Source organism: Engraulis encrasicolus, chromosome 10 (genome assembly GCF_034702125.1).
Source record: "Engraulis encrasicolus isolate BLACKSEA-1 chromosome 10, IST_EnEncr_1.0, whole genome shotgun sequence".
Taxonomy (NCBI): Eukaryota; Metazoa; Chordata; class Actinopteri; order Clupeiformes; family Engraulidae; genus Engraulis; species Engraulis encrasicolus.
The window spans coordinates 4080049-4222390 of record NC_085866.1 but is presented as its reverse complement, the minus strand read 5'-3'; the positions used below and the strand labels follow the sequence as shown (position 1 = coordinate 4222390).

Below are 142342 nucleotides of genomic sequence, written 5' to 3'. Positions count from 1 at the left end.
TTGTGCATGTGGAATGGGAGTAGCCTATGCAAATGGACTTGAACCAACCCCCAACTTGAATGGACAAAAATGGCAAGGCAATTTTTTGTTCAGATTTTTATTTATTTATAAATTTCCGAGCCGCTGTGGTGACTGTGACCAACTTTACAGTAATCATAGTGCATGAAGCAGGAGTTTATCACATCTGACTTTCTGAATAAACTCAATAATACACATCCTATAGTGTTATATAGCCTAATATAAATGGAAATAGCTTTTCATAGCTTCTGTTGAATTATGTTAGTTACTATGTTACTAACTTGAGAAGTGGTGGTTTCATTCTGACTTCATCCCTGCAACATTGTAACACATTCCGATGCCACAGGGTGGCGGTAACTCGGGGTAGCATTGTTCAACCTCTCCAACGCTGTCAAAGAAGAAAGATGCGGAACCTTTGATTACAAGATGGCGCAAGCTGTGTACGAGGTTTTGGAAGGTAGGAATACCTCTATTTTTTGCAAATATGTTGCAATGTCTTCCTCATAGTGCAATTAACAACCTTCAGATCTACTCCGCTGTTGAATATTTCGAAGCAAAATGCACTTGGTAAAGATTTACAGTAAGAAACAGGGGAACGGCTGGCAGGCAGCTATTGCCCAAGTGATGGAAGCTCATGGAGAGGTTGGGAACCATGGACTGGATGTGTTTTTGTGTAGATCATGTATAACCGACAGTTACAGACGACATGTGCATTGAAAAGCACAAGGAAGTAAATGACAGAGATAGTGTGTATTACCATGTACGACTCCAGAATTTCAGTTTTCCTATATGTAATTGACTAGCAGCAGTAGCACAGTCATAACACAACAACAACAAAATGACCATTTTCATGCACAGCTGATGCATTTCCCCCTCTCTCCATGTATTCAGGAATGGACAACCACACAGTGCTGGCAGTTCAATCTCTATTGGATGGTCAAGGTGGTGTCACAGATCCTAACAGCCAAGGAGTCCCCAGCACTTCATCCATTCCAACAATGGGTGTGTTAACTTACCAGCCATTTCCTCCCTTTTAGTTACAGTTTCAAAGTTATTTGATGTGAATTAGTTTTTTTTTAAACGATGTATGCTCTCCCTGCTTCACAGATGATGAAGATGTCTTTCTCTGTGGGAAATGTAAGAAGCACTTTAACACTTTAACGAGTTTCATGATCCACAAGCGGGAACAGTGCCAGGCCAATGCCACCTCCATGACCCCCGTTTCCAGTCTGGCCTCTATGGCCCCCACCTCTAGTCTGTCCTCCATGGCCCCCACCTCCAGTCTGGCCTCCTCCACCGTCTCCTATGCCTCTGTCTCATCCGTCAGCTCTGTCTCACACATCGCAGCAAACAGACAAGTAAGCTCCAGTAGCTCATCAAGTGCTTTCTGTTTTTGTCTTTCAAAATAACGTGTTCATGGGCAAGGTGTGATACATTTTATTGAAGGTTTGATTGATGTGTGTACTGTGTTGTGTCTCTTGTGGGCCTCAAGCCTGTAATAAAGTTTGTATATTTTATAGTTGTACTAGTCATAAATTGGATTGAGATAAATGTTTGTTGTTCACATGATGATGCACGCATGATGACTGGGATAAGCATGCACAACGGACCACATTTTGATTTCAGACAAGCAATTAAATGTTAAAGATGGCCACCCACTTTGCTATTGTAAATAGGTTCTCATCTGTTATTAGCTCATATTTTCTTCTTCGTTGTTTTGTTTTTGTCTACTAGGTGTCGACGTACATCACCGTCCCCCAGTCTCCTCTCACACACACGCTGGTCCAGGGGAATGTTCTAGTGAGCGATGAAGTTCTCCTGTCGGCCATCTCAGCGTTCACGTCCATGGATCCCCCAATGTCCACCGCACAGAACCCCACACAGGTGACTTCAACTTGTCTGCTGTCCTGGACTTTTTACTTCATTGCACATTCTTTGTTAAACGTGATGTACGTATATGCTGTAGGGTCAAAGACGAGACGTGCATTTTTTTTGTTCCGCACTCATTTAACTATCAAAAAAGTAAATTAATGAATTTTGAATGTTATGCTGATAAACAGCATAGTCTGGTGTCTCATTTCAGTAACATTTAAAGAAAAATAATTGTGAATGTATGTGTTAAATAATCTCATAAAGTGCAAAAACGTCATTCAGTGTAATGGTCCGAACTTAAAAATCATCAATACATCCTTGAATATTTATGCAAAATGACGAACAAAATTCTTTTTTCACTCTCTGGGCATAATTCTAGAAGTGTTCTTGTTATTGTATCAAAAGCACGTTTCATTACCATTTTGTTTTGATATTCAAATCATCTGGGGACTTTTGTCCGGATTTTCAATTCCTTAGATATCATTCAGTGTAATAAGATCAACATGGTGCTTTTAAATCATAATAAAAAGTGATAGTCACACACAATATGTGACATCATTCAAAAGGAAAACCCTAGGGACCCTTAAGTGATAATGCAAAGGGAGAATCTTGTTCTTCAATAGTCAAAAATTCAGTATTTTTATCTTGTGGTAACAGCGTCCACAAAAACAGATGTCATTCAGTGAAATGTCAAAAAATAAAATACTTTTATACTCAGATATTCATCCAAACAAGCATATTTTCTAAATAGACATAGTAAACATTGTGGGTCAAAGTCATCGTCTCATGTAGGTGACTAACTGTGTGCTTGTAAAAAGGTAAAAATAAGGTGAAAAGTATTTGGTCGTCCTTCAGTGTAAGAGATGTCATTCAGTGACATGCAGTGTAAGGGCCATTTCATTCAGTGTAATCAGTTCATGGTTGTATATTAAGAATCAAAACGGCAATATAAGTTGCAATATTACTCTAAGATACAATAATATGATGATACTACTTGAAATTATGACTTTTATTGTTATTTCCATTATAACCTTGTTATTGCCATGTAGCATCCATATTACTGAGTAGATTCTGGGATTTTGGAAGTTGTACATGAATTATCAGAACACCCTAAGTCACAATCCCCGAAATATGCAGGTTAACAGACAAAAAAATCTTTTTTATTGTTTTTGGCCTAAGTAGTAGCCTACCTCTAAGCTTGTGATCTTGGAAGTTCTTCAAAACACATTTTAATGCCCCAATATTAAGTAAAATACCAATTATTTGACAACATCTATTTCTGTTGTCACTCATTCAGGACGTTGAGTACTGTAGTATGATGGTAACAATATGATAGCAATGAAAAGTAGCTGTTTATATAGGCTTTTTTGCCAAGGCATCATTCAGTGTAATAGTTGTGGTCACTCAGTGAAATGCACATTTTTATGTGAAAATAAAGTCAAATTCTTACGAAACTTATTTTTTTTTAGCACAACAAATGCGGGGGCATACAACAAATGAATAATTGTGCATTTTAAACTGATTTTCTCTTCAGTGGAAAAACTTCTTAAAGCCAAATGGGTGAAATGCACTCGGTGAAAGACTACAAACACTGCAAAAACTATTTGCAAATGCGTTTTACTAGAAATTTTAGGTTTGATGAAGACCTTAAATATAGGCCTTTACTATGGTATGTAGCTTATTTCAGTTTTTTAACGTCATCTATATGTTTTTTGCATTATCAACAGTTTAACACCGTATTACACTGAATGACATTTTATGGGTGAAAATGGGGTAAAATGCATGTTCCTTACTATTTTCTGAACAGAAAATAATAAACTTAATCACTCTACACTCCAATGTACTCAAAAAAGTTGAAGAACGGTGTCAGGGAACAGTTTTATTTTTTGGAGTCCTGAAAACCCTGTTTCGTCTTTGACCTGTAGAACACTTCATGATAACCAGGGCTTTGAACCGGTTCAAGGAACGAAAACGAAAACCGGGAACTTTACAGGGAACAGAAACGAAACCGGAAACTTTATTATTTTTTATGTTCTGGAACGGGAACACTTATTTAAAAATAATGATAACCGGTTAATACCGGTTAATACCGTTCCTCAAATAAAATTAAAAAAGTAACTATTTTCCTGCGCACGTTACCATGACAACTGAGATTCACGTCCTGTGTGACATCAGACATTCTCTGACTGAATGGAGAGAGAGCTGTGGATTACAAAGTCTCCTCTCCGCATCTTAAATAAGACAAACCACTGTCATACATTTCCATTGCATCATTGTAAGACATTGCAGAGAAGCGTGTGTAAAGCGCACCAAGAATGTTCTACGTTATTGGGCATCCATGGCCGCTTCAAATATGCACAAACTCACAATGTCCATCATAGCGCTCCCTGTGACCCAAGTCAGTTTGGAATGTAGGCTGACTCATTTGCACTTCCGTCTTTCTTGGTTAATTAACGTCAGTTAGGCCTATGGGGAGTAATCAGCTGACAGGAACGAAATTAACCGTTCCGGGAACAATATTTTTTTGTTCTAACCGGTTCGGGAACGTCAATGTATTGGTGGAACTCATAACCGGAAACGTTATAATTCCGTTTCTGTTCGGAACGGAACGTTTGGAAAAAAATAACGGTTCAAAGCCCTGATGATAACTGTAATGTCTCAAGCATATCTTCAGACCTACAGCTCTTGTGTTTCTGTTAACACATTATAGGAAACGTAGATAATAGATGATGTGAATAACTGAGTGTGTGCTATCTTTCTTTCACAGAGCACCCTGAATATCCACACAGCCCCATCGTACCATCCCCATCCCCATCAGCATCCCCATCCCCATCCCCATCCCCAGCCCCAGGTGGTACCCAGCATGCTGCCCCCTCAGCCCCAGCCCCAGCCGGCGCCCCCCCAGATGGCTCTGAGCAGCGGGGGCTCAGTGGTGCAGGTGTACAGCGCCTTGTCTCCAGTAGGGGGCGGCAGTGCTGAGGTCCACGCCCTGGGCCTGCAACCTTTCCCCCCCACTCAGGTACTGCACATCGTTTCTGAAGTTGCTTAATAATAGTAAAAAAAAAACCCAATTCATTCTGTAAGTAAGAACACATTAATAACACATACTTACTACTACCAGCAAACTGAAGTGGTGTTTTCATGATGACATTGTCTTTTAGTCCTTTTAGTAAATATAGTTTGAAATTTGCAAATGGTGTATTTGATTAGGGCCCAAGCACCAAGGTGTATGCCCTTTGCCCCCTCGGTGTGAAGCCCTATAGTTTTTTTAATGTTATTTTTTTCAAATATTGTATTTTGGATCTCTGTTCATCGCCTTGTTGTATGTGCATTGCACCTCATTCATTGAGTAGAATTGACAAGCAAAACCTGCCATAGTTTGCCAACACAAGTAACTTCAGTGAGCAACTGGTCTACCATAGATTACTATAGAGCGATGTACCCGATTCTGAGCTGGTTGGATTCTCTCTGTAGAGTTTTCTTTTCTTTTCTTTTTTTTCAGTAATGTCTAACTTCCTCATTAGGTACAATGGAATAACTGGCGTAAATAGCCGCTATGTAATATCATGTCATGTGCTAGTGTTGTACTACTTACATGATACATTTTCTTCTCCTTCTACTTTGCCCCCCTGTGTTGATTGTGTAGGTGCCAAGCCAATGTGTGGAGAGCCAGGCCTTCACAACTCCCCCAGTCTACAGCTTTGGGAAGCAGGGATCAAAGACCTGCGTCACCACAAACCTCACCGACCTGTGTGAATACGACAAAGTCATCGTCCCCAAGCACTTAAGAAGCACAAAGAAAGACGGTAGAATGTTTATAAAGATTGAGTTTTCCTGTGCTAATCAGACAACATTGTGGGAAAAATTGTCTGCTTATATCATGAATCTTCACAGTAAATATGACTTCAGGTTAAAGATGTGGCATCTGACAAATAATACCTTTGATGTGTTAATGTGTTCACAGAGCAAGTAAAGGGGAAGATTCAGAGGTTAAAATGTGATTTCTGTGAAAAAGTCTTCACAAAGAATTTTGACCTCCAGCAGCACATTCGAAGGTAAGCAATTAGCTTCTGTATTTTTTAACATTATGTATTAAGCATTTTCAAGTTTTGAACAGACCTTAACGTAAACTGTTTGGAATTTGGAAGGGAAAGAGAATGTGAATGACCAATAAAAATTGCCTTGGATTTCAACTACCAGGCTGGGAGATACAAACACTGCAGTGTTATTTGCATAAATTGATACATATTTAGACTGTGTTTTTGTTTTTTGTAGTGGAATGCTGTAATAGTCACTGGAAATACTTTATTACCATAGTACAACACCAATACGACAGTGCACAGGATCTTTAGTAATACATTACAACGTGGCCAGTGCCATTCTGGTAGCAGCAACTTTTTTTTTTTTTTAGATATGTTTTTGGTCTTTAAGACTTTATTATTGACAGGACAGTTTGAGAGAGAGACAGGAAACGTTTTGTGAGAGAGAGACGGGGAAGGGTCGGCAAAGTACCCGGGCCGAAATTGAACCTGGGTCGGCTGCATAGTAGACGAGTGCCCTACCGTTAAACCATGGTAGGGCCGTAACAGCAACTGTATAACAGGGTCCGTGTCTTATTGTGTTAAAGGGACACTGTGCAGGAAATGGTCAAAAAAGGTACTGCAACTATGCTGCTCAGTGAAACTGGGCTGCCTATTGCCAAATTTGATCTTTACATGAAAGTTTACTGAGTAATGAACAAATATTTTCTAGTATGGTCCAAGTAGAGTAATTTTTGCAGCTAAAAATTGATATTTTTGGAAATTCAAAATGGCGGACCATGGAGAAGATCCCCCTTTTCATGTATGAAACGTGCCATTTTTCCAGTCATAATGAATACTTAGAATTTGATGGTGGTTGTAAGTTTTCATGAAAAAGGTAACAGTAGTGAATGGGCAACATGAATTCTGGAAATAAACAACTAAAAATCTCACACAGTGTCCCTTTAAAAGATCTCTTCTCCCTTCAGTCACACAGGTGAGAAGCCATTCCAGTGTATCGTGTGTGGCCGTGCGTTTGCACAGAAGTCCAACGTGAAGAAGCACATGGCCACCCATAAGGTGTGGCCGGGCGGGGCAGGGGGCGCCGGCTCCAGACTGCCCATCGCCGTTAAGGTGCTACCGCTATCGCTAACAGGCAGCCACAACACACAACAAGCTCAACAAGACATCGGGGAGCAGGCTGGTGAGTTACAGTTCATTCCAATCCAAGGGTGCATTTCTTGAAAGCTTAGTTGCTAACTATGTTCGGTACTTTGTTGGTTGCAATGCAATTTCCCATTGGCAACTACCTAAGTTGCTTAGTTGCTAACTGGCTAACAACTATGCTTTCGAGAAAAGCACCATAAAAGTGTGTGTATGTACCGCATGCACTGTATGCAGTATGGGTGAAGTGTGAACCTCTGTTGTTGTTAATTTTTTAGCTACTGTGTATTTCTACTTTCTTCCTTTGCTTTCCTCTTCCCATGGACATACAATTATTTGCGTTGCTAATTACTGGAGTTGCTATACGCTTGTAGGATGACCTCTGACCAACAGAGATACTACCAGAGAGAGTAGAGAGAGAGAGGTTCCATTGGCCCATTCTTTCCGGGTTCTATTATTGCGAGGGGGAGGGGGGGTGGAATCAGAGACGGTTTAAAGAATCTTTGGGGAAATCCCCCTTTAGGCAGACTGTTCTATGCAATGCTAGGAGTATTATGACACGCCCCTTTAGGCAGACCGGAACCTGGTCATGTTAGGTACCCATAGCAACCTATTACATTGGCATATCTCTATATACTTAAAGAATCTTTGATACTACATTTCGAATGTAACAACCAAGTATGTATTTGTTTTGCTTGCAGGAGGAACTGAATGTCTAGATGAGAGTGTGGAGCTCCACTCTGAGGGACAGCTGGAGGAGGACACAGAGGGCCACAAGGCAGCATCATCATTATTGTGTGAGTATCTAGTGTTTTCGGTTGTGTACCTGTACCTTATGCCCTCATGTTAGCTGTAACATGTCATGATGGAGGTGAAAACAAATTTGCCTTTGGGGACAATAAAGGCTATCTTCACGCTTTATGTTTTGTGCTTCCCCCTGACATCCGCAATATTGACTCTCTGCCCCTGTTGAAATCCAGACTAAAAACCCATCTGTTTCAGTTAGCCTATTCTTTATGATTCTTTAACTCTGTTTTATTTTATTTTATTTTATTTCATGTTTTATAATGTTTTTATTTTTTTTTATTTTTTTTTGTTTAAAAATAATTCTGTTTGTGTCTTGTTTTATTTTTTGTTTCTCTCTGTACAGTGTCCTTGAGTGTTTTGAAAGGCGCTTTTAAAGAAAAATGCATTATTATTATCTATCTATCTATCTATCTATCTATCTATCTATCTATCTATCTATCTATCTATCTATCTATCTATCTATCTATCTATCTATCTATCTATCAGCCCAGGGCAGGAATAAGAAGCTCCTCATCGTGGACAGCTCCTACCAGTGCCAGTTCTGCTCGGGGAAGTTCAGCAACTACTTCCACCTCAAGTCCCACATGACGCAACACAAAGACGAACAGGTACACATTGCATTCCCCGAGAAACAGAATTGTCAATAATAAAATAATTGCACAAATTAGCAGAGGCATGTCCCTGCCGTGGCCTAACAGTAGGGCAGTGGGTTACTACGCCGGCGACCCGGGTTTGATTCCTGGCCCGGGTCATTTGCCAATCCTTCCCCCGTCTCTCTCTCCCCACTCATTTCCTGTCTTTTTCATTTCCTCCGCTGTCCTGTAAAAAATAAAGGCAAAAAAGCCTTAAATATATATATATATATATATATATATATATATATATATATATATATATATATATATATATATATATTTATGGCAGAGGCATGTAAAGTAGAAGTAGAAGTGATTTAGTGATGTGATGAAAGGACAACAGTTATACTGATGTAGTAATGATATTACATAGTCTAGTTGTCACAAGAATTATTCCACCGTACCAATTGAGCACCTAATGAGGCTTTTTAATTTTCTTCGACTTCTACTCGTCTGCGAATTGGTCCGTCCTGTTATGCATGATATATGATAACCTGGTACACGTCAATTGGTCTGACAAGTGCTCTGTATATCTGTCCTCCTTCCTCTCTGGTTGTGTGTGTGTGTGTGTCTGCAGGTGTATAAGTGTGTGGTGAAGGTGTGCTCTCAGACCTTCCAGAAGCTGGACCTGTTCCTGGAGCACATCCGCTCTCACCAGGTGTGTGTGTGTGTGTGTGTGTGTGTGTGTGTGTGTGTGTGTGTGTGTGTGTGTGTGTGTGTGTGTGTGTGTGTGTGTGTGTGTGTGTGTGTGTGTGTGTGTGTGTGTGTGTGTGTGTGAGTGAGTGACCGTGAGTGTGAGAGCATGTGTGTAAGTGAACTGCTGTAAGGCTGATGGCTGTACTCAAGTGTGCTATACATTGTATAGCGGTTCACTTACACACATGATAGGATAGTATTCATTTAGTATAGTAGTATAGTATACATTTACTGTAATGTACAATAATGTGTATTAGGTCTTTGAGTAAGGTCTTTGTTTTATTTGTATGTGTATTTATGTAAGCTGACAGATCCTTAATTTCCTATGGAGTGAATAAAAGTACTCTTCTTAAATGTTTATTTATTTATTTATTTTTTCTATGTACCGTTCTTTTATTTCTATTTTGAAATAATCACAAGTGGGGGAAAAAAAAACTGAAAATGTGTTTATAAATGAATGATTGTTCTGAACTTGAATGAACTTTGAATGAACACAATAAAGTATATATTAAAAAAAAAGAATAAAAAGTCCTCTTCTCTCCTCAACTCCAGGACCACCTGACCTATCGCTGCCACCTGTGCAGCAAGGTCTTCTCCTCTCTCTTTGAGCTGGGCGTGCACCAGTACTCGCACAACTTCTGTCCGCAGAAGACGCCAAGGAAAGACGTCGCCTCGCACAGGTCAGCAAGCATTGTTCAGTTGCTGAAATCTGTGATGCTGAAAAATGAAAAGAGGTCGCACCATGCATAGGTTTCTTTATTACACAGACGCGTTTCGGCGTTCTGCCTTCCTCAGTGTGAAATCTGTGATGTAAATCTTAATGTCAATACTGTTGTGAAATGTGAAATGTCATGGAAGACTGAAAATGTCCTTGGCGTTAGAAATCGTATTGTTATCATGATGTTATTACATTATTAAGGCTTTGTTTTGTTCTTTCACCCATTTTGCATCAAAAAGTCCCCTAAAAGAATTCCTTAATGTTGACCCTAGCTGCTGCAAAATAAGCGGCCTCTAATGTAAAATAAATAAATAAAAAAAACATTAGGAAAACAACAATGTATTTGAGTTAGAATTGGAATTAGAATCTGGTTTTAAAAGTCTAACTTGTGTGTGTTTTTGTGGAACAGGTGCATCAAATGCCAGAGTAAATATTCGTCACAGGAGTCCCTTGAGCAGCATCTGTTAACCGCCTGTCATAACTACCCATGCCCTCACTGCGACAAGGTACGCTAAAAATATGACACGTGCCCAGGGGCTCTAAATTAACACCACCCAACCAGCCAAATGCTGGTGAAATTTCAGTTTGACTGGCAGAAAAGACCAACTTACTAGCCAATTTGACCTATTAGTGAGTATGTGTTTGGCTGGTACAATTGACATCTACCGGTCATTTTGGCTGCTGGTGAAAAAAGTTAGTTTAGGGCCCTGCACGTGTCCCTGCCGTGGCTTCAACGTTACGTTACGGCACGAAACTGTTGCGCCGCGGACCCGGGTTCGATTCCAGCCCGGCTCATTTCCTCCCCCGTCTCTCTCCCTCCCACTTGTTGTCTGTGCCATTCCTCACTGTCCGGTCCAAATAAAGTTCACACGACACATCACACGTTAATAAGACAAGAGACTGACACTGGCAGCCATCGCAAAATGCAAGTTGTCCCTCTATCTGTGGGAAGATATATTATAATATAATCTTTGCTTAGAAAAAGTTGATATTTTTTTTATGTTCAGTCAGGTAAAATGAGCTCAACTTTGAAGTCTGACTGAACATAAAAAATATCAACCTTTTCTAAGCAAAGACACAAAGTGCTGTGCTTATTTCTGAATACCATGTCTGATATTTAGTAAGAGGTTGCGGTTTGTTTGGCAAAGTGATGTAATATCAGCTAAACATAACATATCTTACTTTTCATGTGTGCAGGTCTTCCCCTCGGAAAGGTACTTCAGAAGGCACCTGTCCACGCATGGAATAGGTGGGAAGTTCAAATGTCCGACCTGCAAGAAGTTCTTCAGAACAGAGCACTACCTCAAATTGCACTCTTTAATTCACTCAGGTACAGAGTTCACGTCAATTCTCGAGCAATTCCTTGGAGTTCAATCTGAAATTTGTATCGTGCAAAATCACCGCAACATAATCGCTTGTTTTCCTGCAGGAGAAAAGCCATATAAATGTTCGGTTTGTGAAGCCACTTTCAACAGGAAGGACAAGGTCAAGAGACACATGCTTATACACGAGACCCTGAAGAAATACAAATGTCCTTTCAGGTACGCTTTTATTCTGTCAAGGTCTAGACTGAAATATATGCATGCAGTGTTAATTTTGTCGACTAGACTAAATATATTAGTCGACTAACCCTTTGAGAGTTTTAGTCGACTAAATTCTGACTAACAAAAATGATCTGTGAAAGACTAAAACTAGACTAAAATGTTGAGGATTTTTAGTCGACTAAATAATGACTAAACAAAAATGATTTGTGAAAGACTAAAAGCGACTAAGACGTAGACTTTTTTTGGGGCTCAGACATAAGTTGGTACAACCACAGCTAAAACCCATGAATTAATTGTTAATTGGTAATCAACCATTTAAAGGGACAGTATGGGATTAAAAGCTTGATTAATTAGAGCTCAGTTTCCCCCACCTCTTAATTTTCATCATCAGAGTTCCTGCACTAATCTTGTGCGCCGCATTTTATTAGTGGCAAGGGTTCCTGCACTTCTTTTTTTCCACTTCAAGCACTGCATGGGGTGGCCATAATTATTAAAACAGCTCAGTTTTATTTAACTGTTCATAGGCCTAAAACATTGTGCTTGTGATGAAAATACTTTAATTTAGACCAGACCATAGTTTCCTCCTCTGCTCTGATGATAAGTCATAAGTGTAATAGATGGTTATAAATAACATACTGTTCAATGTGTTTTTCTGTCCCTCAGGAATCATGTTGGCTGTAGTAGAGAATTCAACAGGGCTGACAAGCTGAAGGCTCATATATTGTCTCATTCTGGTAGGGAAACACGTGCATTGTCATTGTAATTGGAATAAAATAAAAACTAATTACACAGCGCTCGCGATTAAAAGGTGCCAAACATGAACAAAAACTATGAAAGAACGTAAATCCTTTTGTTCTTTTCATGGCCAAACTTTCGGTCGACTGACCTTCCTCAGGGCTCCGTCCAGAAGGTCAGTCAACTGAAAGCTTGGCCATGAAATTAACCAATAGATTTAAGTGTGCAGACATGTTTTTTTCACATTAGAATAAAGTTACAGATATTTTGTCCTTGGCCGTGGCTCAAATGGCTGTTATGCCGGACTATGTGAATTCGAATTTCGAATATTCATTAGGCCTAGTAGGGCTATCTGGGTCAAAATGGGACGTGTAAAAAGTTTTTTTAATTAAAAAAGATCGATTAGTCGGAGTAAATGACAACTTTTGGTCGACCAACAAAATCCTTGGTCGTGGACAGCCCTAGTTGTCAGTGATGTCATCATGACATATTACTTCCTGGTACGAGGAGAGAAGCAAGTGGAGGAGGCAAGTGGAGGAGGCAAGGTTGCATATTGCAACGCACTCCAGGGTTCGATTCTGGTCCGAGTTCATTTCCTGGTCCTCAACCATCTCTCTCCCCCACTGCTTTCCTCTCACTATCTGATTCGTTACAAATAAAGGCATAAAAGTCCTAATGTATAGTATATATTAAAATTGGCAAACATTTTGCTTGAATTTTCCATGATCATGATTTGCGTATCTATTTTTTTAGGGATTAAGCCATTCAAGTGTCACTTCTGCGAGAAGGCCTTCAGCCGGCGAGCCCATCTGATCGAGCACCAGTACTCGCACACCAACGACTACCGCTTCCGATGCTCCAAGTGCAACAAGGGATTCACCAGACAGAAGTACTTCAGCGACCACAACTGTCACGGTGTGACGAACAAGAAAGCAGGAGAAGAACTTAGCGACAACAGGGCGGCGTTGTCCCCAAGTTGGGACACTGGAGGAGATCAGACGGGCATGGACGTGGCAGCAACAGCAGCTGACGAACATCTTCACGCAAACTTGCAAGACACCACGGACGCTGAAGATGTGCCTGACATCATTACAAAGATGCCTGTGGAGGGCATGGACATTGAGCCGCAGGACAAGGATGATGGTAAGGAGGAGGAGGATGATGATGATGATGATGATGATGGCCTGGGATGTGCTGAGGACATTGAAGCCCAAATGTGCAAAGAGGCAACAGGGTCACTGTTGTTGACACCACTGTTTGCTGAGGCTGCTGATGGAAGGTAGTTACAGTATTAGGCCTCGTTCACACACGCCGCTGCTAGTTCCTCGCTCAGCGAGTTCAGTCAATAGAATGTCTATATGTTCCAGTGAGACGAGGAGATGAGTCGGCGAGGAGTGTACAAACGATGCGATGTGGTCAGGTTTCGAGTTGAAAATATTTTCACTTCGAGCGAGGAGAGTAACCAATTGGAATACAGAGTGCGCCACTTCTCGTCTGTGTAGTGTCACTTAAATCCGCGGGAATGTTTAGCGAACGCTCCATGAGCGAGTGGCGAGTAGGCGAGTGAGCGAGAAACTAGTAACAGGGGGTGTTCACTCATGGAACTAGCTACTAGCCACAACTGGCTAACCCTAATCCTACTACAGTGCAAAATGAATGGGTGTCAATGGAGTTTTCTACCATTATGATTTTTGTGATTTTTTATAATTTTTTGTCCTGAAATATTAATATTAAGTTCGAAGCTAGAAATAATAAGACCCCATTTGAGTAGCGTTTCGATTATTTTGCGCCACTAGATTATTATATACTGGGTCACAAAGCTCAATTTTTATGGGGCCAAACCCATAAACATTAGCGGGATGCTAGCGAGTACAGGTTGAAATCTTCTAACCTGCTGTAAAACTACACACCTGAACGATTTGTCAATACAGCCTATTGTTAAACAACAGTCATAGTGCTTACCAGGAATGTTTTGTTGATAATATTTGTGACTGGAAATCGCAATAGCAATGTATTTAGCATATGGGTTCCCATTTCCATTCCATACATTTTCCCACATGAAGGACTGACCTACGCTCGCCAACTAGTGGACACTCCATAGTTACTGCAGTATGCATGCAAAGCTAACTGGCTACAATGGGAACCAATCAGACTGAACCTTCTCCCTATTACAGATTCTCTGCTAGTAACTAGTAACTAGCAGCAACGTGTGTGAATGTAGCTTTAGTCTTGCTCCAGACAACCGACCTATCAGAGAAGAGGGGAGAGGCAAGGGAGGGGGCGAACGAGAGCGCTGATGGAAGGTAGTACGTACACCTCTGGCTTGGCATTGCCATCCATAAACCTCTGGTCAATTCACATGTTCCTCTTCGTTATGTCTGTGTCAGGTCTTCTGGGAGGAAATTACTTTGTTTACTTTTGAGTCGGTCTGGAGCAAAAAAGAAAAATACACTTATTTCTTATAAGACGCCATATCTCAGGTATGACGTTCTGTACATTTCTGTAAATTTGGTTAGTTTCGTTAGCTCTTTGTTACATGATGTCCTGTACATAAAAAACAAACTTTTCTATTAAATGTATTTTTTCTGTCTCTGAGAGACACAATTAAGTACAATGCCTTGTGTTTGTGTGGTAACCAAGAAGGTACCCTACCCATTCATCGAGTCTAATAATTGCCTTTTGAGAAGGTACTGCAGACACAGTCAAATACTGAAGCTTATTTTAACAATAACAAGGGACTAGTTCTTATCCCTTTGCCATATATTTCTTGACATGTGCAATCCTATTTGAACACGAAAAGGCTGGTAATGTACGGTGGGATACATGATGGTGTACCATTAGTAATTACGGTACAATAAAGCAAGTGTGGACTGGTTACCAGGCACTCCTTGGAAAACCAATCAATCTGTTGATATGTCCTCCACATTTAGACTGTAACAACCTCTCACTACTGTCATTTTGATTAATGCAAAGAGTTTAGTGCATCAAAATAGCTAGCTAGCATCAAAATAGTTAAAATAGGTAGCCTTCTGGGATATGTGTAGAAAAATACAAAGTAGTAAACAATGACGTCATCTTGATATAAATTGTTACCTTGTGAGGCCAATGAAACCACAGAAATATTGTAATATTTCAATAACCCTGGAAGGAATTGAGGATGTGAAACAAGGCCTGTGTGGTTGCCCTCAATGCCCAGAGTTAGATGTAGTATAGCCTGCAAATCCATGTATATATAAACCATTTCTTATATACAACTTTTGGTGCTTCATATGCATTTAGTCTGATGTTAAATGGAGCATAGGCTGATGTTTCAAGAAATACTAAATTCCCTAATGAAACCACTGGGTATAGGCATACAAGTTCTTAAGTAAAATGCTGCCCCTAGTGGCCGCATATAGCATGAAGTAACCCAAAATCTTCTAGTCTGATGCCTCCATATGGTCAGTATTTCTGTCGAAAAGCAAAATCCCCAAACTGCATTTTAATGTCTTTCCAATTCAGCACCTTGCCATAGTGAGGATCCACAAGCTTTTGGCTAAACATGAAAACAGAGGACAAGAATCTGGATAAATTGCAAAAAAAATGTTTTTTTATTGGTTATTTTGTTGTTATGACTCAGCACCCCAACAGCCGGTGTGATGTTTGGTTACCAAACTGATTATACATATATAGATACTGCTACATATATGCAAGTTCTTCACAGTAAAACATGAATTACTTTTGAAGTAATGTGGAACACAGAAAAAATGTCTGATTTTTAAATTGAAGAAAGTAAATTCCACCTAAATGTTATTTTTTTCCATATGCGCTACCCTGCTTCTGTACCGTTTCTGTACCTAACTGACAAACATGGGAAGTGTTTAACCTATAATAGAAGTGCACATTCATTATATCTCACTCAGTAGACACTACTTTCTACCGTCTATTTCCCTCTGCAACCACACTCTTGTACACGCTCTCTCTCTCTCTCTCTCTCTCTCACACACACACACACACACATTGAAATAAAATATTGCCAAAATGTTCATTTATTCTAGAATAACATGATATACAAAAAACAGGCCCGACAAAGTATTGATTGCAAGTACATGAACATACTTTATAGTAGGCTGAAAATTCTAGATTATAAAATCTTTTTTTATTGACTTCATATTCTAAAAGCAGTGCATGCTCAGCATGCCAACTAATTTCAGATTAAGGAATAGAAAAGACTGACAATTGTTTGGTCTAACTGATGCACATAGTTGATACCAGAAAGAGAACCATTGTAATCACACAAATACAAATCACACATTCTGCTACTTTGAAAGGCTATTTTTTTGCCACTGACAAGGAAACACAAAGACGGCCTAAAGTACATCAGAAACACATGAAGAGCTCTTTTCCAAAATGCGATCCATTTTATAGAATGTTGGGAAATTGACATTTTTGTATTGGGCATTCCATTGAAATGCATTGCAAAATGCATTTTTATTGAGGTTTTAAAGTATGTTCTCAAAACATTTGAATGGCAAGAATTCACACATAGACGATAGGACCTCTTAACAGTCAATTCCAATATTAAAATGCAAAAAGTCAAAAACGGTGGATATAGCGTTTTGGAAAAGAGCACTTCACATGATCTTCATAATCACTGACGTCCAAAGCAAACAGGGAACACTTTAGAAGTGTTGCCAGATTCAATTGGGCTGCTTAGGATGGCTGTCTGCGGGTAAAAATGGCATTTTAGCAGAAAAAAGTGTCCAATTAATTTTTGGCCATAGAAATCAATAGAATTGGGCGGGATTTGGTGCTTCCAGGCGGGTTTTGGGCATTTTTTGGGGGCTGGAAATCATCAGCCTCATCTGGCAACCCTGCACTTTAGTGTTCTTCCCACTCTTTAGTCCAAAGCTTGGGCTTGAGGGCCAGCTTGTACAGGATCTGGTAGCCGTCGTCCCAGGCGTACAGCTGTTTCTCCTTGGTGTTGTACTTGAGGCTGGCGTGCGCGCCGTAGCGTCGGGGGAAGTACAGGAGCGGAGCCTCGCCGCTGCTCACCATGTCGTTGACGTCGTAGACGCACTGTATCCTGGAGCGGCTAGGCGGCCGCGTGTTGTAGACCACATACAGCGTGCCGCACACCACGAAGGCCGACTCGGCGTTCTCCCGCGGACACCCGGTGTCCCACATCTGCTCCGTGTCCAGGGAGTCCGTGTCCATCCTGGCACACACACACACACACACACACACACACACACAGTAAAACACAGATGAACACGAACATATATTCTCTCTCTGTCTCTCTCAGTGGTTCATTTGTTGCAATTGATCCAACATCGCTACATCCACCTAAGTGACCTTGGAATGGAGCCAGAGTTTTTGTTGCTACTGTCATTTAATGGCAAAGACTGTTTATTCTACGAACGTCTCGGGCAGAGCCCTTCCTCAGTGTGTAATGGCGATTCAATCGCAGGCGAATAAACAGAAAAATCCGAAGAGTGCTGTCCTTCGCTTCCTTCATTTATCTATACTGTATATTATGAGGGATTCAGCACAAATAATCTGTACTGTACTAAGTATAGGCGACAGTTTGAGCGCGTCTCCTTCACTTCACGGGCTCCACACTGACCTGGCCAGGTTGATGGTGTCCCTGGAAGACATGACTAGCTTAGCTCCACACTGACCTGACATGACATGAGCTCCGCACTGACCTGGAAGACATGACTAGCTGATCTCCGCACTGACCTGGAAGACATGACTAGCTGAGCTCCACACTGACCTGGAAGACATGACTAGCTGAGCTCCGCACTGACCTGGCCAGATTGATGTTGTCCCTGGAAGACATGACTAGAGGAGAGGGGAGAGGAAGAGAAGAGAGGAGGCGAGGAGAGGAAGGGAGGAGAGTACTGTATATGAGCTCCACACTGACCTGGCCAGGTTGATGTTGTCCCTGGACCCGTAGATGGCCCACAGCCCCTCGTCGTCCGCCACCAGGTCCACCACGGTCTCGGGGTTCAGCGTGTACACTGGGTTCCGGTCGTCCAGCGGGAACATGACGCTGTCCGCCAGGCTGCCGTTGAGCGCGTTGAACTTCAGGATGCGCATGCCGTCCTCCGTGCCGTCGCCGTCGTTGACGTAGTAGATGTGGCCGTTGTGCACGGCGATGCCGGTGCCGTTCCAGGAAGTGGGGAGGGTGAAGATGCGGGCGCTGGAGGTGGCGGACGAGAGGTCGTTCACCCGCTTGTACTCGTGCACTGCGTTGCCTTCGGTGCCGCTGAAGAGGTACACCTTGGCCGAGACGGTGTCTCTCGTCCACACTCCCTTCGGATGGCCCATTCGCTTCAGGATCTTCATCGCTCGTATGCTGGATACAATGTCTATGCAGCCTGGAAGAGGAAGAAGAAGGAACAGGAAGAGGAAGAAGAAGAGGAAACAGGAAGTTACATACTGTAAGACCAGTCTTGCTCGGCCCTACTGTGGCACTAGTGGTAGGGCACTTGCAGGGGCGGATCTAACCATTTTGGGGCCCTAGGCGAAATATAAACATGGAGCCCTCAAAAGTCATCTTGTAGGCATACAATTCACATATAAATCTTCGATTACCTTACATAAGTGACAAATAAAGATCAAGCTTGTTTTAGTGTGTGTGTTTATCGCAACTGGTGTGACAGTTGGGGCCCCCATGAAGGACAGATTTGGTTGGGGCCTTAGGAAATTGCCTAGGTTTGCCTAATGGAAAGTCCGCCTCTGGGCCGAACCTGGGTTTGATTCCTGGCCGGGTTTGATTCCTTGATTCCTGTCCGGCCCTTCCCCGTCTCTCTCTCCCAACTCACATCCTGTCTCTCCTCCACTATCCTATCTCATAAACAAACAATCAAAGGCTTGAAAAGCATTAATAAAGCTTTTTGAATCTTGAAAAGCCCCCAAAAATACTTTTTTTAAAGTGCACTTCGGAGAGAATAGTCTTAGGATGAGTGGAGCACACAGGATACGTTTTTCAGTTATTTTGCAAGCATGACTAAACGTTTCGACGCAGTGCGTCTTCTTCTGGTTCAGACTATAAAATAACTGAAGAAGGTATCCTGTGTCCTCCTCCGGTCATCCTGGGCCCAAGCTCTCCGATGTGGACCAACTTGTTTCCTACTGTCTACAGCAGTGTCTCTCCCAGGTGAAATGGGCATGTGAAGATTGTGTGTGAAGAGGGTGCGAATAGTGGGAATATTTAAATCACCTTAGGATTAAAGAATTGAAATAGAATTCATTTAAATGTGGTATTTTATCTCAATTTTCAATAAATATTTTAGGATTTAGTAGGTTTTTTTTTGAGAAACGTTGAGATTTCGGGGGGAAAACAGCACTTATCAATTAATTGTAAGTCGATCAATAAGGTTATCAACTAATGATTAATGAATTAATCGATAATTTGCATCCCTAACTCTAACCCATCCAAAGTCTCAGTAAAAGAGTACCGCTCACCTGTCAGTGAGTCCAGATCGAACGGTGTCTTGCCGTCCTTGGGGGTGGCCTCTTGCTCCACCAGCTTGTCCTCCGCCTTGGTGCAGGGCCTGGGGGGGTTCTGGGTCTCGATGTAGTCCATCTCCTGCTCCACGCGCTGCACATGCACCCCAGCCTCCTCCAGCTCCACCTTACAGTACAGCACATTGCATGACATTACATTACATTACATTACATTACATTACATTACTACAGTACATTACATTACACTACGTTACATAACATTTCACTACATTACATAATATTACATGACATTACACTACATTACATTACATTACTACAGTACATTACATTACACTACATTACACTACATTTAGCAGCACGTTACATGACATTACACTACAGTAAATTACATTACTACACACTACATTACAATACACGTATGCCTCTTTTCCACTGCCGGTTTTCTGGTAGGCCTACAGCTCGACACAGCGCGACTCGGCCGCCACTTTTTGCTCTTCGATTGAGCTGTGTCGTGCCCAATCGAAAAGCAAAAAGTGGCGGCCGAGTCACGCTGTGTCAAACTGTAGGCCTCCCAGAAAACCGGCAGTGGAAAAGAGGCATTTGCTGACGCTTTTGACCAAAGCGACTTACAAGGAGGACATTCAAGCAAGTACAGAGTGGGGTCAGTACAGAGTACAGCAGTATACAAGTAATGTAGAACAGATAGAGAGCAGAAAAATAGTGGAGGACCTATGAAATGTAACTAGTGCAGGTTAGTACCCATGATTAGAGTTGAGAAGAGTTAGCTATGTTATGCAGGGAACACGACTTTCCCGGTGGGCCCCGCACCCTAGTGGGCCCCAATTTTCTGAAATATAAACGTTTTTTACATTTCTGAAAATCGGTGCCCACAAGGGTGCAGGGCCCACCGGTGAGTCAGTTCTGCTAATTATGAGGGGCCCCTTTAAGCCAAAAGTGCCCGGGTCTTATTTCTCCCCCATGAGGGGGCCCTTTAAGCCAAAAGTGCCCGGGCCCTTTTCCTTCCTCCAGGTCAGCCCTGGCAGGGAAGCTCTCGTTGTGTGCGTTCCAATATGCGACCTTGCGTCCTCCACTTGTGCTTGTGGCCTCGTAACAGGAAGTAATATGTTGTGATGACATCACTGAAAATCGCATTATATTTCAATATCTCGCAAAACGCTCAATTGTCAAGGCATTTTCTCATTTGCAAACTGGATGGTGAATTGTTATGGCTAAGCTGACAGCGGGGAAACTTGTTTTCTCCACGGAGGGGGGGCATCAGCAAAACGTGAGGCCACAAGCACAAGTGGAGGACGCAAGGTCGCATATTGGAATGCACTCTTTATCTCTCTTCACCTTCAGCTTCTGGTTGTCCTTGGCCAGGCGGTCCATGATCTCAGAGGCCTGCTGCCGGAAGTCCTTCAGCTCCGAGTTGTAGCGGTTGGACTGCTCGTGCCACAGCGCTATGCGCTCCTGCCATCACAAGATACAGTAGAGTAGAGTAGAGTAGAGTAACTTTATTGATCCCCAGGGGGAAATTCAGGTATCCAGTAGCTTACATAAATACACAATTACACAAATGCCCACATGGACATTTCAAGACACAAATAACACAGGAATAGTCAGGTAGGGAAAAATAAAAATAAAAATAGTAAAGATGAAAATAGTAAAAAAGGTAATTGTGCAAAAAGATATTCTGTGAGTTGGGATAGACCAATGCAGAAAACATACTCTGTCAGTTAAGGTAAATCTTAACATGACCTGGAACAAGTATTGACGGATACATCTATGCTATAGTATAGTATGTAGAAGTAGGCAGTGTACAGAGTATGATAGGGGTGGAACTTTCTCACAATGTCACAGTAAAGTACAGGTAAGTGTATGAGGCAAAGACACACGCACACACGCACGCACACACACACACACATACACACACACAGAGGTTCCCCAGTAACTGGGATCACATTGTTTGCTTGCAGTACATAGTCTGTACGTTTAGTAATGCATCATTATTATCACTAAAAGACATGTTAAAGAGTTAAAGGTGCATTGTGTAGGATGTAGGTATTGCAACTATGTTGCTCATTGAAACTGTGCTGCCACTTGACAAATATGATGCTTCATTAGGATTTACTGAATAATAAACTAATATTTACCAGTATGACAAATATACAGTAAGTTTTGCAGCAATTTTTTTTTCTGGAAATTCAAAATGGTGGACACGGAGAAGATCCACTTTTTCATGTACATGAAAAGTGCAATTTTCCCAGTCATAATAAATACTTAGAATTTGATGGTGGTGGTAAGTAGCCGTGGAAAAAGCTAACATTTGTGAATGGGCAGCATGAATTCTGGAAAGAAACTGCTAAAATGTTTTACAAAGTGCACCTTTAAAGGTGAAGTTGGAGTAAATCCCTTCCCAGCCCTGCTGTTTGAGGTCACCAAGGGCTGCCCTCAGGAAGAAGAGGGAGGAAATTTGATACACGGAGCCAATAGCAAACCGGCAGCTAACATTAATTAAATGGAGCTCAGCAGGCTCATTCTTTTCCCTACACCGGCAGGCCAATTGGGTTACGCAGTGAGTGATTCACCAAAAACTTCTCCTTTAACAAAAACTCTCTGGATCAAAAGTGTTACGCAACCATACTGTACACATTAAACTGTGACCTCAGGTTCCCAGAAACACACGCTGGTGGTTTCCATGTTAGTTTCCATGTTCTAAATTGGTACTTTAAATTAAGTACAACTTACAGTTGGTTGCATGTGAACAAGCTACAGCTGTTTTCTTTGCAGAATCTAAAGACAAAGGTAGCATTTTAGTCATGTAATTCATGCATTATTAAAATGTATTTTCAGAGCAGAGGAAGTGAGGGAATATGTCTGCATCCCTCCAGTCTAGTGTCACGTTTCAAGAGTATAAAGCGTGCCTGATTCGTGGAAATGAAACAATGCCAGACGCAGAATACAGAATACAGATACACAGCAGAATACATCATAAGACAACCCAAACCCAGTAGCCATGGAGTACCTTAGATCCCACAATCTTTATTTGTTTTAAACCATTATCTGATTTATTGTCCGAATACTCTGTGAGCAAGGGGGAAAAAACGAATGCATGGCTTAATAATAATGCATACTATCAGCACCCAAGTTTCTGAAATACTAGACACTGGAAGCCAACATTTCTGCAAAAAAACAAGAAACTTTGTATCAAACTTTAATAAAACAAAAGGCAGAGAAAGAACAGAAGTGTCCCAAAAAGGCTTGAGTGAATGCTAGCCTTACCTCCATGGCCAGCATTCTGTTCTCCAAGTAGTTCATGAGGTTTTGAAAGTGGTACTGAGCCCATGACGGACCCACAGCTGCGTTGGTCAAGAGGTATAGGAAGAGGAGCCGGCAGACGGGTCCCATGGTGCTCCGCTCCTGTCCAGAGGAACCGCAAGCTGCACAACAAAAATGTCTGTCTGTCTGTGTGTCTTCTCTGTCTGTCTGTCTGTCTGTGTGTCTTGTCTGTGGTTCCCCTCAGCCGTGCAGATGGTGTTTCCTGCTGCCTGCCTTCCTGCAGTGCCTGCTGCTGTGGAGACTATGAGTCAGGGGTGTGCATGTGGAACAGGCAACCGTGAGGCTGGGAGTTGGGATATGTGTGTGTGTGTGTCTGGAGGAACGGTGTGTGTGTGTGAGAGAGAGAGAGGAAAACAGGGTGTGTGTGTTTGTGAGAGAGGAAAGCAGGGTGTGTGGAACAGGCAACCGTGAGGCTGTGAGTTGGGATGTGTGTGTGTCTGGATAAACGGTGTGTGAGAGAGAGGAAAGCAGTGTGTGTGTGTGTGTGTGTGTGTCGCATTGAGGGTCTGCCTCCGTGATTCTGTGAGTTGGGAGAAACGGTGTGTGAGAGAGAGGAAAGCAGTGTGTGTGTGTGTGTGTGTGTTTCTAGAGTTGAGGGTTTGCCTCTGTGATTCTGTGAGTTGCGATGTGTGTTTCTCTGGAGAAACGGTGTGTGTGTGTGTATGAGAGAGAGAGAGAGAGAGAGAGAGAGAGAGAGAGAGAGAGAGAGAGAGAGAGAGAGAGAGAGAGAGAGAGAAGCGGTGTGTGTGTGTGTAGAGTTGAGGGTCTGCCTTGCCTCCTGAGGGTCACTTACTCGCTTGGCTGGAATGTTTTTACTTAGGAAAGGGAGGAGTTGAGGAGGAGAGGTGGGCTTTTTTGTTTTTTTCAACTCACTTACTTTGCCTGAACAGCTTCGGTTGGATAACATCCCATTCCAACTGGGGCGCAGGGTAAAAAAGAATTGGGGCCTATGAAAGATATCAGATGTCTGGACCATCCAAACAAAACATTATGTTGTGTAACAAATGGGATTTGGGGGTCAGCTTAGTCTCTGCACACATTTCTGGAGATGAATAAAAAAAAAACTGCATGAAATCACTCCTTGAAATTTACATTACAGTAACTTAAAGGAACAGTCCACCCCTTTTTGATTTTCACACATTTGCAGTATTTCCATAGCCTAGTAAACCAGCGCCACCCGCTGGACGCCAACATTTTTTGGCTGCGAGTGGTCTAGCCTCGCATCGTTGGAGTGGTCAGCCAGGGGTCCGTTTCTCGATTCTTGTCGTTGCTAACTGTCTTAAAACCGTCCCAAGACGTAACACCATTCTCTTGGATTTAGTGGTGAGCGTCGCTGTCGAGAGAGAGTTGAGTCGCTCTTACGAAGGACGTTGCTACTGTCGTTAGCAAAGACGCTGTCGAGATACGGACCCCAGGCTTGCCTTGCCAGAATTTGGCAAACCAATCACAACGCAGAGATTTGTTTTGAATCATTGGTGGGGTTTTGAGGGAGTAACAACGAAGCTTGCAACGTTGAGAAAGCACATCAAGGAGAAAGATAGCGCTGGTCAGAGCGCCGGCCTGAAGGCACAGGCACGGTTTGAAAGACAGTAGAAAGACAAGGAGTGCGTTACAATATGCAACCTTGCCTCCTCCACTTGTGCTAGTCTCCTCGCTCCACCTCCTGGCCCCTCCGTGGAGAAACCGATAAAGTTTCCCAGCTGTCAGCCAAGCCACAACAACTTTTGAGGGACTGTTTTTCATTCACCATCCCAATTGCAAATGAGAAGAAGGCTCTACAATTGAGCTTTTGCAAGATATTGAAATATAATGCTGCTGTCATTGATGTCATCATGAAATATTACGTCCTGGTACGAGGAGACAAGCACAAGTGAAGGAGGCAAGGTCGCATATTGTAACGCACTCAAGGTTGTTCTCATCAACAATCTTCGGGATGTACCATTCATCGGGGCCAGACTAAATCACACATCCAATCTCACATTTGGGCTAGTATTTCCAAACATTCCCAGGTGAAAAACCCATATACTTAAAGTGTACTTTTTTTTGACCGTACTTAGTACAAAGTGTACTATTTTCTGCGATTTAAAGTGCGCTTCATTGCACTATTAGTGTGCTGAAGCACTACTAAAGCAGTACTTCAACACACTTGCAGCATACTGAGGATGCTAAATTGGCACCGCTTTTGGACAACTTTAAGTGCACTACAAGCATACTTTTGAAAGTATGCTCCAAACACGCTTTTCATGCATTTGTATGGCATTAAGAGTGTGATTGAGTACACTTCTATAACATTTTATTGTTACTAGAAGTTCAATAAAAGTATATTAACTTCATGCTTCTTTGGACTACATTGGAACATTTTAAGTCTGTAAAAAGTATATCATATTAAGTATTGTAACTATATAACAGGTATGCTTGAAGTATATTTACAGTACAGTCCCAAGTACGGGACATGATATAAATGTAATGCTACAATCCATGCTGGTCCTCAGAGCTTGTACATTACACACAGCCACATGTCACAGTAGTGTTACAGTATGCATGCCTAGCACGACTGACATTTACAATCATTGCATTGTTACAGAGATTTCAGATACACATATCACTTTATTTCTATCTTGCTCCACCTTCCTACAGTTGATCACTTGAATTGATCATTAATGGTGATCCTCTATTCTTTGTTTGAACAACTATTTCCAACTTACCTCCCACCATGATATCATGGGAAGTGTGAGCCTATATATAGCCTACCAGAACATATACGTGACCATCATAACGACGATGGGAACATGGTCATTTTTTGTGTACCACTTTACATTTTAAAAACCCCTACAATAAACACAGAATATAACAATGAGTAATATTTTCATGGAAACCAAAAATATTCCTTCAAGATAAATGGATTTCTGTTTGAGAAATTTAGCTCCAAGAAGTGCATTGCATGATGGGACATGCGTGATGGTGCATGATGGGTAAATGCACTTTGTGTAAGCACACTTTGAAGATATTTGGGTGAAGTACAATCATGGTGCACTTAGCAAAAGTGTACTTGCAATATGTTAAAGCGATTTACTTTAAAGCGCACTATAGAAAATCACACTTCGAAGACATTTGGGTGAAATGTAATCATATTGCACTTTAAAAAAGTACAATTGCAATATGTTATTAAAAAATACACTTTAAGTAAGTTCACTATTAGAACACTATTAGTATATTCCTCTAAATACACTTTAGCCAAACATCTTCGAAGTCCACTTGAAGTATGGTTCGCTAAGTGTACTTTCTTTGAGAGCAACTTAATTGCATCTAATTTTAAGTACACTTTAAATAAGCATATTGTAAACATACTTTTTCTTAGCACAAAAAGCACAAGTGCACTTTTAACATGCTAAGTACACTTCAGTCATGCTTTTATTGTACTAAATTGAACCACTTTTTCACCTGGGTTATTTGCGAATGTGCATATCATTTTCTGTGCATATCATTTTCTTTTGCGTTTTCAGATTTATTGGTATCACACGGCAGGACACTTTGACACAAGGTACACAGACGTGTGTGCACGGTGTTATATTGACAACTGCGAGGGATGATCTTCCAGACTTCCATGTTGAAGTCGTAGTAGAGTCAAACAATGGTGGAATTTGATAAGAGCCCCGTCACCTATCTGCCACCTAGATGATAACTCCAGTATCGTACAAAGTGTCGTCCAGAAGAATGCATGAGCACTCATTCGCAAGTGACTGCGTGCGTAACTTACTGTAAGGGTAGCATATCCCGGGCCCAAGATGTGTTAAATTCATGGCATTTCCCACAACCCTAACTCAGTGGTGCAGTCTACTTTTTTGTGGTGGGTATACTGTATATTTGATTTTTTTTTTGAAGTGGGTATTCTGTTTATATTTGTGCTATTCTAAATAATGGATCAATACATTTTAAGTGGGTATACTGAAATCCCTGAAATTTGGAAGTGGGTATACTCCGTATACCTGTGTTCTACGTAGACTACACCACTGCCCTAACTCATTGTTAGTCATTTAGCAAATAAAATGCAAGGTTTGTATTAGAAATCTTTTCCATTATATCTACCCAAGCTATGTGTAGGTTGTTTTTTTTTTACATTGAAAAGACATAAGCTGGACATGGAGCATCATAGCAAAATAAAGTTGTTTTTTATTGAATGTCTGCAGAAATGAATCGTTTTCCAGCTGCACAACCAAAAGTGTAACAACTTGATGCAAAGGAAATGGGCTCACATTTCTATGAATACTTAAAATGACAGAGGAGCTGCTGGCATCAGAAACATTTTATTTCTAATAAAACACATACGGCAGATTTTAAGACATGGATATCCACATAATATGATGTGCAGGAATACTGCTTATCCCCACACTTTACCAACACAAGATCATAATTTCAGATAAAAATACACTAGTGAAAAAGGCAGACAAAGTTTCATGTACAGAGAATGAAAACAGGATGAGAGTTAAAGTTGTCTTGGTTCCACAGCAGGCCGACGAGTTTTGAAAAAGTATCAGCCATCCTTGTGTGCAACCCTGGAGAAGAGAAATAGGTAAGATTAGAATTTAAGTTTTTCTTTTATTTATTTATATGATTTATGTGACTATTATCATTCACTATTGAGGGTGGCCAAAATATACTGAACACGTTTTTAAATGCTCACATCTCAGGTTAAAATATACGGTACATGATACAAGTTGTATTTGTAACGTTGATGTGAACATGTATTTCGCTTAACACCACTGAAGAAGCCAAGTACGGTAGACACCTTAGAATACAAGAATGTTTCAAACTATATGCAACATTTCAGAAAACGTTAAAGCGGCTAATGATCCGAATTTGAGGCAAGGTATGCTGAGTGCTAGCCCCTGCTCTTATCAGGGAAATGAAATTTGTGGTGCTCAAGAGCAGGTTGTGTTTATATTAGGAGGCACCAGAGCCCACTTCACAAATTTTAATTAAAGACGGGCTCATTTAGTTTTACTTCGGAATGCCTCTTCGGATTTTTTTCATCCTTGCTTTGCTTGAAAGGTTCTTGGCAGCAAAAAAAGAAACATGTTTTCCATAACTATCCCTACACAAAAAGGTCTCTAATTTGGTTCTCAAGTGAGTCCAGAGAAATTCACATATGTGGCAAAAAAAAGTAAACTTAACAAGAAATATATTTTTCACCCTGCCGTTTTATTAACGTATAAACATTTAAAATGTGTCCAGTAATTCTTGCCTACTCTGCAAAAAAACCCCCTCAGTGTTAAGACTAAGGGGCCTTTTTTCATGGCGTTTTACCTTTTTTTTCCTCGCACTTGGTCAGACGTGTAGTGGCTCAAAACTTGAGGCTGAAGCCTGCGCCTGCTTTAGAGGCCCCCTGATTGGCCACGGTTAAATGGAAGCCAGTGTCTTTAAGATCGTCATCTCCCTAGAGAAGGAAGCATACAAACACACAATGCAGATTATTGCAGTAAACAATATACAATATGAAATGTATTATACATACTGCTGCAGTTTAACTTTCACTAAAACATTTAGTCAAAATAGTTTGTATGTATGTTGAAATTCAGTACATGGCTCTACAGATCCCATTTTTGTATTAATTCATTTTATTTATTTTTAAAGGGAAATCAATTAGACAGACCCACTGTTGTAGGAGGGGGTGGGGGGCTGAATGGGGAGGGGGAACTTGGGTACTGCAAAACTGTAAAAATACTGGCATACAAAAAGAAAAGGCTTGTCTACTGTATGATTGTGTTAACATGTTTTTCCACAACAATAAGAATTTGAAAGAAAGCTTGGCAAAGGCCCCTGGTCATTGTGACAAAGCAGACCACAGCCCACAGTGCACACAGAGAAATTGCATTTATGCGAAGCCTGACTCCCTAACCGCTTGGCTAAGACTGCCCCTCTAAGTTGGTTCAGCATTTCATATCGTCGCCGTCCAGCAGAAACCTCAACGAATCTCTCCACTATTTATTTTAGTATTTTCTATTTGTTCTTTATTCATTGTAAAATGTGAAATCAGTTCTACAGGTCAGTCTTTAAGGAGTATATATGTATGATAAACTATTTAATGACCAACTGTAATGTTGAAATGTTGATGTATTTAGAAACTTGTAATTTATAAATAAGCAAGGTTTCTGCATGGGCCTATTCTACCAAGCTGGTTCAGGAGTAACCCAGGTGAAGTTAAGAGGTAAATCATCTAATAGAAGAGCCTGGAGTCCTCATGAGTACGCCAGGCTCTTCTATTAGATGATTTACCTCTTAACCTGGTTTACAGGACATGGACTATGGCCCTTTCTCAAAACCTAGTGCAGTGTCCTTCCAAGTGAATCAGCCTAATTAGTCACGCCCAGTGATTGGATACTCTTTGGTGAACTCTACAGAATATCCAATCACTGGGTGTGACTAATAAAGAGTATCCAATCACTGGGTGTGACTAATTAGGCTGATACACTTGGAAGGACACCGTCCTAGGTTTTGAGAAGGGCCCTATATAGTGTTGCTTGTGGTGCTCACCAGTTGGCTGTATCCCAGCCCTCCCTCGGGCGGCCGGGGGCTGGTGCCCCTCTTGACGCGCTGCTGTTCGCTCTTGGCCGGCCACGTGGGGAACATGGAGGGCTCGATGGGGAGCGGCGTCTCCCGGAAGTACTCGTGCTTCAGCGCCTCCTCCGCCATGATGCGTTTACTGGGGCAGTACGTCAGGAACCTGCATGGGGGAAATACATATACATGTACATTAGTCACAGCAATGCTGATATACAACATATGATATACAGTAGTGTCGTTACTGGGGCAGTACGTCAGGAACCTGCAATGTTGACACACAGCAATGTTGATGTACAACATATGATATACAGTAGTGTCGTGTACTGGGGGAGTACGGCAGGAACCTGCATGGGGGAAATACGTACATGTGCAGCAGCATTAGTTAGTTACATCAATGCTGATATATGACATATGAATGATATAGTGTTGCTTACTGGGGCAGTACGTCAGGGACCTGCATGGGGGAAATACGTACATGTGCAGCATTAGTTAGTTACATCAATGCTGATATATGACATATGAATGATATAGTGTTGCTTACTGGGGCAGTACGTCAGGGACCTGCATGGGGGAAACACATATACACAGGGCTCCACATTAACACCAACTGGTAGACAAGACCAACTTACTGGCCACTTTAACCCATTAGTGAGGGTGTATTTGGCTAGTAAGAGCCACATTTACTAGCCATTGTGGTTGGTAATGAAAAAGTTGATGAATGCCCTGCATGTACATTAGTCACATCAATGCTGGACAAAGTTGCATGTTGCAGTGAGGAAGGCTCCCTGTGCTGCCATGTGTGGCTTGCAGTCCAGTTTATCGTTTGAAATATGATATACCTGTATAATCAGTTAGCCATGTAAAATGAAGGCTTTTTACACATTACAAAAGTATGTTGGTTTTAAAAAGCATGTCAAAAAGGTATGAATACAAAAGTATGTTGGATTTCAAAAGTATGTTCAAAGGTTTGAATACTGAAGTATGTTGGATTTCTTCCTGTTTCAAATGACGATTGCCTTCCCCACACACACAAAAAACACCTTCCAAGTTTTTTTGGCAATTCTTGAGCACCTTCGATTTTAGTTTTTCACAGTTGAATATTAGCTGGTCAACTATTAGGAATCTTCTGGTCTATAGTTTGCACTTGAATAAATGAAGCAAAGGGCAGTCTTCTTCAGAATTGTCTTCGTTTATAATCGCCATTACGCTGAAGAAGGGTTCTGCACGAAAAGGCGTATAGTAGGCGAATAAACAAAGAAAAATCTGAACAGTGCTGTCCTTCGCTTCATTCATACATCTATGTTTCATGCAGGGCTTGGCATTAATTTTTTCACTTGCCAGCCACTGTGGCTAGTGGTTTTCCCGAGTCACTAGCCATCCAGCTATTCTACTAGCCAGATTTTTTTAAAATCATGACGCTGTATCTGACCTCAGAAGATGAGGTGCTTCAAGCAAGAAGATGGGTGCATGGGTTTCTACATGGAAATAAAACAAACAATTGAAACTGAGCAACTGAACTTTTTCTTGAACTTAAATACAAACAATTGATACACAAGGGGCAAGAATAAGTGCAGAATATACGCTATTCTGATGTGTTTCATACTAGGTTATACCTGCAAAATTGGCTAGTGACACTGAAATTGTTACCAGCCACAGCCAAGTTTTACCAGCATTTGGCTGGTTTGCAGGTGCCAGTGTCAAGCCCTGGTTTTATGTAGGATTCAGCATCCAGTTAAACAACTGATTATTAGGCGATAGTGTGAGTGTGTCTCCTCCACTTCCAGAGTTTGTGTTTCACATCAGTTTTCTGAGGTAGTCTTTCTTTTCTTGCCAGGGTTCCCACTCTAATTCAGATATAAAATTACATGATTTTCTATGACTTTCCAGACCCAAAAAACAGAATTTCCATGACCACTTCCGTGAAAAAAAATCAGTTAAATTTTTTCTAAAGGGTGAAAACTAAAGATTATCTTCACCCCTACAGACGGCAATCCACCACCAGACTGCAGTGGGCTCATTGCATTCCACTGTAGAATGTTGTACATTACAGTGCGAAATCAAACTGTCTCTGGTGAAGCATTGTAGTATTGCCAGTAAGAAACAATGTTATGCACCAAACAAAAAAGTTTTTGCTTATACACAACTGTTAAGAAGATTCCATGACATTCCATGACTGGAAAAACTTTTATGAAATTCCATGATATTCCAGAAATTCCATGACCCGTGGGAACCTTGTCATGCGTGTTCTTACTTGTTGATGAGGTCAAATCCTTGGTCGGACAGAAGAGCTCCAAATCTTTTTCGCAGGTTGTTGTAGGGGTACTCTGTGAAGGTCATCTTCTTCACCGCTGGAAGCTCGCCGTAACCGGGCCAGATCTTCTCACTTGGGGAGCCCAAGTCCTACGGCACAAATTAAAAGTCATACATGAAGTGAAGGAATGACAGATTACTGCATGTCATTCACTACATTTCCCTGCTGCTGTCAGAGTACTCTGATCTGCTGTCTATGGAACAGATTTTGAAGAAACTGTGCAGATGCTACAGTGGTACTTACTTTGAATATTTTGTTGATCTGGTCGATTTCCGACTTGCCGGGAAATAGAGGCTTCTGGGTGAGCAGTTCACCAAAAATGCAGCCGACGGACCACATGTCTACTGCTGTCGAATATTCCTGTAGAGACAAACATGTGGGGAGAGAACAAGACTTACTAGATTAGATTCCCAGAGATAACATGATTTTATTTTTGAGCGATGCGAATGAATGAGTAACCAATTGGAATGCGCAGTTTGCATTATTGACTGTTAACTTGTTCCACGAGCGAATGGCGAGTAGCAGAGTGAGCGAGAAACGAGTAACTAGTAGCGATTCCCCAATTATTTCACAATTACACCCACAAGTTCATAGCAGTGCAAGTCAATAACACCATAAATATATAGCATAAATACTCAGGACAAACCTTTGCGCCAAGAAGGAGTTCTGGTGACCGGTACCATAACGTCACCACGACGGGCGTGTAGGGTTTAAGAGGAGAGCCGTACTCTCTTGCCAGACCAAAATCACCAATCTAAACACAAGACCACAAAAGGGAGGAAAAAAAGGTTAGATCATCAGATTCCAATGGACTCCACTTCAGTACAGTTCAATGCAAAAGTGTTCAAGTCTGTTAAGGCATTTAAATAAGTTTAAGTTTAACAAAGAAAAAAAAACATGCACATCCGTCTCAAAAAAGTTTTGGACTAGAAAAGTCGCATGAAAACTGAAAACAAAGTCCGCACACCAAGCTCCCCTTCGAAGGGCATGTTGGACATGGTGGTAATATAAATAAATAATGAGACGTAGTTTGTGAGTGCAGATTTTTCTTCCTTAAGTTGATACATTTTATCGCGCACCCAAAGACTTTCGTTTTTCCAAGAAGTTCAGCGCGTCCTTTGCCAAAACATGTTGCCCAAAACGCCACTACATTAGATTAAGAGAAACGGGAGCTTGGTGTGCGGACTTTATTTTCAGTTTTCATTTGAAATAAGTCTACTCACTTTCAGGATGCCTTTGTGGCTGAGCAGCAAGTTGGACGTCTTCAAGTCCCGGTGGAGGATCCAGTTGTCATGGAGATGACGGGTTCCCCGTAGCAACTGGATCATCAGGGTTTTTACTTCACCTGCACAGCAGACATTTACAAGATGCATTTGAAATTACTCAATTAAAAAATGAAATGACAACTGAGAGTAATGTGGGTATAGCTGGCCTGGAAAAGTAGACAAACCCGCTTAGCCGCAGAAAACATTTTTTTACCAGGAAAATTGGTCTAGCACCAAAATCCAAGACGGCTCAAAATCTGTTGAAATCACAAAATCTTCTTGGGTATAACCAGAGATTCTTTAAGTATATAGAGATATGCCAATGTATAATAGGTTGCTATGGGCACCTAACATGACCAGGTTCCGGTCTGCCTAAAGGGGCGTGTCATAATACTCCTAGCATTGAATAGAACAGTCCTTAGGTCTGCCTAGGTCTGCCTAAAGGGGGATTCCCCCCCCTTGCAATAATAGAACCCGGAAACAATGGGCCAATGGAACCTCTCTCTCTGGTATAACCATACTGGTCATAGGGTTCTTTCCATTGTGCTTGTGGCCTCATTATGACGTCGCAAGGAGTCATTGACGACAGACATTTTAATTCAATATCTTGCAAAAGCGCAATTCAAAGGTCAGTCTCTCAATTGAAACCGCTGTAGCGCCCCCGTTGAGAGACACTAATGTAAGCCTGACGTGTGTTGACCTGGTAGGAAGGGCTGCCTCATGGTGTGTGTGTGTGTGTGTCTTCACCTGGTAGGAAGGGCTGCTTCATGGTGTGTGTGTGTGTGTGTGTGTGTGTTCACTAGGGATGCAAATTATCGATTAATTCATTAATCATTAGTTGATAGCCTTATCGATCGACTTACGATTAATTGATAAGCGGCGTTTTCCCCCCGAAATTTCAATGTTTCTTGGAATTTAAAAAAAAAATTGAGATAAATACCACATTTAAATGAATTCTATTTCAATTCTTTAATCCAAATGTTATTTAAATATTCCCACTATTCACACCCCTCTTCACACACACTCTTCACATGCCCATTTCACCTAGGTCTCTTGTCAGTTGAATTGTCGATTAATTGCGATTAATGGTTTTTAATCGATTAATGCATTGATCGATTAAAGTCGATTAATCGATTAATCGTTTGCATCCCTAGTGTTCACCTGGTAGGAAGGGCTGCTTCATGGTGTGTGTGTGTGTGTGTGTTCACCTGGTAGGAAGGGCTGCTTCATGGTGTGTGTGTGTGTGTGTATGTGTGTGTGTGTGTGTGTGTGTGTGTGTCTTCACCTGGTAGGAAGGGCTGCTTCATGGTCTCCATGAGGCTCTTGAGGTCGTGCTCTACGTAGTTCATCACGATGTAGATCTTGTCCATGTTGCTGCCCACCACGATCTCCCGCACGGTCACGATGTTGGGATGCTGCGCCTTCAGGATGGTGTTGATCTCCCGGAGAGACGTGATGGGGAAGCCCTCCTTCTCCTTCTCCATCTTCAGCCGCTTCAGAGCCACGATCTCATCTGGAAAAAAAGCCAACAGGAATAATTTAAACTTTTACATGTCTGAAACGAGGGAAAATGTAAGTATTGATTTAACTGTTAGCAGGGCTCTAAATTAGCACCAGCCAATCGGCCAAATTTCAGTTTGGCTGGTAGAAAAGAGCCTCTTACTAGCCACTTAAAGAGCTTGCTAGCCAATTGACCCATTAGTGAGTGTGTGTTTAGCTAGTAAGGTTACCAACTAGCCATTTTGGCTGGTGATGAAAAAAGTTAATTTAGAGCGCTGACTGTTAGACATAATGAATGTCATAAATCTATAAAACAGCATGTTTATTAGCGCCTTCAAGTGGATCGCAATTACTACAATTCAACGTAATTGATACTTTCAGGAGGGACATTACAGTTGTTGGAAAGCATTCATTACATTACGTTGCATTTGGCAGACACTTTATGACCAGCAGAGGTGGAAGAAGTACAGAGGTTGTGTACTTAAGTAAAAGTAGAAGTACCCTGCGAAAAAAATACTCAATTGAAAGTAAAAGTTGTACACCAAAAATGTACTGAAGTAAAAGTCATAAGTACTAACTTTTAAATGTACTTTCTGAGTACAAAAGTACAAGTATGTCTGCCTACTTGATCCAATAGGAAAAAGTTTCTGCAACGGTTTTCGGTTCTATTTGAACATGACTATGGAGTCCTGTTAATGTTTTTTAAAGTATCTTTTCTATCTGGATGTCAGTTTGGAAGAGGGGCTTGGTCCCGCCTCCCTGCCAGCAGCTGAGGCTACTCAAATAGGCCTATCCATGAAACACAACAGGAAAACCTAGGATAAATGTAACTAGTAACTAAGTCCTCTTCTAGAAATGTAAGGAGTAGAAAGTACAAGTAATTGTCAAAAAAATGTATTGAGTAAAAGTAAAAGTCTGCATTTTTATTTTTACTCAAGTAAGTACAAATTCCAGAAAAAAAATACTTAAGTACAGTAACGAAGTACAAATACTTAGTTACGTTCCACCTCTGATGACCAAAGGGACTTACAATCGAGGACATAATCATAGCCAACATCACCAGCAGATACAAGTGCACAGGAAAAATACACAACAATAAGAGCACATGCAAAGAAGGGTTCGCATTCAAAAGCATTTAAATCTCAGAAATATAGAATTCCAATTCATTTATTCTTTTCAGGAGGTTATTATGGGGAAATTTGGTCACTCAAAAAAAAAAAACCCCAAAAAAAACCCCAAGCATTCTAAACTTTATTGATCCCTTCAGAGGTAGTGGAATTTGGACCTTTCTCCCAATTCCTATATTGAAAAAAACTTCAGCTGCGTTTCCAAATGCTTTAAAATATCTTACTATCCGTTTATGGATCCAATAACAACAAAATGTGATTTGGGTTCTTAGCCAATGCATCAAAACAGTCAAAAACACTGAAGCACCAACCGTCCTTGTTTAGCAAGTTTTTTTCTATGCATCACCATATAAAACAATGTGACTTTTGAGGAACAATGTGCGCTACCTGTTTTCTTGTCTTTGGCTCTGTACACCACACCGTAGGTCCCCTCCTCAATACGGTTCAGACACTGGAACTCTTCCACACTACGACAGCCCTGCAGCAAAACACACACACACACACACACATTTTTTTTGTCAACACCACATTTAAAAGTGTTAAGTCAATAGTGTGGATTTCCGGAATGAGAGATTACAATATCATATATATGGCCAAATAAATGTCCTTTCAAATTTAACTTTGCCAATTTCGTAACTCAAAATGCAGAAAAAACAAAACATGGTTAGGCAGGTCATTGTGTGAATACACACATAGCAGAACATATCCTTTATTCATATACACCTGCCAGAGACACACATCTTGGCATCTGTCAAAATGGGTTAAAGGTGCACCGTGTAATATGTTTAGCAGTTTATTTCCAGAATTCATGCTGCCCATTCAGAAATGCTACCCCTTTCATGAATACTCACCTATTCATTATGACTGGAAATTGAACATTTCAAACTGAAATTTACACTTTTCATACATGAAAAGGGGGACCTTCTCCATTGTTCGCCATTTTGAATTTCCAGAAATAAACTAGTACATTTTAGTTCATTATTTAGCGAATATTCATGAAAAGGTGAAATTTGGCAGTAGACAGCACAGTTTCAGTGAACAGCATAGTTGCAGCACTATCTAATCTGGCCATCCTACACTGTGCCCGTTTAAGAGCGTATAGCCAGCCTACCTGCAGGGCAGGGAGGTATTTGGGCAGCTCCTGTTTGAGCTCCACGGGGGACATGGGCGGGGAGTTGGGCAGGTAGTTGCCCTCCGGCGTAGCCGAGTGGGTGTGGGACTGTGGCGTGGCCTCCTCTCCTGCCCCGTCGTCTTCATCCATCTCCTCCTCGTCATCCTCCTCGCCGCTCTCCCCAGAGTCATGGTCAAAACGGGACTCCACCGCCACTAGGAGAAAGCATGGCGCAGACGAAAGACACTTTCAATAAAATATTGTGTCATTTCCCACTAGCAATCACCCTCATGTAAGAGGCATCGAAAATTTGAAGACGAGACGCTACTTTTGTGTCTTCTGTTTTGATCGTCACCATATAAATGTAGCCTTAAACTATCATACCTGCCATGGGAACGTTGGCGTTTTCTTTTTCCTCCTCTGCCTCCTCCTCTGATTGGTCGTCATCTGTAGCATCATCTGTGAACAGGAGCACACGCGTACATTTCAAAAGCAGACATCAGCCTTCCCAATGAATGATTTGACTCAAAGGACAGACAGACAGATCTCTTGAGTCTTTGGGGACAATTAGCAAGAGGTGAGGGGTTCTAGTCCCCATACTTTGTGCTGATCCAGCGGAGTTGTGCATAGGAATAGGGACACTGTGCAGGAAATGGTCAAAAAAGGTACTGCAACTATGCTGCTCATTGAAACAGGGCTGCCTATTGCCAAATTTGATATTTACATGAAAGTTTACAAAGTAATTACTAATTATTTCCTAGCATGGTCCAAGTAGAGTCATTTTTGCAGCTAAAAATGGCTATTTTTGGAAATTCAAGATGGCGGACCATGGAGAAGATCCCCCTTTTCATGTATGAAAAGTGCAAATTTTCCCAGTCATAATGAATACTCCATAGTCATAATCCAAATACATAATGAATTTGAGGGTGGTGGTAAGTATTCATGAAAAAGGCAGCATTAGTGAATGGGCAGCATAAATTCTGGAAATTATCTGAAAAATCTCACACAGTGTCCCTTTAAGTACATTTAGAAAGCAGACATTGTCCAACAGGGCAGGGGAAGGAAGATAGGTGTTCAGTATATGTCAAGCAGAAGAGAAAGATATCCTCCACGCTCCTGCACTTCACAATCTGGTGCGTCACGGGAAAGTAACTAGTAAATGCAGATAAAGAAGAAAGTCACCAGAGCACCTTCAGATGCGCAAGGTAGTTTTCTGTTTTATTGGGTAAGTCCAGTCCAGTAAAACAGAAAACTACTTTCAACATCTGAAGATGCTCAGATAACGTTCTTCTTTATGTACAGCTTGTGTGTTTGGGGGGTGATGGGTGTAAGAGTAAGAGATAGGGATGTAAATAAAATCGAAATGTATCGATGTATCGGAAGTATCGGCCGGCGATTTAATCGAATCGTATCGTGGGGCATTCTTAAGAATCGAAGAGAATCGAATCGCTGGCCCCTGTGCAATGCCCTAGCTCCACAACACAATAGTAGTGGAAAAGCAATTGGAAAAAATCGAATCGAACCGAATCGCATCGTATCGTGGGGAATTCGAAAAAAAATCGAATCCCTGATTTAAGAAATCGATACAGTATCGTATCGCCATGAAGGCTGTGGTTTACACCCCTAGTAAGAGAGAAGGCTGACCTCCACTTTGTTCTGATCCGCCAGAGCCGGAGCCCGACTCCTCTTCCTCCTCCTCATCCTCACTCTGGCTGCTTGACTCGTCATCGTCGTCGTCTTCTGAACCGGAGCCAGAGCCTGACACAATCAAATGCCAATACAATTACAAATCAGGTGGTTCACACACATTATCATTAATACTCAATTTTATTCATAAAATATTGATTATATGCACTGATCTTGGTTTTACACCCATTTTCAAGCTGGAGATGATGTATTGTGTTCAACAAACAAGACAATTCCAAACTGGTTGAAATGTCCTGCACAGTTAAACTTTTTTTGTTGCCGTTGTTGCTAAGAACAAGGGATTCATGTTTGATGTTTTCCCATGTCCATTTTGTAACCTGCATCTGGAGCCTTTTGTAGATGCTCTACTGGGTTTCAAGTAACTTTCATGTCATCAATCACACGCTCGATCTCATGTGAAACTCTTACTTCCAAGCTGTAAATCGAACGTCATCAAACTTGACGGGCTCCCACATGGTGCTCCCACAATAAAAGATTGTTTGTGTGTGTGTGTGTGTGTGTGCGTGTGTGTATGCGTGCGTGTGTGTGTATCTGCGTATCTGTGTGTATGTGTGCGTGCGTGCATCTGTGTGTGTGTGTGTGTGTGTGCATCTGTGTGTGTGTGTGTGTGTGCATCTGTGTGTGTGTGTGCGTGTGCATCTGTGTGTGTGTGTGCGTGTGCATCTGTGTATCTCTGTGTGTATCTGTGTGTGTGTATGCACCTGTGTGTGTGTGTGTGTGTGTGTGTGTGTATCTGTGTGTGTGTGTGTATATCTGTGTGTGTGTGTGTATATCTGTGTGTGTGTGTGTGTCTGTGCGTGTGTGTCTGTGCCTGCGTGTATGTGTGCACGTGTGTGTGTGCGTCTTTGCGTGTGTGTGCATCTGTGTGCATGTGCGTGCGACTGCGTATGTGCGTGTCTGCATTGCATTACCTCCTGAGGATTCTGCGGTGCTGGTTTTCCTCTCGCTGTCGCTGATGTCCTGCAGGTCTGAGAGGAGATCTCTGTCTTCTGGCTTCTCATCTTTTACTGCGAAAGAAACGAGAGAAACGAAGCCCTTCATGACACTATACCAGCACAGCACATCCTGAAGTAGATGCTTCATGTTTTGCCAAAAGTTGCAATTGAAAAATGTGCTTTGGTCACTAAGCAACTACGCGGCCGACCCAGGTTCAATTCCCGGCCCAGGTCCTTTGCCGGCCCTTCCCTCTCACTCTCTCTCTCTCTCCCACCTCGGTTCCTGTCTGTCCTTCACTATCCGGTCTCATAAAAAAGGCTTGAAAAGCCCCAAAAAAACCACTTAAAAAATTAAAAAAAGAATTGTGTTCCTCACCTATTCTCTCTACGTCTCCATGTTCTGGACGGTCGCGGTGATGTCGGTTCGGGCTGCGACTGCGGTGGCGCGGTTTGGCCTCGTAGTCCTCTTGTTGACCTCGATGATGAGCAGGAGGAGCTGTGGGGAAGATGAGACACCATGATGAGTGGAGGTACAAAACGCACACCAGAAACAGAGGTGCTGGCAACCAGAAAATATACTTGCAGGAGGAGAGAAGTGCCGCACACTCTCAAGTTAAATACACAGTTTTTAATGTGACAACGTTTCGGGCCTGTCTGCCTTCCTCAGGTCACGTGTTCCTCAGGTCACGATTTGCGCTTACTAGTGACTGGCATTCGCATAGACACTACTGGCCAGGGCACTGAGTGGTAGCTAATGGTAAGAAGCCTACTGCCTACCACAGGTTTCGGATGCTCGGACATTGATTTGCCGTAAACAAAACAAAAAGCCATGGTGCAAAAATGTGGCTAGACGAAATTATTCGACTTTTGCACCTAGAAATAATACAGTATGTGTTATCAGACAGACTGGAGAAATTCGAGGAGATTTAGTATCCCCTTCTTCAACACATTTATTGATTGTTGTTTGTCAATCCATATTAATATCTGATTGCCTCATCATTGTAATATGTAAGGAAGTCCCAGGTGTTTGTTGTGTGTTTGTGTGAGGGTGGGTTTTGCTTTTTCGGTCTTTGTTATATGCTGTTAAAGGGACACTGTGTGAGATTTTAAGTTGTTTATTTCCCAAATTCATGCTACCCATTCAATAATGTTACCTTTTTCATGAATACTTATCACCACCATCAAATTCTAAGTATTGATCATGACTGGAAAAAATACATTTTTCATACACGAAAAGGGGGATCTTCTCCATTTTTAGCTGCAAAAATGACTGTACTTGGGCCATACTAGAAAATATTCACTTATTACTTTGTAAACTTTCATGAAAAGATCAAATTTGGCAATAGGCAACACATTTTCAATGAGCAGCATAGTTGCAGTACCTTTTTTGACCATTTTCTGCACAGTGTCCCTTTAAAACAAATTGAAAATAAAATAAAAAGGTATGGTGCGTATCCTCACGGTAATCACCATCATCCAGACCTTCTCTCCGTCCGCCGGCATCGCGCTCCTTCCGCCTCTCGTCCTGTCTCCTCTCGCGCTCCTTCTGTTCCCGCGCCTCCTTCTGGATCTGATCCCGCTGTTTCCTCTCGCGCTCGCGTTGACGCTCCAGCTGCTCCAGTCTGTCCCTAGCGTCAAACAAATTTTTGATTAACATCCCTCACTTCCTGTGTAAATCACAGCCTAAATGACTACATGATACGATAGCGATTTCTTAAGGCAGAGATTCAATTACTGTTATTATTAATTATTTATTTATTATTATTTTTTCATTGGAGAAGATTAAATTATTTTCTATACTTAAGAATGCCCCACAATACGATACGATTCGATTCAATCATCGGCCATAGGACTGATGCATCGTTACACATCTATGACTATTTACACCCCACATCCTACACAGGTAAGCCAGCGACTAGTACTTCATTCATAGAGTCTGGCTGATATACGTCGAGAACGAGAAGAAAAAAAAAGTATGGTTCACGATGCCAAATGTCACATACAAAGATAAGACAAATTGTGCCAGTGGTGGTCATATGGATGTGGATGGATATGGAAGTACATAATCATGGTCAAATTGTTTTTCGTTTTAACACAGCAGTACGCCACACTCAATCTGACACTGTTACGATATCTCACTAAAATTATTACAATGATTCCTAAAAGTTTGAGAAGCACAAATGTCACATAGCCCCTTACCAGAAACCGTCCTGCCACTGGGGCGTTTTAATAGTCACTGAAAAACTTCAACTACCATCGTACTACACTCCTATGACAGTAAACAGGGCCTATGGTAAGACATTACGACTTGATCATTGCCATTCTGGTAACAGCTAATTTATAACAGGGGCCCAACTCAATCTGACACTGTTACTATATCTGTCACTTAACAATGAAGTGTCATTTTTTGTTGTTGCTGTTTAGTTAGTTATTAATTATTGTCTGTCTTTATTTCTACACATGTTTTTGTCCGTTTCAGTGTATGTTCAAAAAAAGAATGAATTATTTTCTTATTTTATAAATAGTTTGTAGTCTTGTTTTTATCCGTTTTAGTGTATGTTCCCCAAAGAAAAGAATTCATTCTTTATTTCCTTGTATATACATGTTGTCTAACGTGTATGTTGTTGTCTTGTTTGTTTTATGTTCTGTGACCCCAGCAAGAGTAGCTGACATGTCAGTGAATTGGATAATCTATCCTAATAAAATATAAAAACATAAAAATATCTCACTAAAATGATAACATGATCCCTACAAAAGTTTGAGAATCTTAAATATCACTTAATATGCACAGATACCACATCTACCTTTTCAGCAAGGCCTTACTGCTGGGGTGGGGAACCTCTTTCATTCGAGGGGCCACTTCAAATTCCTCCAAGGGCTGTACAAGTCCTCCGAGGGCCGTACTATGAACACAAACCAGGATTTCCCCTTGCACTTTAGGCCTACAGTATATTGAAGGCGGTCACTTTTACAACAGAGACCCCACCTTCTCTAGGTCTCCCGAAACATAACGTAATTGTATTGCAAATGTCAAATTTCAACGATTCCTTTACAAAAACATGTCATAATTCATATGAAGCTGCATTAACATTAAAATTACATTGGGGGCCACATAAGACATAAGGCCACAAGGGAGACCTAGGTTCCCCACCCCTGCCTTACTGAAAAGTGAGGGTATGACATGAGTGTCCAGGTGAGGCATCACCTTTCCCTGCGCGAGTGCGCTCTGGCCTGGTCTCGTCGTTTCTGTCGTTCCCAGTCCCTGCGCGCCTTGTCCTCCTCCCACTGCCTCTTCCGCCTCTCGCTCTCCCGCTCTTTCTCCTTCTCCTTTTCTTTCGGACGCATAGTCTTGCCTGACCGTGCGAATGGGGAAAAGGGGGAAATAAGTGTTAAGACTCAACACTGCTCAATTTTTTTTTTTTTAAAGTCAGCTTCAACCAGGGTTTTCTGCTCCCACTTATTTAATTTTTTTGTTTTGTTCGTAAAAAGGCCAAAGGCTATGCGCAAAGGCACCCAGCCCCACATTGATAACCAATAACATATGCCTAAATATCTCAAGTTGTTTGGAATAAATGCATGGACTAAGAGTAATGCAATGCAATGTAATGTAATGCAATGCAACGTAAAGTAACATAACGTAACATAATGCAATGTAATGTAATGTAGTGCAATGCAACATAAAGTAACGTAACAACGCAACGCAACATAATGCAATGCAATGCCATCTAATATCCAATGTGATGTGCTCACCGTCTTCTTGGGAGTGGCTGCGGCGGTGCCTCTTGTCCTTCCTCTTCTCCTCTTTCCTGTGGTGTGATTTGTCTTTCCTGGCCATCTGCTGAGGAGGCTTGATGGCCAACGAGTCGTCTTCTTCCCCCCTGTACAGGTCATACACACTATTAAGGCAGGGTCCTAGGCACCACTGATAAAAAACTGCTTAGTGACTAACTTGTGCTGACATTATCCGTAAAAAAAGGCCATTTTACGTTTTTACATTTGTAATTTCAATCAAACCCAAACCCAACCTGTTGGCTTTGTGGTTTTCTTCATCGACAAGAATCATTGCCATTTCACTGAGCGCATGACCAGGGCAGTATGCCTTTATCATGACTCATCTTATACGTGGGTCTCCCGTTTACAAAAATTCCCGCTGTGAGGAGCGAGGGGCAAGATGCTAAGCAGCCAACCACGTCAGCGCATATTTTGAGTGACAGCCGTTTCCAACAATCAGAGGTTGATGAGTGCACAGCCAGGGGTGTGCAGCCAGGCTTTGTTTAAAAACGGGAAAAAACTGTATTGTGCTTACCTGTCCTCTGTGGTGTCTTCCCGAATGTAAGGTGAGTTGCGAATGGTTATCTCCATCCTGTGGTCTCGAAGCTCGCCTTCCTCCGGAGTGTCCCGTTTAGGTTCACGTTCATCCGTCTGCATGGAGCATTAAAGTTCTGAATGAGTCATCACAGTGCTGCGCAGGTTCTCATGTTGTTGTACACAGCAATGCAAAATCAGGAGGGCTGAAGCTCACACTCAGTGAAAGCTATTAAGAAATGCACCATTAAAAACCCACTTTTGTATGGGCATCTCTTTTTAGTCATCACTGAGTGCGAGTTTTCAGACCTCCTGATTTTTAATAAGTCTATATCAAAGCCAACACACCACCGTACAACAAAATCCATCTTGAAAGGCACAGGCCCACTCTTTGATTTCATTGTACAGCAATGGCAATGTTAAACAAGCACCATCCTCTCTGCAGGCATTAATTCCACTTCGCCCATCTGACCATTTCAGGTAAACAGGTCACAATATATATATATATATATGTACACATATATATATATATATACACACACATATATATATATATATATATATATATATATATATATATATATATATATATATATATATATATATATATATATATATATATATGTGTATGTATATATGTATATATATGTATATATGTATATATATGTATATATATATACACACATATACATTATATATATATATATATATATATGTACACATATTAATTACTGCAGTGGGGCCAGATGAAGAGCGATAAATATCCTAATCATTCATTATCTGACGCTTTTAAAAAAAATCCAAAGCGACATACAGCTATTTACATACTTGGAAATGGTAACAGTCCCTGGAGCAATGTGGGATTTGATGCCTTGCTCAAGGGCACTTCAGACATTCATGGAAGTGTAGGGAGAGGTAAGGGTGGGATTCAAACCTACAACCCTGCGGTCTGAAAACTAAGTCCCTAACCCCTAGGCCACGACTGCCTCAGGTCAAAGGGATATCCCCAGTTTTCACCATTGTAATACTTACGTTTTTCAAACGCTTTCCGTCTGTCCTCTCTTCCAGTTCCCGTCTGCGTTTCTTCTCCTGTAAAATTTCGTCGAGTGTTTTAACTTTCCAGGTCTCTTTTTCGTCCCCCATCAGCTCCAACACGCCACCAACTGGAGGACAGAAAACCAGAAAGAAGCAGACAACAGTCAGAACTGTTGAAATACTACCAAGTTAAAATTATCATGTTTTTCTTTTTATCTTTTATTATCCCATTTGGTACAGTTTCAAACACTACTCATGTGATGAGTGTGCTTGCTGTTTTGATAAAATGTCCCAGAACATTCTGAAATAAAATCTGTAATGTATTAACATCCAGAATTTAACGTGGGAAAAGCAAACGTGAAGAACAATCGTCAGGCCGAAAAACTCAAACATTTTGCTTTATCAGTGTAATGAATGAAGTTATCGTAGGACAACTAAGCCAATGTTGTATACACATCATACAGTTTGGGCTGGAGTGACTACAAAACACTAGAACACTTGCACCTTTTCTCTGCATTTATCATCCACATATTTACAGCTTATGACCATGCCGATTCGACTCCCGATCAACCAGGTTGGCGGGGGGAGTAATTAACCAGTGCTCTCCCCCAATCCTCCTCCATGACTGATGTACCCTGAGCATGGTACCGTCCCGCTGCACTGCTCCCCAGGGGCGCCTTTGGGGACTGTCCCAATAAGGCATAAATGCAATGTTGTTGTGTGCAGAGAACACTTGTGTGCTGTGGAGTGCTGCGTCACAATGACAATGGGAGTTGAAGTTTCCCAGTTAGGCTTTTTTCACTTTCCCTTTCACATGTAGTAATGTAATGTACTTTGTGATGTAATGCAATGTAATTTGCATGGGAATGACAGGGAAGCAGGAGTGATAATCACTAAAACACCCACTTGGCTAGTAGTTGGTCTCCCTAGAGAGTAATGTACTGTAATATACAATACTGTACCATGCACTGCAGCTGTCAGCACAGCAAAACAACCAGACACATGCAGAGCTTACACCCGACTGAACAGCTGTCCAGAACACTGCCGTGGTTACACAGTTGTCATTATTGCACAGTGCAACACAGTACAGATATCTGCATGTGATGTGACTGTTATTATGTGTACTGCTGTTTACATGTGGATACATGACAAAATGCTCTGCAACTTCGCCAACAAAAGTGATTCTGAAACGTCAACACACCACTCTGTGCATCCCGGAACTGATTCCCACTTCGCTCCCGTTGCGTCAACGTTACGTTGCGATGCAGCTAACTCAAGTTAACTATGCTAACTAACTAGCTTGCTTCGCAATCTGACAGAAAAAGTCACCTTAACTCAACTCGTACCTCAATTTTACCACCAGCTGTGTCCATTCCTGCCACACACCCACAGTTTTATCACGACGTGTGCGGCAATACGATTGAGGTATTATGTAAATCTTATCCCTAATGAATGAGTAATCTTGCCAAGGATAACACAATCCAAACACAGACAGTGGCTCGCTAATTTCTTCAGCAACAAGGCCTAGTCAAGAAGTGAAGCAGACGGTCACAACATCCCCAAATATAAAAGCACAATGCGGGTTTAGTAGAGTAATGTCACATTCGGTTGTCAAAAAGTAACAGGCAGCTAAATTTGATCCCAGTGGCTAACGCGCGGTTATCCTTCCTTTGTATATTTTTCAGCTGGCACAACTTCCCCAAGTAGTCAATTCAGCCTCAGACCAAGGATGTTGGTCCATGCCACCCGGACGGCCACATGAAAATACAAAAACATTGAAAAGTTGGTCATTTAAAGCTGCTATAAAGCTAGCCAACTTACCTGAAGCTTACTCCACGCGAGCAAACCGGTGAACTCTGAGTACAATACGAAAACAAGCGCTGTAGAAGAAAAATGGCCGTCGTAGGGTTTTATGGTGTTCAAAATAAAAGTCGCGACTTACTAGTGCTGTTCAAAGCACTTTTTGATGAATACATGTAACTTTCATTTAACCTAGTTCTAGCAGTCATACAAAAACAATTAAAACCTGAGGTTTGAGCTGTGGAACGCAATATTGTTGTAAGGATGAAGAGTTCACACACATTTTAAAGCCACAGTAAGTAAGTTGCCTCTTGTCGCCCTAGCAGGGGTCCCCAAACTAAGGCCCGGGGCCGGATGCGGCCCGCCAGGCACCTTTGACCGGCCCTCCACCTCTCTGCATCTCACCATTTGAACTGGCCCAAAGAAGCAATCCACACAGAAAAAAAGATCAAATAAATTGTATAAATATTTTATTTTGTTTATCAACAGGCCTTCCTACAGGTTAATTTTCATTAACTTAGTGTGAATCACCAGAAGTTTCTTGTCTTGATAGTTTCTCATCTCACTGTAATATAAACAGGCCTGCCATTTCTATTGTATCACTCCTAAACGGTCAATCATCATATTTTTCTAACATTTCCTTGCTATTTTTATATGGTTATTGGAAATTATAAGTAAAACCTGTTATATTTAAAATTGAAAAACATGTGAATTACTCACTCACTTCTTTTGCAAATCACTTGTAATGATGAACTATTTTGTGCTAGAAATTATGAATGAAGGAAGCGAAGCACTCTTCAGATTTTTCTCTGTCTATTCGTCTACAAACGTTTTGGGCGATTGCCGTGCTAGAAATTATGGCTATAACAAGCAGTGGCCTAGTATACAGCCCGCATGATTGATCCCGGCCCTTGATCACAGTCAGGAACGATAATGTGGCCTCCAGAGAAAATAGTTTGGGGACCCCTGGGCCCTTCAGACTTGAAACAGAATAATGCTTCATTCAAGCTAAAAGTAGATTCCCCTTATTCCCACATAGGCTATCCTGAAATAGGTGCTATTGTGCATTATGATTCATTGTCGTTCACCCTGATGTAGGCCTACAACTCATCATGTGTGCTAGATTTTTTCCTGTAATATACACAATAATGTGTAGAAGGCCTTTGTGTATGTTTTGTATTTGTATATTTATGTATGCTGACAGACACCTTAATTTCCTTCAGGATTAATACAAGTTATTTACTATAGGCCTACTCTACTCTAGTAAAACCACCAGACTCTAGAAGGGAGAGTATAGAGAGGGGTGAGGCGAGGGTTGCAGAGGAACTTTGGCAGATGTAGACTGACTAGGCTGGAAATACAGAGCCCTGTATTGTGATGGAACAAAGAACTATCGTGGAAATAATTTGCAACAGGGCTCTTCCCATGGCCCTTTAAAACTTCGGACTTGAACGCTGGGGTATTTACAAGTGGGAAGAACATAGTCCCATTGTCAGCTGGAGCCTTTGTGATAATAATGAGGAAAAAAAAACACAGAAGTAGCCAAAGAGAACATATCCTGCAAAACATTGTGTAGGGCCTATGTGATGTCATGTGTATGTGTATGCAATTGTGCTGCAAACCTAATGACTATCGTTTCAAGGCTGTGCATCTTCTGCAGAGAATATCTGAGCACTCCGGTCATATCTGGCCCAGAAGTGGACCTGAATACTTTAGTCCAGGGGTCCTTTAGGCCCGGGAGCCAAATCTGACCCGCAGAGCCATTTTTTTGGCCCACGATCATTTCAAATGTGTATTGCAGTTGCATACACAATCCCAGTAATATACAGTATGCGTAATAATGACAGTTGAACATGAAATTTGATGTGTCACAGGAATGTAAGTGGGCCCAGGTGAAACAGCTCACACTGATGTGCAGCAGAACACTGTATGTGCAGGCACATTTAAACTATGATGGGAATCTGTGAAATTTAAATGTGAGTATTAAGTGTGTGTATGCACAATTTTAGCCCTCTTTATAAAATAAATGAGTTTGGCCCGCGACTTTGTTCCAGATTCTGATTCGACTTTGACACCCCATGCAGACCTCCAGAAAGGCCACCACAAAGGCTTTGAGTATTCCAGTGTTGGTCACTTATGTAATTCGTCACTTATGTAATGTAATCGAAGATATACAGTATATGAGACAAAACACTAAAATAGCACCAATTTAACACAAAAAATATATGTCTATATAACGACTTTTGAGGGCCCCATGTTTATATTTCACCCTAGTAGGGCCCCGAAATGGCTAGATCCGCCCCTGAACACTGTGTGTTAGATTTCTAAACAGCTGGAGTGATGGGACATGCATGTGTAACCCTAAGTACTTTCCATCCATTTCCTTAATTACACAGAGCCTCATTTTGGCAGTGTGAAGACTCAACATATTGACACGTGTCATTTTGGCAGTGTGAAGACTGAACATATTGACACGTGTCAGGTTTCTCTGACTGCTCAAGAGCACACCATGAAGAAAACCATAGAGTACTGTATATGAAGCTACATATTCAGAATATCTGCAGTTAATGTTGTGCGCTGAGATTGCGGTTAAGATGTTGTATGTGTAAGTATTCTTCCTGAGTCCTTTGGTTGTGTACAAGGTCAGGCGAATGGTAATGAATGCATCCCCTGCTCCTACTTTGAGGTCCATTGGAATGATGCACAAATCTCCCACTGAGAAGAGGAAAAACCCCAATGGGGTGGTTTATTTCTTCAGGACCAATCACTCATCTATACTGTGTGCAATGCACTGCGCTGGCTGGTCCAATTTTCCATGGATTTGCCGTCAATAAGCTGCTGAACTCTTCTGAGAAGCGGACGACGCAGATTAATTGTATGCACATGTTATTTGAATAGAATGGACTGGCTCGTCACAATATTGTCCTGGGGTAGCCAGTGTGAGCGGAGTAAAACGTTACAGTGGATTAGACGAGCTAAGATCTCTAAATGCTCTATGTTGTGAAGGTGTTTTGGGACTTGTAAACATGATTAGGATTTTTATCATCTGAAAAATAATCATTCATATGTGCTCGTAACAAAACAAGCAATACATAATTTCCAATCAAGTCTTTCTTTTATTTATGATCACAGTTACAAATAAAACTTTCATAGATATGTTCCCCAACTGTAACTACTAGTGTGTGTTTTCTACTTTCGACAGGTCGACTGGCCGCTAGAAGCGCACACGTACTTTCCAGGAGTAGTTGGTGAGGACCTTGTTCTTCTTGCGTATGATGCATGTGTACGTGCCTTCGTTGATGGCGTTGGCGATGACGACGATGCGGTCGTCAGCCAGGGTGATGTAGCCTGGATGAGAGTACTCCAGCAGCTCCCCATCCTTATACCAGCTGCAGAATAAGAAAGGAAATCAAGTCAATGTTGAAGGGGGCGCTGTGGCACAGCGCGCTAAGCCCACCACACTTGGGCATACATTTCTCGATCCTCCCACATCTCTCTCTCCTACTCACTTCCTGTCAGCATCTCATACTATCCTGTCAGTAAAAGGCATAAAAAGGCCCTAAAACATATTTAAATGAAGTAAATGTGCCGTGGCTCAATAGGCCGTGGCTCAATCAGCTGTGGCTCGATCAGCTGTGGCTCGATCAGCTGTGCCGTGGCTCAATAGGCCGTGGCTCAATCAGCTGGACACTCGACTGCTACACCGGCGACCCGGGTTCAATTCCGGGCAGAGGTCATTTGCCAAACCTTCCCTGTCTCTCTCTCCCCGCACGTCTCTTGTCTCTATAACGGTTCTGTCTCCATAAAAGGCATAAAACCCCAAAAAATGCATTAACCAGAGTCACTCAGAGAGCGCAGACCTCCGCCAACTACTTGATAGAACATTTGACTATGTTACACCCTGTCTTTCTGCCTTCTTTTTGTGGAGTAAGAAACTGGAATGTTTTGCCCTGTCCCGCAATTCAATTTGCAGTCACTAGGGGCGTCTAGATTTATAGGCCAGCAATGGTGAAGAATCTTTAAAAAGGTCCTGGTTCCGGTTCGTGATCCGTATCACCACCATAATTTAATCACTTGTTCCTTGGGTCATTCTAACAACTCCACAAAGTATCAGACAAATCCGTTCTGATTTTTTTGAGTTATCCTGCTGCCAGACAGACAGACAAACAGACAGACAGACAGACAGACAAACCAACGCGACCGAAAATATAACCTCCTTCGCAGAGGTAAAAAAATGTTGTGACCATGTAAAAGGGGGTAGGATCTGCAAACTGCTTACAAAAGACTTGATATATTGAGAGCAATATTTTGGTCATATATCTTCTTGATCTACGATTGAAACATTGCGCTCAATAAATTAAGTCTTTTGCAAGCAGTGTGCAGATCCTAACCCCCTTCTATATAGACCATTTTTGATTTGGCACCTGCCGATGCTTTCCTGTTGGATGTGCACGGCTTTCTCTACACAGTTCTGGGCCCCCCCACACTTCCTGCGACACTGCACCAAATGTCACGATCAGGTTTGTCTGGCAAGGGTGGCATATCTCTTACAATTCAGGGCTCCATAAATTTTGGGAACTCAATGCACAGTCATTAGCTTTAGTGAGCGAGCGAGAGAGCACCAAGCCAGCATCAATTGGCGGAATTTTGGTGTGAATCACAATGCACACATCACAACAGTTTAAGGTTACATGTCATTATTCAAACTCCCATCCTCCCTTGTGCTTGTGGCCTCGTAATGATGTTGCAAGATGTCATTGATGATAGAACATCTTGCACAAGCGCAATTCATGGGTCATTTTCTCATTTTCCCAACCGCAATCGGGTTGTTGAATGGGGAGATGTTCCCCAAAAGTTGTTGTGTTTAGTGTTAAGGGCTCTACCCTGCAGGGCAGACTATGCTAATACCCCAGAGGACTTGTTGTCTGAGAGGAAAACTGTTATTTCCCTCGTAGTTTACAACGTACTGTATGTATATGCTGCTCATAAAAACAAGTTGGAAAAATACTCTTGGGGGAAAAATGTGAAAATATGTCAATGTCAATAGTGATAACAATGGTGACCTTTAAGGGTGGTTAAATCGTTAAAAATCTAAAACCATTTATATAGTTATGTTCACAAGTACATGTAGTAATATCACATAAATGTAGTATCTGTCCTGAATTAAAATAATGTTTCGGATACTTACAACACTTTGCCCATTTTCGCCGCAATCTTCTTTCCACAGCGGAAGGTGAGGGCCTTTCCCTCGGAGACGTACTTCAATTTAGTTCTGGCAGGAAGAGGAGTCGGAGCGATTGTGGGGAATGGAAACGCTGTCAAGAGAGATGTTAACATTCCATCAGAACACATTACATCTGATGATGAACACTTTTCCAGTTTGTTGGGAACGAATGTTGTTCAAGCATAACACACAATTTCACAAATAAATTGGGCTGACTGAACAATACTGCAGAGCCAACGGTGTATTTGAACTGCTAACAGAAAAATAGCTCTGTGTTTCATGGTTTGCAACAGAACTATTGCCATGAAAACCACACTTAAGTTACAGGCCAATGTTTTTTTTTGTAGTAATGGCATTGCTTTCCCTCAGTAAACAAAACTAATTGTAGGTTAGTACTTAAGTATACGACTTTCAAAACATTTCAATACCATGTACTCTATATTATATTACATTACGCTATATTAGCTAGCAGATGCTTTTTTCCAAAGTGTTTTACAGAATACATGCACAGTAATTATGCACGTAATGAGAATAAGGCTGGGATTAAATTTAATCTACACCACTAATTTTCTTCTGAAAGAACAGTCATTATGAATATGAATAAAATTAATATTCCAGGGGGTTGGAATTGTGACAACAATGCTGAAATAGTTAGCTCTGTTAAAAGAAAGGAAATCCTTAGGCCTACTCACCGTAGCAAAAATCACAACTTTCGGGGCAATGTTTCTGCATGAGTTTCCTCTTGCTCTGACAGTAGCCCTTCTTAGCCCACGCAGAGCAGATGAACAGCCGGTCCAGACATCCTGCAGACATCAACAGGGAAGCAAAGACAACCGTTTAGCAGGAAATAACATATTTATACACACAGGGCTCTAAATTAACACCAGCCAACCGGCCAAATGCTGGTGACATTTCAGTTTGGCTGGTAGAAAAGACCAACTTACTAGCCACTTTCACCCATTAGTGAGAGTGTGTTTTGCCTGGTAAGATTTCATCAACTAACCATTTTGACTGGTGGTGAAAAATGTTCATTTAGGGCCCTGAATACACATATACTCAGACATGCATGCAGATTCAAACCGTATTTCCCAAATGGAAGATTGCATTTCCTTTATTCCCTCCTATTAGCCATCCAACACACAGCTTTGTCTTCTTGCACTGCCTTCACACATGTCTTGCTTAGACTTTAAGACCTTGATACAAACATCCAGACTGTAACAGTTTCCAAAAACATATCAAGGCAGTCTTTTCAAACTTCAAGATAGAATTTCCAAGCACTTTCAAACCTTTGCAAAGCATCTGGTCTGAATAGTTGCACAACACTAACCATTAATGTTGTTACTAGACAAAGGCCACTGGTGATTTATGTACACTATTCACTCTTGGTAGCCTACATCCAACTGTGCGCATGAAAGATGGATGACATACATAAAGTTGTTTTACGGGTATAGGGAGTGTTTGTTCGTAAGACTTATAGACCCACCATCAGCTCAAACATTTGCATTGTGTAAGAGCAGTAGTGTAGAGATGCTTTATTAATCCCCAAGTAACTTAAGATGCTCAATTCGTTATTTTACAGAATGCTAGAGTATTTCTTTTCGAACAAAAATAGAATAGAATACTATAGAATTTATTGTCATGCCAGCATGAAAATTGCCTTTGGTCTCACACTGTATAAAAACACAAATTAGACATTTATTCCATTGTTCAAAACAAAAACTCATACATGAATCATTGCACCTATCTCCTCCCTCTAGCCACCTCTGCACATCCAGCGCAGTCGTACCGTAAGAACAGTAGAGTAGAGATGGTTTTTAATCCCAAAGGAAATTAAGATGCTCAGTTTGTTATTTCACAGAATGCTAGAGTGTTTATTTTTCAAGTTTCAAGTTTCAAGTTTCAACGTTCTTTGGCCATATCAACAGTATAAAATACAGTTGTTAGAAATATTATTTGGAAAGAAACAGGGGGGTACATAAATAAATAAACAGGGAATGACATACAAAAACATTGGAGACATTGAAAAGTGCAATGGAATATTTAAAGTGCATGGTGTTGCGTGAGCACACCAAATAACAATTCTAACAACTGCATTCTATACTGTTGATATGGCTAAATAAACTTGAAACTTGAACTTTAAAAAAAGACCCATCCAGTGCATCAGGTCGTAGGCCAGAGTCATACCATAGAGGCGGTGGAGGCCCCAGACCTCGTCTTGTGTAATCTTCTTCCTTCCCGTCAGAGTGGCGTTGAGATGCATCAGGGCCTTGGGATTCTGGGAATGCATGAGGCCCAGAGCGTGGCCAATCTCGTGAGCCGCCACATGGACCAGGTCCGTTAGCCACACCCCTGTCAAAGCCACACATGCTGTTAGCCACACCCCTGTCAAACCCACACATGCTGCAACGATGAGACCTACCTACATGAACATACACTGGTTCGGCATAATGTCATCCCAAGTCCCTGGCAATGCACTCCATCCGGCCTAGTTACAATGTAAAACATTGCAGCCAATTGAACCTTAAAAAGTAAGTTGCCCTGCAGCCTTAAATTTGTAAGTTAACTTGAGAAAGCTTTGAGTTGCATTTGGTCTCGAGTTGAGTTAACTTACAAACTTAAGGCAGCAGGGCAACTCACTTTTTTTTTTTTTTTACATTTAACTGGCTTGCAATGTTTTACAGTTTAACTAGGACGGATTGAATGGAATGCATTGCCTGGGACTCGGGACGACATTCGGCCAGACTCTTATTTTTTTTTTATAGTTATACAGCATGTCCTGAAGTGACATACTGTGGATGAAACATCAAAGACTTTTCAAGTACATGTACGTACGTAGTGTATGTATACGGGGTGAGATGGAATGTGCTGCTCGTTTTTATACTTTGGACTAAAAATGATTGAGTAGCAAATATACTGTATCTGTTAGGGCTACGTACATGGCAGACATTCAGAGTTTACGAAACAGGCTCAACAGGACTCAAATGCAACTTTCTGAGTCAAAATTAGAGACATAATATCACATAATTGTTTGTGACAGGCAGTTGTGATCCTGCATACTCGTTTTAACTGCAGCGCTGTGCACTGGGTTTCATTTGCCAGACAAAAGCAGTAGGCCAGGCCAGAGGTCTGCACATTGTATGTGGTCAAAAAGGGTTTACATTTTTGGAGCACTATACAGTGCATCCCAATATCCAGACGCTTTCTGTTTTCATGATTAGCCTTTTGATTCTTCAAACATATGATTTCCCATGACGCCTGTCTGTCCAACTGCATGTATCAGACTCAACGACCAACGACTCGTGTGAAATGAAGTGCTGTGTTTCAGTCACGCACACTGATTGGCACATGTACTGTATATCAATCAAACATAGCTTTGTACTGTACAAGAATTTACTTGTCTTTCCATACCAAAAAAAACAACCCTTAAAGATCAAAGCAGCACGTTGCTGTTTTAAAAGTTTAAGATGTGAGATTAAGTAGTAAGGAGATTTGATATGACAAACACATGTTAACCTTTCCTCCAGCTGAATCGCATGTTGCCGAGGATCCAGTACTCATCATCGTCAAAGTGGATCTCCCCCGTCGGGGGGAAGAAGGCGTGGGCCAGCTCCCCTGTAATGCCGTCGAAACAGTGGTGCAGATACGACTGCATACAGTCTGTGTGGTTCACCGGGTAAAACCCTGCAAAAGAACCAAGAACAAAAGACGGCAAAAGTGTTTTAGAATAGAATCTTCACATTTCTTTTGTGTCAGACATATTAAGGTGTTTTATCTTTTACCTGACATGTTTCGACAGTGAAACGACAAAAGTTTCACCGTCAAAACATGTCAGGTAAAAGACAAAAAAACCTTTACATGTCTGAAATGAAAGAAACTTGAAGATTTGATATAACTTTAATACATAATGAACTTCATACATCTGTTTTAGTATTTTTAGAGGGTTTCTTTTACTTACATTTTCCCCCTTATAATTCGAAACAACAGAGAATGTGCACACATCTACATATAGTGCAATGTGATGAAGAACTAAACATCCAAAATGTTGTACCATTAAACGTTTGGGAACATTGAGCTTTGAGCTTTATCATTTCTTTTCAGTTTTCTCATCATCCTGCCATAATCGAAATTGAAAGGCAATTTGTGACTTTCTTGTGCATAAAAAAAACAAACATTGTATAAGAAATTGTTACTTTAGTTACTTATTTTTACATGATAAAGTTTCATTTTTGTCCAAATTCCATGCTGTTTAGCAGTACATTCTCTTTGGGCTCTGTTATCAAACATATTGTACCAAGCCATTCCCACATACAGTAAGTCTCCCATCCCATCCAATGTCATGAGCACAACATAAAAAAGCATCTGCACAACTCATCAGTTTAAGACATAAACACTACAAATGAAAATCCATTATGCCTCAACCCTTATGATTTAAGGAGGCCCTAAACACTAAGCTGCCATAAGCATTTTCATAACTTTCTCACCAATCTTGATATCGGCCTCTTCCTCTACGGGCACCTCCCTGAAGGTGAAGGGTGACACGTCGTGCCACATGTGGAAGGCCTTGGCAATGCCTCGCCGCGTGTCCGTGGCATTGATCAGATTCCTCGGGAATGATATCACCCTGCAACAAAATATGCATGCACAAAACATTCAATTGATTGATCATGAAATATTTGTCTTGATGTATGCATCCAAAAAGGGATGAGATGTGTGTACAGGTATTGATATGTCTAAAGATTTTTTGTGGTCTTTTTTTACTTTATTTGATAGGACAGTGTGAGAGGTGGACAGGAAGCGAATTGGGAGAGAGACGGGGAGGGGTCGGCAAAGGACCTGGGCCGGGAATCGAACCTGGGTCAGACTACGGGGCGCCTGCACAGACAAATGGCAAAAATGGCATCAATGGCTGTATAGTGACTTCATATGGTGTTGAAATGTGCTTACTTGTAGGTGAGCTTGAACTTGTCCCATTTCAGCTTCTCCGGCGTCAGGGTGTACCTCTTGATCCTGTTCAGGTGGAGCACGTGGGCACGGGCATCTTTACGAATCCCAATCACCAAAACACCAGAGCCATGAACTTCTTCCTTGGACAAAAATGTAAGGACACAACTAAACTTAATAATAAATCACAGAGCAAAACCTGACATTTAAAACACTCCTGTGTGGAAAAAAAAGTGATTTTATAATTGAATAGATTACACTGAAGAAAAAAAAAACTCACCTTCGCCCAATCTACATCATCAGTTTCAAAACAGGACAACTGAAGTGCACATTAACAATTCGTTTCTACTAATCCAGAGCAAGGCTATCAGGATGAACAAGGTTAAAAACTGAACGCAAAATGATAACAAAAACGTATATATACACAATAGAGTCAGTGGTATGTCAGATATTCTAAGAGTCTCTCTGGGTATGTGTTAGGCAGGTCATACGGAATAGAAAGAAAGCACACTAACACATCCACACCACATGGGGGCGCCGACTAACTCATGGGGCTCTTGGCCTTTAAGGGTCACTAAAAGAAAGACCTGGGTGAACAGGTGAGGACAGGAGGCACCTGCTCATACGCTGAGGCCTGTTGGCCAGTGTTGAAGCCAAAAATACTGAATCAAACCAAGATAACGCAAAACACGCCCACTCAATGCAAAAGCGTGTGCTCAAGTTGGGTCTCCTAAGGGGGTGTTGTCCCCTACTTCTTCTTCTCTTTTTGAGGTGTTTGCGCAAGACGTGCGCTATCGCCATCTACAGCGCTACGATGACTTCATTGATTCTCAACCTCAGGACTCCGAAGGTCTCCTAACCGAAGGTCTCCTAAAGGGGCGTTCACCCGACATAAAGTGGATACCGGAAAAGAAACAAAATGACGCTCCTTGTTAGATCCACCTTCTTTGGTTGAAGCTAGTATGCTCCATTGAGTGTTCAGACTGTTCTATCTACAGTACTTGGAGTGCCTTTGACCAGTAGGCCGACTGTGGAACTTTGTATTTTATGAACTCATGTGGGATTTCCCTCACAATTGGGAGCTTCAGAGGAGAGCCAGTTGGTCAAGGGTTCTCAGAAGTTAAGCGGTAGCCAGGCCACGCCCTTCTAGTGGCACAACACATTTGTTGTTGCTTCTAGTCAGGCCAGGAGCAATACAAATAGTTTCAGAGCTCCAGAGAAATCAGGAACTCCACCCACTTTGTCGGGAAGCAATCAACTTTGAGCAGTTCCAATGACCCTGGGTTGAGGCGTGTTCAAGGCAGTGACATGGTTTAAGCAGAGACATTCTGCTGGGACACAGTGGGCCCTTCTCCAAAACTAGGACAGTGCACTTCTAAGTGTATGAGCCTAATTAGTCACGCCCAGTGATTGGATACTCTTTGGTGAACTCTACAGAATATCCAATCACTGGGTGTGACTAACAAAGAGTATCCAATCACTGAGTGTGACTAGTTAGGCTGATACAACACTTGGAAGTGCACTGTCCTAAGTTTTGAGGACCCAGTGTGTGTTCATAGTACGGCCCTTGGAGGACTTTAACGGCCCTTGGAGGAATTTGAAGTGGCCCCTTGAATTAAAAGATTCCCTACATTTTCAAACAAAGAAATCCATGTGAGCCTCCTGCCCTGGTCATGTGTTCACCAAAGACCTGATTTATATTGTTTTCAGTACCAAATCATAAAATTCAACAGCCACATATTTCATCTGGAACTTTCAAGTGGAAACCTGGTCTGAGGCCTCTTCTGCAAGTCCATGTTAACAAGGCTATGAATTTTGCCTTTTTTAGGTCTTGTGAAATTTGCGCATCCGGGTGGGGCAACCCTTTGCTAAAGGTGCATTTTGGGTAACGCTTTAAAATAAGGTTCTTCTAATAAGCGTTTATAGTCTCTAGTGAGCAGGTAGTAATACCCTTACAAGTGCCCAATAACATGCTTATTAACTTTGTTAACATCTTATAAGCTGCTTATTATGTGTTCATAGTGGTTTATTTTTTTAGTCTTATTATTTACATCGGTACACATATCCATCTTGATATGCTGACATATGCTAGATATGGAGGCGTCACGAAAAAAACTAAAATTTCAAGATGGCTGCCATGTGTACCGATTTTCATGCTTTTACTCAAATAAAGTTATTCATCAGATGTTAACAGCGTTAATAAGCATGTTAACAAAGTTAATAAGCATGTTATTGGGCACTTGTAAGGGTATTACTACCTGCTTACTAGTGACTATAAACGCTTATTAGAATAACCTTATTCTAAAGCGTTGCCGCATTTTGTACTGCTGATATGGCTAAATAAAACGTGAACTTGAGCTTGAGCTTGATATGAAGACGGCTCTCTATTCTCGTCAGGACAAGCAGGAAAACAATGGATACGAACATACAGTATGTGTTCATATTGCTGCGAATGTTCGCAGAAGTATCCTTCAAGCCCCGTCAATGAGTTGGCCTATGACACAAATACAAACACAATTACAATAGCAATTTTTTTTCTTTTATGCATGATGTTTCATGCATAGTCTACAAGTTGAGACTGTTAACATAATTATACCGGTCAGAAGTAATGTTGTGTATATGACCCACGAAACTCCACTGTCCCCATGGGGATACAGATCCCAGATCAGAAGAATAGGATGAACGGAATCAATAGATGACACACAACATGTGCAACACATACTGTTTTATGGTTTTTCAGCAAAAAATAATGGATGTTTTACTGACAGCATTCAGAGCATGCGTGAACTGAACACTGACGTCTCATGAATCTTATGTTTCATGGGCTTCAGAAGTTAATTACTGAACCTGTGTAGGAGACACCAACCGCAAGGTGTAGTCGAAAAATCAGGTCAGTCATACGTCAAACGACACATCCTGATATGCTTTGCGAGAAGAACCGATCGCATCTTTGCTCCCATTGAGGTACTGTAGGGGGGCGTCAGAGCAAACGCCACCTCCTGAGGCGCCTTCAACATCTGCAGGAAGCGCTTGTTTACGTTCTACCAGTCTGTGGTTGCTTGTGTAATCATTTACGTGATGGAATGCTTGGAGGAGAAGGGAAGCACATCTAAGAGGGACCTCTTCCAGGGCTTGGGAGCCTCATCAGACGGCCTGGCTGGCTGGCTGGCTGGCTGGCTGGCTGGCTGGCTGGCTGGCTGGCTTGTTTGATGATGTGGCTAGCGTGACTCGCTGTAGTCTGTGGTGACAGTGGCAGAGGTGGAAGAGGGACGTCTCTGGACAAACTGCGGAGCATCACGGTGGCTGATGACAGCCGTCCTCTCCTCTGCACACTGTCATCGGTGCACGGTGATGAGACGGAGACGGACCTGAGCAGCAACAGGTGGCTTCACTCCAGGAGGTGAAGAACCAACGGGGCCAAAAAACTCCTTTTGGACCCCAAGAAGCCATCAAGAACTGTTCACTCGGGAGTGAAGGGGAGGTGTACTGCAGGAACACATGGCAGACCCCCAAACCATCAACCTGTGCAATTTCACTCAGGGGGTGAAGGGGAGGCGTACAGTAGGAATACGTGGCGCCGGACTCGGAGGATGATGTCAGCAGTACTGGACTGGAAGTGGACTGGACATAATAGGACACATGCACACATGCACATTGATTCACACAATGATGCTTTTGTATTTAGTTTAGTTGATTTGATAGGGACAGATACATAACATGTAGGTTGCATAACAACCAAACAGCAAGCATCATAGCATTTATAGCCAAAAGCTAATTTCCAATGCCCGTCCCTAGAAGGGCTTTTAAAACAATACAATAGCAGCAATAACAATAAAACAATATTATCATAAAACAACCTATACACTCATTCAGTCCAATCATTGATTTTTGAAAACTATCAATCCTATTTAAAATTGGTGTTTATTCTTCTTTATTTGCACCCTCTGTCAGTAGTGGTGTGCATTGGCACTGCCCTTGTGATTCGGGAGGTAACGATTCGATTCGAATCGATTCAGTCGGTCCGATTCTACGATACATTGTAAAGCATTACATTTCTACTGAAAGCATGAGGCAATACTGAACAACATTTTATTGGGTGTTTTCTGTATCAGTCCTGCAGTTTTCAATGCTTTGAGGTGCGTTCATTTGCTCATAGGCCCACTGAGCACATTCTGAGTCACTGTTTTTTATTTCACCATTGGTGCAAATTCAGGAGATTGTTCTGCAAGTTTACAGACAGACCGTAAAACATCTTTCAGAATTAAAAAAAAAAAAAAAAAGATTTTAAATACTTTCCTTAGTATGGCGCATGTGTGCCCCGGTGACAAAATATCCACAAACCACTCATTTCCATTTTGAATATATCATAATTCATTATCATTCATATGTGGACTTTTGCATTCATGGTGTGACCTTGTAGGCTGCTTGTGTGTTGTGAAACATTCTCCCATGCCTGACCTTATTACAGTCTGAATATGGGTTATAACATAGTGGTACTACGCATAAATTCACGTGCATATCAATTAATTAGGGGCCAAGCAGCGAAGCTGCCTGGCACCTTAGAGTGTTTGTACTGTTCTTATTATTATTATTATTAATTCATGTTTCTCCTCTGGGAGTCTATGGCAGCCCCTAGAACCGTATGGTCGAAAATGCTGAAAATTGGCACACACGTTCAAGACCATATCAGCATTACCCACAGCAATTTTTAGGTCCCCAGCCCCAACCCTCTAGCGCCACCAGCAGGCCAAAGTTGCAGGTACATTTCTGCTTGTAACTTTTGAACCGCTGGGCCAATTTTCAAAAACTTGGTATCCCTGGAATCCTTGGGCTGAGACGAATCCAACGCACCCTATGACGTCATTTTCCGCCTGGATAGTTTTCCCGCCATTTTGAATTTTGTGAAAATCACTAAAAATGGGTCTCCTCCCTCAATTTTTGACATTTTTTTCTGAAAATCGGTATATAGCATCTCTGGACTGAGCCTCACAACACTTATGCCTTGAATTTTTCATATCTTTTATCGTTTGGCCGTGACAGCCAATCAAAAACGGCCTAAAAGTCGCCAAACAGGAAGTGAAGTCATATCTTGGCAACCCATGGTCGCAATCTTCTGCAAATTGTCACAGACATTCTTGTCCATGCCTTGACCCACCAAAACGAATTTCAGGTCGCTAGCTCAAACTCTCTAGCGCCACCAGCTGGTCACATTTTTAGCTAAGTTTCTGCCCGTAACTTTTGAACCGTACGCTCCATTTTAAATTTGGTGGTACCGTTGAAATCCTTGGGCCAAGACGAATCCAACGCATCCTATGACATCATCATCAGCCAATCGAAAGCAGCCTAAATGTCGCCAAACAGGAAGTGAAGTCATATCTTGGGAACCCATTGTCACAATGTTCTGCAAATTGTCACAGTCTTTCTTGTAAGTCCCATGACCCACCAAAAAAAAATTCAGGTCGCTAGCTCAAACTCTCTAGCGCCACCAGCTGGTCAAATATTTAGCTACATTTCTGCCTGTAACTTTTGAACCGCTGGGCTAATTTTCAAAAACTTGGTATCCCTGGTATCCTTGGGCTGAGACGGATCCAACGCATGCTATGATGTCATTTTCCACCTGATAGTTTTCCCGCCATTTTGAATTTTGTGAAAATCAATAAAAACCCATCTCCTCCTCAATTTTTGACATTTTTTTCTGAGAATCGGTATATAGCATCTCTGGACGGAGCTTCACAAAACTTTTGCCTTCAATATTTTATATCTTTTATCGTTTGGCCGTGAGAGCCAATCAAAAACGGCCTAAAAGTCGCCAAACAGGAAGTGAAGTCATATCTTGGCAACCCATGGTCACAATCTTCTGCAAATTGTCACAGACATTCTTGTCCATGCCATGACCCAGCAACACAAATTTCAGGTCGCTTGCTCAAACTCTCTAGCGCCACCAGCTGGTCAAATTTTTAGCTAAATTTCTGCCCGTAACTTTTGAACCGTACGCTCCATTTTAAATCTGGTTGTACTGTTACATTCCTTGGGCCATGACGAATACAACGCACCCTCTGACATCATATCTGGCAAAATAGAATGCCCGCCATTTTGGATTTGGTGAAAATCAATAAAAGGCTCCTTATCCTTCAAATTTAGTCTAATTTTCACAAAACTTGATACACATGATTTCTGGAGCACTGTGAAGAGATCCCTAAAAGGGTTTTATTACATCTTTTACCGTTTGTCCGTAACAGCCAATCAAAATCCTCCACACAGACGCCAAACAGGAAGTGAGCTCATATCTCAGCAATCCATAGTCAGAATCTTTTGGGAATCGTCACACACATTCGTGTCTCTGATAGTGTTGCCTGCTCAGCTCTTTCGGTTGCCATGGCGACTTAGGCGGACTTTCTGCTTGGCCCCGCATTGCTGCTTGCAGCTATATTTAAATACTATGGTTATAACTGATGTGGAATTCTGTGTTTCCTCTGGTAGAGCAAATGCAAACGGGCCGAAGTCTGGCTGCGGTTCGGGCACACAGCCTGGCAGGTTTATGACATCCTGCAGCCATCTGACTCCACTTGGGCCTACTGCTGGCACTGGCAGAGGACAGAGTTTGATTGTCATCATGCACCACTTAAGAAAGTATATTGTGCTTGCAATTTGAAAAGAGGAAAGGGCAAAGGGACAATTCATTGAAGCAAAAAAGTACACAAATCGCCTGCAGTCTGGGACCTTCTGCATCCCTGGTTTGGGTATGTGGATAACTTGCAGTTCACCACGTGACACCCGCTATATGCTAAAAGTTTTCAATACCATTACATCGAGTACCAACCTATAGGTCGTCGTTATGGTACTCGGCATTCTGCAGGGTCTGGGTTAGTTATCAGCAGTTGTTTAGCCCAGACAGTTTCTCCAATCTGATTCAAAGTAACAGCGCGCGGCGCATAGTTTGCTAGTTTGGTAAGGGAAATTGCGCATTTTTCCAGTCCGAATGAAAGATAAGGAATGTTTACAACTTCCCCTATTTTTTTATTCAACCGCATATTTCGAGCTTGAAAAGAGGAGAGGGCTCGTATTACTATCTATTTGTCATGCAGGGTCTGCACTGCTCGTAAGAACCGCTATGATTTTAACCGCAAAGTTTGATTCCAAAATATCCTTACCTTAAAGTTCCATATAGGGTATGCATTCGCTCCTTGAGGCCCGACCAGAAGGAATCCAGTCATCACGACCCAGATGAGGAGTTCCACACCATCGCCGTTTGGAATTGTTCGTTTGGACTGGCACGTCATCACTGCTGAATGTCACCATACGATGTCTCCGAATCAGAAAAATGATGACGAGATGCGTCCGGCCTTTTACTCACTAATGTTTCCACTATAACCATTTATCAAATCGCTCATTTCACTGACGGGTTGAACAAATCTGAGGAGCCCCCGTTGGGAGGAGTTGTGTGATCATAGTGGCTATTGCTCTGGCCGCGCGCGGTCATTCACGGGCAAGAGACGGCGGCAGTTCTCGCAGACTTGATTCACGTGAAACCGCTGCCAAGCCTACCCACAAAGAGGTTTCACATTTCTACTTGAGATGGAAGCCACGGGTCGGCAAATATTGAACAAGCCCACCACAGAACAAACAGGGGATCATCTTTCTTTCTTTCTTTCTTTCTTTCTTTCTTTCTTTCTTTCTTTCTTTCTTTCTTTCTTTCTTTCTTTCTTTCTTTCTCTCTCTCTTTCTTTCTTTCTTTGTCTGTCTTTCTGTCTGTCTTTCTGTCTGTCTTTCTTTCTTTCCAGGTTGCATCATGCACAGGAAATCTCTGAGATTGTAATAGTTCTTCAAAATGCTTTTGGCATCCCTGAAGAACCTTATCACCCGCAGCAAAGGAAGCAAATGAAACACGCCTTTCCTAACTGGAGGCATTCAATTATGTCTGCGGACATTATGAAAAATACACTTGGCCAATAACCTTTGGTACACATTGTTTCCTTAGGTGCACATTGTAAACTACAATGTTGCACATTCAGTCATAATCAAACCGGATGACACTCAGCACCCCCCCCATACCATAACACCTCTTATGGTCAGCTGATGCCGATAGGCCTGCAGTCTGTAGACAGCAACGGGGAGGAAGGACCTATGATCAGGGCTGGATTAATGCACAGCCTAGATATGGCTGCAGCAGCCTGAAACCTGTAGCATAGGGGCCCCAGGCCATCGTAGTCTGGCCCTGCCTGTGATAGTGGCCCACCGCTCTGTGCTCCTTCCGGAATTTTCAATATCGCATCTTGTCACAATTCTGTAATTTTTGACTTTTGGCTAAACAGGGGGCCCCCTGGCAGATGGGGGCCCTAGGCTGCCTGCAGCCATATCTAGCCTTTGCGTTAATCCGGCCCTGGGCCCGCTGGTGCTCCTTCCGGCATCTGGGATGTTTCAGACAGTCTGGTCTGCTGCGCTGCGGAGGGAAGGAGTGGTCCACGCCGCGCCGTGCTGCTGACACGGTGCCCTGCGGAGGTCGGGACGCACTATTAATCATAAGATGTTGTGTATGAATCTCTCTCTCTCTCTCTCTCTCTCTCTCTCTCTCTCTCTCTCTCTCTCTCTCTCTTCCATCACCTCTGCGGAGCCAAGGGCCATCCCAGGACACAGCTGACTTCCCTAATCAGACACTTCAGCCTCTCCCCGTCTACTCTGCGGCCAGGAGGCCGGGGGTCCAGCATACCACGCCACAGAAAAAAAAACCCAAAACAAAACAAAAAATGTTTGGAGTTATGCTGAGGGAGATTTTTGAGGGAGAGTTCTTAGTCATCCCAAAAATACCAGCAGGCTCTATGTTAGATTTATGTATTTCGACCCTGCCGTGGCCAACCGGTAGGGCACTTGTCTCTGCCATGCAGTCAACGTGGGTTCGATTCCCAGACCGGGTCATTTGCCGATCCCTCCCTGTCTCTCTCCCCATTCACTTCCTGTCCACTTCTCATACTGTCCTGTCATCAATGAAGTCGAAGAAAACCAAAAAAATATCTTTTAAAAAAAAAGGATTTATGTATTTCACTCCTCATCACTTAGATAGCATATGGTCTGTCATTTGACATAATAATAATAATAGTGCTATAACTAATGTATATTATCTATAACTAGTAGAGATGCACCGAATCCGGATCCGGTTCCGGTTCCGGATCTGGCAGGATAATAGGGTTTTTCACAGGATCCGGATCTGGCAGGATCTTAAGCAGTGGATCCGGTATCCTAAAAATCAGGATCTGGTGCATTTCTAGCCTAGGCTTTTCAGTCAGTCTTTCACAACCCTAATCACTGCATGGAGTGAAAGCCCTTTGGAAGCGGCCGTTGCAGGCAGTGTGGCAGTAAGCCAATGAGTCTAAAAAATAGTTTGAGCCAATAATTGAGCCGTAATAAAAAGGGTCCACATGTGCGATTAGACTATATGTTTCAAGCCCTTTGTAGGATCCGGTATCCGGTTCCGGATCCGGCAGGATCTTAAACAGTGGATCCGGTATCCGGCAGGATCCTAAAAATCAGGATTCGGTGCATCTCTAATAACTAGTAATGCATCTAATGTGCAGGTTTATTAACCCCTTAATACACAGCCTTATAAATTAGCTGTTACCAGAATGGCAATGACCAAGTCGTAATGCATTACTAAAGGCCCCATGCACTGTCATGGTAGTGTAGTACTATAGTTAACTTTCAATGTCTATTACAGCGTGCCACAGGAGGTACGGCGTGCATTAAAGGGACACTGTGCAGGAAATTGTCAAAAAAGGTACTGCAACTATGCTGCTTATTGAAATTGGGCTGCCTATTGCCTAATTTGATCTTTACATGAAAGTTTACTAAGTATTAAACAAATATTTTCTAGTATGGTCCAAGTATAGTCATTTTTGCAGCTAAAAATGGCTATTTTTGGAAATTCAAAATAGCAGACCATGAGAAGATCCCCCTTTTCATGTATGAAAAGTGCAATTTTTACAGTCATAATGAATACTTAGAATTTGATGGTGGTGGTAAGTATTCATGAAAAAGGTAACATTAGTGAATGGGCAGCATGAATTCTGGAAATAAAGAACTAAAAATCTAACACAGTGTCCCTTTAAGGGGCTATGGCTGTAACAGACTTGTTAGTGCGTGTCTCTCCCATGCCAGAGGTTTGCTGTCAGGTCGCAGGTTCGAGCCCCGAATAGCAAATTGCGCATGACCTGACTTACACAGATGTCATGACCCGGAGGACACTGAGGTGTAGGGGGTAATGGAGCGTAATGAATGCCAATTAGCGGAGTTGGGCAGTAGAACATTGGTAAACAAGGCAGGGCCTCTAATAGCTTGGACCAGGCCCAGTACAAAGTCATACGAAATCCCCCGCCCAGGCCAGGACAAACAATGTAATGAGGACCCAGATTTAGGCTCCCTCTCTACCTGGGCCCAGGACATCTGACCTGTTTGCTCACCCCCTCCCTGACGGCTTTCCTGTATAAGAGGGTAGAGAATGCGCACACATCATTGGTACAGGTGCTGGACAAAACAGAATAACTGAAATAAATGATAGAAGTCCGCAACACTCTTAATGCTCCCAGTGATTTATTTGCACATAAAATCACGTGCAAATAATGTGCACATCAGTGTTAATTTCGTCAACCATGACTATGACTAAAATGTTTCGTCAAAGCCCTTTTTTGATTTTCGTCATGTAGACTAAGACTAAGACTAAATTGGGAAGGCAATGACTAAAATATGACTAAAACTAAAATTGATTTTCGTCATTGTGACTAAGACTAAGACTAAATTAAAAAAAAAAAAAAAAGTTAACACTGGTGTTAAATACAATAGAGAAAAAGAGAAGCAGTGTGTGAAGAAGGTTTATTCTGTCCAGTCAATGATATATGTTAAAAAAGAGAAGCAGTGTGTGGAGAAGGTTTATTCTGTCCAGTCAATGATATATGTTAAAAAAGAGAAGCAGTGTGTGGAGAAGGTTTATTCTGTCCAGTCAATGATATATGTTTAAAAAGAGAAGCAGTGTGTGGAGAAGTTCTATTATGTACAGTGCTGAGTAAAATGACTAAAATGACAAAAAATTGACTAAGACTAAAATTGATTTTCGTCATTTAGACAAAGACTAAGACTAAATTGGGAAGGCAATGACTAAAATATGACTAAGACTAAAATTGATTTTCGTCATTGTGACTAAGACTACGACTAAATAAAAAAAAGCTGACAAAATTAACACTGGTGCACATAAATCACTGGGAGCATTAACAGTGTTGCGAACTTCTATCATTTATTTAGGCTGAATAAACCTCCCACTCAAAATCTCCTACAGATATGCTTGTGGGACATAATCTGGGATATAGGCGTGCACAGATAGGGACGGGGAGGTGGTGCTGAAGCACCTGCCGCATTGCCCATCTGGACAAAAACAAATACCCTTTTTGAAAGTTCCTATTTTGGATTTTTTTTTGTCACCATGTGGTCCATGTTGACATGATCATCCATGAATGCTTGACAATCAAAAGCATATGACAATAATGCCCAGATATAATAGCCTCTGTTCCACATGCCCCCACCCCCCTCGAGCACCTGCCCCACAAAATGGGCAGAATTCAATATGCACTGAAAGTGCATATCATACAGTACATGCCCGTAGCCCCTTAATGCATGCCGTACCTCATGTGGCACGCCGTAATTGACATTGAAAGTTAACTACTATAGTACTACACTACTATGACAGTGCACAGGGCCGTTGGTAATACATTACGATCATTGCCATACTGTTAACAGCTTATTTATAAAGCCGTGTCTTAAGGGGTTAATACATGATGAGTTCAGATGCAAAACCCCCTAACTCCATTTCTGAAGACCACTTCTATATTTTTAGAGAACCCCTTTGTTGGTTTGGTTTACATTCATGTACTTGATAATACATATGACAAGTTATATTACATAAATAAAATAAAAAAATATCCAATTTTGATAGCTTTGTATTAAATAAAAATGAATTAAGATTATTTTCTGAAAAGGGACTTTTTTTTGCATCTGAACTCTTCACATGAAGCTAGACAAATAACACAAATCATTCCCATCATATAAACTTTAGTTTATAAAATAGTATTTGTTGTTACACTTGTCTGACTCACTCAATTGTAATGCACAAAATGTTTCCTTCAAGTCATATTTTCTGCATGTGACATTAACATGTGGGCCTACTGTAATACACATTTCAAATGATGTCGCAGCAGCGAAAAATGGTTAGCACGTATGCCCCCCATTCAGGAGGTTATCTGTGAGGTTGCAGGTTTGAACCGCGAAGCAGAATAAGCTCCAAAAAATAAACGTTCTTAAAATAAAAGAGCAATGCTTTAATCACCCTGAACCTTCGTCAGGCAGTTTTAATTTAAAGGGACACTGCAGGAAATGGTCAAAAAAGGCACTGAAACTATGCTGCTCATTGAAACTGGGCTGCCTATTGCCAAATTTGATTTTTACATGAAAGTTTACCAAGTAATAAACAAATATTTTCTAGTATGGTCCAAGTACAGCCATTTTTGCAGCTAAAAATGGCTATTTTTGGAAATTCAAAATGGCGGACCATGGAGAAGATCCCCCTTTTCATGTAATTTCAGTCAGTCATAATGAATACTTAGAATTTGATGGGGGTGGTAAGTATTCACGAAAAAGGTAACATTAGTGAATGGGTAGCGTGAATTCTGGAAATAAACAACTAAAAATCTCACACAGTGTCCCTTTAATGAAGTTTATTTTTTTGGAGCTTAGTCTGCAATGCCTGACGAAGATCCAGGCTGATCGAAGATCCAGTGTGATCGAAACGTTGCTGTTTTAATTTAATATTTAGCTTATTTTTTGGAGCTTATTCCGCAGTGTGCAGACCTTCAACAGAGTGGCACAGTGACCAATCCACCGAAACAACCCAACAACCCTGCTGCTGTCTGTGACAACCCTGCTGTCTGTGACAACCCTGCTGTCTGTGACAACCCTGCTGCTGTCTGTGACAGAGCTGCCCTACAAAGGCAAAGAGCAGTAACTTCTCCAGTGCTGAATCTGAGAAAATGTTTTTGTTTTTTTCTTGCATTCTGTCTTAGCGTTCTGCATGAGCCACTGCATGTACTGGCAGCATAATGTAAAAAACATGAACAGAAATGCCTGTCAATCTATCTACCTTTCGCTACAGGTCTGTTTGGTTCGGTACAGGTCTGTTTGGTTCGGTGCAGGTCTGTTCGGTTTGGTACAAATACAATACAGTGTACTTTTACAGGCCTACTACTCATCGCTATTCACATCAGCTTCATGTTTCCCGCAGATCATTTGTTAGTGAAAACACAGTGATGCTACAGTAAAAAAAAAACATTCAGGATTGCTTTGATGAATCGTTTTAGGTGTAGAGGTGTTTACGCTGAAGCAACTGTGAAACTTGACCAAACATGTGATCCATTGACACCACACACACAGAACGTAAAGGATCTGCTGCTACCATTCCGGTGCCAGATACCACATGCACATCTTCAGGGGTCAAGTGGAGTCCAGGGACGGGTTAACGCACAGTCTAGATATGGCTGCAGCCCAGTGGCCCCCACCTGCCAGGGGCCCCCCACAGTCTAGATATGGCTGCAGCCCAGTGGCCCCCACCTGCCAGGGGCCCCCCACAGTCTAGATATGGCTGCAGCCCAGTGGCCCCCACCTGCCAGGGGCCCCCCACAGTCTAGATATGGCTGCAGCCCAGTGGCCCCCACCTGCCAGGGGGGGCCCACAGTCTAGATATGGCTGCAGCCAAGGGCCCCCCACCTGCCAGGGCCCCCCACAATCTAGATATGGCTGCAGCCCAGTGGCCCCCACCTGCCAGGGGGGGGGCACAGTCTAGATATGGCTGCAGCCCAGTGGCCCCAACCTGCCAGGGGCCCCCACAATCTAGATATGGCTGCAGCCCAGTGGCCCCCACCTGCCAGGGGCCCCCCACAGTCTAGATATGGCTGCAGCCCAGTGGCCCCCACCTGCCAGGGGCCCCCCACAGTCTAGATATGGCTGCAGCCCAGTGGCCCCCACCTGCCAGGGGCCCCCCACAGTCTAGATATGGCTGCAGCCCAGTGGCCCCCACCTGCCAGGGGGGCCACACAGGCTAGATATGGCTGCTGCCCAGTGGCCCCCACCTGCCATGGGGGCCCCACAGGCTAGATATGGCTGCTGCCCAGTGGCCCCCACCTGCCAGGGGCCCCCTACAGTCTAGATATGGCTGCAGCCCAGTGGCCCCCACCTGCCAGGGGGGGCCCACAGTCTAGATATGGCTGCAGCCCAGTGGCCCCCACCTGCCAGGGGGGGGCCACAGTCTAGATATGGCTGCAGCCCAGTGGCCCCCACCTGCCAGGGGAGCCCTACAGTCTAGATATGGCTGCAGCCCAGTGGACCCCACCTGCCAGGGGGGGCCCACAGTCTAGATATGGCTGCAGCCCAGTGGACCCCACCTGCCAAGGGCCCCCCACAGGCTAGATATGGCTGCCTGCAGCCCAGTGGCCCCCACCTGTCAGGGGCCCCCCACAGTCTAGATATGGCTGCAGCCCAGTGGACCCCACCTGCCAGGGGCCCCCCACAGGCTAGATATGGCTGCAGCCCAGTGGACCCCACCTGCCAGGGGGGGCCCACAGTCTAGATATGGCTGCAGCCCAGTGGACCCCACCTGCCAGGGGGGGCCCACAGTCTAGATATGGCTGCAGCCCAGTGCCCCCCACCTGTCAAGGGCCCCCCACAGGCTAGATATGGCTGCAGCCCAGTGGCCCCCACCTGCCAGGGGCCCCCCACAGGCTAGATATGGCTGCCTGCAGCCCAGTGGCCCCCACCTGCCAGGGGGGCCACACAGTCTAGATATGGCTGCAGCCCAGTGGCCCCCACCTGCCAGGGGGGCCACACAGTCTAGATATGGCTGCAGCCCAGTGGCCCCCATCAGTGTTGCCAGATGTGTCTGATCAAATCCCGCCCAAAAGGTTCTCAAAAAACGTTCAACAATTTTCAACAAATTGCATTGATTTCTATGGGCACAAAACTGCAGAAAAAAAAACGCCAAATGGCCAATTTTTCACGTTTTTACCCGCAGACGGCCATCCCAAGTAGCCCAATTGGGCGGGTAATCAACCTGCACAGCAACCTGTAGCCTAGGGGCCCCAGGCCATCTTTGTAGTGGCTTCTTATAGTCACCGACGCCGTGAGGTGGTTTTAATAGTTCTCTGTTTGTTTATTTCCTTTGTCACAAAAAAAAGGTTTCTCAAATAATAAAGTTCTTCAACAAAACGTTCACCATCATTAAAGAAACAATAAATAAATTAAAACCTTTGTGCCTGCTGGCGTCTCTAAGATTCGAAGTTCCAAGTTTCCAAGTTCCAAGTGTGCACAAGCATTCACGGTAATTTACACACCGACACTCTCCCACACACTGAGTAATTATACAGGTGCGCATCAATCATTGCACCGGGTCCAATTAGGCCACTCAAATGACAAATTCCAACACAGTATTCACATTTCCGCCAGCAGGTGTCACCAAACAAAAAAAAAGTACGAATGGCTCCTACAATCTTAATCTGGCCCTGGTGGTGGAGTTCATAGCTTGACAGGCCAGGGGTAAAAGGGGGGGCAACTGTAACGGGGGCCAACTAACAGTGTGGTACAGGGCAGGACTGACCATCTGGCATACCGGGCATTTCCCGGTGGGCCCTGCACCCTCGTGGGCTCCTATTTTCAGAAATGTAAAAAAACCTCCTTTAAGAAAAAAAAAACATTTCTGAAAATAGGAACCCACGAGGGTGCAGGGCCCACCGGTGAGTCAGTTCTGCACCCCTAATTGTTAGGGGGGGGGCCTTTCAGCCAAAAGGGCCCGGGCCCTATTCCTCCCCCAGTCCAGCCCTGGTGTGGTGTGGAACATTAAACCTCCCTCCCGAATCCTCATACAGTATGGGCAGCGCTGAGGTGTCGGACTGGTTCATAAGCTCAGCAGTATTGTGCTGTGCCTCCCATGCCCAAAATGGAGCGATGACTAGGAGATGGCGAGTCTGAGCCCTGAGTGACCGCACAGGAACACCTCAGTTACAGAAATGCAACACCAGGCAGGAAGTCATTTAATGTTATGCCTGGCTCGTGGAGAATGCTATTTGACTGACATTCAGGTCTACCTCATAACACATGACAATAAGACAGGTGAGATCTATTAATGTTAATAATTTAAACACATTTACAACTGTTTCACAGACGCAGATTTCCTTCAATATGAGCTATTGAACCAATCAAGTTTTGTTTTAACAAAAATATAATTTTACACAAGAAGCCACAAGATGTTATCCTACTTGTTTTGTTTTCCACATATTCACATTTGTGATAAAATAGTCGCCTGTGTTTGGGATCGCAGGCGAGAGCAAGAGATCTGTGTTTGCATATGATGTGGGTCAATATGTTTGCATAGTACAAAGTCAGCCCAGCAGTTGGCCATGCGGGGTCTGTGTTTGGGATCGTAGGCCCAAACGATCTCCCTGATAGGAAATGAATGGTGAATCAAAGGTGTTGGACATCTTTTCGCGTTGATTTGATGATAATCGGCGTGGATTCAACGTCCCTTTGCTATCATCAGGGCTGTGTTTGCATGTAGCGTGGGTCAATATGTGTTTGCATATAGTGTGGGTCAATATGTCCACTGTTTGCAGTAGACCTACAGAGGGTAGCCGACAGGGAGTGACTAAGGGGTCACTTGTCCCAGGCCCATGGAGAGAGGGGGCCCAGAAATGGATCCTCTTTGCATTGTATTGATTGGGTGTGAGTGGGGCCCGTTCAGATGTCTTTACCTCGGGCAGCCAAAGCTGTTAGCGGTCCTGGGCCTACAGACAGACCAGCAGCAGGATGGCGTCTGTGCACAGCAGATATGGTGCTGTGGGTGATGCTGATATGATGCAGCTATGAAAACATGCAGCTGAACACAACACGGCTTCACTGACCACCAACGTGTTAATAGATTTGTCAACCAGAAATATATTGCCTGGAGAAAAACACTTGGGGGACCATTCGTAAGGTTAAGGTAAGTGAATTGGTTGTAAGTTATGTAGAGTACTTCTAGTGTGCTATCAAAGTCAAGTCGATCTTTCAGCTCTAGCCAATGTTTTGTCCTTGATGGGCAGAGGTGTCAAAAATAGAAGTAGGCTAGGTCACAACACATGGTATTACATAGCCATTACACTGTTATTCCACTGTTGGACCCACCTAATGAGTTAGATAGATTTTGTTGCTACTGAAACTTTGCAAAAAAAAAAAAAAATCCCCAAAAAAACTGATCCAGTGGCAAAAGCTGATCAGGGTTGATCTACATTGAAGTTGCCTGGATTGCGGCAGTGTTTGTATTATTCTTTATTTTTTATTATTTATTCATATAAATAATAATTATGTACATTGTTTATATACAATTTATTTTCAATTTATTATGTATATATAATATATATTTTTAAATAAAAATGAGACCACTGCATGCCACCAGACATGGCTTTAAACAACAACAACAAAATACAAAGAAATAAAAAACACTAAACATTCTCTCATATAATGCTTAGTTAGAAACTGCCTTATAAAGATATAGGCCTAATCAAACACACAAATACTGTATAATGGGTCCTTTAAATTAGACATAGGCCTAGACAGCTGTCTAGCAACTTTTTTCATAGCCCATATTTAGGCTATTAATTATGTTGGTGGGTTTATTAACTCTTCAGCTCGGATATGATAGGACTTTACCTCCATCCCACTGCGCATTGGCCTACGGAAGAAGGCAACTGGGTTTTGCTCAGAAAGCTCAGGTGCAGGTGATGGAGATGGACTGATTTGATATTTTTCTTGAAATCTAGCGTGATGAATAATGCATAATGTGTGGTCCGCTCTTGAGGAACCAATGGCACTGGAGTTTGTCTTGGAGGGGAGCCCCTTCTTGTCGCACCTACTGTACGTAGACAAAATGGCGACGGCCTGTATGCTATCTTGAAATGCTCCTGTGGTGGAGACAGTACAGGAGAAGAAAGTTTACCGGCGCTTACTACAGTGGCATTTATTGTAGGACATAAATAATGAATGTCATCCTTCCCAGGAGCACCTTGACGATAGACGTAGGTAGGTTTTTATTATGGCGTATCGTTATAATCAGTTGCAACGCCCGTTAACGTGGACAAGTGGGTTATTGTAACACTGATTTGAACTCAGCTGGATCATGTTAATCTGCTTAGGTCTAGTTAGCTCACTGATACTTCACAGCAATGACGTGTACTAACCTGTTAACTATCTACCGTAAACACTGGTTCCTCTGTCTGTCGCCTGTAGCAGTGACAGTATGATGGTTAAGCAGTGGTGTTTGGAAGTCACTTTGGGGAGAAAAGCACAGGCTAGAAAATGACGTGGAATGTTTGGTAATGTTAGCTTGCTAATGGGCTAGCATTGTATCCACAGTGACATTGGGGCATTCAAGAAGGCAAACGCTAAATGCTCAGCCGTATAGAAATATTTTTTGGCATTTTCTGAAGCCCATACGTTTAAAAAGCTCAAATGGTATGTGGTATTTGTTATTGTAATTCTGATAGTGCGAATTTGAAGTTTAGAACTAGCCACTCTTCTACACTGTCTTTTATGTCATGACCATTCCCAGATTGATGGGTCGTTTTGCCCTGCTGTTTTTGTCGATGGAGTTGATTCTAGTGTCTTTTACAGTGTGTTTTTTTCCATTTTCACACGAGAACTGACTGTATTCCTTCACATTCCGTGTGTTTTCACAGGGACTGGCTTGAGCCATAGCCCAGCCATGGGATATTATTCATTTCACCTGCAGAAGTATTGAGGAGTCCTCCTGAGCGGTGGACTCTGTGTGTGTGAAGCACCAGTGACTTGCCAATGGCCCAAGGTAAACATGCCAACTCGGACTCGTCCACATGTGTCCTAACAACTGCCGGTTCAAACGATCTGCAGCAGGAACCGCCAGAGCGGCCTTTGGACGACAGCGGCGACGCCGCAGCAGGGCTGACGCGGGGCCTCATGGGGCATGTCTACAACAACAACTCGGACTTCAAGACCCCCTCCTCAGGGAGGCTGACACGGGTGGCCGATAAAGCCAAACAGAAGTGTGCCGCCTATGTCCTAGCTCTGCGCCCGTGGAGCTTCAGCGCCTCCCTGACGCCGGTCGTGCTGGGCAGTGCCTTGGCGTATAAACTCGAGGGCAAAGTGGACCTGCTGGTCCTGCTGGTGTGCGCGGTGGCTGTGCTCGTGGTGCACGGCGCCGGCAACCTGGTCAACACGTACTACGACTTCTCCAAGGGCATCGACCACAAGAAGAGCGACGACCGCACCTTGGTGGATCAGATCCTGGAGCCGCAGGACGTGGTGATGTTCGGGGCGGTGTTGTACTCCGTGGGCTGCCTGTGTGCCACGCTCCTCTTCTTCCTCTCCACGCTCAGGCTGGAGCACCTCGCCCTCATCTACTTTGGTGGCCTGTCCAGCTCCTTCCTGTACACAGGAGGTAAGCATACCTGCAAACTCGTCACCAGAGAGAGTAGAGAGAGAGAGAGAGGTTCCATTGGCCCATTGTTTCCTGGTTCTATTATGGCCCCCCTTAGGCAGACCTAGGCAGACCTAAGGACTGTTCTATTCATTGTAGGAGCATTATGACACGGCCCTTTAGGCAGACCGGAACCTGGTCGTGTTAGGTGCCCATAGAAACCTATTATGTTGGCATATCTCTATACTTTAAGAATCTCTGTCGTTACCTTTTGGTGACAGTCACCCTTTTCCCGGCTAATTAGGCCATTCACGTGAATCATGTAGAACCGGAGAGGTTTATTTTTTTGGGGAGGATGGGTCACCATAAAGAACACCAGAAGATTGGGAAAATGTTGCCTGGTCTGATGAGCCAATAAGTACCATTTATCTTTGTTGGAATGCCACAGGCCTACCCGAGTAGGCAGTGCAGTCAATTCTGAAGGCAAAAGGGGGTCCAACCCTGTATTGGAGAGGTGTTCCTAATGAAGTGGCCGGTGATTGTAGTTAATAGATTTTGGTAGCACCTTCCTGTACACAGGAGGTAAGTGAAGTGGGGATCTGTTTAGATGTTCTCTTCTTGAATGTACTCTGACTGCACACTAGGCTGTGCATACAGTAGCATATGGGTGAAAAGTCAAACATACGAGATTTTCTTTCACCTCCTGTGTACAGAAAGGAGACATTCGCACACTTCAGGTCTGTTTTGTGTAAAGCTTTAAGCTTACTTGACTTGCGAGATTTCGGTCCTAGACTTTCATCAGGCCTCATCATAAACCTCCCAACGCCCCCCACCCCCTGGACCCCATCATAAGCCTGCCAAATTTAGTATTAAAAAATAAAATAGACTAATGCCCCCCAATGGCAACTAAGCACCGGCCCTTGTATCAGCTGTATTCTTCTCAACGCCCCTCTAGGGCTCCCCAACGACCCCTGGGGGTCTGTAGTGCCCCTGTTGAGAAACACTGTCACTGGTTCTCAATCTTTTTTTAAGAAAGAGATTCCAGATAAGTGTTTTACAGCCCCCTTGGGGGATGGAGAGACATCTGGTATGTTTGGGGGTTGGGTGGCACAATGTTATGCCAATGTTATTACCGGTACCATCTTGATGTTGTGTAAGGGGTGTTTGGTCAAAAAAGTTTGGGGACTGCTGTTCTAGGGAATCGTGTGAATTGACATTGGAAGAACTCTTATTTGAGTGTAGCATGCAGTGGCAATTGGTAGGAAATCGGACCTGAATTGACATGAATATCACAAAACCTGTTGAATGGTGATTAGGCATAACCATTTGTTTACCATCTTCTCTTGTCCCTGCCTCTCTGCTGTCATTCAGTGTCAGTGCTCCCATATGGACGCAGTGTCACACAGTATTGCGTTCACACTAGGTGGAGCTCTACTACAAATGAACATTTCTGGAGCCTCATCTACAAAACTTGCTTATGCACAACTTTTCACACAGATTTTCAGATGTACGAATAATACTGACCTGACATGATAAAGTGCATGTGTGCTAAATTCCATGTGAAATTGGACTGATACATTTGAAATTGTAGGTACAAATGTATCTTTTCTGATTTTCACTTATGCAAAGATACAGAAGGAAATCTAAGGAAGTCTTTGTATATGAGGCCCCTGGGTCATAAGGATAGTGAGAAGATGACAAATAAGCTTACTCTGTTAATTCAAGACATTAGCTGAAGTCAAAATACTAGTTTGAGTAACATTTTCTTCCCCACTCTCAAATTTAGCATCTCATATATGTAATACTGTTGTTATAAGTGTACAAAGTTGTCTCAGAAATGGCAACAATAAAATCCATGTTCTTTTAAAATTCCACATATGACGAAGTGTTGATAATAGCATTAGATGTTGTGTTTTTCCCCTTTTCTCTCAACAATATAACAGAAGAAAATCCCTTTGTTTCGTTTTGTTTCTGTCTTCCTCTAGGAATTGGTTTCAAGTACGTGGCCCTGGGAGACGTGGTGATCCTGATCACCTTCGGCCCTCTGGCGGTGATGTTCGCCCACGCCGTGCAGGTGGGCTACCTGTCCGTGTTGCCCCTGGTCTACGCCGTGCCCCTGGCCCTCAACACCGAGGCCATCCTGCACAGCAACAACACGCGAGACATGGACTCGGATAAGCAAGCGGGCATCGTGACGCTCGCCATCCTGGTGGGCCCCACGCTCTCCTACGTCATCTACAACCTCCTGCTCTTCGTCCCCTACGTCCTCTTCTGCATCCTGGCCACGCATTACACCATCAGTATGGCGCTGCCCCTGCTGACGTTACCCATGGCATTTCCGCTAGAGAGACAGTTTCGCAGCCAGTGTTACTCCAAGATCCCCCAGAAGACAGCCAAGCTGAACTTGCTCATGGGGCTCTTCTACGTCTTTGGAATAATCCTGGCTCCACAGGGCAGCTTGCCATTACTGTGATGAAAAGTGTTTAATTAAGGACTTCTGGGGTGAGTTTCTCAAAAGAGAAGTTGTTAGCCTGTTAGCAACTTCGGTAGTTGGCAATGGGAAAATGCATTGAAAACAGCAAAGTAGCTACTGTAGTTAGCAACTTTGGTTTTGAGAAATTCACCCCTGGTGTGTGCATTTCTCGAAACTAAAGTTGCTAACTAGGTTAGCTACTTTGTCGTTGCTTGCGATGCGATTTCCCGTTGGCTACCCAACTACCCAAGTTGCTAACTGGCTAGCAGCTATGCTTTCGAGAAACGTACCCCTGTTTTGTTGTTGTTGTTGTTGGCTACTTTTATTTTGATGTAAAATCATTTCACCGCATCGTTTTTCTAATTTATGTTTTTATTATTTTATTTTTTTTGTTTCCTAGAGATATTTCAAAAGTAGGCTTATTTGCATTTATATTAAATGATTTATCAGCGAGGTTGTGAAGGTTTGTACATTCTGGCTTGCTTTTTTTGTACGTCAAGAAGGAAGATGCAGTCCTGTAGGTTACTCTAAAATATTTTTTGCTACCTCTGTATTTCTTTTTTAAAGCGTGAGCTATAAAAAAAACAAACAGCCATTAATTAATGGAAGGAGGCCCATGCTGCCACGTTTGCATCATTGTTGGGAGAGAAAAGCTCTCAGATCTGTCAGCCGTTGAATTCTTCAGATCTGGTAATGTTTTCGTTCATTGTTGATGCCATAAAGATTAAATTGTGCCTTCAAAATGAAATACTTGTTTGTTTGTGTGAATTGTTTTGTATTTCGCTTGCAGGCCTTGCAGTGTTCATTTACCACATCTATTACCTAGTAGCAGAGACAGTTTAGATCGAGACGGGACACCGTTAATTTCTATGTACGATTATTTCCTATCTCACCTTCCTATCAAAATCTCTGCTAGTAGTGCATAGGGCACAATATCATTATATCTCTTCAGTTTGTGAACCAATCAGAATATAAAACCACACAATTTAACTGTACAATTTTTCTCTTTCCATATGATAATGATTGTGGTTGTTTATAACCATGTCATAAGCCAGATGTTTTGCTTTGTTTGACTGTATTAGTAGCTTATTTCACAGGCAAGAACCTGAAGAAGGCAGGTAGACTACGACTAGTCTAATTACTTTCAAACCAAATGTAACGGGTGTGTTCGGGTTCATGTTAATTTATTGTCCAGACAACTGTCAGTTAAGTTTTTGTTTTGCACAATTTTTTGCCACACAATTTTAGAAATGGTGTCTGAAATTTGCTATTTGTTTTGAGCATTTGTCACTTCACTTCCACACTCAAGTCAGATGAGTGACTCAGAGACTCATGTTGAGAAATATCCTAAGTGGTAAATTTATGCTTGCTGTGAGTTGGCTTCTGAAAATAGGTTTACTGAACACCAAACACCTCATGCTTCCTGATTACACTGACAGTGGTTCAATTTGCAGTACTCTATCCAGGATTTTGAGGTCCTGTGATGTCAGCACTGTCTCACAGAAAAAGTGTTTTCTAAACAAAAAATTAAGTAGTGTGAGTGGAAGTAATAAAACATAACTTTTCAATTGAGGTTATTTTCGATAGTACATTGATATAGGCCAATAATTTGGTGGTGGGTTGGTTTGACAAAATCAAGTCAGATTTATCCATGGAAATACTAATGAATTTGGAACTTGTGGACTTTCCACAAATGTATATTTTAATCACGCTGCCAATCCAGTAAGCTAAGACAAGTCTGGCGAATGTGTTACATGATATCTCATCATTTTACGGACCTATGATATTTATAAATGATTGCAAAACCAGCACGTATGCCTACACGTCACGATGCTGTTTTTTAGCCAATAGGAAGCGACGTCTAGCCCGTGACCACAGTTGCACATGGATTCCGAACAGCAAAGCCTGTTCCCTCCTGCTAAAACTTTAGCATTAAGTTTATGATTTAATTCTAAAAAGTACTGCGGATCCTCGAGGTGAGGTGGGATTATTGCATTTGGTAAGTAAATTGCCGATGTTAATGTGGTTGTTTTTGTGCTAAGGTTAGGCCCTTCTCCTCAGAAGGTTAAGGTTAACTAACGGTATCGTTAGTTGCGTAGACTGTGTCAAACTGAGTTGTTACGAATATGCGGTGATCTGCTATAATGTGTCAATACGGCGTTTGTTGTGGTGTGCAGTTGTTTGATGTTAGGATCCGTGCGCGACATTGTATCTTTTCCTGCTTCCAGTATTCTGTTTAGGAAACAGAACGTTCCGGNGGTAAGGGGATGGAGACTCCCAACTGAGATCGCTCCCGGACGTGCGGTCCCAGGTGTTTCTATCACTCCCGGACGTGCGGTCCCACCCGATTATATTTCACGTATTATCATATACTGCCACATACAAGCAATTTAGGGTTAGGGTTAGGTTTAGGGTTAGGTTTAGGGTTAGGGTTAGGGTTAAGGTTAGGGTTAGAAACAAAAAACTAACATCAACAAGATAACTGGCTCCGTCATATGGCGGTGGTACCGATAGTCTGGCTAGTGGGAGCGAGATGAAATGGGAGCGTCCTGAGTTGGGAGCGTCAATCAGGGAATCCGTTCCGGAGACCGCTCCATGGTAGACCTGTGGTTCAGACACCTCGATCCAACGCAGTTGTCTTTGTGTTAGGCTAGTTTACAAAAAAAGTGTTCCCTACGCTTACGTTTGCTATTTTTTCTGTAGCATCAGACTAAATGCAGTAACTAGTAACAAAAAGCCCAACTAGTTCAAATCACAATATTTTGGGTCAACCTGTCTTGGGTTTTGGAAAAGGCTCGAGCGTTTGTTTACATGAAGTGGCAGCGCTTTCTGGGGGGTGAAATGTTTCATTTTAGTGGTCTATGCTATTCATTTTAGTACTTTGATGTTTTAATATCAAAAAACAGCACGCCAGATAATAGGCAAAAGGGTTTCAGCCGAGAATTAGGCCAACACCACTGCCATCATCACATCCTATTTTACAAGGCCTGTGCACTCGTGTGAACTCATTAGGCTACAGTCAGCTAAAATATCAACATGTTTTTGAATTCACATTTGTACACCAGAGAACATCAGAGGCCATGCGAGGTTTTAGTGTTCACCTGATAACTGAGTTAACCGCGGCCATGTCGGCAGTCCTCTGTTCTGTATCAAGTCTTCTGTCTCAAGGGATGTGGGACTGATATCGTTTTCGGCATGTGAGACAAGGTTTATCCCAAGGCAGAATAGGTCACCCTTGACTAGCACAGGCAAGGATGCCCATTTGTCACATCTTAGGAATGATGGATATGCTATGCACCATAAGCCAGGCTTTCTGTTGATGTTCAATAACAGGTGTTGGCAAGCCTCGACCCTGTAGTTAAAAAAGGAACGACTTTCACAGGTCCAGGTCATTGTGTACCACAAGTTACATTGTACATTATAGGCGTTGGTCTATTTGTAAACAAGCCATAAATTCATAGTCAGACAGACAGTCAGTCAGACAGTATCCTGGCGCTGTGGTTGGAATGTTCTGCTGGACTCTGGAATTCCCAGGTGCTGATTGCGGAATTCCTCCATTTCTACATGTCATGTTGTTATAACAAAGTAATTAGCTCACTGTTATGCATTTTCACAGCATTGTTTCATTAATTTGAATTTCGTTAATGTGAAGTTGCCATTGCAATGGCATGGGTTAGAATGGAGATTGGCGATTGGCAATATCACTTTGGTATTTGAAGTTGTCCTAATAATGCACCTAAAGAAAGTGAAAAGTGTAAAGAAACTGATCGACATTTTGTAACATCCATAATGAACAGCAGGCAAATCCAAGTGTCATCATGGGCCATAAATATCTTCATCTCAGGCCCCCCCAGGTGTCTACTCCACCCCCAGTGTTGAGGTGAAATTATTATACGATACGTACGATACAATATGATAGCTCTTATTGCCAGTTTATACTGCAATTCATTTTGCATCCCTGAACAAGACTCGTTTAAGTCAGGACATACACATTACATCACAAGGCTATTGCACATGTGCCATGTAATGCATGTGGAGCATAAGCACTAACTGACGACAACAGAACCTGGGACATGGGATAGGGATGCACAATGTATCGGCCGATATTTGACATTTCTCAACACATCGGACATCGGTCCGATGGGTAAAACTGGGCCGATGTTAACGCCGATATTTCTTTTAATATGTTACGGTTCTAAATGATTGGACTTGATGGTGTCTTTCATTGTTTGTCTTCTAGTTTGTCTCTATTTTTTATCAAATTTTATCACAGGGAGTTAAAAAGTGTTATTGGAAATAAGAGGACATTCAAAAATTCAGTTTGCACCATTGTCAGTCTGTATTAAATGTTATCTCTTTAAAAAAACAACAACAAAAAAACATCGGTATCGGTTAATATCGGTTATCGGCCAAAACCGCAATATCAATATCGGATATCGGTATCGGCCGAAATTTTCCACATCATGCATCCCTAAACGAAATTAATCCCAGGCCTCCCAGATCTATCCACACCCAGTGTTGATGTGAAATAAATTGTACAGGTGAGGTGAAATAAATAAAACGCATGATGTGTGGCTCTCTTGGGGGGAAAAAGTTCCCCAGGATTTTTCCTGTCCCTTTTCCAGAGTTGCTATAAAAGCTGTCAAGTTTAGTCTGCGCTGTAGTTAGCGTTTTGATGGCGTCTCTTAATATTTCGCATATAAACTGGGCTATGTGGCGTATGCTTCTAAACTGGCACTCTGGAACATTCCGTTTGGAGGCTAGCGTTTCCTTGACAGTGCCTTTAAAGTCAAATGCCATCACTCTCTCTCTCTCTCTCTCTCTGTCTCTCTCTCTCTCTCTCTCTCTCTCTCTCTCTCTCTCTCTCTTATCTCCATTCAGGTGTCATTTGAATGATGATGAACTTTATTTCAGCACTTCTGTTACAGTAGGGTAGGGTTACGTAGTTGGTGTCCCAGAGATAAAACAATACAGACAGTTTGTGGTAAAGTCATGCTTTCTTTCTTTGTTTTTTTCTTTCTTTTGCATTACATTGCATTTGACAGAGGCTTTTTAACCAAAGCGACTTACAAAGCGAGAACATAATCATAGCCAACATCACTTGCAGATGCGAAGTGCACAGGAAATCTACACAACAACAAGTGCAGATGCAGAGTAGTTAGTTTTTTCCTTTCTTTCTCTCTCTCTCTCTCTCTCTCTCTCTCTCTCTCTCTCTCTCTCTCTTTCTTTCTTTCTTCCGTGCTACGTTCACCCATTGAATAACTTCCATGGCCTAAAAACAACACTGTAGAATGTCATTTTGTTTCCAAACAGTGAGTACCACACGTAGTCAAATTCATTTTGCTGCTGCAGACTGAACCTGTCAGAAAGCAAAGATTTAGAATTGCTCACACATCGACAACAGTGGGCTCTGTTCATTATTGGGTATTAGTGCATCTAAATTAATGTAAATCTAATAATGCATCTAAAGCTCAACACGGCTGTACTCATTTGTATTTTCATTTGTGTGTTAACTTATGGATTGGAATTCAAAGCCACTTTCCAAGGTAACACTTTTAAGAAGTCTAATACTTGTTTGTTTTGGCCCTGTAACGTATGAAGCAGCAGTATCATATTGGGTTCGATTGAATCATTAGAGTCGAATCATTAGAGTTTATTATTTCTAGTTATCGTAATACACAAGTGCTATTACAACAGACAGACCAGGCTTATTACATTCTTTAATAACTATGAGCTAGTCAATGTATTATGGAGGAACAGATCTGTTTTTTGTTTTTATTTTGTTTTTGTTTTTTTTGCTTCAACTCCTAATGACTTTCGTCTGGCCTTTGTCCTTCACTGTGCCCATACCCAGCATACAGCACATGTCTTTTCAATGGATTTAAGCTCCGTGTCATTTGATCCAGTGGTACAAAGTAGCCCCTCCTGGATCCTGATTGTGTAATCACCTTCAGGGCTGCTTCACAGGACCGTATTAAGACACTTTGGTGCCCCTGGGCACTAATACCTTGCAGGTGCCCCCCTTTGTCAACCTCTGCCTGCCGTGAAAGACATATACACAAAGAGAGTGCTATCTAGGGCCAATAACATTCTCAAAGACCAGTCACACCCAGGATATGGACTATTTAAAAAACTGAGATCTGGAAGGCGACTGTGCTGTCACAGAGCTAGAACTGAAAGACTGAGAAAGAGCTTTTTTCCTCATGCCATTTGCTTACTGAATTCCTCCTAATTACTTTGATTGAACACACACACACACACACACACACACACACACACACACACACACACACACACACACACACACACACACACACACACACACTTTTCATTTTTATTTTTATTTTTATTTTATTTCTTCTTCACCCTTCTTCTGCACACCTGTTTTGCAACGGCCATGCATTTCATTACAAGTGACACGAAAGTGTCTCTATGTACATGACAAATAAATATCCTTGAATCCTTGAATCCTTGAATCCTTGAATCTACTGTATGTTAAGTCTGTGTCTGTGTCAGCCCTAACAGGCTGTAAATGGTGGGTGACCCTGGGCACTGTGCCACTGGAAAGAAAATAAAGGTCTGCAACACTGTTAAATGCTCCCAAATATTTATTTATTGTGCCATTAAATATTTGGGAGCATTTAACAGTGTTGCAGACCTTTTCTTTTCTTTTCAGTTATCTTACGTTTGGTCCAGCACCTGTGCCACTACACGCATTCTTTGACTTTCTGCACTGTGCCACTGGCCCTTATGGATCATCTGGACCTGCTTTTGGGGCCTGGCCTCGCTGTGTGCTACTGAGAGGTAGCGGTAGCTAGCTGAGGGGTGCTAGAGGATGGGGGCTGGGTGCTTACTTAGCGCATGTCCCATTAGGCTGTGAAGAGCAGTGCCAACAGTTCAACAACCCTCTGCCGGCCGTCACATGTAGGGCCGCTGAAAAGCTTTGGCCGGGCCCAGGACAAAGTCATCTGAAAGGCCCCCCTCCTACTCAAGACATGGAAAGTAAAGGGGAGGGGACCCGATGCTGGTTTGCTCCCCTCTCTCTCTGGTCCCGGGACAACTGACACCTTTGCCCCCTCCCTGTCTGCTTTCCTGGTCCACACCCCCCTCGCCCCCTCCCTCCCCTCCCGTTCCCCAAAGGCACACTGGCATTGGATTACTGTTGTTATTTATAGGACAACAGCAGGCAGTGGGTCTCGTCCCACATGAAAGATGACTTGCTTTCATTAGCACGGTGTCCAGTGTGGGGAAAAGAGGATATCACATGTTGTCGGTAGTCTATTTTACAATGCCTGCTTGTTTTTGTGTTAGTTTAACTTGTTTATTTTAGTTGACAGGGTTTTATAGGACCCCCTGTTACTTGAAAGGAAAACATTTCTGTTTTTTTTCTGTGTTTACAGGAGACGTGACATTTATCTTCACCGACCTAAACATAGAAAGGCAACGATTGATTGTTTGTAAACAACAGTGATGGAGAAGCCATTGGTTCAGACGCAGGCGTCCACGCTACCTTTCTTCGACACGGCCCACGCCTTCAACTTGCTGCGAGGGATTCACGAGCTTCGCGCCGAGCGCAAGTTCTTCGACGTGACGCTATGCGCCGAGGGCCAAGAGTTCCACTGCCACCGGACGGTCCTGGCCGCCGCCAGCACCTACTTCCGCGCCATGTTTGCCGGAACGCTCCGAGAGAGCGCCATGGACCGCGTGGAACTCTACGAGGTCTCGGCGGAACTCCTGGGCCTGTTGATCGAGTTCTGCTACACGGGACGTGTCACGGTGACGCAGGACAACGTGGACCTGCTTTTGAAGACCGCAGACCTGTTCCAGTTCCCGTCCGTCAAGGAGGCCTGCTGTGCCTTTCTGGAGCAGAACCTGGACGTGTCCAACTGTCTGGAGATCCAGGACTTCGCAGAGGCCTACGCCTGCAGGGACCTGGCCACCAGCGCCCGGCGCTTCGTCCTCAAGAACATCGTGGACCTGGCCAAGGGGAAGGAGTTTGAGAAGCTGCCATGGAAACGGCTGCTGGAGTACATGTCGGATGACAGCCTGTGCGTAGACAAGGAGGAGACGGCCTACCAGATAGCGGTCAAGTGGGTCAAGTCAGACATGCAGAGGCGTCTACACTACTGGCCCGAGCTCTTACAGCAGGTGAGCAGGGGTGGTACAGTATTCAATTAAAAGTCACTGAAGGCCAGTTTTCACCTTCTGACCTTCCCGTAAAGGGGTCGGATATACAGTACCTAGAATCTGCAAAACCGCGAGCAGCAGTGTGTCCGAGGTTAGGGTGCGAAACAAGCAGACAGCTTACCTAAGATAGCGGTGAAGTGGGTCAAGTCAGACCTGCAGAGGCGTCTACACACCTGGGGTGAGTTTCTCAAAAGAGAAGTTGTTAGCCTGTTAGCAACTTCAGTAGTTGCCAATGGGAAAATGCATTGAAAACAACAAAGTAGCTAATGTAGTAAGCAACTTTGGTTTTGAGAAATTCACCCCTGGCCCGAGCTCTTACAGCAGGTGAGCAGGGGTGTCTTGCAAGGGGGGAGTTACCAGGGCCCCATGTATAGAGGGGGGGGCACACAGTGTCTGATTTATATACAGTAGATACTATGGCTCGGGGGGTCCATTGGAGCTGATTGTACACAGGGCTCTTTCATTTCGTCTACCCAATGACCCCAAACTATACTTACATTTTGCTTGAATAAAAATAGGGCGCAACTTTATACAACTTTATGCAACTTCAGCAATGTGGTGGTAAAATGAATACCTTTCCCAAATCAGTCAGCACTAGTCCTTTTCTGTCTTTTACAATTGTACCCTGGTTGTATAATATGAATTTATTTTAAGATATCTGTGTGCTATACATGGGTTTGTATACATCCCGTTTGTAAAACAATCCCTGGCTGCGTGCCCCTGGCTGTGCACTCTTCAACATCTGATTGGTGGAGACTGCTGTCACTCATAGTATAGTGATGCTGTCATTCGCTACTTAGCATCTTACCCCTCCTCACAGCATGAGTGTTTGTAAACCGAAAACCGATCTATACTGAAACACAACAAGTAAACAAAAACCTGCCGTTCATGCGACGCTTCATGCAACGCTTCTGCCGCGCTTTCTCACTCTCTCACGCTCTCCTTTACGCTCTCTCTCTGTCTCTCTCTCTCTCTCTCTCTCTCTATCTCTCTCTCTCTCTCTCTCTCCTGCAGGTGAGGCTGCCCTTCATGCGTCGCTTCTACCTAGGGTTAGGGTTAGGGTTCCTTCATGCAACGCTTCTGCCGCGCTTTCTCACTCTCTCACTCTCACACTCTCCTTTACGCTCTCTCTCTCTCTCTCTGTCTCTCTCTCTCTCTCTCTCTCTCTCTCTCTCTCTCTCGCTCTCTCTCTCTCTCCTTAACTCCCTCTCTCTCTCTCTCTCTCTCTCTCTCTCTCTCTCTCTCACGCTCTCCTTTACGCTCTCTCTCTCTCTCTCTCTCTCTCTCTCTCTCTCTCTCTCTCTCTCTCTCTCTCTCTCTCTCTCTCTGTCTCTCGGTCTCTCTCTCTCTCTCTCTCTCTCTCTCTCTCTCTCTGTCTCTCTCTCTCCCCTGCAGGTGAGGCTGCCCTTCATGCGTCGCTTCTACCTGCTGGCCCACGTGGAGAGTGACCCGCTGGTGTACCTGTCGCACGCGTGTCTGCGTCTGATCAGCGAGGCGCGCAGCTTCCAGTCCTGCGAGTACGACCGGCACGACTGGCCGTGCCACCGCATGCACCCGCGGCCCTCCACCGGGCTGGCGGAGATCCTGGTGGTGGTCGGAGGCTGCGACCAGGAGTGTGACGAGCTGGTGACCGTGGACTGCTACAACCCCCAGACGGGACAGTGGAGATACCTGGCGGAGTTCCCCGACCACCTGGGGGGCGGATACAGCATGGCCGCGCTGGGCAACGACATCTACGTCACAGGTAAACATTACATTTCAACAGTTCAAAGAATTCAACAGTTCAAAGTTCCATGCACAGCTCCTATGTGCTGGTAGATGCAGGAATGTTCAATACTTCAAAAGAAAGAAGTCTACCTCACACATTCTTCACTTTATGCTTGTTTTATTAGAGCGAACAACGCGTTTCGCCTCAGTGCGTCATCAGGCTCGCTCAGGTATCAACATTGCAGGAAGTTTTATTAGTCTGATCATGGCTTCACAAACTATAGGTATTGCTAAACCCCTTAGTGCAGCACTATGGCTCTCTGTAATGTCATAGCAATGTTGTTATGATGTAGTTAAGCGTTTTTAGCAAGTGAATAGGGTCGCCGTCGACCCCATCTGCAGTAAGAGGCTGCGGTTGAAAGTGAAGTGAAAGCCCAACTGGGAAACTCCAACTCCCATTGTCACATTGTGACACAGCACTCCACAGCACACAAGTGCTCACTGCACACTGCACACGAAATTGCATTTATGCCTCATTCCTGCAAGGGGGCAGCCAAGTTGTTGTATTTATTGATAATAAGCCAGGTAATAGCACACGAGGTAATAGTTATTAGCATGTGTGTAGAGAATAGCAGTTTTAGGCTTATGACTTCCAAGGTGGCTTCCAAGATGTGGAGAACATGGATGGAAAAATCACTAGGCCTACTGTATAGGAACATGAAACATTCGCGCAGTATACTATCATCTTTCAGTAACAGTATTTTTTTTACAACTTCTGTCAGCACTGCTCACTCTCAAACCTCTTCACACAGCATTTTACCCAGTAGCATTGTTGCCAGATGGAATATCCTGAACTATTGTACCAAATCCTCAAAATTATCGTTTTGGGGGGCTTGTTGGCAGGACATTATCGTACAAGAACCAAACTGAATGAAAACTCTGAAATGATCATATATCGTGTTTTTTTGTTCGTGCAGAGGACAAAATGGACAAATATGATCATTATTGTACATCTGACAACACTGCCTAGTAATAACCAGACAGGAATATTAATGTTTGGCGAAAACGCCTATTATATGTCCACAAGAATCCATATTGCCCAACACACGTGTTCTGCAGAAGGAGAGCATTCCATTCTTGCTAGTTGGAATGTGACAGCTGAGCTGGTGATTTGGATCAGTGTGGCTGGCTGTAAAAGTTTAGCACTGCTGGACTTCATGCAAATAGTGTTTGCTTAGCGTTATCCAATGATGTCATATCAAACAACATTCCCTTGTTTTACAGGATAACGCCGGTATTTTGGAAGTGGGGCCTTAATTATGTTGTATCATGCACTGCGCTACATACCTGTGGTACTTTTGTTTGATTTGAAGAACTCTGTGAGATATTACGTTGCACGATTTCCACAAAACGCCATGCAGTGGGACTCCTCAGGGCATTGGCAATAAATCAGTCACAGACACTTAATCAGTATTCTCTTGATACGTATGTGTTCTTTCAAAAGGAGGTACCGCGCCTTTTCTCTTGATGCCTGGTGGGTGTGTAGGTTCCAATAGGTGAACTATAGGAACAAGGAAGGGGAACTCCCACACCTTGGATGCAGATGCAATAGTGAACTTTTATTGCATGTTGAGAAAATAAATAAAAGTGCCACCCAAGTTAACAATGCAAACGTTTCGGTCCCAGTCAGACCATCCTCATATCAGACCACTCTTGGCACTGAGGATGGTCTGACTTGGACCGAACTGTTTGCACTGTTCACTTGGGTTGCACTTTTATTTATTTTCTCAACATGCAATAAAAGTTCACTATTGCATCGGCATACAAGGTGTGCGGGTTCCCCTTACTTGATACGTATGTGACAAGGTGGCAGGTGATCACGTCGTAAACATTACAAATATAGATAAACATAAATTACACAAAATTAAAAATGTGATTGACGACAAATTATATTCCCATATCCGAAACAAAATGACCATTAAAATTCGGAATTCTCTAGTCAAGTGCACGCAATGTCAAACTTAAAGCATAAGGAACAAGACTTTTAAAACAGCTGCCAGAATTCTGTCAAAGTTTTGGGAAGCTACAAACGTAGATAGACCTGTGCCCAGTTCTTGTAATTCGTTGTAAGCCAGGTGGTCTTCTCAAATGTTAGGCCAGAAATCTCTGGCTGGAAGCCTTTTTTATGTCAGTGGATGAAACCTCAGACAACCCTGGTTGCAGTGCCCTTAACACGGTATGAGGCAAACTCTGTATAAGACAAGTTAGATTTGCCTTTACTTCTGGTTTTAACTTCACCATAAACCAGTGTTGCCTATTCATTTTGTTCTTCTCATGGCACCGGTGCGACCAAAAATATTTTTTGATCGCACCATTGAAAAAAATGGGTGCACGTGCGACCACTTTAGTCACACTCTGGAGCCCTGATAAGGCAAGTTAAATTGGCCTTAAAGTCTACCTTTAACTTCAACATAACTTATAATGCAGTGTGTAGGCATTAGCCTGGGCGTTTATTCACCTTATAGAGATCCCGAATTCTGTTTATTTCCATATCGTCTGTCGGTCTGTCTTATCGTATTGCATGCCATTAATTCTGCCTTTGATTTCACCATAAACCATAATGCACTCTGCGTTTTTATTTTTGCCCTGGCTGGTATGCATGCTTGCTGCTTGGTCCTGTGCAGTCAACAGAAAATAGCCAGCGCATTTTGGCACACGCCACTGAGACCGCCCGGTATTCTCGGCTTCATAATCGCAAGCAAAACAAAACAAAAATGTTCCTCTGACCTCCTCAACCCAGCAAGAGTCATTTCACTCATCCTCTTTGTCCTTTGCCAGTGCTATTTTTGTCAGCGCTCTCGTTACATCCACATACCTGCATGTGCCGTGTGGGTACAGAGGGAGTCAAATCTGGAGGACAGATGAGCGGGACACTGACTGTTCTGCCCTGAATACTGTAGATTAGCGGCACGAAGCATCTGTGCACAGACTATTGCCTTGTTGAGGCTTTTTGTAAAAACATTTACTGCCACTTGGAAATGCATCTGCTATACCAACAAAATACAAATAAGTCTTAATTGCTATTATTGTGACTGCATTGTTTAATTCATGATTTTTCATTTTTTTTCATAGATATGTTACATATCTATGTATATGGTTGGCATGGCTACAACAGGCCTATTGTCTATGGTTCAAGCACCCACAGAGATTTGCTAGATAATGAGTTGAAATTGAGAAACTGCAATGACGAGTCGTGCAAATACAGTGAGCAACAACAGATCTGCAAATCCCTGTTGGGCAACATAGTCACAGCAGGGATATGGTATGCAGAAAGTTCCTGAGCTACTCTCATTATGGTTTACTACCTAGTAACATACTGTCCTCCCGAGCTATATTTATCAATATTACATACATGGTGTATCTGTATACAATAATGAAACCAAATTCAAAGTTCAAGTTTATTATAGCCATATCAGCAGTATAAAAATACACTTTTGGTGTGCCCACAAATTCAACAATAGGGACAACAAAAGTGAAGGGGGGGGGGGGCACCCTGACACCAGCTAATATGCATTGGGACTGGATCGGTCGGCAGTTTTGCACAGACTGATTATATTAGTCACCTGCCTCTCCCAGCAGGCTTTTAATATATATTCTATTTACTGTCAATGTGTCTATGGCGTTGATGGTGAGAATAGTATATTTAGATGCCATTGTCATTTACCTGCATCCCACCAGAACACGTCTTTTTTTGACATTTCTGTAAAGGGACTGAGCACGCCTCTGACTTGCAAAATTGGAAAATATTTTATGTTTGCCTTGATCTACCAGGTGGTTCGGATGGCTCGCGGCTGTACTTGGAGCAGCTAAGATGTTGTGGATATACTTGTTTATTTATTATGGTGTTGGACTGACTATTTGACTTGCTGAAGAACATGTAGAGAGCAGAGAGAGGGTCCGAGGCACTCTGAAGTCAAGTTAAAAGTCCCTTATCCTAAGTGGGACATCAAGCCGACGGCTCGCGGCTGTACAATGGTGTGTGGCGTTACAACTGCTTAGTGCATGAAAAAGAGGCTCAGGGTCCTGCCGTGGCCAATGGGTAGGGCACTCGTCTACCATGCGGCTGACCGGGGTTCGATTCCCGGTCCAGGTCCTTTGCCGGCTCCTCCCCGTCTATCTCCCCATTCGCTTCCAGTCCACCTCTCCTGTCAAATGAGGTCGAAAAAGACCAAAGAGAATCTTAAAAAAAAAAGAAAAAAAAAAGAAAAAGAGGCTCAGATGTTTTGGATACTTGATTTCATTTCTTGCGGTGTTTGACTAACGTTTTGACTAACTGGAAAACCCTTTACGCTTGTATCCGGCAGGTGGTTCGGACGGCTCGCGGCTGTACGACGGCGTGTGGCGCTACAACTCGAGCGTTAACGAGTGGACGGAGGCGTCTCCCATGCTGAAGCCGCGCGAGTACCACAGCTCCTGCGTGCTGAGGGGACAGCTGTACGTGGTGGCGTCCGACAGCACGGAGCGCTACGACCACGCGGTGGACTGCTGGGAGGCCCTGGCACCCATGCTGCACCCCATGGACAACTGCTCCACCACCGCCTGCCGAGGGAAGCTCTACGCCATCGGCTCCCTCACCGAACAGGACACCATGGCCATACAGTGCTACGACACCGAGACCGACCGCTGGTCGCTCCTCAACTGTGGCCAGCTGCCGCCGTGGTCGTTTGCGCCAAAGACGGTCACGCTCAATGGTCTCATCTATTTCGTCAGGTCAGCTTTCCTCAATTGTGTGTGATTGTCCCCAATCATTAACTGTTATCATTCATGACGGGGGGCGTAGCAGCAAATTTTGGGCCCTATGTACAATCAGCTCAAATGAACGCCCCCCCCCTAGCCATACATTTTCATAAATTGGACTGTGTGTGGGCCCCCTACAGTATATACAGTACATGGGGCCTTGGTGAGTCAGTCTCACTTTACCACCCTGAAGGACACCCCTGACTGTTTTCAATGAAAAACACTGTTGTGTTCAAACACAATTGGTGTTTCATTGTCCCCAGTAATCAACTATTATCAATGATCAGTAGTTGATGATTGGGGACAATCGAACACAATAACTGAAATGATCGTAATCATTATGATTTACTTAGTTGTGGAATTAACAGTGTATTAGTTTTACAAAACATGCATATTCTCAATTATCAACTATCCTCAACCTTCAGTCATGATCTACTACTTACTTGTGGATTTGTTAGTGTACTAGAGAGAAGTTGACAAGTTGTGTTTTTCTGCTGGATGTTTGTGTTGTGTATTTTAGGGATGACTCTGCGGAGGTGGACGTCTACAATCCTGTGAAGAATGAATGGGGTAAAATCGACAACATGACCCAGGTAAGTGCCTTCCTTTTACACAGCAAACCTGTTTCATCTCAAAGTAATGCGAAAAGGCCCATTGTGGCCTAACACCGTGGCCTAACGGTAGGGCACTCGTTCGCTATGCGGACGACCAGGGTTCGATTCCCGGCCCTGGTCCTTTGCCGGTCCTTCCCCCTCCCTCTCTCCCCACTCGCTTCCTGTCATCTTCACTATACTATCATGAATAAAGTCAAAAAGACCAAAAACATATCTTAAAAATAATGTGAAAAGATATACTCCCTCTATAAAAAATGTAGTAGCCCCATAATGCGCGGCGTTCCACCAGAGGCATGCTGTAATAGTCATTGAAAACTTAACTACTATAGTTCTACACAAGTATGACATAACACAGGGCCTTTAGTAATGCACTAGGACTTTGTCATTGCCATTCTTGTAACAGCACATTTATAGCGCTGTGTTTTAACGGGTTAAAGGGACACTGTGCAGGAAATTGTCAAAAAAGGTACTGCAACTATGCTGCTAATTGAAACTGGGCTGCCTATTGCGAAATTTGTTCTTCACATGAAAGTTTACTAAGTAATAAACAAATATTTCCTAGTATGATCCAAGTAGAGTCATTTTTGCAGCTAAAAATGGCTATTTTTGGAAATTCAAAATGGCGGACCATGGAGAAGATCCCCCTTTTCATGTATGAAAAGTGTAATTTTTCCAGTCATAATGAATACTTAGAATTTGATGGTGGTGGTAAGTATTCATAACAAAGGTAACATTAGTGAATGGGCAGCATGAATTCTGGAAATAAACAACTAAAAATATCACACAGTGTCCCTTTAAGGATTTTGTGCTGAACTTGCATTTTCAATTCGCATCCATGCTGTTATTACTCACGTTCACACCACTTTTATTTTGCACACCAATGTCCAGCTGGGATGCATTGATGAGTTTCTGTATCACATGATTCTCCCCTGCCTAGTAACATACTGTCCTCCCGAGCTATATTTATCAATATTACATACATGGTGTATCTGTATGCAATAATGAAACCAGGCTGAAGTTGAAGTTAATTCTAGCCATATCAACAGTATAAAAATGCAGTTGCTAGGAATGTACATTGGTGTGCCCACAAATTCAACAGAACAACCAGAAAAAAAACAAGGGGTGGGGGGTGGGGGGCATGAGAGAAAAACCACCATGACACTAGCCAGGGTTGTAAATTAACTTTTTTCATCACCATCCAAAATGGCTAGTTAATTGAGTCCCATGATTCTGCCTCAGGTTCACGTGGGGGGCAGCGTGGCTGCCTTGGGGGGCCGCCTGTACGTGTCGGGCGGCTACGACAGCACCTTCGAGCTGTCCGACGTGGTGGAGGCCTACAGCCCCGAGACGCAGACGTGGAGCATCATGGGAAGGCTGCCGCAGCCCATGTTCTGGCACGGCAGCGTGTCCATCTTCCGCCAGTTCATGCCCCAGGCCCAGACCGGCTTCCAGCCTCTCGAGACGCCCGAGGTCAACCTCCACCTCCACCGGTTACACCGCCATCATCACCATCACCACCACCACCATCACGCTATCCACAACCACAATCATAATCATAATCGCAATCAACTCAATGACAACCAGGATCCGAGGAACCAGGAGCAGCCGGATCAGGATCAGGTTCAGGTCCAGGTGGAGCCGGCACTCTGACACCGACTGGGCTGAACCAGTGGAGATCTTCAGCTATGTATTTATATGTCTGTGTATGTTGTATTTATTTTTTGGATTTGTGTGTGCAGTATGCTGAACCATCAGCCGTGAAGTGGACTTACTTAGGAAAGCAAAAATGTGTGAATGCGTTTTTGTGTTTCTTTTTGCATGCTGTAGTGTAATGGTAATGTACCGGTAATAGTATGATTTTTTTTCAGTTTCATGTAAAGCTGCAAATAATGGCTTTTTCAATTCGAAAAGCTTAGATTTGCAAAAAGCTTAGATTACCTCATGGTGTCGGAATGATTCATTAAATCTAAGGATTAACATATGCTTGGAGCACTTCGAGTCGAATGATCTCAGCGATTACGAGAAGGCTGTGGAACTCTTTAACTACGTATACATCTGGAAGCCTCACAGGGCACCGCCAACATGAACTCACCGAAATCCGTGAAATGAGCAGCGGTTCTTTTGGGAAACAAAATCTCTGGCACTTTTACGGATGTTGCCAGAATTCCGTGATGGGGTCTCGTCTCGGAAGTGCTTGCATGAAAATATTGAAAGCACTTCCTTGACCCCATCACGGAAATTTGGCAAAATCTGTGGAACTGCCACAGATTTTGTGTCCAGAAGGAGCTGTGCTCATTTCACGGAATTCTGTGAGAGCAGGTTGTGCTCTGCAGTGGCAATACTGTCTGTTCTGCCCGAGACCGCAGACAGTCAGACAGTCTTTGCAGTGTGTACTGTCTATCAGTACACACTTCGGCATTTCTATGAATAAAATGTTTACCTAGTCATTAGTAGAGCACACAAATAATGCAGAAGTGTGTGAGACTCTGCTGGCAGTCCTCGACGATGTAACACTGACCTGAGTTGTCCCATTGTTAAAGTGAACAACACGGAGACAATGAGACATGACCTTAATTTGAGACTGACGTTAATTGTCCAATTGTTTTTTCTTTCTTTCGGTATAACTTTTTTTACGGTACAAAGCAAAAGTGTTTGTGACTTGTCTGTTATTTGTAGCTTTACGGTATGATTTATCCACCAACAGATGGGGGGGAAAGCAGAGTGTTTTTTAGTAGTGTATACCAAGTAGTGTATACCAAGTAGTGTATGCCATTAACCAAACAATTGGAATTGATTTTGAAAAATCCCAATTAAATCTTCACACTCCCTACCTACACTCCTACACTTAGTTGTTGTTACATATCACTGACATATTTTCAGTTTTGATTTACCCCCTTACATTCCGAAAAAGCTACAGCATTGGCTATGTTCCATTTGGTAAATTACACGTGAATATGGATACTTTGATCTGGGGCCTATACTAAGAAGCTAGTTCAGGAGTAAACTAGGTTAAGTGAAGAGTTAAATCATCTAAAAAAACAGAGCCTTGAGTCCTCATTTTCTTCTCCAGGCTCTTGTATTAGATAATTCACCTCTTAACTTACTCTGATTTACTCCTGAACCAGCTTCTTAGTATAGGCCTCTGCTTGGCTTACATTGCCAGTCGAGGCTGAAGGGTGCTTGAAGGCTTTGGCCAGGTTTGATGTGACATTTGACTGGACTATTTAACTCGTTGAAGTGTTTCTTTGTCCAAAACATATCTAGACAATCAACATAAACCAGTTGATATGGTTTATCAGTCGAGAGAGAGAGAGAGAGAGGGTGTGCTGTTTTTTGTTTACATTATATAGTAAATATGTGAATGGCAGGTAGACCTACGGGTCTACTGTTGAAATGCTGGCTATCATTGTAGTTTTGCTAGCATTGTAGTAGACCTACGGGTCTATTGTTGAAATGCTGGCTATCATTGTGCATTACCACTTTTATTTATGAAAAAAGTGTTTTTCTGAACTTAAAAGTTAGTTTTTATTATTAAGCTAGTTTACTTAATGGTGTTACAACCTGATAAGTCTTTATTTAAGTTCTGATAAGTTTTTATTTACATTTTATTCTGTGTATCATTGTCTAAAGTGACTCATGGAACGGACTTACAACAATGTGCAGTGTGCAGTACAGTGTGGACCTTTTATAGTTGATTTAATGTGATCAACATAAAAGCATCCATGCAGGCAGGCTGTTATTTCAACTAAGTGGTTCCATTGCAGCACTTTGACATTTATGATATTTCTTTTCTATTGAATGTGATTACATGGTTAACGAAAACGGTTACTCCATAGTTCAATAATGTGTGATTACTGGTTTTGAATAATCTGACTCCTTGTTTTTATATAAATTGTGGATTTATTCATACAGTTTAAAGGTGTGATTTTGTGCCATCCATTGGTCCTGTTGTGGAATTGCAATCATTTGAAGGTGGTGTTGTCAGATGTGTGCTAATTATCGTATTCGTACTATACTTTTATCCATTTTGTCCTCTGTATGATCAAAAAAAAACATGATGTACAATAATCTCAGAGGTTCTTTCAGTTCATTTAGTTGCCTTAAAACATCCATTTGGTTCTTGTACGATAATTTCCACCCAAAAAGCCCCCAAAAAAACGATTGTGAGGTTTTGGTACGATAGTTCAGCATTTCCCATCTGGCAACACTGTTTGAAAGTCTCAGTTTACCCTGGCTGGTCTGTTGGCCTAGCGCAGTGGTTCCCAACCTTTTTCTTAAGGGACCCATGTTTTTACTATTGTAAGCTTTGGTGACCCAACCACGCGAGCGCCCGCACAAGACGGAGTCACAAGATGCCCTCCGTTTCCTGCGAAAACTTATTTTAGTTATTTTATTCCTCAATTCGTCTTTGGTCAAATATAGAATAAATGTTTAATGTAGCACTTACAGTTTGTTGCGTCTATTAGTTAAATGATTTGTCTTTTATTCAACATGGGCTATAAATATTTAAAACGAAACCCCTTAAAATCAAGAGGGCTCCGCGACCCCCTGCGGATCTTTGGCGACCCATAAGGGGGGTCCCGACCCATAGGTTGGGAACCACTGGCCTAGCGGTATCGTACTGAGTGTTAAATCGGACCGTTGTAGTTCACGAAGATGCGTGTTCGATCCTCGTAAGGAGGTTAATAGATAAGCCTATAGCCTATGATATCGTCATATAGGGCAGCCGTGGCCTAGTGGTTAGAGAGTTGGTATTTCAATCTAGGGGTTGGTGGTTCGAATCCCCCCTGACCTCTCCCTACACCTCCATCCATGGCTGAAGTGCCCTTGAGCAAGGCACCTAACCCCACATTACTCCAGGGACTGTAACCAATACCCTGAAAAACAGTTGTAAGTCGCTTTGAACAAATGAAAGCGTCAGCTAAGTGAAATATAATGTAATGTAATGTAATAATAATACCCTGTGGTGGTGATTAGGAGCCAAACAGCTCCTAGAATGTCATCCTCAAAGACTGCATGTTAGAATTGTCCTATTAAGTGAAGAGGTTACTTAAATAAATATTTTAAATATCACTATGGATATTGTCTTCTATTCTAATAAGATGAATTGTGGAGGTAGTAGGCCTATGGTAAGTGCTATGGACACGTCACAAATTTGTTCGCAAAAAGCGTGCGTTCCCTTGGGGCATGTCAAGAAGATTTTCTTTTGTATTCCATTCTAAGTGAGCTAGGCCAGACCATACCAAGGCATTTCTCATTACACTTTGTTCCCTACAAGGTTATTTGAAAATAGTGACAGATGAAAAGGGTGGAAGATGAAGTGAAAATGGTACCGGTAGTAACATGAACATCACATGGCACTGAAATAACCTTAAAATGCCTTTGACATTCAGTATATGACACAATTTTCTGTCATTTTACTATTTACTGTTGACTATACTGTTCAATTTCGTAGGGAAAAAGTGTGCTACTATTGGGAGGATTTATGGTGAAGTAGGTTATATTTTTCAAGAGATATGCATGTGAGACGTCCCATAGCTCTCATTGGTGACACACTTCAGAAACTGAAAGTATACTGGCACAAAAGGCCAGTACAGAATTTCAGCATCTGTTGTTGATTTTACCACAATGCTTTATGACAGTTTTATCTTTACCATGTTGACATATGTCTTGGTTAAAGGTAATAAATCAGTTCAATAGACGCTTTTGCACACCTCTGTAGTTGGGCAGGTGCGTAGGATGTTATCCCAGCCGGGTTGTCAATGAAGTGAAAAGAAATCCCGCACACTGTCCGTTCCACCAACAAACTTTAATACAACGTTTCGGTCATCCGACCTTCTTCAGGTAAAGTAAACTTTACCTGAAGAAGGTCGGATGACCGAAACGTTGTATTAAAGTTTGTTGGTGGAACGGACAGTGTGCGGGATTTCTTTTCACTTCATAAAGGTAATAAATAAAATGTATAGAAAGAAGAATTCTTACTCGGATAGAAACACATTAACGTAATAGCTTAATTCATATTCTCACAAAACCCATCCAGTTAGGCAGTTGATTTCACTTGTAATGTTTTATTTACACTATATACACTTACATGAACATAATGAACGGTGTAAATACAAAGGCATTTGTGTGAAAAAGGAAAGATGAATACGGAGGCCTGCTTTCAAACAAATGTTTCAAACTACCCTAACATCATAATTTAACATCATAATTTAAAGGGACATTTTTTCAACTATGCTATTAGTGAAATTCACTTGTCACCATACCAAATCATTGCCCATACTGTATGTTCAACAATATCACAGTGCCTGTTTAAAGGCACAATGGCTTGGAAATAAAAGGGCAACTATGTACCCATATGGAATCATGTGGAGGACACTAGTGTGCTGTACATCAAATATTTAACCAGAATCAATTGAATCTGCATGAAATCATTTTTTACAGGTGAAATTCGTTATTTTATTACATGATGTGAAATGAGTAGTTTTCACATACTGGTGAGTGAAAACGGTAACAAAAGTAACATCTGATTTCAATGTAGACCCTAAAGTGACGTGGGGGGAAAATACTTTCTGTTGTGGATGAAAGGATTTCTGTGTGTTGCAGAAACATATCAAACCATATCCTCCTCCATCAGACAGTTGTGGATCTGTCAAAATAAGGTCTCCCCAGCCTTTAACCATTAAATTGTTAAAAGTATTAACAACCGGAAGGTTTTTTTCTTCTGAGGATTATTCTGTGTGTAGAAGTAAGTGTGGGTGTGTAGAATGTAATCACAAACTGTCACTAATTATATCATACAATTACAAAATCATTTGCCCTGTTGGAAATACTGGAAATGCATGTATTTTTAATTAGCATGAATGTGAATAAAGACTTGGACAAAGTCAGTAATGGGCCCTATTAGTAGCTACTTTCATGTACTGGTTTGTTCTCTAAAAGCCTGTTTTGGCGTTTCATGTCAATCATTACTTGAAAAAAAAAGAGCATTTTTGCCAAAATCTTTTTTGGGAAAAAAGGACGCATCGGTTGTGATGTCCTGTGATGCACTGAACAACACATCATGCCAAAATCATCTTGAAAAACAACAATGCACCGTGGCCGATAATTTGAAAGATAGATTTGAAAGAGATGTCTCTGGCCTTGATGAGAAAGTCCTTACGTCAAAGCGACGTTTTACATTTCCTATTTTCTTGCCTCCACTCCACATCCATAAGGCTCTTGTGTTGTGTCCTTAATTGTGAGTTTTGCACATGTCTAGTGATTCCTGAGGGGTACACAAACGGTGAATCCCATTACACCCCTTAGCCCCACGCCTTTCCCCTTTGCCTCCGTTTTGCGCGTCCACGTGTAGGGGTAGTGGCATCCCGATTCACGCTCAGACAGATGGGTAGGGGTACGGCGAAGGGCTTTCCACCCCTCCACGCAGAGATTTTCCAACACCAGACTCCACGACAGAGGGCTACGACAGGTTTCCCTGGATGGATTGCGAATTCATTTAAAAATTGGTGGCAAGCCGCAGCACCCTCAACAGCACACAAGTTTAAGTATTTTCGCCACAATTGAAGGTTTTTAAGTGGTAATAATCATTCCATTGTACTAAGTTTAACATTGTCCTAATGTGTGATGGCCCTTTTCTCCGTGAATCGCCATTAACGTCAACCTAATGCATGGAATTAGTGACAGCTGAGTGTCATTCCATGATTGTTGAAGGGGTATCCCAATTCGTAGCGGTTGCATTTCAAGCCCTACACCTTACAGCTTCGTTGGAAAGCACCAGGGGCATGGGGAAGGCGTAGGGGTAGGGGTAGAGATTAGTAATGGGAAAGGCCCTAAGAAGCTGGCTCAGGAGTAAACCAGGTTTAGTTATGAAATAAATCATTTAATACAAGAGCCTGGAGTTCTCATTTTCTTAGGAAAATGAGGACTCCTGGCTCTTCTAGATGATTTACCTCTTAATTTAAACTGGTTTCCTCCTGAACCAGCTTCTTAGTACAGGCCCTCTGGTCTAGTCTTCTGATTCGGGCTTGTGTATAGTAAACGCATCCGTCGTCACTAGTATGTTGGGAATGGGATCCAGCACAGTCACCACGCTGAACTCTGTAGTGTCCCCATTGCTGGTGGCTGGTGGTGGTTCGCCTGGCGTGGGCAACACTGTGAATGTGGTCTGGACCGCATCTGTACCGGAGCCGGATGCTGAGGCTACAGGGAACACAGCAGTCTGGCCCTCCCCACTACCGGGCTCACCCTCGCTTTGACCCGGCCCCACCTCCCCAACAATGATCGGCCCTGATTGGATCATGACACGGATGACATCGCTCTGCGTCTCCATGGCAGCAGCTTCCTGATTGGCTGGAGGAGGTGGAGGGCTTGATGATGACGAGCTGGCTCCCTTGTCTGCATTGCCGTCGACGATGAGGTTTCGGAGCCGCCGTTGGCGAGGGTTGTAGTTCTCCACACGGTTGTGGATCTGAGCATGGCGCCGCAGGTGAGCCTGAAGAGGATGGAACCAGACAGGTAAAATTTTAAACTGCTTGTTAACAAAATCTGTTAAGGCCACCGACCTGTATATACATTGGTTAAAAGGCATTGTAATGTCATAGAATGTTGTTATAATGCGTTTTATGTTGAATGTTGTTAGAATGTGTTTTTCCAAACAAACAATAAGTCTGATGATCCCATCAGCACAAAAGGCTTTGGCCTTGACTTCATATAAGTGGGCTAAATCTCAGATTCATGGTTATTTCAGAAAAAGGCCTAAAATAACGACAAACACCTGTATACCACGCATACCGACATGTAAAAATGGTCAATCGTGAAGTGAACTTAGCATTCCACTATTACCTGCAAGGCGGACAGTAGTATAGAACCTAGTTAATCCCATAAACATAAATACATACAGTACTACATTAACCCATTGGTGCCTGATGTTGCGTTGCGCAACATTGGCCCTAGCGCCTGGAGTTGCATTACGCAACATTCACGGTCATGAGATTTGAGACAACTGTATAAAAAATCTCTGTTTGTTTGAGATGAATGAACACATTCTAATGAATGAAAGATGAGGGTCTTAGCGTTTAAATGCAACTTTAGTGCATATTTTTATGTGCTTCAGAAGCTGATATATTTAGGTTTTAATAGGCTGAGGGCAGCTTTTCTTAAAAAGGGCTCAGGCATTCATCAGCACCCTTTTTTGCAAGTCATCAATGGGTTAATGTACCGAAGAAATACAAATATAATATATGAAAAATAATATGTGATTTAATGTGTAATAATCTGTGATGAGTATTCTCACCTGTCTGGTGAACTTGTAGCCACATTCGCTACACTCGAACTTCCTCATCCCCTTGTGGCGCCGCACGTGGACACGGAGCTGTTCCACAGCTGGAGGAGGAGATGGATGAAACTCATAGTCAAGTGAGTTACAGTAGCCTACTTAAGATTACAGACGTCTTTACAGGCATTTTAAAGGTGCACTGTGTAGGATGGTGGGCAGAGTAGGTATTGCAACTATGCTGCTCATTGAAACTGCCTATTGCCAAATTTGATCTTTATATGAAAGTTTACTAAGTATTAAACAAATATTTTCTAGTATGGTCCAAGTACAGTCATTTTTGCAGCTAAAAAAGGCTATTTTTGGAAATTCAAAATGGCGGACCATGGAGAAGATCCCCCTTTTCATGTGTGAAAAGTGCAATTTTTCCAGTCATTATGAAAACTTAGAATTTGATGCTGGTGGTAAATATTCATGAAAAAGGTAACATTAGTGAATGGGCAGCATGAATTCTGGAAATAAACAACTAAAAATCTCACACAGTGTCCCTTTAACAGGCATTTTAAAGGTGCACTGTGTAGGATGGTGGGCAGAGTATGTATTGCAACTATGCTGCTCATTGAAACTGTGCTTCATTTCAATTTCAACTTTTCATCAACATTTACTAAATAATGAACTCGTATTTACTAGTATGACCAAAGTATATAGTAAGTTTTGCAGGTGAATTGTCTATTTTCAAAACGGCGGACAATGGAGAAGATCCCCCTTTTCATGCATGGTCTCGCTCAGAGGCGCATCTTGTCACCAGGCAAGGCAGGCAGCCGCTTGGGGCCCCCAAGCCCCTATATAGTGAATAACAGCTCACACTTTACTACTGCACGATAGTGGAAATTTTATTTCAAATGTTCATTCCTTTGAATGTCTGCTTGGGGCCCCACATTACCCTAGAATCGCCTCTGGTCTGGCTCACCTTTAAAGGTCTTGCTGCTCATTGAAACCGTGCTGTCTACTGCCATTTAATCTTTTCATCAACATTTACTAAATAATGAACTCATATTTACTAGTATGACCAAAGTATAGTTAAAGGGACACTGTGTGAGATTTTCAGTTGTTTATTTCCAGAATTCATGCTGCCCATTCACTAATGTTACCTTTTTCATGAATACTTACCACCAACATCAAATTCTAAGTATGCATTATGACTGGGAAAATTGCACTTTTCATACATGAAAAGGGGGATCTTCTCCATGGTCCGCCATTTTGAATTTCCAAAAATAGCCATTTTTAGCTGCAAAAATGACTGTACTAGAAAATATTTGTTTAATACTTAGTAAACTTTCAAGTAAAGATCAAATTTGCCAGTAGACAGCCCAATTTCAATAAGCAGCATAGTTGCAGTACCTTTTTTGACCATTTCCTGCACAGTGTCCCTTTAAGTTTTGCAGGTGAATTGTCTATTTCAAAACGGCGGACAATGGAGAAGATCCCCCTTTTCATGCATGGTGGTCTGGCTCACCTTTAAAGGTCTTGCTGCAGATCTGGCAGTAGTGGGGTCGTCCCTCCTGGTGTTTGCTGGCGATGTGTCGCAGGAGGGGGCCCTTCTCGGTGAAGCGCTGCTGGCAGAACTCACAGGCGTACGGACGCTCCCCCGTGTGGGTGCGATTGTGCTTGTCCAGACTGGCTGCACACAAGGACACGGAACACAGAAGCTTGACCAGAAAATATTGACAAATATTTAAATAATAATAATAATAATAATAATAGTAATAATAATAATAATAATAATGCATTTTATTTAAAAGCGCCTTTCAAAACACTCAAGGGCACTGTACAGGATTCCCGCGGGATGGGAGTCAAAAATTTTAAAGACAAGACACATGAACAGAATTTTACACAAAAATAAATGGGAGTGGGAATACAAAATAAAATATGAAATAAAATGCTAAAACAGAGTTTTTTCATTAAAAAAGCCTATCTGACGAAACAGATGGGGTTTTAGTGGGAGTGAACAGGATTGTGAAACATTCTTTTCAGGATGTCAGGGGATGGGATTTGTTTCACTCCAGTCCGGGATGGGAGCAGAGCAGCTAAAAGCTCTATTCCCCATATAACAATTCAAAGATCCATGTACAGCTTCTAGGTGCTGGAAACGCAGAAGTGTTCAACACTTCAAAATAAAGAAGTTTACCACACACTTGGTTGGGAATGAGAATAAATTATCTGACTAAGGCACTCCAATTTTAAATGTCTTTATTATTTTAACAAGTCCTACATGGACATATTAAAAACAAGGCCCACGCGTAGCGGCATGAGTGCCTTCTTCAGGGCAGCACCACACACTTTTGCTCTTTTATTCAGAGCGAACACCGCTTCGCCACAGTTAGGGCTTTCAGGCCGACCAGAACGGAGCTGGAGCCGGTGCCCGCATCAGTTACGTTCAGCACTAAAGTGCTTATCTGCGAACCGCCCGTGTTCATACCCGGCTCTGAACTTTTCCCGCACCTGACCGCGTTACCCGGATTAACCTGTTGACGGGCACGCTGTCTTCACGGTTCACGGAGAAAAACCTAGTATTTTGCGGTTCGCATTGCGAACCAACTTTCCGGTTTGCGAACTCTAAAATCTGTGGCGTGAACACGACGGCCGGTTCGCGATTAGGTGCGGGAACGGGCACCGGTTACGGTTCTCAGTCGGCCTGAATGCACTATCTGTGCAATCAGGTTCTCGGTCTGAGTAAACGAGCTACTTTGTGTGCATGTGTTCAGGTGCTACTTTGTGTGTGCGTTTTTATACGTGTTGCTACCTTGTGTGCGGAAGGTTTTTCCACACAGGTGACACTGGAAGGGTTTCTCCCCTGTGTGTGTGCGCAGGTGCATGTTGAGGTTGGCCTTCTGGGTGAAGGCGTGGTTGCAGAACTCACACACGAAGGGCCGCTCATTCCTAATGACAGACAAACATACACAAAAACAAACACTTACTTTCTGATGTACTTGCATTATTATTATTACTACATTACACTTAGCTGACGCTTTTTTTATCCAAAGCCACTTACAGATATTACTACAGGCTATTGGTTACAGTCTCTGGAGCAATGTGTGGTTAGGTGCCTTGCTCAAGGGCACTTCAGCCATGCATGGAGGTTTAGGGAGAGGTAATTTGCAGGGCTTCCTTACTTTCATAAACATGCTGAAAATTGCTGCTTGCTTTGCATGTCAATAGAAGATACTGGGACCCAAAGTGCACACAACCAACTCACTCACTCACTCACTCACTCACTCACTCACTCACTCACTCACTCACTCACTCACTCACTCACTCACTCACTCACTCACTCACTCACTCACTCACTCACTCACTCACTCACTCACTCACTCACTCACTCACTCACTCACTCACTCACCCTTTAATTTCCTGATTTCCTAATTTCCTGATTAATTAATTAATTAATTAAGTAGCGCTCTACTGTCCTGTACTCTACTATTCCACTCTGTTCAACTGCACTGCTAAACTCACCTGTGTATTGCCTTGATGTGCATCTGTAGGCCATTTCTACTGGAGGCGCGGTGACCACACTCCTCACACACGAACAGCTTCTCTCCCCTGTGCTTGGAGGCCTCGTGGAGCTTCAGCTCCGTGCGTGAGAAGAAGCACTTGGTGCACATTGAACACTAGAGAGATGGAGCACAAGTCTACTAGTTAAGGGCAGTCTTTAGGGCAGTCATGGGTGAGCGGTTAGGGCGTCAGACTTGCATCCCAGAGGTTGCCGGTTCGACTCCCGACCCGCCAGGTTGGTGGGGGGAGTAATCAACCAGTGCTCTCCCCCATCCTCCTCCATGACTGAGGTACCCTGAGCATGGTACCGTCCCACCGCACTGCTCCCCATGGGGCGCTACTGAGGGCTGCCCCCTTGCACGGGTGAGGCATAAATGCAATTTCGTTGTGTGCAGTGTGCAGTGTTCACTTGTGTGCTGTGTGGAGTGCTGTGTCACAATGGCAATGGGAGTTGGAGTTTCCCAATGGGCTTTCACTTTCACTAATGACCAATGTAGACGCCATACAGAAGTCATACAGATATGCATGATTACACCCGGGAAAACAAAGCCTCCTTTTATATTACATTACATTACATTGCACTTAGCTGACGCTTTCATTTATTCAAAGCGACTTACAGTTATTATTTTTCAGGGTATTGGTTACAGTCCCTGGAGCAATGTGGGGTTAGGTGCCTTGCTCAAGGGCACTTCAGCCATGGATGGAGATGTAGGGAGAAGTCAGGGGGGATTCGAACCTGCAACCCCTAGATTGGAAGACCAACTCTCTAACCACTAGGCCACGGCTGCCCACAATTTATACTGAGAAATGTGCTGGGTTTCACACGCCAAAATTGAAGAGCTCAGTTGCAAAATGACGTACATCTAGTTTGGAAAAAAAAATTGTATTGGGCACAGCATTGCATTGTATTGCAAAACACATTTTATATAGGTTTAAAAAGTATGTTCTCAGAATATTTGAACGGCATGAATTCACACATAGATGGTAGGAAGTCTGAACAGTCATTTACTTGCAGAAGAATTGTAATCAATTTGTAATATGATTTAAAGGGACACTGTGCAGGAAATGGCCAAAAAAGGTACTGCAGCTATGCTGCTCATTGAAACTAGGCTGCCTATTGCCCAATCTGATCTTTACATGAAAGTTTACTGAGTAATAAACAAATATTTTTCTAGTATGGTCCAAGTACAGTCATTTTTGCAGCTAAAAATGGCTATTTTTGGAAATTCAAAATGGCGGACCATGGGGAAGATCCCCCTTTTCATGTATGAAAAGTGCAATTTTTCCAGTCATAATGAATACTTAGAATTTGATGGTGGTGGTAAATATTCATGAAAAAGGTAACATTAGTGAACGGGCAGCATGAATTCTGGAAATAAACAACTAAAAATCTTACACAGTGTCCCTTTAAGGTATTGATTTTAACAGTTTAACTGATGCACTGTATGTTTTCTTGTAGAGAACCATATACAGGAAGTGCAGCCTGCTCTGGGATGAGGGTCAACTCACCGCGTGTGGTTTGGGAGCCCCGTGGACTTTAATCATATGGATCCTCAGGTCCTTCTTTTGCATAAACTGTTCAGGGCACGAGGTGCACTAGAGACAGAGACACAAATACAGCGTATGGAAACATGAGAAGTCATAAATAATGATTTCCACATGTATACTGCACACACATTTGCCACATGCCGTATATGCAAGATGGTGCAAAACATCCTTTTAAACGTTTACTGAACCAACAAGGCTTAACGATGCAAACTGAAGCTTTAAACCAGTACTCTTTCCAGTGATGCTAAGGTTTATGGCCATGGAAATAATGGTTTGACCACCTTGTCCATTTGAAAAAAACTTTCCAGAATGAATGCAAGTGAACATGTGTTTTTTTCTCCAAGGGTTGTGGAATGGCCATAGTGCAGACAGACTCCCTTGTCTCCACGACCATAAACCATGACAACACAAGAAGGAGAACAGAACGAGCTTGTGTGTAAGTACTGTATATGCATTATGTGTACTATGCACTACATTTGTATGTGCATGTACTATGTACACATCAGGGCTTGACATTAACTTTTTCATCCACCGGCCACTGTGGCTAGTGGTTTTCCAGAGTCACTAACCATTCAGGTAATCCACTAGCCACAGATTTTATATCGGGTTTTTTATCACGATAGTGTATGCCTAACATCAGAAGATGAGGTGCTAAAGCAGGAAGAATGTTGCTTGTTACATGGAAGTATATCAAGCAAAAAGAAACTGAGCTTTTTCTTGAACTTAAAAACAAAATTGATACAGAAGGGCAAACGACAGAATGTACTACCATGAATAAGAATAAGCTGCCAGACAAATTGGCTGGTGACACTGACATTATTACTAGCCACAGCCAATATTTACCAGCATTTGGCCGGTTGGCAGGTGCCAGTGTCAAGCCCTGGTACACATGCATGTTTTCTTAATGTTTTTTTGCTGAGTTGAGATGTGTTGTCTGTGTACCTTATTTGGCATCTCTCCAGTGTGTGACACCATGTGAATACGAAGCTCCTGCCGACGAGGGAACGTCTTGGAGCACCTAGAGCAGGAGAATACCTACAGCACAGGAGCCGGAGGCGACCGCACAGGCAGAAAAGAAGAGAAGGGTCAAAGACGTCCAAAAAGGAATTGTCATTCAGTGTAACGGATGCCTTCTGCTGACTGTAACTGTAAGAAACATGACTCTTTTTATTTTATTTTTTTCCAGTGAATTCATGAAAGCCTCGGCTGTCATCCATTCACTTGAAACAATTTAAAAATCATGTTTTTGTTTTACCGTTATAGTCAGCAGAAGGTATCCATTACACTGAATGGCAATTCCTTTTTGGACGTCTTTGACCCAGAAGCACAAAACTATGTGTAAATACAAGTTCTTTGGCCTCTTACAACTAAACAACAACACTGCACATGTTAAACCCAACCAACAGACTTGTTTCTTGAACAATGGAGCGACGTCTCTTTGTTTTGTTATTTGTTTTGTTTGAGAAAGACGATGCGCAACTTATAATATATAGAGTACGATTATAGGACTCAGGCAAATTTACATCTCTAGTCCCTGGACAGGAGTTGATTGCTGTGGTAAAATGTAACATATTGACAGATCAGAAGTGAGGTCTTGTTATACTTCTGCAGGAATGGTCAGCAAAGGGTTTGCATGGAAGGATAGTCTGCATGATGCAAATTTCATTACTGCACTTGTGGAAAGTTTCTACGATCCAAAAAGTGTCGTCATTGACCATGCATGCATGTGCAGACCCAATCACGCAGGTACAGGCTGAGCAATCCATACAACAGATGTCAGAGCGGAGTAGGCAAGCGAGCCATCTGGACATTTTAAAACTGTTTGCCCAGACCAAAACAAAATTGATCTAAGAGGAAATGGACAGATTTGTCGAGCTTATCTACCTGCTGCTTTGTGAAATGATTAGGGGGACAAAAACATCTGCACCCAATTCAATCAATCTGAACCAAGCTGTGCCTTGGTGTAAAAACAATAAATGTACGTACATGTAGTTGACATTTCTCATCAATATACCGTATCTTATCTGAATTTCGGAAGAAAATAACTAACTACTAGTATGAAAATATAACAAACATATACAGTAGATACGAATACTAACATTATAAAACATCTCAAAACATCACAGAGCTGTGCCTACAGAAACATCCCTGACATTCATACTACTGTAATTCTTGAAACAACCTTCTGTGAACTCTCAGAAATATGTCATAAGTACTTACACTAATACAGTAATTAATCACCTTAAGTTGGTGGATAATAAATCAACTAAAAAGAATCATACCAATGAAAAAAGTGAACTTCATGCTTATCTTATACAGTAGAGTGGTTTTGGAATGGAGGTAAGAGAGATAAATGATGTATTATGAGTATGACGTTCATTATGTCTGACTTTTTAAATCACACTTGAGATTGTCTTTTACTTCAGACATGTCAAAGTTTTATCTTTTACCGGACATGTTTCGGCATAACTTCCGTCTTCTAAAGGAAAATCTCAAATGTGAGAGATAAATGATGTTTATACCATTTCGGTTCTGCTCTGACAGTTCCGTCTCTGGTGTTCCAGTAGGTTCTCCTTCCTGTAGTAGCATTTTTCACACTTCTCACATTTAAATGGCTTCTCTCCCGTATGCCTCCTGCAAACAAATAGCACAGTGTTATGATTCATTTGACATGATAAATATAATTTCACAGATATACAGTAGTTGCTATATGATTTATGTAATAGGAGCAGAGTTATTGTTGCTAAGTTATGATTTGAAAGTGACAGACTCATGACGGGCAGATTTGCAGGGATTTGACAAGCACACAGTCAGCCGTAGACAACTGGACTTAAGTTGTAGGCAACTGGAGCCTATACTAAGAAGCTGGTTCAGGAGTAAATCAGGTGAAGTTAAGAGGTAAATCATCTAATAGAAGAGCCTGTGGAGTCCTCATTTTCTTAAGAGCACACACCTGTTGTGAACCTTCAGGTAGTATTTACTGAGGAAGGTCTTGTGACACGTGGGGCACTGCACAGAGCCCTTCCTGCCCTCCTTGGTGGCATCGTCTCCTCTCTCTTTACTGCCAACTGGCTTCGCTTGGCACCTGCGCTTGCTTCTCTGGCCTGCTGATGTCGACGCGGCCGAGTGAGAGCTACTAGGGGTGTACTCTTCATCCAAATTCTCACTCAGAGCGTCCACAAAATCATTGTCATCATCGTTGTCATCGTCATCGTTGGCATCATTGACATCGTCGTTGTCGAGTGTGTCATCCTCTTGCAGATCAGTGTCTTTTCCAGCTGGACTCGTCTGAGCGTTTTCATCATTTCCATCCAGAGTTTGCTTTTTCCCCTGTTCATGAAGAGAAGCCAGAATGCAAAATGTTATACAATGCACAAATAAGCCGCTGTATACATGTGAATATAGGTGCAATCAGGGTGCGATTTGTCAGCAAACCAGAAGGGGGGATGTGTTTCAGATTTCAAACAATATCAAATGGAGTTACATTGAACTATGATTAAAATCATGTAGAAAAAGTGACAATATCAAAACCAGAAGAGGGGACAATCCCCCCCATCCCCCCCTACAAATCGCAGCCTGTGTGCAATGTTGTGTGTAATGTCCTTGTGTCTTCTTCTGTATTTATGTCTGTATGCTACTTGACACCTTAATTTCCCTCGGGATCAATAAATTATATTCTATTCTACTCTACATATATGTAGTCGTGAACCAGAGTTCTATAAAGTAGAAGTGGAAGCACTCTTACAAATGTAATTAATTACATCACTAGTATTATGATATTACAAAGTTGAAAACATGTAATATCATACCACTAGTATTGTAATTACCACTGTAAGAGTACTTCTACTTTATAAAACTCTGGTGTGAACTGAATGAAAAACAATAGTCCAATGCACCCAGCTTAGAAAGGTACGTCATTATTTGTGACCAGGTACTGGTCGGGTTCAGGGATATAGACTGGTATGCACATACACTTACAATAAAACAAGTAATGGACAAACACGACTCAGCCTGGTTTCACGTGTCCAAATGCCCTAATTTGGAATAATCAGGGCAGTCATGGGTAAGCAGTTAGGGCTTCAGACTTGCAGCACAAAGGTTGGTGGTTCGACTCCCGACCCGCCTGGTTGGTGGGGAGAGTAATTAACCAATGCTCTCCTCCATCCTCCTCCCTGACTGAGGTAGCCTGCGCATGGTACTGTCCTGCTGCACTGCTCCCTTGTGGTGCCATTGGGGGCTGCCCCTGTGCACAGGTGCAATTTCATGCAATTTCATTGTGTGCAGTGTGCCCTTGTGTGCTGTGGAATGCTGTGTGACAATGACAAATGGGAGTTGGAGTTACTCAGGTGGGGTTTCACTTCACTTTCACTCAATTGGAAACGTGAAGCCAGGCTATTTGGAACATGAATCCAGGTTTCCCCATCAATGAATAAAACAGTGAACATACATTGATTTCATATACCCATGTTCTCTGCCTTTTTTACTTGGTGTAAGTAGTGTACCCATCCTAGGATTTGTCCCCAGACTCAGCTGCAGCACTTACTGTTTTCCCATCGGCCTCTTCTTTAGAAGCTGGCGTACTTTGTCTTTGTCTTGACAGGCCGGTTGGGGAACTCACTGCTGCTTCGTTCTGTCCCACCAGCCACCTCGGCTCCTTCACTCTGCGTCCAGATCTAGTGGTAGTCACTGTGACGCTAGCTGGACTCTCTGCGGCGCTACTATTAGAGTTCTCATGTCTAGCGGCTTTCTGTCGACCTCTACTCCTCTGTGGAACGAAGACAGGCTCTACTTTATCTAGTCCGTCTAGTTTATTGTCGATGGCTGACTCGTTGTTGCTGTCATGATTGCCTTCAACGATTGTCAAATCAGCCATCTCTGTTTCAGAGGTCACAGAGGTCCTTGGTGGTGAGGAGGGGGGCTCTGGAGGGACGAGCGCGTTCGACACCCACAGAGCACTCGCGGCGTCGTGCACCCGTTTCCAGCTGACGCTCTCCAGCTTCTTCAGTTCTCCACTGTAGAAGAAGTCTAGAAGGAGCTCCAGGCCATCTGAGGGGCATTCCTGAGGCAGGTCGACCTTCATGCTCGGAGATGTTGTGCTGCTCGTGGATGAGGTTGTAGTAGCTGTGTCTTGGATCAGTTGGCTAAAACATGCGAGGACGTTGCGATGGGCCAGGTACTCCTCTCCTGTGCTGACACTGAGCACGACGTCACAGAACTGGCCCTGCTCCCTCTGTTGTCGCAGCATGGAGACGAGACGCTGTGCGTGGCCGGCACAGGCCTGGGGCCACATGGCTGCTGGTCAGGTTCGTATTGAAGCCAATGTGGTGCCCTGGTGGTGACCCCCGGGCAATATACCACACTGGTGGCCCCTTTTGTAAAGAATATTTGACAAGTTTGTGTCTTGTGGTGCCCCCTCACTGGTCGGTGCCCCTGAGCACTGTGCCGCTGGCCCTTCTTCTGTTGGGTGTAGTCAGTGTCACAAAAGTGGTGTTGCTTTACCTGATAGAGATAGGAAAAGATACTAAAGCTTAGAGAAGAGTAGAGTAGAGTAGAGTAGAGTAGAGTAACACTTATTGATCCGGGAGGGAATTAAGGCGTTAAACAGCATAGATAGATCCAAAGTACACAGTACAAAACACAATACGCACTAGATATCATACAAATGGTAATGTGCATGAGGTCCTGTGTATTGAACCTCAATAAGTACCAAAATATAGGCCTACTGCAGCTTTTGGCACAATTAACCACCACCTTGATGCATGTTTGAGGCTTTTTTTTTTCATTCCAAACCAGAACCAGTTCACAAAGCATTCAAAGTTTTTTTTTTTTTCCAAGGACATCTAGTGGTTTCCATTGCATCTGGTGGTCTTCTGTTATCAGGGGAAAATATGCCAGTGAGGGACCTGACTAACTAATCAATAAAGATGATTATAATAGGAACACTTCCTCCATGTGGATAATTCAGGAAATCACTTAGGTGACTATAACAGTCAGATGCATTTGTCAGTACAGTTTTGGCCCGCCTGTATGTGGCATCTGCATCTATTCTGCACCACCTGTCAATGACACACAGCGAGACAGAACAACCCAGTACTCTGTGTTGCTCCTGTACGTCTGTGAACAAGCATGCACAATGAAAGTTACAGCTCCCTGATTGCTGTAGACGCCCTAGCTGCTAATATGCTCATGTTATACATCAGTATTTTGAGCTACTTTACAGGCATGACCAAGTAATTGTGGTTTATTTGAATGCATCTATGAATGACAGTCATAGACTACACTTTAAGTGAAAATAGGACTTTCTCCCCTCCTCTACCGTCGACGTTTATCTAGCATTCACAATTTGTGTGACAGTCCCTTAGGCTTTACCTCCCCTGATAAAATGAGATATACAACTTACCAGAGGAACTAACTCCAAAAGATGTTGGAGTCATACGCAAACTGGAAAAATGCAATTTATGCACGCAAACTCGAGGATAATTGAATAAAGAAAAGAAGTAATGTTACATTTTACAACGACACTGGAGGGTTGCACTTTCCGGAAGTGACGATTGTTATTACACTTACAGGAAGACGGCCAACCAATAATATAACATAGTTGATTCTTACTTTCAGTGGTTTATTCCCTTGAATGGTTTAACAAAATAGTTCAATACTTTCCCTGTTCCAATTTAATCTAAGTAAGTATATTACAGTTGCACCGTAATTATATTCATGTTTGAATCAAGTAGTTTATTTATGGTACAATTGTACAAACTCCGGACTTGTATTTGGTTGCCCATTAAACCGCGGCGACGCGCATTGTCTGTAGCCACCGCGCTCGCTCAACATATGACAGCACCCAGCATGGGTACCTCGTTTGTAGAGAAGCTGTTATTTTTAAAGATGTTTAAGATGTATTTTTGAGTGATATGTGCTATCGTGGAATAGACATACACATTTCTTTGTTGAACAGTTTAGATGTTGCCCAGTTTTCATAGCCAACGCTGTAGGTGTTTTCACCGGTGATGGCACCATGTTGACTGTGCGTTGTTGGTAAGGATGCGGTACTGCACAAATCAAGAAATTAAAGCTATCTAGCTAACTAGAGAAGTTGCACCTATCTGAAGTCCCCCTTGAGTCAGACGAACGGGTAAGTGTTCATTTTGGGGGATAAAAATGCAACTAATTTTTGTATTTTTTTCGTTAGCTTTTGGACAGCCATGAGTCCCATTTAGTCCCAGACATTGTTATTATATTAAAATTTGTCAGTTTTGCATTAATTTCATTTAGTATTAGTGACATACAAAAGAGTATTGTAAGTAGGCCTTTAGAACTAGTTTACTTACGCCACGAAATATCGTCCTTGTCAACTGTGTGCTAAGTTTGTTCTGTTTCTGAAATCATGATACCGTCAGATAACTGCCACTTTCTGAGCTCATTACTGTCTTAAACTGTGAGTTTTAAACCAGTTGATGTCTGAATGTTATCTTCACAAATTAGTTGAAAATCAATCTCTGCGGTTGTGGAAAATATAAATGTGTACATTATTGGGCATGTTGTGCAAGATGTTGGGCAGCCAGGTAAATTATTGTGGCGCCCCCTTGTGATGAACGTTTGCACTTCATGACGGACTTTTTTTTGTTTGAAAAAAAGTTTTGGCAACATTATTATGCAAGAGCAGAAATATGACAATCAAGCTTGATTGAAATGCATGTACCCTGCATTGGGTTTAGCACTGATGCTCTATGCTTTTCAGTATCAGCTTTAACCAGAATGAAGTCTCATCCAAACATGAGGAAAAACTAGACTGACAGAGTAGAAGTACTGCTTAGAGTTTCCTCATGACTGCGCTCTCAGTGTCAACACAGGAGAAACATTAAATTGTTTTTATGCTGTTTATTATACTTTTTTACCTCATATTCCTCAGGTGCACATCAAGCCCCAAACTGAACTGTCCAAAGTCATGAAGGCTAAATCCCGCTCCAAACATGGCCAGAAAAATGGCCAGAAAAATGGCAGCAACAAAAGAATCAAAAACCCCAAATGGCATCAGCACGGGCCCAGCCACAGCAAGTCGCTTCTCACGGCGGTCGGCCAAAACCTGCTCGTGTCATCGGCCAGAAATGAACACGGCGCAGGGGACAGTGGGAAACGACCCACCATGAACACGAAAAGACAATTTGCTACAAGTAGCAGTAGTAGTAGGACTATGAACACCCAATCACCCGCAGCTGCAGAACCCGCACGGAAAACCCAAGCGATGACTTCACATGCTAACGGACAGACGGCCAAGTCTTGGTCGAGTGGTTCTGACAGCGATACGGAGGACTCTCAGGGCTGGAGGTCCTATGCCCAGTCGGTGCTGCAGAACGGCTCCACCACAGCAGCAGCGGCGCCCGGTGCGGAGGTGGAGGAAGGGCAACAGAACCAATGCCCTGCAGGAGGGGAGGACACGCAGCTGTTCCTCACCCAGTTCGACCACGTCAAGAATCGCACACTGATGGTCATGCAGCCCGGACAAGTAAGTAGATTTGTCAAGTCGAGTGTGTCAAGTCAAGTACTGTATTGTCAGGATTGTCTATGTAACAGGGTTAGCGCAGAAGTTTGAAATTGTGTTTGACCAGTCTCTAATGTGTAGTTAAACTAAACATGCATGACAAAAATCATACACACATACACACATGTTGTAGAAAAACCAACATACTAATACAAGACATGTACAATAAATACACACACACACACACACACACACACACACACACACACACACACACACACACACACACACACACACACACACACACACACACACACACACACACAGACACGGTGTGCAATAACAAGGCAAACCTGATGGACAATAAATATACACACACACACACACACACAAACATGCACGCGCTCTCTTCTTTTAGATGATTTACCTCTTAACTTAACCAGCAAGGTTTATACCTGAACCAGCTTCTTGGTATAGGCCTCAGGTGTCTGCTGACATGCCTATATCGTAATGTGTGTTTGTGTGTGTGATTCTCTCTCTAGACTCTCCCTGAATCTCAAATGGTGCACTTGTGCACTTCAGTGTTCATGTTTTAGTGTGTATGGCGTATTGGTTACACACTGAAACATAGTGCCCGAAGTGCATAAGTGCGCCATTTGAGATTCCGTGTCTGTGTTTCCGTGGGAGGTGTCTGTTGACGTGCCTGGGGTGCATTTCTGGAAAGTGTGGTTCTCAGTAGTTAGCTACTTCAATAGTTGCCAATGGGAAATTGCATTGCAACCAACAAAGTAGCTAACCTAGTTAGCAACTTTGGTTTCCAGAAATGCACCCCTGTATTGTAATGTGTGTTTGTGTTTGTGTTTTTCTTCTTCTCTAGACGCTGTGTTTCCGCGGCCGGTGTCTGTTGACCTGCCTTTATTCTAATACTAATAAGTTGCTTATGTCTTCTGTGTGTGTGATTCTCTCTAGACGTTATGTTTCCGTGGGCGGTGCCTGCTGACCTGCCTGTACGGGCGTGTGGAGGTGCTGGGCTTCACCATCGAGGAGGGGCAGCAGCCGTACCCCCTCTACTCCCCCGCCTCCCACTGCCCCCTCTCCATCACCGCGCTGGCACACAGCCCCCTCAACGCCAAGCACCGCCGGGAGGGACGCCAGGAGGCCAAGCTGATCGTACGCAAACACCTGAGCACAGGTAATGTTGCATTACTACTATATAGTAAACACCTGAGCACAGGTAATGTTGCATTACTATAGCAAACACCTGAGCACAGGTAATGTTGCATTACTATAGTAGACACCTGAGCACAGGTAATGTTGCATTACTATAGTAGACACCTGAGCACAGGTAACGTTGCATTAAACACCTGAGCACAGGTAATGTTGCATTAAACACCTGAGCACAGGTAATGTTGCATTACTATAGTAAACACCTGAGCACAGGTAACCCTGCATTAAACACCTTAGCACAGGTAATGTTGCATTACGTACTATAGTAACCACCTGATCACAGGTAATGTTGCATTACTTACTATAGTAAACACCTGAGCACAGGTAATGTTGCATTAAACGCCTGAGCACAGGTAATGTTGCATTACTATAGGACAGTGGTTCCCAACCTTTTTCTTAAGGGACCCATGTTTTTACTATTGTAAGCTTTGGTGACCCAACCACGCGAGCGCCCGCACGAGAAGGAGTCACAAGATGCCCTCTGTTTCCTGCGAAAACTAATTTTAGTTATTTTATTCCTCAATTCGTCTTTGGTCAAATATAGAATAAATGTTTAATGTAGCACTTACAATTTGTTGCTTCTATGCATTTATTAGTTAAATGCTTTGTCTTTTATTCAACACGGGCTATATATATTTAAAATGAAACCCCTTAAAATCAAGAGGGCTCCGCGACCCCCTGTGGATCTTTGGCGACCCATCAGGGGGGTCCCGACCCATAGGTTGGGAACGACTGCTATAGGAAACACCTGAGCACAGGTAATGTTTCATTACTATAGGAAACACCTGAGCACAGGTAATGCTTCATTAGTACTATAGTAAACACCTGAGCACAGGTAATGTTGCATTAAACACCTGAGCATAGGTAATGCTTCATTAAGTCTGAATTATAGGCTAAGCAATGCCAAGGTTGTTATTGTATTTTTCAATCAGATGTTTTCTGATTGACAGTTCCAACCAGGAAAATATTTGATCTGCTGTAAAATTGACAGTTGAAAATTGTTCAAATCTGTTGGCCAGACGGTCGAAACGTTACTTCAAAAATAAAACATGGCGCAAAATATGCAGCATTTTCTTTATTTTCTTTGACATGAGAACGACATTTGAAATGGCTAATGTGATGTAATGTCATGTAATGTCGTGTGTGTTTCCGTAGTGCCCAAGAATCACCTGCTGAATGAGATGGAGGCTGACTCGTGTGTGATCCTGCTGGAGCCGCTGGAGAACTCCCTCACGCGCTTCCTCACCAGCCAGAGCACGCTCAAGGAGCTCTTCGCACTCAGCTCGGTACGCCTGGTATCTTTTTAAAAGGGACACTGTGTGAGATTTTTTGTTGTTTATTTCCAGTATTCATGCTACCCATTCACTAATGTTACCTTTTTCATGAATACTTACCACCACCATCAAATTCTAAGTATTCATTATGACTGGAAAAATTGCACTGTTCATACATGAAAAGGGGGATCTTCTCCATGGTCCGCCATTTTGAATTTCCAAAAATAGCCATTTGTAGCTGCAAAAATGACTATACTTGGACCATACTAGAAAATATGTGTTTATTACTTAATAAACTTTCATGTAACTATCAAATTTGGCAATAGGCAGCCCAGTTTCAATGAGCAGCATAGTTGCAGTACCTTTTTTGACCATTTCATGCACAGTGTCCCTGTAATAACACGTTCTGGTTTCCTGTCTCCAGAGAGAGCTGCGTGAGGATGCGGCGGTGGCCAACTCGGCCCTGAGTGCGGTGGGGGTGACGGCCCTGAGCACCAGCGGGGGACACCAGGGCCTGGTCAGCTCCCGCAGCTACAGGGACGCCCTGCACAGACTGGTCAGAGTCTGGGGAGGTGCGTACGTCACAGGGATTATAGCAGTGCTTTTCAACAATGGGGTTGAGACCAGGGTTGCCAGATGAGAGTGATGATTTCCAGCCCCCAAAAAATGCTCAAAACCCGCCTGGAAGCACTAAATCCCACCCAATTTGAACGAAACTCCATTGATTTCTACGGCCGGTGTATAAGTCGGCTGAAAAACCCGCCCAAATGCCCTTTTTACCCACAGAAGGCCATCCTAAGCAGCCCAACTGGCCTGGAAACCGCCCAATCTGGCAACACTGGTTGAGACCCCCATGTGGGGTCGCTTGGAATTCAAATGGGGTCGCCTCAAATGTCTAGGTGTGACAAAATTACGCCGAGAAATATTACTGATTAATATAACATAATAACTAACTTAATTACATTTTGATTGAACATCAACGTACGATCTTAGTAAATGTAACATTTTCTTTTTTACTCAGTGATTAAGGTTTATTATTTGCATTCATTGCGCTGTTAATGTCCCCAATGTTCTCATCATGCATTACCTCTGCAGGACTGATAGCATTCAGGCTCCATGCCTGATTTCAGGCTTGACAGAGTTTGCAAAAAAAAAAACAAGAACATTGATAATAATTAGCCAATAGGTTATTCTTATCTCAGAAAGTGTTACAGGTTCAGGGTTTTCTTCTTACTATCAGTCTTGAATAATGGTCATACACAGGCAATTAAATGTTTGAAATATGTGTCAAAATAGGCCTACGTTATGTCACTATGCAGTATCTTGTCGTCGTCGTTAGTGGAAAAAAATCCTGAGCCTGAACTTTTTTCCCTGCTCTATCACCCCTGCCTCTGTAACTCTGAAATGCTTCAACAGATGACGAAGGGGATCGCTGTCCAGTAATCCTGGTGTACGGTGCTAAGAACTCTGGGAAATCTACCTTCGTCCGCCACCTCATCAACAGCCTACTAAATCAGTAAGGAGCACAAACGCATATCCACCAATGATCACATCATTACAAATGCTCATACCATCATTACATCACAATTTCCCTCGGGGGAAAAATATATGATACTCTACTGTACTCTGCTCTACATTCTTGCCTCGCCACACCCATTCAGCCATCTTTGGAGATATGAGCTTTTAGCAGAATATTCAAGGACAAATTTGATGTCAAACTAAAGGGGTATCCCACTATTTTCGGGCTTAATACAGTTAAAATCGTTGGCTGGAGTTTATAAAGGTGGTAAAGTGTCTTATTTTCCAAGTTGTCGCTAAGCTAGTGAAAGTCAATGGATCCGTGTAGCATTGCTACATGCTACACGGATCCATTGACTTTCACTAGCTTAGCGACATGCTCCCTCTTTTAACTTGTCTTAAAACAAGACAACAGCTTACATGAAAAATAAGACACTTTACCACCTATATAAACCCTGGCCAACGATTTTAACTGTATTAAGCCCCAAAATAGTGGCATACCCCTTTAATTATGGCAATGTGTGCTAGATGGACTTGCATAGTAGTTGCTGTCCTAGCATTGTGAACTACGCCACTACCCTAGTCCCTGGTCCTTTCAAAAGGCTTGTAATAATAATATATGGCATTGATGTAGTTGCCTTGTTACGTAATGGGGGAAATACTTCAGTGTTTAAATAAATGTTCAAGCTGCGAAATGTATAGAGGCCTGTGATCACTGCTGAGGATTATATATAAATTGAAGAGCTCTTTTCCAAAACGCTATATCCACTTTTTGCATTTTAATACTGGAATTGACTGTTAAGAGGTCCTATCATCTATGTGTGAATTCTTGCCATTCAAATGTTTTGAGAACATACTTTAAAACCTCTATAAAAATGCATTTTGCAATGCATTTCAATGGAATGCCCAATACAAAAATGTCGTCATTGTTATGTTTTTCCGCAGCACGGCGAGTGTGGAGTACCTGGAGTGTGATGTAGGCCAGACGGAGTTCACTCCTCCTGGATGCCTGTCACAGACGGTAGTCACAGAACCCCTTCTGGGTAGGTGTCCATTTTATGCAAAGCAAAAAAACCTAAAATGAAACAGCATGTTTCTTGTAAGTAGTTAAGTAAGGGTTAACGTTCGGCGAGAAGGTCGCTACCGTGGAATAGCAGCACGACAGAGAGAATCTTTAGACCCCGACGCGGAGCAGAGGGGTCTTGTTCTCTCTGAAGTGCTGCTATTCCACAAAGCGACCGACTCGCCGAAAGTTAACCCGCTTATTATATGGATATACTTAAATGATTCACACATGGCGGGGACATTTCTTTAAGTCTATTATAGTTTTTAATGTCAAAAGATTGTTGCTGCGCAAAACAAAACAGTGCCGTTGTGGAACACCGCTAGGCAACAGCTAGGTAGCCAGGACAACAGGTGTTGTCTATCACAGCAGCTGATTAGAGTCTTGTTGAAAAGTCGCTTTAGCAGTGAAAAGTCTTGTTGCCATTGACAGCGGTCTGTTATAGACCAACCCGTCCGTTATCGAAAAATAACAGACGTGCGAACGTTGGGGAGCCCCGTTGAAATGAATGGAGCATTCGACCGATGACGTCACACCATATAATAATTATTGTGAACAACTGGTTTCACTGTAACATTTGGGGGTTGTTAACCTGCGCTTGCTATATTCGTTACATTTTGGCTGGGTTGTAATTATAACACCTCTCATTGCCTTATGCCGAGTTGTCTCTTGCACCCAAATGTCTGTCTTGTCTCGAGTCACATGGAATAGCGAGAAGCGTAATTTAAATTTCTTTTTGTTTGTCCAGTTCACGTGAAGAAATTTAAAGCAAAGCTGATAATATAGTTTTGATTTGACTTACTTTTCATTTTTTCGTGAAGCACTTTGGACTGCATCTGTGTGTGAAATGTGCTATACAAATGAAATGGCCTTGCATTTTACATTATGTTACATTACATTATTGCACTTGGCAGACACTTTTTAACCAAAGCGACTTACAATCGAGGACATAATCATAGCTAACATCACTAGCACATACGACAGGGGTATTCAATTAAATGTTAACGAGGGCCAGTTTTTCAAATTCCTCCCAGTTAAGGGGCCGAACTTTACGTATGTATTATGGTTGGCGTCTGTCAATGAAAAAAATATGGGAGACTTCATTGAAGTGGAGGGTTTGGGGGTCCTCCCCCAGAAACTTTTGCATTTCTTAGATGTAATTTCCTGCATTTTAATGTCCCGTGTCCCATTTCAGCACGATAATGGAACCCATACTTTCATCTCTAAATTCAAAACAAAAAACAATTCTGTATTTCAAGGGACTTGTGGGGGGCCAGAACCTTGCTGTCCAAGGGCCGCATCTGGCCCCAGGGCCGCCATTTGAATAGCCCTGATATACGAAGTACAGAGGAAATATACAGAAGAACAAGTGCAGAAGCAAAGTAGGCTTCGGTTTTTTTCCTTTCCTGGCCTTTGTATCGAGCTGATTTTAAAGGTGGGGTTGCAGGTTAACCATTTTAAGAAAATGTACTATTATGACATCATGTTGGGGGTTCCGCAGGCTCATAGGAGTGTATGTAGAACCTTAGAATCCTGGGGGAGTTCCCCCAACGTGATGTCATACCTGCAACCCCACCTTTTAACTATTTAAAATGTTGTTGTGCTTCAGGTCCTCCATTCACCCACCAGCTGCAGCCGCGCCACATGGTGTACTACGGCCAGGCGGACTGCCAGGCGGACCTCGACCGCTACCTGGAGTCCCTCAAGTCCCTCTGGAGACACCACAGCGGAGACATGCCCGTCATCATCAACACCATGGGCTGGGTCAAAGGTCAGCAGACGCATGTAGCCATTGGCCGAATATTTACTAAGTAATAAACTAATATTCACTAGTATGACATGCCCGTCATCCTCAACTCCATGAGCTGGGTCAAAGGTCAGCAGAGACATAGCAGAAAGGTTTTATGGCTATGGGTGCATTCCAATATGCAGACCTCCGTCCTCCACTTGTGCTTGTGACCTCACCCTGCCTCCTGGCTCCGCCTCCATGGAGAAAACAAGAAAGTTTCCCAGCTGTCAGCCTAGCCACAATTTTTTTAGGGGGACTGTTTGTCATTCACCATCCCAATTGCAAATAAGAAAATCACATTAGAATTGTGCTTTTGCAAGATAATGAATTAATTTTCTGTTATCAGTGACATCACCATGAGGTCACAAGCAGGCAAGTGAGCAAGGGAGGACGGAAGTCCGCATATTGAAATGCTGCCTAAAGGGCCGTACACACACGTCGCTACTAGTTACTCGCTCAGCGGATGAAGTCAATAGAATGTCGATGTGTTCCAGCGAGACTCGTAGGCGAGCACTGTACAAGCGATGCGATGTGGGCGGATTCCGAGTTGAAAATATTTTATCTTCGAGCGAGGCGAGTAAGCGAGTAACCAATTGGAATGCAGAGTTCGGTACTTCTCGCCTGTTCATTGGCAGTTAAAGCCGCGGGAACTTTCAGTGAACGTTCCACGAAAGAGTGGCGAGTAGGCGAGCAAGCGAAAAGCTAGCTTTGTGTGTGTACGCCGCTTTAGATGAGGGAGCAAACTCGCAACGTTTCCGGGTGGTACTGTACTCTAGAGACGCTGTTTCCCTTTTTCTTCTTCTAACTTCCTCTGTCTCTTCTCTTCTTCTCCTCTTCTCAGGTCTTGGTTTCCAGCTGTTGGTGGACCTGGTGCGTCTCTTCTCCGTGACCCACGTGGTGCAGCTGAGTTTCGGGAGCACGTCTCAGTGTCCCGCCCTGACGCCCGAGTACCTGAGGACCGCTCACGGCTGGCAGACGCACCCCCCGGCCCCGCACCCCCCCGCGGGGCTGGGACAAGAGGAGTTCCAGGAGACCCCCCACAGCCACGCGTTCCTCAGCGTCCACTCAGAGTTTGAGGGTGCAGGCTCCTCAGGGGAGATGTGAGTGGCTTTTATGCCTTTATTTGTGTGATAGGACAATGAGAGGCAGACAAAAAATGAGTGGGGAGAGAGAGATGGGGAAGGTTCGGCAAATGACCCGGGCCGGAATCGAATCGAAGCTGGGTCGCCAGCATAGCAGTGCAGTCCGGTCAGAGCCACGGTTTGGTCGAACAAACCCAGTTTCGCCATTTCCAGCGAGTAATTGTTAGCAGGGCTTATAGTACAGTATTCAGGCTGATTTCAGACTTGATTGAGGCCTCTGTTAGTCAAGGTGGGAAAGGGGTTAAGACGCATTAACAAGTTCCTGTAGTATGTTTGCAGGAGCGCAGTACTAAGCTACCCCATAGCATTCCACTGTTACTAATGGGTTGTTATATGCTATTTAATTTTGTGGAGATTTTTCACATCATATTTCTTATAAAATTGCACAGCATAGTCTCTCCAGTGGTGACATATCTCTGGTTAGCAGGTTAACATGCCCAAAGTCAACTTTACCTCAGATTTCTCCCCTAATTCCACCTGTTTAGTTAATGCGTATTTATATTTGTCCTTTATATATTTTTTCATTCCTTCATGATTTAAGAATTCTTTTTTTTATATTTGACTCTGAAGGCGACACCAGCGCAGCAATGAGCTGAGAGACCTGGCTCTGATGGGATACTTCAGCCAGATGCAGGCACCCGACTCAAACGTCATCAGACCACTCCACTGCTTCACACCTTACCAGGTACCACCATCACATTACATTACCTTCTATTACATTACATTACATGGCATTACATCAAATGATATTACGCTACATTACATTACACTACATGACAATAAGCTTAGCTGACACTTTTATTCAAAGAAACTTATAGATATTTACATTTATGTGGGGTTAGGACACTTCAGCCATGGAGGGAGGTAATAGGGAAAGGTAAGGGTGGGATTCGAACCTGCACCCCTCTGATCTAAAGACCACTTCCCTACCCAAGGGAAACAAGAAGAGTCACAGCACACTGGTGTACTTCATTTTGCTGCTTTTTTCATTTAGTGAACAATAGGGCTGGGTTCAAAAGATCGAATCGCGATCCAATATCGATTTGTGTTCGAAAAGGGCAATATTGATTCACAACTTTGTGGATCGATCTTTTGTAGATCATTATAGGCGCTATTTTCTCAACCACATCCTGTAGCTCTCTTTCACAGTTTCCCACTTATTTCTCACATACCAAGGCATTTCATGTTTGTGTGGGCATCAAAGGCTGAGATATTTAGTTTTTTATAGTCGGTCTTAGAATTCTAGGTATAAATGGGTTAAAGTGACAAACCAGCAATACAAAAGATCGATATTGAATTGAATCGAATTGGATCGTGGATCGAATCAGATTGCAACATTCTGGATCATAATCGAATCGATCCAGGACATTTGGATCGATTCCCAGCCCTAGTGAACAACGTGTTTCGCTTGCACTTTGTCGGTTTCACTTTGACATCCGCATACCCCCCCACAGGTGGAATGAGTGATTCACAAGTAGGAGGTATGCGAATGTCATAAAAAGCGAACCTAACGAAGCGCAAGCGAAACACATTGTTTACTAAATAAAAAAAACAGCCAAATTATGTCAATGAGTGTGCAGTGATTCATGAAAGCTGTTATCGGTGCCATTGTTATTATTACTGTATGTGCACTTGTCAGTTTTTCTCAGTGCTTGATGTGAAAGTCTAGTCGCAGTACGACTGAACACTTGTTAAGTACGAGTATAATGAGCAGTATCGGGAGCCGATACCAGTATCGGTATTGGTGCATCCCTAGACTGAACACTTGTTAAGTGCGGCCTCCATGCGTGGCTCAATGGATAAATGTGAATAAACGTCAGTGTTGCCAGATATACGATAACGATTGTACTTGTACCATCATTTTGTCCTCTGTTCTATCAAAAACAAATAATGTATGATAATTTCAGAGTTTTCATTCAGTTCATTTAGTTGCCTTGAAACAACCACTTGTTTAGTGTACAATAAAAAAGCCCCCCAAAATGATAAAGTTTTGGTACGATAGTTCAACATTTTCCATCTGGCAACACTATCAAATCAGGGATTCGATTTTTTTTTCAATACTTAAGAATTCCCCACGATACGATTCGGTTCGATTCGATTTTTTCCAATTACTTTTCCACTACTATTGTGTTATGGAGCTAGGGCATTGCACAGGGGCCAGCGATTCGATTCTTTTCGATTCTAAGAATGCCCCACGATACGATGCGATTCAATTAAATCGCCGGCCGATACTTCCGATACATCGATACAATTCGATTTAATTTCCATCCTCTAATGCCTACCCCTCTCCCAGGTGCCCCTCTCGGCAGTGGCGGTGGGCGTGACCCATTGTGAGGTGGCTCCGACGCACATCCTGTACGCGGCCAACGCCAGCCTGGTGGGGCTCTGCTGCCTGGATGAGAAGGTGGCGGGAGGCCGCGGGGGCCCAGTGCTGCTCTCTCAGACTCCCATCTGCTCCTGCGTAGGCCTGGGTAAGTGGTGGTGGTGTTGTTTTGGTAACACTTTATTTTAGGGATATAGGGGGATAGGGATATTAGCACTAACACATACAATGTCCCTGTATAAGTAACTTGTAAGGCATGTACAAAGCAAAATGAAACTGTTGAATGAAAATGAAATGAAATGAAATGAAATTGGTTAGGCATGTATTCGCAAATGTCTTGTTCATGCACAATAAGGCATTTATTACCAATTTAACCTTAGTAAGGACCTAGTAGGCCTTAGCGTCTGCTTAGTACATGCCTTACAAGTTACTTATGCAGGCATTAACATTGTATGTATTAGTGCTAATGGATGCGTCCCTAAAATAAAGTGTTACCGTTTTTTTAAGATATATATAATTTTTTATTTTTTATTTTTTATTTTTTTGTGGTCTTTTAGACTTTTATTAGTGACAGGACAGTTTGAGAGAGAGAGACTGGAAACGTTTGGGAGAGAGAGAGACGGGGAAGAGTCCCGGGTCGGCCCACGTAGCAGACGAGTGCCCTACCGTTGGCACCACGTTAGGGCCTTTGTTTGTTTTGTTTTCTTATACCTTTATTTGATAGGGCAGTTGAGAGAGGGACAGGAAATGAGTGGGGAGAATGAGTTGGGTAAGGATCTGCAAATGACACAGGCAGGAATCAAACCCGAGTCGGCGGCCTAGTGGCCCCGTGCCCTACCGTTAGGCCACAGTAGCAGGGTCTGGGTAAGTGTTGTTGTAGGAGTTAGGAGTGATTCATGATGAATGATATAACTTAACATGTTTGTATTCATCAGAAGGTGAAACCGCCGTGAACGGAGTACGTGGTTCATTCAAAGTTCAGAGAGGTGACTTGTCTGAGTGGTGGACCATGTCGAGAATGTAGTCTTTACCTCTGATTTATATCTGCTATGTCACGGTGAATAGGAGTCTGTAAGCGGCCCTGCTGACAGTCACGTAATCATGTTTGTGAAATGAGGTCCCCAGGGGATGGCGTAACTGCAGTAACTTACATTTTGACATTTTCCTACCCTACTGTCTTGGAAAAAAACTGTTACCTCTTACCTCACCTGACATTGAATATCAAGTAAGGTGAGCTTCTACCTACCAGATTTAAACCCAAGTACTCAGTCATAACATTTGACTTTATTTTTTATTTTTTTAAAGATATTTTTTCTTTTTTAAATTCAGATAGGACAGTGAGACAGACAGAAAATGAGTGGGGAGAGAGAGACTGGGAAGGGTCTGTAAATAACCTTGGGCCGGAATCGAACCCGGGTTCGCCTGTGTAGAAGTGCAGTAACCCTTGAGCCATGGCAGGGCTTGTACATTACATTTGACTTGTAATGTAATGCTAATTGGTCTCATCTTTAGGGCTGGGTATCGCAGCCATGTTCCTGCATCGATTCGATTTCGATTCTTAGGGCTTTGAATCGATTAATTACGATTCAATTCGATTCATTCCGAACTGATTCAATCCGTTCCCTTCTTGGTGCCAGGGTTTCCCCAAAAGATGCTGTTGCCTATTTTTATATAAAATTGTCAAAGGGATGTGGCTTGACCGTGTTAACAGATTGCTAATTTGTAATAAGTAGGCCTAGGCCTAATTTACTAATACCTACTGGGTATTTTCCATATACCTAAATTAAACAAAAAGAACAAAAAGAAAAAGAACCAAAAAAACGATTTTGTGCCCCGTAAATCGATTATGTGAATTTCGATTCGATCGATTATCGATTAACTCGATTATTTTACCCCGCCCCACTCATCTTTGGGTTTCCTTCAAGACCTCAGTGAGCGAGCAGTCTGCAGATTTTGCAGAAATGTTTGAAATGTGGCCTCTGTCGTTTGCTGCACATGTTTGGCATGACTGACTGATTACTGGTTCTTCTAACAGGTTATCTTTTGTGCAGCCACAATATTTGCGGGAAAAAAAACCCAGATGTGCCGTTCTTTAACGAGTTTTCCTGTCTGTCAGCCTCTCTCTCTCACTCTTGCGTGCGCTCTCTCTCTCGCTCTCTCTCTCTCGCGCGCACGCTTGCTCTCTCTCTCTCTCTCTCGCTCGCGCGTGTGCACGCGCACGCTTTCTCTCTCTTTCTCTCTCTCTCTTTCTCTCTCTCTCTTTCTCTCTCTCTCTCTCTCTCTCTCTCTCTCTCTCTCTCTCTCTCTCTATATATCTTGCTCTCGCTCGCTCGCTCTCTCTCTCTCTCTCTCTCTCTCTCTCAATCGCTCTCTCTGTCTCACTTTTATCTGTCTTTCTCATAGTCTCTCTCTTGCATTCTCTCTCTCTCTCTCTCTCTCTCTCTCTCGCTCTCTCTCTCTCGCTCGCACGCTTGCTCTCTCTCTCTCTCTCTCGCTCGCGCGCGTGCACGCGCACGCTTTCTCTCTCTTTCTCTCTCTTTCTCTCTCTCTCTCTCTCTCTCTATATCTTGCTCTCGCTCGCTCGCTCGCTCTCTCTCTCTCTCTCTCTCTCTCTCTCTCTCTCTCTCTCTCTCTCTCTCTCTCAATCGCTCTCTCTGTCTCACTTTTATCTGTCTTTCTCATAGTCTCTCTCTTGCATTCTCTCTCTCTGTCTCACTTTTATCTGTCTTTCTCATAGTCTCTCTCTTGCATTCTCTCTCTCTCTCTCTCTCTCTCTCTCTCTCTCTCTCTCTCTCTCTCCTCATCAATCTAACCTCCTCCTCCTCCTCCCCCCGTGTTGTGTGGTGTGGCAGGTGTCTTGAGAGGAGTGGACATGATCCGTGGTCTCTACTTCCTGGTTACTCCGGTTCCTCCTGCTCTCCTGAGTCGGGTCAACTGCCTGCTGCTGGGAGAGATCTCCCTGCCCAAAGCCCTGATGACCACACAGGTACATCACACTCACACAAACATTATTATATATACTTAGCTGACTAGGGGTGTAACGGTACACAAAAATCACGGTTCGGTACGTACCTCAGTTTTAGGGTCACGGTTCGGTACATTTTCGGTACAGTATATGGGAACCAAATGGAAAACCATTTTCTTCCTCAGTATGTTGTTTATTTAACCAAAATATTGTCAAAATACAAACGATACACCCTCGAACGATACACCCTCTCTCAGGGTTCTGTACGAGCCTCTGCATGTAGTGGCAGCATAATGTAAAAACATGAACAGAGTAGCCTTTTACTCAATCTTTCGGTTCAGCACTGTTCGATTCAGTACAGGTCTTTTTGGTACGGTACGTTGGTTCGGTTCGATATCGTTACACCCCTATAGCTGACATTAGGCTATTCAGGCACAACACAGCACAAAACAATTCTATTAGAGTAAGATGCCCCGGCCGGCCCTGCCGTGACCAACTGGTAGGGCTCTCGCCTGCCATGCGGCTGACCCGGGTTCGATTCCCACCCCGGGTCCTTTGCCGACCCCCCTCCCCATTCGCTTCCTGTCTACCTCTCATACTGTCCTGTCCATAATAAAGTCTAAAAAGACCAAAAAGCATCTAGAGTAAGATGCCCCAAACTCTGCAAAGGAGTGTCCCATCCTTCTTCTTCTCTTGCTGTGGCGTTTGGTGATGGCTTGCATAAAATGTGCATGAGATGGCTGCCCCCATTAAACCATCACTATGCAACATTTCTTAAAGGGAAACTCCGGCTAATTTCAACATGCATTTATAACGACTCACACTATCCTTGAATTGTCGACACCCAAAGACACAGATGTTTTTTTGTTCAGACCTTCAGACCCTAGTCTGCTAATTGGCCGCATGGTTTGTTTACATTGTATTTGAGACGTCTTAACATACTGCAAATATCATCCCAAAAAGGTAGTGCTGTGTTGTAAGGTGTCTGTTTATGTTGCATAACATTTAGGATGATGTTTGGAGTATGTTGAGACGTTTCAGACACTGTGTAAACAAGCCATGTCCCCAGTTAACACCCTGGGATCTCAAAAGAGGCTGAGCAGAATAAATACAGCGTGGGCAAAGAACTGCATGTTGAAATTGGCTGGAATTACCCTTTAAGTTGAAAGATGGGTACATACACCTGCACTCGCACAGCACCACACTGCCTAAGCCTGGTTTAGACTCCTCCTGCAACTACAGGAGATGGACTGTCAGCGGGGGGTGGCGGCAGATTACGTACACAAACAGCCACCACGCCTCCCTCTGCAGAGCTGAAACAACCCCTTGCATCGATGAACGTATACTTCTCCCTGGCTGAATTGTCCGTTATCTGCCGCCACCGCCCCGCTGACAGTTCGTTTCCTGCAGTTGCAGAAGGAGTCTAAACCAGGCTTTAGTGTTACCTCTCAGAGTTCTCCGGCGAACTCAAGGTCACTAAACCAGCACTATGCAATGTTTTGAGTCTTTAAGTCGGTAGGTGGTCACGGTACAACATACTCGCACAACATCACACTGCTTAGGTTAGGTGTACACATCGAGTAGTCCGGTGAACTCCAGGTCATTACGTCAACACCATGCAACATATCTGACTACCTAAAACGATACATGGTTTACATCAGAATCTAACACTGTGCAGCCTCGAGTCATTCTCGATTCTGATTGGCTGATAGCCGTTGTAAATCGGGCGTAAACCCACACCTTCAAACTGAAGATTCTATACATCGTACTCCCACAGCACCACACTGCTTAGGTCAGGGGAGGGGATCTATGTTTCGATGGTCGTCTGCGGGCCTTGAGGCAGTCTTATCTGGCCCCTGATATAATTTCAATATTATGCCGTTTCACGTGAAATATGACCTGTTTTGTAAGGGAATCTTAAGAATGACATTTGCAATATAATTAAGTTATATTTTCAGGGGATGTAGTGTTCTGGTCTGTTCTAAAGCTGGCCATCTTCAATATAGGCCTAGAATGTAGGGGGAAATCCTAGTTTGTGTTTCTAGTACGGCCCTTGGAGGACATCCCCACCCCTGGCTTAGGTGTACCTATCAGGGTTGTCCGGTGCACTCCGGGTCATTAAACAGACACCATGCAACATTTCTGAGTCCTAAGTGGGTAGCTGGTTACATGGCTGATGATTATGGCTTATTACATGGCGGAGGAGCAGCCTGTTGTCCCGCCCAGTAGTGGTCTGTGAGGGAAAAACCATGATTGCAAGTTGGCTGGTGCTGGGGCTTACGACAACCACAGACCGGACTGACATGTCTCAGGCATGTCGAAAATTGGTGCAAAATCATTACTTTACCTGAATTAACTGAGATGATAATGATGATCTGTGTTTTTGTTTGCCGTTCTGCTGTGCTCAAACAATCACACGTTGCCAAGGAGCGGAAAATGTTGAAGAGCTGTGTGTCTATACAACAGTGAACATCCAATGTCTGTAGTGTAGGTTCGTAAGAGATACCCATACACTCCGCGCCATCATCACTTTTTAAAGGAGCAGTCTACCATTTCTTGAAATGTACCCATTTCTCACCTCCCTTCAAGTTAAATTATTCAGTTCTATCTTTCACTTTACCAAGCTAGCATATACTGTGTCATTAAACTGAATGGGACCATTAGCTGTTAGTTGGTACCATTCGGTTCAATGCTACATGCTATCTTGGAGTTACAAGTTGTGTCACCAGTCAGAGAATGGCTGAAAGAACAGGGGAACTGTAAAACTCAATTATTAAGCTTGAGGGGAGGCAGGAAATTAGCATATTTCTAGAAATGCTTTAATGCTGCAAAAAAACAATTTTGAACCATAATTTGCAAACTTTATTACTAAACTGTTGCATGTGATCAAATAAATGTGATGATAGTTGAAAGCAGAACTTCCTCCCAGGCCCTCGCCCAGACAGTACAACCCTGGCCAGGTCTCTAGGGTAAGCTGAGCTCTGACCTTGTGGACTTAGCCAAGATCAAGGCAAACACAACATCAACAGGCTAATGGTTAAGGAGATGCTGAAGCAAAGGCCAGGTCAGGTCGTGTGTTTGTTAGAAAGACCAACGTTTGAATGGTGAGCCTCCCACAAGTTCAACATTCATGCATTTCATACATTTAGCTTTGTCTTGTCTGTCGTCTTTTGGTAAGATGGCTAACACCATTTTACATAATTGTAGATCTCCATAATTTTTAGATATGATGTAGGCTATTGATGAGGGTGCACCAAGGTAGTGTGTTTTTTTTTGTCAATCTACTGTATTGCCATGATTTACATTTTAGATTCCCTATGAATTCATGTCGATGTAATATCCCGGTAATTGTATATTCCTTTAAAAATGTGCTGTGTACTCTGTTTCGTTATAGTTTGTTTTCAGACTTACTATACAGTATGTGGAGCTTGATTTGGGTCTTAGTCAGCTGCGAAGTTGCTTTATAAAAGTCCCTACTATCCTTGTAAACACAACGAAGGACACAAAAGTTACATGAAGTCTAGAAGGCTTCACAGGACATCTTCACACCAGCAGCAACAAAAACAACAAAGCGGAATTCAAGCATTGCAACATTCCAATTGGCTGTCTCCAAAATGTGTCGTAGCACATTATTACCATCAAGCTTACTGTCGTTGCTGTTGCTCTTGTCGCCACTTAACATTTTTGTTGCTTTTGTTGCCTTCTGATCCATACAAAGTCAATTACTTCCGGCACTAATGTCACGTCACGTCAGGGCTGTTCATACCTAAAGAGTAGTGCGATGATGTCATGATGTAGTAATGGCAAACATCAACTGCATTTCCCAAGTCATCAGGATTATATTAGGAGCACATAATTAAGCGATTATAGGATTAAGTCTGGTGTGAATGGAAATGTGGTGTTGATGTTCTGACAGACAGAAGTGCTTCCTTATTCCGTGTGCGTGTGTGTGTGTGCATGCGTGCGTGTGCGAGAGAGAGAGATCTGACTTTGGCTAAATGTATGTAAGCGTGTGCTGTATGGTGAATATGTGTGTAATGATGTGTGTATACTAATGCCTGTGTGTGTTTTTTTCCTGTATTAATGTATGTATGCTACTGGACACCTTTAATGTCCCTCTGTATTGATAAATTATACTCTACTCTACTCTTTTCCAGGGCGGAGTGGACGGGGACCTGCCATATGTGACCACCGACTACAGCTTTGAGCTGACCGGAGCAGGCAAGGTCCACGTCTTCAAAGGACTCTACAGACCAAGCTTTGTCAAGCAGTCCAATTCAACTGCAAACAAGATGTAACACACCCCCAGGATGGGTACCCACCTGAATGTCAGCAATGTATGGGACTCTCTTTATGGATGCAGAGACTATTTTTTTCTTCCTGCCTCTGAATGTGAGCTAAGGAGAGCTCAGCTCAACGGCGCCCCTGTTGGCACTGTAAGGGATTGCCTTTATTTATGCTCTGGCCATGCGGTTCTTGGGCCGCCCATGCGTTCGTTCAGACTGTACCAGCCAACCAGCCGGGGGCCTATACTAAGAAGCTGGTGCAGGAGTAAAGCAGGTTAAGTTAAGAGGTAAATCATCTAATAGAAGAGCCTTGGGTCCTTATTTTCTGAAGCAAATGAGGACTCCAGGCTCTTCTAGTAGATTATGGGCCAGCATCTTGGTATAGACCCCAGAGGTGTCAAATGGTGGAATGAGTTTATACTAGCTATCATCGTTTCAATACTTTTAATAATATAGGTCATGGTTTTTGCCTGCTGCTGCGTGTAGGCACTGTACACCTTTCAACTGTTTTACCCCTTCGTAAGAAAATAAATAAACTTCATTTTGAGTGGTAGAATATGTTTTGAGTATTTTCAGTCCGCTGTGTCATCTGATTTGAGGAAACGACCATTTATGTTGGGGTCTCTCTCTAATGGGCTTGTCGAGGTGTTAGGAATAGGGTGCCGCTCATCACAATGATTGTTAAACGATGTTTGTTATTTGATGTTTCACCAACATCATTATCCACATTCTCACTGCAGTACGCACCTTGTACACACACCCTTTTAATCTAGTCCCAAAAGTTGAAGATGAGCAATATTGTTTGGCTTTTTTGCCTTTATTATTGATAGGACAGTTGTGTGAGCGGGACAGGAAATGGGTTGGGGGAGAGATTCGGGGAAGGAATGCCAAATGACCTGGGCAGGGATCCGACGCCACGGTATGGCCATACACATTCCTTTTTTAATTAGTCCCAACAGTTGAAGATAAGCGGTGGATCAAATCTCACCGCAATGAGTGAGTGATGGCGTGAAATGCAGATATTGCAAACAAAAACACCAAGTATCACACAAGTTGTCAGGGCAGTGATGTTTCAGCAGTAGCACACGTCAGGCAATGCAAAAACAGACAGTGCTACTATTGTATGGACTTTTTTCTTTGTTTTTAGTGGGCTATCTAAGAAGCATATTCATTGCAGCATACCAACCACAAATTACTAATTAATTTATGGGTATTAAATGCCGTTACTCTACCTGACGTCTGTGCCACACAAAAAAAGAAACCCCTTTCACCCTGTAGCTTCACTGGCAAACTTGATTTTTTTTTTTTTTTGTATGCTGCAAAACTCCAGAGCATTCAAATATGTGCTCTTAATAGATCATATTAGATTAGATTTAAACTTTATTTATGCCCAAGGGGAGATTCATGTTCCAGGTTGCTCTGTATAGATAGATTTAAAATAATAATGATAATAATACAAAAAATAGTTCAAAAATAAATAAGGGTGTTCATTATGCAGAAAAGTCTTGAAGTTTGTCTTTGTCCTTAAAGGTGCACTGTGTGAGATTTTTAGTTGTTTATTACCAGAATTCATGCTGCCCATTCACTAATGTTACCTTTTTCATGAATACTTACCACCACCATCAAATTCTAAGTATTCTTTATGACTTGCACTTTTCATACATGAAAAGGGGGATCTTCTCCATATTCCGCCATTTTGAATATCCAGAAATATAAATTTTTAGCTGCAAAAATTACTGTACTTCGGCCATACAAGGAAATATAACTTTCATGAAAAGATACAATTTGGCTATAGGCAACCCAGTTTCAATGAGCAGCATAGTTGCAGTACCTTTTTTGACCATTTCCGGCACAGTTCACCTTTAATTGACAAATTATAGAGCTGTATGGCATTTGCGACAAATGATTTTCTCAGTCTGTCAGTTCTGCATTTCAGAGCCCTCACCCTCCAGCTTTATGCGTTTCAGTGTATGTGTGTGTGTGTGTGTGTGTGTGTGTAATTGCATGGTGCGAATGAGTGAGTGAGCATGTCAGGAACAGCTTCCTCCTCCTGCTCCCGCTCCTCTCAGCTGCGGCCTTGACAGGCTCAGACAGGGTCCTCCTCAAGGTGTGGCCGCCCTCGTCTCCTTAGTAACCAGCACTCCCCACCCCATTACAAATACACGTTTCAATAGGGCGCCGCTGTGGGAAAGCACCATACGCGTCGCTCAAGTAGAAGAGGCTCCTTCTGAAACGTAATTCATGACATCTTCATGTCTGCGTTTTGTTTATTATCTTTTCGGTTTGATCGTTTCCTTCAGCTTCGTATCTTTTATTCAATCTCTTTTGCTCTTACATGGTCTGACAGTGAGATTTCTTCCTCTCTCTTTTTTTTTTTACACTTCGTCTCACACTGGAAGTTTGTGTGTCGTGTGCTGTGCTTGCGTGGGTGACTCACATGTCTGGGTTGACTGAAGTTTGGATTAGTGTTCAGTGACGCAACTTCAATGAGACGAGTCGGGACTTACATTTCTTTTTTTGTCTGAGACTGGCTGCTTTCACTCAGTCTGCAAAATAAAACGGTTTCAAGTTCAGTAGGTGAAAATGCTCACCTTATGCATTATGTGCTGTATATTAAGACGTAACCCAAATGTTAAAAAAAACTATTTCGGCTATATTTTATGATTCCTCATTTTTAGATTAAAATAGATGTTAGTTATACACCGTTATAAAATATTACAGATGTGAAAATGCCAGAACTACGAATTCCAGAAGTGCAAACGGGCATAAACATTTCTCAGTCACCAAAAGCACAAGAAAGCTGTACTTTCAGCAGTTTGTGTAGAGTACAGTAGAGTAGAGTGTACTCAATAGTCCCCAGGGGGAAATTTGTTTTGGGATTCAACAATCACTGCGTTACATACAGTACTCACTCACATATCCAGCATACAACACAATACATTAAAAGAACATAGAAAAACATGAAGACTGTGCACTGCCTGTGCATGGCATGTCTATTTGTCAGGGGTATAGGGTCACGGTTTCCTTAAATGTAGAGGCATGCTGCTTATAAGCCATGCGTTCCATGGTGGCGTCACTTCTACAACGAATTGGAGGCAAAGTTTACACTACTGCTAAAGGTGTTTATGTCGGCTGGGGATGTTGAAATCTAACGCGGAAGGAAGCCCATGTAGACCTGTGAAGCCTGTAAATGATCAACAAAAATGCATTAGAAAATGTTATTACGGTGATGTCCTGGTTTATGATCATGCAAGGGATAGCAGGCCATTTTGAAACCAAAAAACTACCCATGAAGTAGTTGACTCATGAAGTAGTTGACGTCATGATAACATATTCTTTTTTCCCTAAACTCAGCCTACCACTAAAGATGGGTAGATGTGGGCTGTTTTGGCTAGCCTGGGAAACCCCATGATGCTTTGCACTTGTCGTTCCGATCTGAAAGACAGCATGGAGTCTACCCTCCGCAAGGGGACCAGATCATGGTCCCTGTCTCTCTCCAATCAGAAAGTAGGGAGGCGTGGAAAGGCGATTACTGCAGTTTGTTTGAATACATACTGTACAACTGACATGATTGGCTATGGATACATATGCCAAATGATATACATTTGTAATGCCCAATAAACAGCAGTTGTCAGTTGTAAACCACACACCCCTCACGGGATTTACTGTGGGCAGGTCTTCAGACCTTATCTCACTTGTGTGACTAGGTCTAGTGATATCTAGGCAATGTTTTGGGTGTAATGGGAAGGATATCCAAATAGGAAGTGACTAGATAGATAAAGTAACTAGACGACTAGTTGACATATGGCGATGTGTCATGGAGGCAATCTTGCATCAACCTTTTCTTTTGAATTTAGGCTGAAAAATGTCTGCAATCAATTACTCAGCCCTGAGGAAGGTCATTAGACCGAAAGCTTGGCCATTAAAAAGGACTTAAGAACGGACATTTTTAGATGGCTTTGGTGTCTGTCCGTCCGTCCGTCCGTCCGTCCGTCCCTCCGTCCCTCCGTCCGTCCGTCCGTCCGCCCTCCCGTGATGTGTTTCCCTCCCGTGATGCGTTTCTGAATTGTGATTCCCTCCTGTGATTCCCTCTTGTGTCCACAAGGTGGCAGTCGCTCAGTTTTGGCCTGGAGCTCATGCGTGCAAACCAACCGTGCTCTTTGCCAGTGAGAAAAACATGGCGGCACTTCCTGTGGATTTTCACATGAAAGTTTTGCTTAATTTAAAGTCCCTAAGCGACTATAAATGTTGTGGCTTCCATATATTGATGTAAAAGTGCCCCACGAAGTAATGAAGCACAACAAAGTTACTCCACATTACCATTTGACCACTCGTTTTTCTATGCTAACAGGGTAGCTAATGTAGCATTGTAAATGATCCAGGGAGAAAGGGGGAAATGTTGTGATTTCAGTCCGCCTGAGGCAACGATTTTCGTGGGGAAGATGACCTGCATCTCGGTGGCATTGAACCACGCCCCCGTGCCTTATTTGGCTCGCTCAGCACGTGCGTCCTCAGTCCAATCGCAATGCTTTATTTTCCCCAGACGTTTAATCGCATTTAAGTGAAAGTGCCATGTATACACATCGCAAAATAACTCTTAATCCGATCTATTTAAATCGCATTTATTAAATCGGACTTAAAAACATCATGTACACGTAGCCAATGTCTCATTGATTAGTTTATGGAACTTACGGTTTGTCTGTTACGGTCCACGAAGACAATATCCACGTGAAAACGCAAACGCCTGCAAACCACTGTTTTGACAGAAATACAGTTCACCTGTCGCCTACTCTGTTTTCTTCCCAAAGCGGCATTTAAAAGCAGGGCCGCGTTATCCTATGGTGCAACCGGTGCTGCAGCACCGGGCCCCGCCACTAGAGGGGGCCCCGGACGTCGTGAGATTGGAAAATATGAAACGATATTTGAGACAATCAATTGTACTTTTGACGCATTTCGCCATCCGTAGGCAAGCAGAGGCGCATATGCATATCTTGTCACCAGGCTAGACAGGCAGCTTGGGCCCCCCAAGACTGTAGCTGGGGAACAGTAGTGGCGATTTGTTACAAGTGTTCTTTCTTTTTAATTCTCGCTTGGGCCCCCTACTGAGGCTAGAATCGCCTCTGCATGCACGCAGGAATCGGAGGTCGTAACTTATCATTTCAGTCAGATGCTTCTGGTTGTGTGCCACCAGTGAAAACGGTGGTCAATAATTTTATAGTTTGATGATGGGCTACTGTCTAAAAAAGATGCGAGAAACTCGGCGTCAGCACTTGCCTCAGATTGTACGGATAAACTTCAGCCCGGCATGGATTAACCCATTGAAGAGAAGGTTGGCAACGTTATCCATTTTTGGTCAGTGTTATAATCTCTTTTTGTAATTATTGCATAGCGATCATGGACTTGTGCAATCATGTAGGCTTAAGCTAAGCAAACAGAGCACAGCACACCAACCTAACTTTATCTTATTCTATTGTTAAAACATGGGGAAATAAATCACGCAGCCAACTGCATTCGCGAAACAAAAGTATTGCATGGCGCGGCGAGGACCACTTCTGAGGTGTTTTTTAAAAAGTGTTCACAATAATGCTACGTAGCAAGTGCACCAACCAGCACTCAAAGTTCTGACAGTCTGACAACAACAGGGCAAGCCAATCTAGCAAACACAAAAATGATATAGGCTAGTCGCATTTCCCTAAAGCACTGTAATAGGTCTAATGTCGATGCTCTGTCAGCGTATATCTTTGCGTTCGGCTTTGTGTTCAGTTAAAACATGCCTGGGTACCACTCGCGGATTGTTCAGTTAGCAAGTGGCTCTTATCTGGGAGGGAAAAAAACTTGCGTGATACATCCACATCCACATCTAAACATTTGGCCTACGAGTTTGCACCATAATCTACTGTAATGATTGCACACTATTGCATTGTAATGCACCATCTAGATGAAAACCGCTGAATTCTTAATTGGTAGCCTATATGGTACATTTTGAGGGGATTTCGTGACAGCTTCACTTTGCTGTGGTTCGCTGCTAAGGGGATTCCCCTTCCTCACGTTAAGCGACAGCTGAGTAGGCTACTTTCCTTTGACAGACAGCCAGTCTTTCCTAGGCCATTGGAAGTTACATTAATTAACACGTGTTTCCCACGACGGTTTCGATTCGACAAATTGGTCGGCAGCAACGTAGCAAAAATAAGAGACTTTTGGTTGTGCTTCTGTTTGGTAGTTCTAGCTGAGCCGACGTTTACTCTGCTAAACGGTAGTGCACAGAATCTCCTCCCTGTCAGCTGGCTAGGCTTCCATGACTTGCGTTGCGACTAGTGAACTCAGCAGGGGGTTCCGCGCACCCTTTTTTTGTGTTGGAGTAGAACGTGTAGCCTGGGTTGTTTCATGCGTTTTGAATAGGCTATGGCTCATAATAATGTGGCGTAGGGGCCCCGGATTGCATCTGCACCGGGCCCCGGCGAGGGTTAACGCGGCCCTGTTTAAAAGTATTCCATGAAATCCAACCAGGGTTGGAGCTATAGGGAGGGCGGGCAGGGCACTTGCCCCTGGGCCCAGGGCCCTCTCATATTGGTGGTGGGGGCCCTAGTGTGAGCTTGGCAAGCTGTGTAGGGGGCCCTATAAGTGTCTTGCCCTGGGGCCCTGTGTGCAATTGTTCCGCCACTGAATCCAACATCAACGTCACTTCAAATAGGTGACAGCATCATGCTCACACATGAAATAACACTTCAGTGAGGGGGGGACATCACTGCTCTCATATTAAGGTGAAAAGAGAATTTCACATTTTAGTTTATTTAATGTAGGCCTATGCAAAATTGCAAATAGCCTATTCATTGAAATCTGTCCAGAAAGGGTTGTAATGTTTGCCTGTTTTTTATGTTTGTAATTTAAAAAAAAAAAAAAAAAAAAAAGTGATTTAAAAAAAAAAAATAGCCTAACAAAAATAGAGATTTTATGTTAAAAAAAATGTGATATGGGATGGACCGATGGCCCCCCTAAGCTAAATTCGCCTTAGGTCCCCACATTGCTAAATGTAGTGTAAGGGATTATTTTGAAAAGACAGTAACATGTAATCAGCAATGCATTACAGTTTTTCAGTAAATTGCCCAACACTGTTGAAATCCTATGGTACTTTTTCAAATCCAGGCTTATACAGTACATGGTAGGCTTATTGATAAATTGCCTTGACAGGTTATGAGGAGGCCAAGGGGGCGTTTGGGCAAAAAAGGTTCAGAACGGGCATAGACGGACGCATCTGTTGTCCGCCTGTCGGACTTGTTCATTCACAGCTTTCGTTTTTGTTTGGCACCTTTTAATCGCAATTGCATTGTGATTTGTTTTAATACACAAACTTTTTCCATAAGGCGCGTTGAGACGTGTCAGCTTTTTGAAATGCATGGTAAAGGTCATTGGTTATCCTATGGTGGATGAGTTCAACTTTGAGTAAAGGATGATTACTCATGTGTCTAAGAACCCTAAATTTAGAGGCTCCTGACCAGTTATGCTTAGAGGCTCCAAAAGCAGGAAGTGAGTGTGGAGAGAGATGAGGTAGGAAATGACCCCGTCCGGACTTGAACCAGGGTCCCCATGGGCATGCAAGCCCAAGAGTGGGGGGCTTAGCGCACTGCGCCACACCAACCCCCCAGGGTCTCCAAAAGCTTAGCAGCGGCCCTGGCAGTTTGAGCTGCGAGTCTTCTTCCTTTGTGGAAGAGGTACTGATGCTGCATTGAGCAAGTCAAGAATGCAGCCCTCGCTACCCTCTCATACAGAAGTGAAACAGCTGTCGCTACTACATG

At 42.9% G+C, this 142342-nt stretch overlaps 8 protein-coding genes across 18 annotated transcripts; 4 read left to right on the top strand and 4 right to left on the bottom strand.

Annotated features, from left to right (window-relative positions):
- Positions 1-425: 425 nt before the first annotated feature.
- On the top strand, positions 426-14909 carry znf341 (zinc finger protein 341). The gene is made up of 17 exons (XM_063209541.1): positions 426-475; positions 910-1020; positions 1126-1376; positions 1753-1902; positions 4658-4909; positions 5537-5696; positions 5855-5945; positions 6899-7113; positions 7775-7870; positions 8367-8488; positions 9093-9173; positions 9764-9891; positions 10339-10435; positions 11127-11259; positions 11359-11470; positions 12137-12207; positions 12962-14909. The coding sequence occupies exons 1-17, from the start codon at positions 445-447 to the stop codon at positions 13489-13491; spliced, it is 2631 nt and encodes an 876-aa protein (XP_063065611.1). The 5' UTR covers positions 426-444; the 3' UTR covers positions 13492-14909.
- Positions 14910-15803: 894 nt separating this feature from the next.
- olfml3a (olfactomedin-like 3a) lies at positions 15804-23387 on the bottom strand. Its single transcript, XM_063209539.1, has 5 exons — positions 22946-23387; positions 21017-21133; positions 19661-19829; positions 18114-18570; positions 15804-17405 (listed from the first exon to the last, which is right to left on the bottom strand). The coding sequence occupies exons 1-5, from the start codon at positions 23069-23071 to the stop codon at positions 17069-17071; spliced, it is 1206 nt and encodes a 401-aa protein (XP_063065609.1). The 5' UTR covers positions 23072-23387; the 3' UTR covers positions 15804-17068.
- Positions 23388-27147: 3760 nt separating this feature from the next.
- cdk11b (cyclin dependent kinase 11B) lies at positions 27148-46744 on the bottom strand. Of its 6 annotated transcripts, XM_063207876.1 has the most exons (21): positions 46681-46744; positions 44857-44987; positions 43826-43941; positions 43270-43397; positions 42725-42872; positions 42324-42422; positions 40981-41147; positions 39896-40015; positions 39496-39591; positions 38522-38635; positions 37262-37336; positions 36878-37092; positions 36154-36244; positions 34425-34652; positions 33098-33219; positions 32521-32628; positions 32118-32234; positions 31815-31963; positions 29534-29723; positions 28307-28436; positions 27148-27555 (listed from the first exon to the last, which is right to left on the bottom strand). In XM_063207876.1, exons 2-20 carry the CDS (start codon positions 44965-44967, stop codon positions 28344-28346), a joined length of 2487 nt encoding a protein of 828 aa, XP_063063946.1. In that variant the 5' UTR covers positions 44968-44987; positions 46681-46744; the 3' UTR covers positions 27148-27555; positions 28307-28343. The 6 variants fall into 6 exon arrangements, with proteins under 6 accessions (XP_063063946.1, XP_063063947.1, XP_063063948.1 ...); XM_063207877.1 differs by lacking the exon at positions 46681-46744 and having other exon boundaries at positions 40990-41147; positions 44857-45011; XM_063207878.1 differs by lacking the exon at positions 46681-46744 and having other exon boundaries at positions 41002-41147; positions 44857-45011.
- Positions 46745-49763: 3019 nt separating this feature from the next.
- mmp23ba (matrix metallopeptidase 23ba) lies at positions 49764-64371 on the bottom strand. Its single transcript, XM_063209538.1, has 8 exons — positions 63976-64371; positions 56828-56967; positions 56365-56504; positions 55397-55564; positions 54068-54232; positions 52576-52686; positions 51848-51974; positions 49764-50048 (listed from the first exon to the last, which is right to left on the bottom strand). Exons 1-8 carry the CDS (start codon positions 64102-64104, stop codon positions 49874-49876), a joined length of 1155 nt encoding a protein of 384 aa, XP_063065608.1. The 5' UTR covers positions 64105-64371; the 3' UTR covers positions 49764-49873.
- An 8453-nt stretch (positions 64372-72824) lies between these two features.
- On the top strand, positions 72825-79568 carry ubiad1 (UbiA prenyltransferase domain containing 1). Of its 4 annotated transcripts, none has more exons than XM_063207874.1 (3): positions 72825-73015; positions 75616-76352; positions 78317-79568. In XM_063207874.1, exons 2-3 carry the CDS (start codon positions 75731-75733, stop codon positions 78802-78804), a joined length of 1110 nt encoding a protein of 369 aa, XP_063063944.1. In that variant the 5' UTR covers positions 72825-73015; positions 75616-75730; the 3' UTR covers positions 78805-79568. The 4 variants fall into 4 exon arrangements, with proteins under 4 accessions (XP_063063944.1, XP_063063945.1, XP_063063943.1 ...); XM_063207875.1 differs by lacking the exon at positions 72825-73015 and adding an exon at positions 73060-73883; XM_063207873.1 differs by lacking the exon at positions 72825-73015 and adding an exon at positions 74366-74955.
- A 1115-nt stretch (positions 79569-80683) lies between these two features.
- Positions 80684-98140, top strand: klhl21 (kelch-like family member 21). 2 transcript variants are annotated; one of them, XM_063207870.1, is made up of 6 exons: positions 80684-80803; positions 86205-86952; positions 88387-88735; positions 93063-93468; positions 94016-94088; positions 95349-98140. In XM_063207870.1, exons 2-6 carry the CDS (start codon positions 86275-86277, stop codon positions 95757-95759), a joined length of 1917 nt encoding a protein of 638 aa, XP_063063940.1. In that variant the 5' UTR covers positions 80684-80803; positions 86205-86274; the 3' UTR covers positions 95760-98140. The 2 variants fall into 2 exon arrangements, with proteins under 2 accessions (XP_063063940.1, XP_063063941.1); XM_063207871.1 differs by lacking the exon at positions 80684-80803 and adding an exon at positions 86037-86077.
- Positions 98141-102117: 3977 nt separating this feature from the next.
- zbtb48 (zinc finger and BTB domain containing 48) lies at positions 102118-115012 on the bottom strand. The gene is made up of 11 exons (XM_063209537.1): positions 114884-115012; positions 113027-113982; positions 111437-111813; positions 111006-111117; positions 109426-109518; positions 108445-108531; positions 106897-107051; positions 106187-106323; positions 104900-105064; positions 103405-103493; positions 102118-102603 (listed from the first exon to the last, which is right to left on the bottom strand). The coding sequence occupies exons 2-11, from the start codon at positions 113771-113773 to the stop codon at positions 102118-102120; spliced, it is 2448 nt and encodes an 815-aa protein (XP_063065607.1). The 5' UTR covers positions 113774-113982; positions 114884-115012.
- Positions 115013-115101: 89 nt separating this feature from the next.
- On the top strand, positions 115102-135094 carry nol9 (nucleolar protein 9). 2 transcript variants are annotated; one of them, XM_063207869.1, is made up of 13 exons: positions 115102-115163; positions 116393-116986; positions 117932-118154; positions 119345-119475; positions 119888-120035; positions 120880-120979; positions 121927-122024; positions 123654-123815; positions 124675-124933; positions 125546-125660; positions 127269-127446; positions 130151-130284; positions 134421-135094. In XM_063207869.1, exons 2-13 carry the CDS (start codon positions 116429-116431, stop codon positions 134559-134561), a joined length of 2247 nt encoding a protein of 748 aa, XP_063063939.1. In that variant the 5' UTR covers positions 115102-115163; positions 116393-116428; the 3' UTR covers positions 134562-135094. The 2 variants fall into 2 exon arrangements, with proteins under 2 accessions (XP_063063939.1, XP_063063938.1); XM_063207868.1 differs by lacking the exon at positions 115102-115163 and adding an exon at positions 115304-115615.
- The last annotated feature ends 7248 nt before the right edge of the window (positions 135095-142342 follow it).

Bases quoted from the DNA above. Each gene is read 5' to 3' on its own strand.
- znf341 (XM_063209541.1), top strand. From the start codon at position 445: ATGGCGCAAGCTGTGTACGAGGTTTTGGAAG. The intron at 5,697-5,854 runs GTAGAATGTTTA...ATGTGTTCACAG, and splicing joins AAGAAGCACAAAGAAAGACG to AGCAAGTAAAGGGGAAGATT. The intron at 11,471-12,136 runs GTACGCTTTTAT...TCTGTCCCTCAG, and splicing joins AAATACAAATGTCCTTTCAG to GAATCATGTTGGCTGTAGTA.
- zbtb48 (XM_063209537.1), bottom strand. From the start codon at position 113,773: ATGTGGCCCCAGGCCTGTGCCGGCCACGCACAGCGTCTCGTCTCCATG. The intron at 111,814-113,026 runs GTAAGTGCTGCA...CTTCATGAACAG, and splicing joins AAGAGGCCGATGGGAAAACA to GGGAAAAAGCAAACTCTGGA. The intron at 103,494-104,899 runs GTGAGCCAGACC...CTCCTCCTCCAG, and splicing joins CTGCAGCAAGACCTTTAAAG to CTGTGGAACAGCTCCGTGTC.
- klhl21 (XM_063207870.1), top strand. From the start codon at position 86,275: ATGGAGAAGCCATTGGTTCAGACGCAGGCGTCCACGCTACCTTTCTTC. The intron at 86,953-88,386 runs GTGAGCAGGGGT...TCTCCCCTGCAG, and splicing joins GGCCCGAGCTCTTACAGCAG to GTGAGGCTGCCCTTCATGCG. The intron at 93,469-94,015 runs GTCAGCTTTCCT...TGTGTATTTTAG, and splicing joins GGTCTCATCTATTTCGTCAG to GGATGACTCTGCGGAGGTGG.
- mmp23ba (XM_063209538.1), bottom strand. From the start codon at position 64,104: ATGACGTGCCAGTCCAAACGAACAATTCCAAACGGCGATGGTGTGGAA. The intron at 51,975-52,575 runs GTGAGTAGGCCT...CTCTCTTGACAG, and splicing joins AAGTTGTGATTTTTGCTACG to CGTTTCCATTCCCCACAATC. The intron at 50,049-51,847 runs GTAAGTATCCGA...CTTATTCTGCAG, and splicing joins GCGAAAATGGGCAAAGTGTT to CTGGTATAAGGATGGGGAGC.
- ubiad1 (XM_063207874.1), top strand. From the start codon at position 75,731: ATGGCCCAAGGTAAACATGCCAACTCGGACTCGTCCACATGTGTCCTA. The intron at 76,353-78,316 runs GTAAGCATACCT...GTCTTCCTCTAG, and splicing joins CTCCTTCCTGTACACAGGAG to GAATTGGTTTCAAGTACGTG.
- nol9 (XM_063207869.1), top strand. From the start codon at position 116,429: ATGAAGGCTAAATCCCGCTCCAAACATGGCCAGAAAAATGGCCAGAAA. The intron at 124,934-125,545 runs GTGAGTGGCTTT...TTGACTCTGAAG, and splicing joins GCAGGCTCCTCAGGGGAGAT to GCGACACCAGCGCAGCAATG. The intron at 127,447-130,150 runs GTAAGTGGTGGT...GTGGTGTGGCAG, and splicing joins CTGCTCCTGCGTAGGCCTGG to GTGTCTTGAGAGGAGTGGAC.
- olfml3a (XM_063209539.1), bottom strand. From the start codon at position 23,071: ATGGGACCCGTCTGCCGGCTCCTCTTCCTATACCTCTTGACCAACGCA. The intron at 21,134-22,945 runs GTAAGGCTAGCA...TTGTGATGGCAG, and splicing joins ACAGAATGCTGGCCATGGAG to GAGCGCATAGCGCTGTGGCA. The intron at 18,571-19,660 runs GTGAGCGGTACT...TTCCTCTTCCAG, and splicing joins CGATCTGGACTCACTGACAG to GCTGCATAGACATTGTATCC.
- cdk11b (XM_063207876.1), bottom strand. From the start codon at position 44,967: ATGGGGGACGAAAAAGAGACCTGGAAAGTTAAAACACTCGACGAAATT. The intron at 43,942-44,856 runs GTAAGTATTACA...TGCTCCATGCAG, and splicing joins ACGGAAAGCGTTTGAAAAAC to ACGGATGAACGTGAACCTAA. The intron at 32,235-32,520 runs GTTTGTCCTGAG...TTGTCTCTACAG, and splicing joins AACTCCTTCTTGGCGCAAAG to GAATATTCGACAGCAGTAGA.